This window comes from Sturnira hondurensis, unplaced genomic scaffold (genome assembly GCF_014824575.4).
Source record: "Sturnira hondurensis isolate 20B ecotype Veracruz unplaced genomic scaffold, ASM1482457v3 Scaffold0014384, whole genome shotgun sequence".
Taxonomy (NCBI): domain Eukaryota; kingdom Metazoa; phylum Chordata; class Mammalia; order Chiroptera; family Phyllostomidae; genus Sturnira; species Sturnira hondurensis.
This window is the reverse complement of record NW_028087015.1, coordinates 27666778-27810956: the sequence shown is the minus strand read 5'-3', so window position 1 is coordinate 27810956 and position 144179 is coordinate 27666778. Positions and strand designations below refer to the sequence as shown.

The 144179-nt window shown below is 39.9% G+C and overlaps 2 protein-coding genes, 2 long non-coding RNA genes and 2 pseudogenes across 4 annotated transcripts in view; 1 reads left to right on the top strand and 5 right to left on the bottom strand.

Moving 5' to 3' along the window:
- Window positions 1-42412, bottom strand: part of TBK1 (TANK binding kinase 1) — a 55048-nt gene extending 12636 nt beyond the window's left edge. The window contains exons 1-13 of the mRNA XM_037063072.1: window positions 42322-42412; window positions 39642-39760; window positions 35458-35598; window positions 31565-31694; window positions 27655-27836; window positions 22983-23143; window positions 17615-17725; window positions 13715-13894; window positions 11197-11393; window positions 9818-9876; window positions 9336-9427; window positions 4741-4842; window positions 3900-3978 (exon numbers count right to left, since the gene is read on the bottom strand). Of these exons, the coding sequence (XP_036918967.1) occupies window positions 3900-3978; window positions 4741-4842; window positions 9336-9427; window positions 9818-9876; window positions 11197-11393; window positions 13715-13894; window positions 17615-17725; window positions 22983-23143; window positions 27655-27836; window positions 31565-31694; window positions 35458-35598; window positions 39642-39728 (1521 nt within the window). The 5' untranslated portion in view covers window positions 39729-39760; window positions 42322-42412. The remainder of the gene's footprint in view (window positions 1-3899; window positions 3979-4740; window positions 4843-9335; window positions 9428-9817; window positions 9877-11196; window positions 11394-13714; window positions 13895-17614; window positions 17726-22982; window positions 23144-27654; window positions 27837-31564; window positions 31695-35457; window positions 35599-39641; window positions 39761-42321) is intronic.
- On the bottom strand, window positions 19059-19398 carry LOC118998724 (uncharacterized). Its single transcript, XR_005068933.1, has 2 exons — window positions 19239-19398; window positions 19059-19204 (listed from the first exon to the last, which is right to left on the bottom strand). It is a non-coding gene; the product is annotated as an uncharacterized LOC118998724 (long non-coding RNA).
- A 2789-nt stretch (window positions 42413-45201) lies between the features above and the next one.
- Window positions 45202-87404, bottom strand: XPOT (exportin for tRNA). Its single transcript, XM_037063071.1, has 25 exons — window positions 87009-87404; window positions 83546-83679; window positions 79887-79969; window positions 75371-75427; window positions 74354-74423; window positions 71178-71396; window positions 70157-70341; window positions 69897-70065; window positions 68432-68668; window positions 67053-67091; window positions 66857-66919; window positions 65325-65449; window positions 64802-64946; window positions 64503-64622; window positions 64046-64140; window positions 62097-62166; window positions 60297-60535; window positions 58789-59074; window positions 57435-57624; window positions 56541-56657; window positions 55993-56108; window positions 53553-53600; window positions 50836-50907; window positions 48241-48297; window positions 45202-45822 (listed from the first exon to the last, which is right to left on the bottom strand). The coding sequence occupies exons 2-25, from the start codon at window positions 83603-83605 to the stop codon at window positions 45796-45798; spliced, it is 2889 nt and encodes a 962-aa protein (XP_036918966.1). The 5' UTR covers window positions 83606-83679; window positions 87009-87404; the 3' UTR covers window positions 45202-45795.
- A 12572-nt stretch (window positions 87405-99976) lies between these two features.
- Window positions 99977-113099, bottom strand: LOC118998721 (uncharacterized). Its single transcript, XR_005068932.1, has 3 exons — window positions 113001-113099; window positions 100408-101949; window positions 99977-100192 (listed from the first exon to the last, which is right to left on the bottom strand). It is a non-coding gene; the product is annotated as an uncharacterized LOC118998721 (long non-coding RNA).
- Window positions 113100-118615: 5516 nt separating this feature from the next.
- Window positions 118616-122189, top strand: LOC118998860 (prefoldin subunit 5-like; annotated as a pseudogene).
- Window positions 122190-131440: 9251 nt separating this feature from the next.
- On the bottom strand, window positions 131441-143766 carry LOC118998859 (RNA-binding protein FUS-like; annotated as a pseudogene).
- Between the last annotated feature and the right edge of the window lie 413 nt (window positions 143767-144179).

The window sequence follows — 144179 nt, the reverse complement described above, 5'->3', positions numbered from 1 at the left end:
AGCCAGACTGGTAAGAGGGGTGGACACAGTGGCTGGCAGAGCGGGGTTGCACAGGAAAACTCAGCCAGACCAACCCAGGTGTGGGGTTGTGACAGGCAGACCCAGTGAGGGCACAAGGCGGCTGGCTGACCACGGTCACACATTCACACGCAGATAAACCAGGTGAAGGAGGAGGCATAGGTGGAAACATTGTGCCTCCTCACACAACCAAGTTTAAAGACAACAAAGTTTTAGTAACAAAAATGCAACCAAAACACAGAAAACTGAACTATATCGAAGTCCAACAACAATGAACCATTCAGCCAGACTGGTAAGAGGGGTGGACACAGTGGCTGGCAGAGCGGGGTTGCACAGGAAAACTCAGCCAGACCAACCCAGGCGTGCAGGCGGTGGCTGGCAGATCCCAGGCGTGGGGTTGTGACAGGCAGACCCAGTGAGGGCACAAGGCGGCTGGCTGACCACGGTCACACATTCACACGCAGATAAACCAGGTGAAGGAGCGAGCAGTGACATAGAGTGAGCAGTGAGAAGGACCGCGCAGGCCCCAGTGGCAAGAAGCAGCAGAGGGGACCACCACTGCCCCTTTGACCCCGCCCTCACATACAACATCACCACCCAGCAACTGAGTTACCCTGCCCTGGTGAACACCTAGGGCTCTGCCCCTCATATGTAACAGGCATGAACAGACCAAAACATTATGGCTCAAGAAGAACTCAAAGCCCCAGAGCCAATAACTCTAAGTGAAAAAGAAATAGCCAACCTATCAGATGCACAGTTCAAAACACTGGTGATCAGGATGCTCACAGAACTGGCTGATTTTAGTAACAAATTAGGGGAACAAATGAAGGCTAAACTAAGTGAAATGAAGGGAAATGCACAGGGAACCAATAGTGATGGAAAGGAAATTGGGACTCAAAGCAAGGGATTGGACCAGAAGGAAGAAAAAAAAAACAACCAAATAGAAAAGAATGAAGAAACAAGAATTCAGAAAAATGAGGAGAGGTTTAGAAACTTCCAGGATATCTTTAAACATTCCAACATCCGAATTATAGGGTTATCAGAAGGGGAAGAGGAAGAGCCACGGGTGGAAAACTTATTTGAACAAATAATAAAGGAGAACTCCCCCAATCTGGCAAAGGAAATAGACTTCCAGGAAGTCCAGGAAGCTCAGAGAGTCCCAAAGAAGTTGGACTCAAGAAGGAACATACCAAGGCACATCATAATTACATTAGCCAAGACTAAAATGAAGGAGAGAATCCTAGAAGCAGCAAGAGATAAGGGGACAGTCACCTACAAAGGAGTTCCCATCAGACTGTCAGCTGATTTCTCAAAAGAGACCTTACAGGCAAGAAGGGGCTGGAAAGAAGTATTCCAAGTCATGAAATCCAAAGACCTACAGCCAAGATTGCTTTATCCAGCAAAGCTTTCATTTAGAATGGAAGGACAGATAAAGTGCTTCTCAGATAAGGTCAAGTTCAAGGAGTTCATCATCACCAAGCCCTTATTATATGAAATGCTAAAGGGACTTATATAAGAAAAAGAAGATGAAAAATATGAACAGTGAAAGGACAGCAAACACACAGTTATTAACAACCACACCTAAAACAAAAGCAAACTAAGAGGACAGCTAGATCAGGAATGGAACCATAGAAATGGAGATCACATGGAGGGTTAGCAACAGGGGAGTGGGAAGAGGAGAAGGGGGAGGAGGTACAGAGAATAAGTAGCATAGACAGTAGGTAGAATATAGATAGGGGGAGGGCAAGAATAGTATGGGAAATATAGAATCTAAAGAACTTGTGACACATGGACATAAACTAAAGGGGGAGAAATGGGAGGGAGGAATGGGGGGAAGGGGTGTGCAGGGTGGAGGGGAATGAAGGGGGGGAAGGGACAACTGTAATGGCATAATCAATAAAATATATTAAAAAGAAATAAAATACAAACCAATATTGGACAAGACTATTTGTTTCTCTTTTATTTACTTTATTCTATATTAACATTTTGTAAATTTTTAAATCATGACATCTAGTAACAAATTCATTTCACTTTAATCCAGTATCATTGAAATGTATATATATATATATATATATATAACTGAATGGAAAATTTAATGGAACAGCAATTTCCTTATTTTATGTGACCCGCTCTGACATTTTGTATTCCATTTCATCTAAAAACATTGCTGAGTGCAGTGCACTAAACTTTACAACCTACTAGTTGTTCATGACTCATATTTTGAAAACCACTGTTCTAGATCTAAAACTGAAGGAGAAAAACATCTATGAATCAGCCTAAACCCGGGCAGTTGTGGCTCAATGGACTGAGTGCCAGCCTGCGAACCAAAGGATGGCCGGTTCGATTCCTTTGCCAGTCAGGACACATGCCTAGGTTGCAGGTCAGGTCCCCAGTAAGGGGTAAGCAGAAGGCAACCATACATTGATGTTTCTCTCTGTTCCCCTCTGTCTAAATATAAATAAAATAAGTCTTTTAAGAGAGAATACTTCAAAAATGCTAAGAGCTTGCCAGAGTGAGATAAGCAGGGTAAGAAACTACTCATTTTATTATTATTATTTATTTTTTAAAATATTATTTATTTATTTATCTTTAGAGGGGAAGGGAAGGAGAGAAGGAGAGAAATATCAATGAACAGTTGACTCTTGTGAGTCCCCTGCTGGGAACTGGCCTGAAACCCAGGCACGTGCAACTGGGAATCGAACTGCGATCATGTGGTTCCCAGGCCCGCGTATTATTATTATTTTTTAAAGATTTTATTTATTTATTTATCTTTAGAGGGGAAGGAGAGGGAGAGAAACATCAATGTATGGTTGCCTTTCGTGAGTCCCCTGCTGGGAGTTGGCTTGCAGGGAACCAGCCTGCAACCCAGGCATGTGCCCTGACTGGGAATCGAACCACGATTCTCTGGTTCACAGGCCCGCGCTCAATCCACTGAGCTACACCAGCCAGGAAAAGAAACTACTCATTTTAAAGAAAAAGAAAACAAGGATACAAAGAATTAAAGGCATTGCTTAAGGCAATAGGCAGGAATAGCTAGGTAAATAGGGGCAGACCTGGGCTTAGTAATCACCACTCACAACACATAATTTCCTGCTCTTTTACAATATTTTAACAGGAGATCCAGAAACTACTTGAAATGCTACTGTAAGTTTCATTTATTTTTTTACTTTTTTTAAAAAAATGAACCTTGTTATCTTTAGTCCATGTTCTTTTTTTTTTTTAAAGATTTTATTTATTTGTCTTTAGAGGGGAAGGGAAGGAGAGAAGGAGAGAAATGTCAATGTATGGTTGCCTCTCATGCATTCCCTGCTGGGAACTGGCCTGCAACCCAGGCATGTGCCCTGACTGGGAATTGAACTGCGATTGTGTGGTTCGCAGGCCCGTGCTCAAATCCACTGAGCTATGCCAGCCAGGGCTTGAAATGCTACTGTAAGTTTTAGTAGAGACTTTTGTCCCAAGTTCTTTTTTTCAGTTATAGAATGATTCACTGCCCTGACAAACACATATCTTCCTTTCCTTACCTTTTATTTTAGAAAAGATCTGTTTTTTTGCCTAATCTGCATCTAATTCTAAGTTTAAGCACAGGGTGGAGGGGAACTTGCTTCACTTGCCATAGCGTCAGTAAGAGCATTGTGGATTTTAAAGAGACACAGGGAGAAAGGGAGAGAGAAATGGGCTTAAAATAAAGCAAAACAGGCATTTGGAAACAATAAAGAACTGCACGGCAGTAAGAGTATTTAAATATTGTAAATAGTTCCTAAAAACAGGAAAAGGTTCCTTTTTCTTTGGAGATCTTTAGGTACATCATCTCTTTAGGAAAGTTTAGATCTAATCTTGACAGCAAGGAAAGAGATTATGAGCCTAATTTTATAAACACTTACTCTCAACAATTTGGTGTGTATGTCTGAAATTTCATCTACCTCTGCTGCTTCTAGGTTGATTTTCATCAACTTTTCATATCTGCATGAAAAACAAGTATAGAAAAAATGAGTATAAAGAATACATAGATTTAAAAAGATTTTTCATAAACTATATTTGAATTTTTATTATCATAATTATTTAAGAATAAATACTAAATGCAAAGTCTACAAAAAAAGAGATTTCAAGAAAACTTGATAGCCTAGTAAAGATGGAATTTTATATACTTATATTAGCAGGTTAGGAGATAAAATATAAAAGACAACTTAATTTCAAATAGTCTTTTATGCCAGAGTAATAGTCAAAATGCCAGAATTCAGAATTAACAGTGGTCAATAATAAATTCTGACTTTATTTATTTTTCCTATGCAGAAGTAGTACAGTCTAGAAAGAGGCAGTTTAAAATATTCAGTTTCAGAAGATATTCATAAGGATAAGCATTTAATAATAAGCAAAGTAAACTTGAAGTAATCCCAAAATTCTACAAATAGTACCAAAATACAGTTCTAGAATACTTCTTTGACTTCCTTTGTTGATTACAGGTTTTTTATTTTCCTGTTCAGACTTTCTGCTTTGCAAGGTAAAAAAGTAAGATGTTTCTATCTCAGATTACCTTCTCCTTTGCAAAGGAAAATGATGGCTATTTTTTGGCCTTTGTGAAGAGGTAACTTAAACTAAGGTTGTGTCTTACTACAAGCACTTGCATAGCATGCTATGTTTGTCAAGGATAACTAAACAAATGAACAAAAATGTAATGATATTTAACATTTTAAAAATTACTGGTTAAAGAAGGAATCTACTCACGCTTTCATAGTTTTTTCAATGCTTCTGAGGCAGAAATCCAATGTGTTCACAACTTCTGTCTTTTTGTGAACAGTTTGCTTATAATCATCTTTAACTAATTCTCTAAAAAAAAACAGTTATATTCTCATTAGTTTATTTAAGGAATTATTTGTTTTCTCTTGTCTACCACTAATCACACTATTGTCTTACTGTTCAAATTTCTTTCTTTCTTTCTTATTTGTTTGTTTGTTTATTTATTTATTTGTTTGTTTGTTTATTTATTTATTTATAGAGGAGGGAAGGGTGGGGAGAAAGAAAGGGAGAGAAACATCAATGTGTGGTGGCCTCTCGTATACCCCCAAATGGGTACCTGGCCCACAACCTGGGCATATGACCCAACTGGGATTTGAACCTGTGACCCTTTGGCTTGCAGGTCAGCACTCAATCCACTGAGCCATAACAGCCAGGGTCTATTGTTCAACTTTTTTTAACAGTCCTGATATATTATGAGAGCCAATTTACTTCGTATTAATAAAAGTATCTCTGTGAACCTCACACCTATCTAGGGCATAAACCATTACTATATATTAGGTTAATCATTAAGAAATCTGAAGCATTAATAGTGTATTTTTAAAAAGTTGATGTATATTTACACAAATAAGCTGAATAGATTTACATTTTCTGCTGTCAGAATTTTTGCTACTCATAGCAGACTTCTGTCTGATTTTTACTCTAAATCAATATGATCCCTGAAGAAGCAGGATGACATTACAAATAATATAATTGAAGGGCTTTTGGTTTACATTAAAAAAAAAAACCAAACTAAGACCTGATGCTTATTTTTGCTAAGAACGATATTTACATTTTTAACGGCTGTAAAAACAAAACGATGAGTTCTGGCCAAGATGGAGGTGTAGGCATGCTTGGCCTCCTCACACAACCAAAAGAAGGAAACAATCAATTTAAAAACAAAAAGTAACCAACACTGCCAGGAAATCGAACTGTATGGAAGTCTGACAACCAAGCAGTTAAAGAAGAAACATTCATCCAGACTGGTGCACTGAGACAAAGAAATGTGGACAAAATGAAAGAATAGATCAAAACTTCAGAAACAGAACTAGGCAGCAAGGAGATAGGCAACCTATCAGATGCAGAGTTCATAACACTATCATCAGGATGCTCACAGAAATGATTGGGTACAGCCACAGAGTAATGGAAGCAGTGAAGGCTACGCAAAGTGAAATAAAGAAAAACATACAGAGGACCAACAGTGAAGGAAAAAACCCCGAGATAAACCAATGATTTGGAACAGAAGGAAGAAATAAACATTCAACCAGAAAAGAATGAAGAAACAAGAATTCAGGGGGGTGGGCTGGGATGGGGGTAAAAGGCAGAAAACTACTTGAACAATAATTAAACAAATAAATAAAAGAAAAAAAAGAAACAAGAATTCAAAAAAATGAAGAGAGGCTTAGGAAACTCTGGGACAACTTTAAATGTTCCAACATATGAATCATAAAAGTGTCAGAAGGAGAAGAGGAAGAAAAGCAAGAAATTGAAAACTTATTTGAACAAATAATGAAGGAAAACTCCCCCAGTCTAGCAAAGGAAACAGACATAAGTCCAGGAAGCTTAGAGCATCCCAAACAAATTGGGCCCAAGGAGGAACACACCAAGACACATCATAATTAAATCACCCAAGATTAAAGAGGAGAGAATCTTAAAAGCAGCAAGAGAAAAAGAGTTACCTACAAAGGAGTTCCCATAAGACTATTAGCTGATTTCTCAAAAAAAAAACCTTGCAGGCTAGAAGGGGCTGGAAAGAAGTATTCAAAGTCATGAAAAGCAAGGACCTACATCCGAGATTATTCTATCCAGCAAAGCTATCATTTAGAACGAAAGGGCAGAGAAAGTGCTTCCCAGATAAGGTCAAGTTAAAGGAGTTCATTATCACCAAGCCATCATTATATGAAATGTTAAAGGGACTTATTGAAGAAATAGAAGAACAAAACTATGAATAGTGAAATGAAAAAAACTCAGAACTATCAACAACTGAACCTAAAAAAAACAAAGAAACAAAAACTAAATACACAATTAGAATGAGAACAGAATCACAGAAATGGAGATCAAATGGGGGATTATCAGTGGGGAGGGTTATCAGGGGAGAATGGGGGGGAAGATACAGAGAATGAGAAGCATAATTGGTAGGCACAAAATAAACAGGGGGAGGTTAAGAATAGTGTAAGAAATGGAGAAGCCAAAGAACCTCTATGTATGACCCATGGACATGAACTAAGCAGGAGGAACGCTGGAGGGAATGGGGGTACCGGGTGGAGGGTGATAAAGGGGCAAAAAAGAATAGAACACCTGGCCCTGGCTGGCATAGCTCAGTGGATTGAGCACGGGCCTGCGAACCTGAGGATCACGGTTTGATTCCCAGTCAGGGCACATGCCTGGGTTGCAGGCCAGTTCCCTGCAGGCCAACTCCCAGCAGGGGATGCACGAGAGGCAACCATACATTGATGTTTCTCTCCCTCTCTCCTTCCCCTCTAAAGAAATCTTTAAAAAAAAAAAAAAAAGAATAGAACACCTGTAATACCATAATCAATAAAACATACTTACAAAACAAACAAACAAAAAAACCCAAAGAGAGACCTTATGTGGCCCGCAAAGTCTAAAATATTTACTAATTGGAAAAAAGACATTTACCAGCAGTAGTCTACATTAAAAACTGTTTTCTGTGACTTAGGGAGCCAAAAGTTAGTAAGAAAAAGGGATAAAAGCTTCATGGAGTAGCAACTGGGGCAGATAACAAAAGCAAGTGAAAATAAATGGAGTCAACATTTAGATTTCTCCAGAAGCTATTTAATAAAAACAAAGAGGCTTCTTAATGGAAAGAGAAAAGCAGAGGCTTACAAACTAGATATGTGAACACACACAAAAATATTACAAGCATATATTTATGAGTTTATGGTGAGAAGGGGGGAAAAAGCCATTCCTTTTTCTCCTTAGAGGCAGCAGCAGAGCAAAAATAATGACATGCATCCCTGGCCTGGTAGCTCAGGTGGTTAAAATGTCGTCCTGATAGGCCAAGGTTGAGGGTTCAATAGCCCATCAGGACACATACAAGAATCAACCAAGGAATACATTTAAATGAAACGACAAATTAGTATTTCTCTCTCTCTAAATCAATTACAAAATAATGACATGCTTTATATATGTTTTTGCAAGAAGGGAAGGACAGACTCAAGGAGGGTACACAGAAACTGTCACAAGCATTAAAACCGAGCAGCACTGCGAGTCCAGAGACCATGTGGCCGGTACTCTGGATCTGTAAAATTCAAAAGCTTCAAATGACATTGTACAGAACTTAGAGGCATGATTCTTAAATGAGACCATTTACTCTCCCTTTCTGTAGATGGAAGGATGGTATCTACAAATCACGAAAGGTTAAATAAAGGGCAAATCTTATTCATTTTCAAAACATTTCCTAGGGCCACTTTCAGGAAGAACATATTGAACCACATGATCAATATTCTAACCTAGAGTAACTATATTAAGTGACTTAGTTTAAAAAATTAGCTTTTAAATTGCTTGTCAAGGTCAGTGTGTACTCATTCTGTATGCTTCCATTTACATGAAATCTCTAGACTAGGCAACTCTATAGCAACAGAAAATATATTACTGGTTGCCTAGGAATAGGATGCTAGAGCAAAATGTGGAATGACTGCTAATGGACGCAGGCTTTCTTTTCGGGGTGATAAAAATATTCTAAAATTAGTGGTGATGACTGCACAACTCTGTGAATTGAACTAAAAGTCAATGAATTACACATTTTTTAAATGGCTGAATTTTATAGTAGGTGAATATCTCAATGCTCTTTTAAATTTTCTTTTATTGTTCATGCTATTAGTTGCCCTTGCTTTTTTTTTTTTTTTAAGATTTTATTTATGTACTTTTAGAAGGGAAGGGAAGGGAAGGGAAGGAGAGAGGGATAGAAATATCAATGTATGGTTGCCTCTCGTTCGTCCCCTGCTGGAAACTGGCCTGCAACCCAGGCATGTGCCCTGACTGGGAATTGAACCTCAGTTGTTTGGTTCACAGGCCCGCGCTCAATCCACTGAGCTACACCAGCCAGGGCTGTCCTTGCTTTTTCTCCCTTTGTCTACCTTCACCCAACCCCACCAATGTTTAAAAAAAAAAAAAAAAGCTGAGTGTGTATTTCATTTGGGGAAAAAGGTGAGAAATGGAGGAAGATTCTAAGAATGCAAACCCTAGATAGAAGTACAGGCTGTACTGGATTACAACGACAAAGTCTTCCAAGATAGTGAAATGAGAACCAGGGTAAGGTCCTTGGAAAAGGAATTCATTTGCCATCACAATGCGCAGTGTAGTGTAAGTTTTAAAATTCAGATATTATTATCCTGTCTCACAAGGTTATTGTAGGAATCAAATGAAAAACATAGCTGCTGTACGTTTTATAAACTAAATGTGAAACAAAATATTATCATAAAAATCAGGCACCTGACCCTACCTAGTCTGAAGAGATAATGGGGTGGTTAAAGTTATTTAGTGAGATCTATGTGAAGATCAATTTTCAAATTTCTATTACTTACATCAGCCATCGCATCCCCTTTCGCATTAATTCCTGATAAAGCAGCAAGGAACTGGCAATTCGACAGGCATAACACACAACTCCTGTTATTGCCTGATAAAGAAATGTAAAATGTCATTTGGTGCTAACTATGGTACAGGTTAAGGAAAACATTTACACAAAACATTTTAACCTTACATATTTTTATAGCACAACTACCGATTTCTAAAAGCTGAGGACAGATATAACTGCAATAAACATTTCATCCCTAACATGGTAATGTTAAACACGTATTGCCTCCATACAGAAAGTTTTATGAATTCAAAAGAGGATATAAAGTCAGAAAGAAAGAACACACAATATTTTGCAATGAATAATGGCTTACGTGAATAATTTCCTACATCACACAGGCATATATAAAGACACAACACATTTCATTGCTTCCACTATTGACAGGATAACTTTAATTCAGATGTTTACACAGTAATTTAATGAAACACTAACCTTAGCCATGCTAGCATCTCCGTCTAAATCATAACGTGGCTGTACTTTCGGGAGGGAAACTGAAACATGAAATAAAATAATCAAAATCAGAAATAAAGCATTTTGAATAAACTATTATATTCTTTAGGGTGTCTAACTTTTTGGCATCTCTCAGACACAGTGGAAGAATAAGAGTTGTCTTGGGCCACACATTAAATACATTGTGACAAATAATCATTAAAAAAATCTCATAATGTTTTTTAAGTAAATTTACAAAAACATTCATAGCCAGCTGGACACCCCTGCACCTCTACCTTCAATATTAACCTTTAAATGAAATCTAAATTAAATATTAGTGGCAAAACTCTGTAATATTCTTTTCCTGGTTAAAAATAAAAAACCACCTGAGTCCTGACTGGTGTGGCTTGGTGGGTTGGGTGTTGTCCCACAAACCAAAAGGGCTGCCAGTTCGATTCCCTGTCAGGGCACATTCCTGAGTTGTGGGCCAGGTCCCTGGCTGGGGGGTATGCGAGAGGCAACTGATCTATGTTTCTCTTCCTCTCTTTCTTCCCCCCTCCCCCCCCAAAAAAAATAAATAAATAAAATCTTTAAAAATCACTTGAAACAGTAACACTCATTTTCATTTTTTCTCCAATATATTTTAACATAACCAGCTCAATGCTTCTATTTAAATTAAAATTAAATAAAAAAATCCAAAGAGAAATTTAAAAATCTAGGTAGAGAGGTTTTATTTAAAAAAAAAAACAAACACCAGGTTTTATTTATTCATTTTTGGAGGGGGGAGGGAGGAAGAAAGAGAGGGAGAGAAACACCCAATGTGTGAGAGAAATATCAATTGGTTGCCTCTTGCATGTCCCCAACTGGGGAGCTGGCCCAACACCCAAGCACGAGCCCTGACTGGAATCAAACCGGTGACCTTTTGGTTTGCAGGTTGGCACTCAATCCACTGAACCACACCAGCCAGGGCAGGTTCCCCCCCTCCCCTCCCAATAGAATTAATAAGTTAAAAGACTCCAAAATGCAGCTCTAATTTTTCTTAGACCCCAAAGCCTTGCAAAGTGTCCTATTCACACTGGGCACAATAAATATTTGCTGACATGTATGATACAAAAGGTTATTTAGGATGTAAAATACTAAAAGCAGACAGCTACAGTGAAACATACATGACGAAATATTTTACTTCATGAAGCAAAATATTTAATGCCAAAATATTTTGCCTACAAAGCCTTTAAATTTTATTATTTTTGTTCAAATAATTAACAAAACTTTAATGTTTACAAAGGGTCCACATTAATGTCATCCTCAATCAACTTTATGAAGGTGACAATTTTACAGGGTTTTTTTTAATGGTAGTAAGAACAAGGAAAATCCCAACTTACTTTTTTCATATATCAATCCTATGGTACTCAGAGGTTCCCGGCTTACTACAAAGATAGGGTTTTCCTCAGTAGTTTTAGGGAAATGCTGTGCTAGTCTCCCAGGTTCTAGAACTAAGCGTCGTCCTTCATATATAAGTTCTTGATTTGAAGAAGTAATTTTGGTTTGTTTATACACCAATTCATGAAATACAGTAGCACTGTGTGAGGAAAATCCAAAAAGACAACATAATTGGGATAAAGAGAGAGGTGAAATCTTTTTCTTTTTAATGACTGGGTACAACACCCATTTCTAAGTGGTACTTCAGATCACAACCAGTCCACAGAAACGCTGCTTTGTTCATGGGCCTACCACAGTCTATTAAACTAAAAATGCCATACAAACGGTCTCCACAGCAATCAATTCTACACTATTTCTGCCTGCATACCTATACTGGATGTATGCAATACACAGGGTTCTTAACATTCAACATCGGAAAGCCAACCGAGCAGAGAGCTTAAAAGCACTGACTCTGAAAGCAGGCTGAGTTCAAATTCCAGTTCCTCCATTTATCTGCTGCATTACCTCAGGTTAGTTAACTCCTCTGCACCAAGTTTCCTCAGGTGTGAAAGTGGAATAGTAAGGACCCCCCTTACAGATCTGCTGTGAGGACTAAATGACTTAAATATAAGGAACTGAGAATAGTACTCACAGCCCAAGTGTATAATGTTTGTTAAATAAAATAATATAACCAGGTATTCTCAAAAGGATGTTGTGGGGGTAAAGGTAGCCTCTCCCTAAACAGAGCCATGAAGTAAAAGAAGTGTTTCAGCAGCAATGTTGTGACCTCTGTCTTCCACAAGCCTCTGCTAAGATCTGGACCTTGGTTGATCTTTTTATGTTCAAATAGACTTTTAAGGACTCATGGACGTGGGCAACAGTGTGCTGATTGCTGGGGGCAGGGGGTGTAAGGGGATTAAATGGTAATGGAAAAATTACAATAAATTGCCCTGGCTGGTGTAGCTCAGTGGATTGAGCACGGGCCTGCGAACCAGACGATCGCGGTTCGATTCCCAGTCAGGGCACATGCCTGGGTTGCAGTCCAGTTCCCGGCAGGGGCCAGTTCCCAGCAGGGGATGCACAAGAAGCAACCATACATTGATGTTTCTCTTCCTCTCTCTTTCCCTTCCCCTCTAAAGATAAATAAATAAAATATTTAAAAAAAAAAGTATGGAAAACCCGAAAAAAAAAAGAAAAATTACAATAAAGACTAAATAAAAAAATGAAATAGTGGCCAATGCATAACTATAATACATATTTATTTGGGGTATTAAGTACCAAAATAAAGATGAATATTTTATTTTAATCTAATCTTGTATTAATATTTATATTTATTACATTATATTTAATGCTTATATTAGGCATAGGTGTCATATATTAATATCTAAAACACTTTATCTAATTAATGTGATTCCTTAATGAATTACCAGTAAAAGTCTCTTGAGTGTTGTAAGGCATCAAAACTGTTATTTGAGCCCTGGCTGGTGTAGCTCAGCGGACTGAGCACAGGCTGAGAACCCAAGGTCGCTTGGTCAGGTCCCCAGTGGGGGGTGTGTGAGAGGCAAGTGCACACTGTAGTTTCTTTCTCTTTCTCCTTCCCTTCCCCTCTCTCTAAAAATAAATAAATAAAATCTTAAAAAGAAAAGAAAACAAAACCTCCCAAACTGTTATTTGAATCCTGTCCCCAAAACGAAACCAAACAAAAACCTAATGCATATAGATAGAATGGTTGTAATGTTTTTTTCCTGCATTTTAAAAAACATTTTGTTTTGAGATCACTGATAATTTATATTCAGTTGTAAGAAATAATACAGAGAGATGCTATATACCATTCACCCAGTTTTCCCCAATGGTAACATTTTGCATAAATGTAATACAATATTATAACCAGTATGTTGACACTGTCGATACTGGCCCACCTAATCTAGTCAGATTACCTAGTGCTACATGTTAAGTGTGTGTGCACTTACTTATGCGCAGTTTTATCACATGGGTAGATTTTTTATGACACGGATTACGTACTTTCGTTTCAGTAAAGCAAATGATTATTTTTCTAGAACCTAATAAGGGTTTTATGCCACACATGCAAACAATAACTATACTAATTATATTTAAGGCTTATGCTTTAATATTTTTATGATAGGACAGTACTCTTAATAAAATGGCCCATTTATTAGTAGATGTTATTTATGGTTATGGGATTATGTAATTTGACAGAAGTCATAAAAACAAAAATCTTGTAAAATTTGCAGTTTAAGACTAAGCTAATTTACCCATAAATTTTGGAAAATTAGAAAATTAATCCTTTTATTCCAAAGAGAAGTAAAAGGAATTTACTAAGCACACAAATATTATTTTCTAAGTGGGAGTGGGTGCCTCTGGTGAAGCTGAGGTATCTTTTCTATTTCCTCTCACAATTTATGAAGACAATTAGTACAAACAATATTACCACATAGTAAGAAAATATAAAGAGGTACTTACGTATTATAGCTATGAATATAAATCTTATGAGCTGTCATTTGTTGTAGCGAAAAAACATGAATTATCATTCGGTGAAGTATATCACTAGTTTCTGCAAAAAACTGGTCAAAACCCCAACACTTTTCCTGATCTGCCTCAAGGATGTTTGCAAGAACAGGGGTAAGCAGAACTTGAAGACCCCTAAAATGATATTACAAAGAGTTGAAGAGTGAATGTGCTATGTTTATCCAGGTACAGAATCACAATATTAACAAATGAAAGTTCGGAATTATTATTATTAGATTGTATCAAAGTTTTAAAAAATCTGCCAACCTTTCAGAAAGCCAGGTAACCTTAGTTTAATATTACTTGCCAATAAATCAGGAATTATAGTATTTTTATGTTAACTTCTCTTTTACTGGTTATTTTCTTTGATTCTCTCATTCCCAAATTTCCTCAATTTTCCAAACACATTCTAACATCATATATGCAAAATCATGCAGGTGAAGTCAATTGATTTGAACCAGGTGGTCATAAGGACAACAGTTTAATTTCAGGATCTTTAATGTCCTTTTAATATGGCATTGCAATATATAATTTTTATGTTGAATTTATATGCATTTTATAGTACTTCTGTGAACAAAAAGGGGCTATGCAATAAACTTGACAAGTTCAGGGGTGCCATATGGCAGGCCTAACAGGCTTAGTGACCAAAAGGTCTGATCACATCCTAATTAGGCAAGTCATACGGGGTAGTCACATCCCAGGCCCATGGCTTCCTTTACCTTCCAAAGTCAACCTTTACCTTAAATGAGTTCTGTCCATTGTTCTTACATATCTAGGATAATATACCTTTGAAATGTCAGATTAATTTTCTTTTCCTACCCCTTAAAGGCACTACCATGAGTACCAAACCACCAAAGACCCCCCCCATCGTTATCTTGTTCCCTGCATACACCGCAACATGCTGTATGTGTTATTAACTATCCTGTACCCACCAATGTAAAGGAAATGTGTGTTCCTCCATTTCGTCTTTTAGCCAGTGCTAGATACTTCCCTGCTAAGTTTTCTTCCTCTTCCTTAATCTACCACTAATGGATTTCATGCATCTCCCTTAGGTCTTCTCCTTTGATTCAAATGTATAAAACAAGCTGGAAGGCCGTCACTCTCTGGAGCATTTGAGGTCCTGCCCCTCAGCATATGTCATCAGTTCGGCTCAAATAAGTTTCTTACAGTGACACGTATTTAGGAAGTAAAAGTACTATAACGATCTAGCAATCAATTAGTGCCAATTCAACTAGGAATAATTTTTTACTAATAACCTTAAATATTTTTTTAAATGAGGAGAATTTATTCTTGTTCATGTTTTTACAGAATTATAAAATTTGCTCAAGCAGATTCTCAATCATGGAATTTCAAATAGTCTTAAAAATATACTCTTAACTATGTGACAGGCAATGAAATAATTCCTTGCCTGTGAATAGTTTTCAAAATTTGTAGTGGACATTTAAAATTTTTGCCAACAGGAATCTCTTCTCCCTCCTTTTGTTAATAGAATCTATGTCTCTCCACTCTCTAACTTTACTCCCTATGCGCAGACAGGCATAAGAGCCAGGTTTGGTGATGATTAGTCGGAGGTGGTCAGGTTGAAGCATGTAAGTTAATTAAATGAAAATTAACCCAGAAATCTTTGCTAAAACTACAAGGAAGAAGTCTTTTTCCCCCTGGTGAGTTTTCAAAGCTGTAAGAATGTTAATCTGGCTGTGTCAGCAGCCTTTCCTGTGGCTGCCAGGAAAGAGTCCTACTGAGAGGAGAGAGGAAGCAGAGAAAAGCAGATCTGAATGATTTGAAGAGACCAAGTCTTGACACAGCCCGAGTCCAAGGATTTTCAGCTGGGCTTTAAGTCACATATATATGTGAACTTTTAATTACAAAATAAATCTATTTTTTTTTGCACTTAAACCAATTGAGTTAGGTCTTCCTCACTTGCTATCAAGTCTTGACTAATACTTGTAAGAAAAAGGATGGTTATCTTTTCTACAGTTGTTACATTTTTCATAGTTGTTTTCATTGCTAATTAGTAGTACTTTATGCCCTTACTAAAAGAAAAAACAAAAAGGCCCTGGCTGGTGTAGCTCAGTGGATTGAGCGCGGGCCTGCGAACCAGACGATCTCGGTTCGATTCCCAGTCAGGGCACATGCTTGGGTTGCAGGCCAGTTTCCGGCAGGGGTCAGTTCCCTGCAGGGGATGCACCAGAAGCAACCATACATTGATGTTTCCTTCCTCTCTCCTTCCCTTCCCCTCTAAAGATAAATAAATAAAATATTTAAAAAAATTAAAAAAAAAAATAAAAGAAAAAACAAAAATGCTTTCTGGTACCTAAGCAATTTTCATCAAAGAATGTATAACTTGGTGTTGTGCTAAAGACTGATTAGACAGATAAGGCCTGTTACCCTCCTGGAATACGAAATCTGCAGTTCAGACTGTCAAACTATTGATTCTGCGCTATAGCAATATAATTATTACACAGGAAGTATTCATTTCCAGACGTCTTTAAATTTTATGTTTTGCCTGAGATTCTCAAAATGAGTATTTTCTAAATCAAAATTTAACACAAATCGTTATTATAGTATTAAATTTCTGTTCTCCAAGAAATTTCTTGTGGTAATCTAGATACATGACACAATTTTATTTTGGAAACTTTTAAGAAAAACACTAAAATAAAACTGTCAAAACAGTGGTTTTCGAAAATGATTTGAGCAGTGAAACTCTTGGTTTAAGTGAGTTTTCATTGAAATCAATACATAAAACGATAGGTAACATTTTATTAGCTTGTAATATATTTACTTACACGTAAGTCAGACAAAAAGCACCTGCAGCCCTGACCAGGCAGCTCAGTTGGTAACAACGTCATCCCAATACGCCAAGGTAGTTGGTTCAATCTCTGGTCAGGGCACATACTCATAACCTATATGTATGTGTTCACTTGTGGATTATACAATTATCAGTCAAGAAAAAGTTAATTCATTAATCACAAATTCTACATACTGATGAGTGTCTTGGATTTATTTCTAGATTAAAATATAATTTACTCTTTTAATTTCTTTTCCCTTAAGTCTTTTGTTGTGATAACAGGATTCATATCTGAGACTATAACTTTTTTAGAATTCTGGCTGCTAAATTAAGTAAGACCTTTATGAACATTTGACATACTGGAAGAAGTAGGAGAAAGCTGTCATTTCTCACCTTTTGAGTAATATGAATACTTTTTTAAGAGTGAAGGTATAGCCCTGGCTGGTGTGGCTCAGTGGATTGAGTGTGGGCTGCAAACCAAAGGGTCACTGGTTCCATTCCCAGTCAGAGCACATGCCTGGGTTGTGGGCCAGGACCCCGGTAGGGGCCACATGAGAGGCAACCACAGATTTATATTTCTCTCCCTCTCTATTTCCTTCCCTTCCCCTCCCTCTAAAAATTATATAAATAAAATCTTAAAAAACATATTTTAAAAAAGAATGAAGGTATATTAAATTTCTTGAGGGCTTCTTTTTTAGAACTCTAGTTACTCCTACCTATATCCCACTATTTGTCATCTGTCAATAGGGAAGTCAGAAAAAAGATATCAAGTTCCTAAGCTGGATCCCCACACTGGACAGAATTCCAAGCCCAACAGTTAGCAATCTCAAAAATGTACACCCTATATCGTCACAGAGATCTGGCAAAATTATTTACATATTATATTTATATATATATTTTACATATTATATTTATAGTAGACTTTTTCATCACCACAAAGACAAAAATCATAAATTAAAGCATTGTTCTAAAATGACAATAAATTACGCTCAAGTATTCATGATTTTAGTCAATTAAGAGTCCAAACATCAATTGCAAAAAAGGAGAACTGGGTACACTCTACTTACCTAGAAAGACTACAAGAAACGGGCATTTCTGCACTCCAATCGATTGGTCCATTTTCTGCCTTCTGTACTCCAGATATTGCACCAGAAGGCTTTCCAGTAATTATTTTATACCTTGGGAGGAATAAAGGCAGAATAAAATAAACGGTTAATTACTGTATAGCCTATCAATGGGCTTTGCAAAAGTATTTCCTCAGGTGCACCTACAATTATCTACTAGATGAAACTTTGTGACTGATGTTCACAGGATCCATAAAACAACCAAAATACTTTGAATCTGACTGACTGAAGTAGGATAGTGGTTGTACGATTACTTTATGTATGCCATAATTAATTTTCATTTGGGATCTCAGAGTGCCATACAACACCATCTTGATGTTCACAACAAAAATATTAATTTTTCCATCTGAAAAAATCGAGCAAACACAAAAAAGTTATGTTACAGAATGTCTCTAGACCATTAAAAAAGCATCTAAACTCCATTTACCCATATTATCCAAAGGCACAGTCAAGTGGACAATGGCATTCTTAAAAAAAAAAACCCCACTATAGATAGCACAGTATCTGAAAGGTTCTTTGCATGTTGAAACATATATATACAAATTGAAATATGTGTTTACCAATATTAAGTCAAATTTAATTTCTTTTTTAAAAAAATATTTTATTTATCTTTAGAGAGGAAAGGAAGGAGAGGAGAGAAATATCAATGTATGGTTGCCTCCCATGAGTCCCCTGCTGGGAACTGGCCTGCAACCCAGGCATGTGCCCTGACTGGGAATTGAACCACGATTGTGTGGTTCACAGGCCTGTGCCCAATCCACTGAGCTACGCCAGCCAGGGCTAATTTGATTCTTGATGGAGGTGATAAAAATAAAGATGAACTGATGAAAGAGCTGATGGGGAAGTAAAAGAATACTATAATGATATATAGCACATTGGTGAAAGCAACCTTTTAGGTTTCAACTTTTATAAACAAAACATGAAAGTAGGAGAGAAATACGAGCCTCATGCCTTCAAGAATACTTTATCCATGCCCTGGCTGGTGTGGCTCAGTGGATTGAGCACTGGCCTATGAACCAATGGGTTGTGGGTCTGATTCCCAGTCAGGGCATATGTGTGGGTTGCAGGCTGGATCCCCAGTTGAGGGTGCGTGAGAGGCAACCACACATTGATGTTTTTCTTCCTCTCTTTCTCCCTCCCTTCCTCTCCCTCTAGAAATAAATTAAAAAAGAAAAAGAATACTTTATCCAAATGAAAATGAAAACATAATATAGCAGGATCTTGTATAATAGATTATTTCTGACATAATTTTTTATTTAATGTCTACATAAATGTGCTCTGAGCAAATCAATGTATTTTTCCCCCTCAAATCAATACATGGCTTTTACTGCATCTTTAAAATATCACAGTTAAGCTGGAGGAATCATTTGGCATCTTGCTGTTTCTATATAGCTTGACTACTGAGATCTCATTCATCAGCCTGCTGAACTGTTCCTTTTTCAGAAACATAAATACCATCCCCAAATTTTCTGTTATCTTTGTTTTAAACTGTGTGGCTTGCTGAGTCAAAGCAGCTGAATTTGGTACAAGTTCCTTCAAGAACTTGTTGGAAGGAACTTGTTGGAACATGTTGTTTCCTTCAAGAATCAAGTTGTCTTTCAGGGCTTGAGATACTGAACAAGCAACACCTGACCTCATCCAAACCCTGCAGATGTATTTTTTGTCTAAGAAATTTTTATTCTAAAAAAATTGTTTTTAGATTTACTTTTTGAGAGAAGGGAAGGGAGTGAGAAGGGAAGGGAGAGAGAAAGAGAGAGAATCATCAGTGTGTGGTTGCCTCTCTCATGCCCCTGACCAGGGACTTGGCCCAAAACCCAGCCATGTGCCCTGACTGGGAATCGAACTGGTGGCCCTCTGGTTCACAGGATGGTTGCTCAATCTACTGGGCCATACCAGTCAGGGTGCATGCAAAGAATTTTTTATTTCAACAAGAGAACCACTCTCCTGAATAACGACACTGATGGGGAAAGTGAGCTACACAGGCCTCCTCATGTAACAGTAGCCCAGTCTAACACCCTGTTCATGCTCTGTACGTGACTGAAGATACTGCAAACAGAAGCCAGTTCCTTTCTATTTCCCCACAATTTGTTAACCCAGATGATCTTCTCTTTCTTTCCATGAGGACTGAAGACCTTCCCCGGGGTGTTTCTGGGGCTCCTTGCACTAACTGTGGACATTTTCTGGGATGTCGGCAGTCTGACAGCTGAGAATGGTCTTTATCCTCACAGTAGATTAGATAAGGCAAAAAGAGTAAGTCAATATATTCTTGAAAAAAGTAGAACTAGTAAAACTGAAATGGACTGCTTACTCTTTCCTCAGCAGATGCAGTCGGGATTTCTGCCTTAAGAGATTTTTTCAGGAAAGAAAAATTAATGTGAAAAATAAGTTGCATTCACATGAGAAGGATCTGATTGTGGAGGAATAAGCAGAAATATGTGAGATTAGTGCCAGAAAAAACAAATAAATAGAAAGAATGACAGAATTCCAAAAGGGAATGCAGAGAAATTCTTGAAAAGCTTAACTAATTTTGGTAAGATGCATATGTAAACACATTTATAACCAGTAAACGAGATGTAAAGGGATTGATACTGCTATAAGGTGAGATAAATGCATAAGTCATTGGTAATTATTATTACTTCCGTAACTCTGAACTTTTATTAGCATCAGTAGTGTTCATAAAAGTTGAGTTACTGTGAAAAATAAAGAAATTCTCCTGTTTATTTTGCCCACACAGACAAATCATCAGGAATTCCTAGCTGCTTATGAGTTATATGCTTCCTTTATAGGGATTATCATACTTTCATTTAATCCATTTTTAGAAGAGCAATAAATGCTGACATTTCTTTTAAAGGTATCAGTAACAATAAAAGCATGGTTAACTGTTAGGCACAATTTATGTTTAAAGATGAAACACAAACTGACTCTCATTAACAAAGAGAGATGTATATAAAGGGCACTGCTGTAATGCAGACTCAAGATGATGCTACACCAAGTCAGTAATACAGTAATGGGTATCTTTTTCAATTATGAGAGGGGACCCCAAAACACAGAATTTACTTATAAAAATTGTGTATTTATTCTTACATGTTTAAACTTCATGTCACCTTCAAAGTACTCTCCATTTGATGCAATACACCTAATTAAGACAGTTTTTCCACTGCTCAAAACAATTTCTGAACTCATTGATTTTGATGCCTTTTAGTGCCTCTGCATTGTGATGTTTTACCTCTTCCACATGGGCAAACTATTTCCTTTAGAGGGCTTTTTTCATCCAGGGGAACAAAAAAAGTCATTAGGGGCATGATTGAGTGTGTAGGGAGGATGGCATGGGGATCATGCTATTTTTGATTAAAAACTTCTGAACACTCATTGTGGTACCTGCAGGTATGCTTGTAAATCACCCATCATGAAGTGGGCAAACACGCTCAAAGAGTTTTCAAAAACAAACTCAATGGAGCTAGAACACAGCCTCTCATAACAGTGCCAGCTAGTACACTGCTATGGATGGGCTCCTAGAATACTCACCTGGTGGGGGAAGCCTGTACTACAAGGGGGCTGTCCTCCAGAAGATAGGAGGTCTGCCCGGAAAAAAGGCAGCCATTGTTAATATAACAAGGATGGTTTGTGCAACATCGATATAACCTGGCAGCCCAGGAGAGAGGGTTGGAACACAAACACATGAACAATGATGACTTCCCTGTAGGGAAGTGGGGGCAGTAGACATTGTTGAGCAAGCATGTGTACTGTGTGGCCGTCACATTCAAAATGACTAAGTGAGTAGGGTAATGAATCTGTATTTAATTTTGTGTTAAGCTTGAACATTCCTCCATGAAAACTATTCCAGTGATTCAGAAGACTGCAGCTATGGGCAACTGGTGATTGGCAGCTTCATCATAACAACGCACAAGCTCAGCATCGCATCTTGTGCAGAGCTTTTTGGTGAAACATCAAATCACCCAGGTTACTCAGCTACCTTACAGCCCAGATTTGGTGCCCTGCAACCTCTGGCTGTTCCCAAAACTTAAATCAGCTTAGAAGGGGAAGTCTCATTTCAGACTGTGGATGAGAATCAGGAGAATATGACAGGGCAGCCAACAGCAATTTGGAGAACTGTGTGAGGTCCCAAGGTGCCTACTTTGAAGGGGACTGAGGCATCGTTGTCCTACGTGCACTGTTTCTTGTACCTTGTATACTTGGTAAGTATACAGTTCAATAAATGTCTCTATTTTTCATAGTACATGGCTGCATACCTTCTGGACAGACCTCACACTTCTGGTTTTTTTAGATTGCCCCTCATATGTTGTCTTTGCTGGAAAATATTCAGCTACCCAGGTTTTAGCAAAAGTCATTGTATCAGCGGACTTGGTTTTTCTTCCTCAAATCAACAAAAAGAAAAAAATGCTTTTCCCTAATTTTTTTCAGATAAGACTAAATAAAATATTATATTTTTACAGTTGTGATTATGAAGTCATGTTTGCTTGTAAAAGCATCAAATATATAATGGTTGGAGACAATGTTAAGACCTAAAGAATGGTTCGACACATTAGGCTGTCAGTGAGTTACTGTCCCAAAGCATTCACTAACTAAACAGCATCCATTTACTCAGTTGTATGTGTGCATGGTTTGGCTGTTTCTCACGAATCCAGTTCATTTACTAATTTCTTTTAAAACAAAAAGGTGTGTAGCCAATGTATGAATGAATTTCATAATGGACTTTACAGCTAGAAATCTCTCTTTCCTCCATTACTTGGTTTACAACAGTGATTTTATACAGTAATTATTTCCTAATAATTATGGCATTATATAAACATGTATTAGTAAAATGTATTCAGTCTTTGGACTGAAACTGCAACACTAGAAAAAAATTTAATGTTGCATTATATTTCTGAAATGGTAAAAGGTGTCAGATCAATTCAGGGTAGGAACTCTATTTCTTTTAGATCTGGTAATGATTCAATTATTCCACATACTACTATTTTCTCTTCAGTTATATAAAAGAATAATCCAATAAGTATACAAAGACTAATAAATAAACAATGTGCTGAAATAAAATCCAGAAAGCAGTATATTTTTAATGATGGACCAAAGACTAGACATCATTTATATTTTGTATATAAGATATTTAAACACATTATGAAAAGCTATACCTATACATTTTTATAAGGCTGTGTTCTTATTTAAAACCAAATAGCTTAAAATATGGAAATGATAGCTTAATCAATTTTCATTAGGGTATACTTCTAACATTTGATGGCACAAGATAGATACATTTAAAAAATCATTTCTAATTTTAGATGGGCAAATCACTTACATCACTTCCTTATTCCTGCGAGGCCCTTCGAATGGTCTAAATGGCAGCGATCCAGTGGCTGCATGGTAAAAAGTTACCCCAATGCTCCAAAGATCAACTGTTGCTCCGTATTTCTTCTGATGATCTTTTCTGAGCACTGCTCTCTCATACATATCAGGATGCTTAAAAAAAAAAGAAAAAAAAAGAAAACTACTATCTTGTGTTCTATGGTAATACATTATGCAAAATAGATATTCAATAATGCCTAGCAAATCTACAATATTTTGCTAATAACTTATGATTTCCAATCTGAAAGCATTATTTCACATCTTCCTTTCCTCACACTTCCAACACTACCTCATTTGATGCTCAATTTTGATGACTTCACTCTATACTTCAGTGAGGAAATGGAAGCAGTCTGAGGATCAATTCTCCCTTATACCTTTTTACCATATACCAACACACACGAATCCATGTCCATGCTCCAGTTACAACGGAACTCCTCTTAGAATAGCTATTCCACCTGTATCGTGAAGCCCATTTCCACCTATATTGTCTCACCAATTCTTCTATTATACCTTTTATTTTATACATCAATTTCCCTCTCTATTGGATCATTCCTTTCAGCTTATATAAATGCTTTAATTACCTCCCTAAAAAACCTTGTATTTATCCCACAATTCCTTCTAGCTTATCACCCAATTCCCTGCTTCCCATTAAATCAAAACCTCTCAAAATAGCCGTCCACACTTATAACGGTCTTATTTCCTCATCTTCCATTCAGGCCTACAACATTAAATATTATCTGTTCTTTTAACTCCCAAAATTATCTCTGCCCTGAGCTCCGGATTCACGTATCTCACTGTTGCCTTGAATATCTAAAAGGTTCCTCAAGCCTAACATCCAAAACAGATTCTTGGTCTTCCCCTCAAATCTGTTTCCTTCTAAGCTTTATCCTCTAAGTAAACAGTACCACCATCTACCAGTTGCTCACACCCCAAACCTATCAGACAGCCTTGATTCCATTCCTTCATCCTTCTCATGCAATCCATCAGAGTAATCCATCCAGTCATATGGGCTGAGATGATAATTAAATTTTCTAGAATTAATTCAGAGAACTGGCCTGACGGGGTTCACCTGGGAATCTAGTGACCCAGAGAAGTAGTTGGTCTGATGTTAAACACATGCTCTTCAGCACAGAAGGCACCGTATTAAACTGTGGAGAACAAATGCATCTTAGAGGACATGCTTAGGGAGTTTACAGATCTAGACTGAGATTCTGATGGACTTTTAGCTCTGCAAAGAACCACCAGGGATCACGCATGCTTAGCCTCCTGCCATTTGCCTCTGTGGAAGTTATGCACTGGGCCTGAAGATTCTTGGGAGGTAAAGCTACAAGAGTGTACTCTGGACCAAAGTAATCACTCAACAATCACAAACCAAAACAAGCCTTATGACTTTGTGATATTTTGCTATATTCCAAGGGACTGGGAACCAATGCAGGCGACATTGCTGGAAGGGTACTTCTAAAAGATGATAACAGGCTATGAATCTGACTCCTAAAGGGTCACTATCCCTGGATTTTTTTGGACTCTTGGGAAATATTTTAATGAGAAATCAAAAGAGGTGGTAAACATGAAGAGTCTGAAGTGAATGTCCAAACATATGCCTAACAACAAGATATGTGGGGTCAGAGTGGTTTTACTGGTTCTGTGGTATAACACATACAGTAACTACTGCCCAGAGAAGTGCTAGCTTGACCCTTGACCTAGCAGCTGGTACCTAGTGTATAAATGATGCTGTGAATAGGCCAAGAGAACCTGGATATGCCTGACATCTTCTGGAACATAAGGCTGCCAATCTAGGAAAAGGAGATACAGGGATTCTAGGAAACAAAAATTGGGGGGTACCTCCTCAAAAGGTGCAACAAACTGGTATAGTTGGAAGGCATTCCCTAGGGAGTGAGTGACGGTAACTTGAGATACATCCTGGTCTGACATGTGTGCCCACTGGCTCTCTCATGAATGTGCTACTGGGCATGGGCCTCTGTATCTAGAATAGGAGTGTGAAAAAAAAGGCTACATCGAAGTTCCCAGATTATAGAATTAAGATACCCATCACATTAAAAATGGTGGAAGAAAAACTGTTGGGTGTTTTCTTTGGGTGTATATACAAAGAGATGATTTAACCTCTGGCCTGGGAATTGCAAAAGGAGAGAAGTTTTCATTTAAATATGTAAGTATTTCTAAATTATTGAGCCTCAGGCTACTATTTATGTCATTTTATAGCTTCTGGTACATGGTATGAGAAAACAAGCCTGTGCATAATCTGAAATAGGCAAAAAATTAGAGTAAAATTTCAGCCTAGAATACAGTATGGATTCAGACTTCATATAGTTAATGTTTTGTTCTTTCCATTTTAAGTCTGTTAGAAGCAAAAGTTAAACTGTGGTCCTCGGAGAATACATGAAAAGTTAATACTTGGTAATGGGAAATCAGCCTCAAGAAAGCTGGTAGAGGGCCGCTGTTTGTTCTGGTCTTTACAGTAACTGGGAAGGGCTACAGTTACTTAGTGAGCAGACACCAGAGACTCCTTTCTGTTCCTCAAACATCCAGCGTCATACTCGTTTNTTCAGACTTCATATAGTTAATGTTTTGTTCTTTCCATTTTAAGTCTGTTAGAAGCAAAAGTTAAACTGTGGTCCTCGGAGAATACATGAAAAGTTAATACTTGGTAATGGGAAATCAGCCTCAAGAAAGCTGGTAGAGGGCCGCTGTTTGTTCTGGTCTTTACAGTAACTGGGAAGGGCTACAGTTACTTAGTGAGCAGACACCAGAGACGAAAAACATCCTGCCCAATATGGGACAATTCTGAAAAACAGGCTTCTCACATCCTGCATGACTTTTGAATATCCTGCCAGACACCTGTGCAGATGAGAAGTCTGTTCATAATGATCTAAATCCACTTTACACATCATATAGTACTTTGTGGCTGCAAGAACATAGCTATGAGCAAATCTACTTGATTAAGTTAAAAACCACAAAGAATTATTCACTTTTTAAAATCATGTCAGTGACACGACGACCATTTGTGATGTGTGACTAACACAACATGCAAGTCATCACTACACTGCACTGGCAATGGTGGTATATATAGGTGCCAGCTTTTGATAATTTGTTTGGCACTGAAGTGGTTCCTGAACTACCATATAATACCTATGCTTTTATTATAAATATTTTCCTTTATATTAAGATATTATGCTATTCTTTTAGTTAGGTATGCAGGTTGACTATATCATCTAAGAACTGCATAGAAGGAACATTGCAAAACTCAGGGTTGACCGCACAGGGCTGAAACTACTACTGGCCTGCATGATCTAGCTGGCTTCTGCTTACTTCTCCAATTCCAACTCCTACCACCTGCCCCTTCACTCACTAAGTTCCAGCCAGACTGCTATCCTTTCTGTTCCTCAAACATCCAGCGTCATACTTGTTTCAAAGCCTTTGCAGTTGCTGTTCCCTCTGCTTATAACACTCTTCTCCCAAATCTCTGGCTTGCTTCTTTTTATCATTTAGGTGTCACTTGATTTAGGATTGAAGAGGCTCTCCTTACCAGAGAGCCTCTTAGGGCATTCTAAATACCAGACTTAGAATGCTCTGAATAAAAGCTATAGGGTTGGCTAGACTTTTATTCCTATAATAAAATCACAACAGCAGAATCTAAATGGAAAGTCTCAGAATCTAAGCCTTTTAAGACAAAATTCAGAGCCATGAATGATTAGTGGTAACTACAATACATATTATAAAATTCCTGATGTGTTAAGTACACTTTAAGAATATTTTCTTAAAAAACACAAACGTTTTCTTTTCTTTTTTAAAAAGATTTTACTCATTTTTAGAGAGCAAGAGGGGGGAGAGAAAGAGAGGGAGAGAAGCACTGATGTGACCGAGAAACAACCATTAGTTGCCTTTGGCGTGTGCCTAGTCTGGGGACCAAACCCACATCCTGGGCATGTGCCCTGACTGGGCTTCAACAGTGACCATCTGCTTCATGTGACAACACCCAACCAAGCCTCACTGGTCAGGGCAAGAGTATTTTCTTAAGTGTTCAAATGTTACCTCTGCACAAACCCACTTATATAAACCATTTCAACCACAGAGCTTTTCTGGCTTTCCAAAAGAATTTCATGTTAGATCTTTTCAAAGGCATTTCATTTTTCATGTGTGTTTCTAAAAATGGCCCTGTCTTTCAATAACTAGTGTTCCTGAATAGAATCTTCTGTTTCAGAATTCTAATGAATTTTGTTCCACAGGGAATACGAGTATAACAAGCTTATAATATATTAGCTATTCTGATCTAAAAAAGGGAGCCTTAACCACCTAGATGCTTCTAGAATGAACAGGTTTTTTTGTTTTGTTTTGTTTTTTTACTATAGATCCACAGCATTAGTAACATTAAAGAATTTAGGAGTGTTATAAAACCTATAAAAATTTTTAACCAGCAAAATGGCAAACCCCTTAGAAACAAATGTCTATTAATAATTCCCTCATTACACCCCATATTCATTAGAATAGAAAATTTAATCTTTGTCATAAAAATTACCTAAAATTTATGGTTAACTGGATGACCAATTACCCATATTTACAATATATCCAGCTTCTTTGGGTAACATTATTAGTTATGTATGACTTACCAAATATTCTTCTGTGCCATATAAAGAAACGAACTGCTCATCATCTTCTAATTCTCTAGCTGCACCGAAATCTGTGAGTTTGTACACAGACTGTCCGTCTTCCCCTATGACACGCATGATATTTCCTGGCTTGATATCACGGTGCACTATGCCATTCTCTCGGAGATGATTCATTCCACCCACTTCAACAATAAATATAAAACAAAGAAAATAATAATGTAGGTGTCTATCTGTGTATGTCAAATTCACTGATGTAATTCATTCGTATTCACCCAATATAAGTTTTTTCATAAGTTAGCCCCAAGTCACTTAAATCAAAGAACAGATGCTACATTTTATATTTCATGTTTGAGCCATAAAAAGCTTTAGAATAATAAGGATCAATATGATTTATGGAAGAGTGCAATCTCCCTTAAGTACTACCAGGAAAACGGTAAAAAAACAGCCTTAAGCATATGAATTCCTAAATTACTGCTGGTTACATACATGTAGGCAATATGCCTAAATTTATGAATAAAGATTCCCTGCACAGCAAAAGAAACCATCGACAAAACAAAAAGGCAACCGGAATGGGAGAAAATATTTGCAAACAATACCCCCAATGAGGGGCTGTTATCCAAAATATATAAAGAACTCATAAAACTCAACAACCAAAAAGCAATCACAATCTGACTGAAAAATGGACAGAGGACCTGAACAAACACTACTCTCAAGAAGGCACACAAATGGCCAATAGATCTGTGAAAAGATGCTTAACTTCACTAGCTATAAGGGAATTGCAAATCAAAACCACAATGAGATGCCACCTCACACCTGCTAGAATGGCTATTATAAGCAAGACAAGAAATGATAAGTATTGGAAAGGATGTGGAGAAAAGGGAACCTTCACACGCTGCTTGTAGGAATGTAAATTAGTACAGCCACTATGGAAAACAGTATAAAGGTTCCTCAAAAAATTAAGAATAGAGATACCTTATGACCCAGCAATCCCTTTTCTGGGTATGTACCCCCAAAATTTGAAAACACTTATTCATAAAGCTTTATGTACCCCTATGTTCATTCCAGCCTTATTCTCTATAATTAAGACATAGAAACAACCCATGTCCTTTGACAGATGATGCAATAAAGAAGCAGTGATACATATGAGGTCTGTCTGGAAGGTATCCAGCCACATAATATGAAAAATAGAGACACTGAAGAAGACACAAGATACAAGAAACATTGTACATAGGACAATGACACTGAAGTCCTCCTCAAAGTAGGCACTTTGGGACCTCATACATTTCTCCCAGTCACCATCAGCTGTCCTGTAGTAGTACTCTTCTGATCTCATCCACAGTCTGAAATCGCTTCCCCTTCCCAGGTGATTTTAGTTTTGGGAAAAGCCAGAAGTTGCAGGCCACCAAATCTGGGCTGTAGTTGAGTCACCTGGGTGATTTGATGTTTCACCAAAAAGCTCTGCACGAGATCCGATGCTGAGCTGGTGCATTGTTGTGATGAAGCTGTCAGTCAGCAAGCTGCCTATAGCGCAGCCTTCTGAATCATTGGAAGAGTGTCCATGGAGGAATGTTCAAGCTTAACACAAAATCTGATGCAGATTCATTGCCCTACTCACTCAGTCATTTTGACTGTTATGGCCACATAGTACACATGCTTGTTCAACAGCTTCTACTACCCCCACTGACCAGTACAGTGAAGTTGTCATTCACATGTGTGCATTCCAGTCCACTCTCCTTGGCTGCCAGGTTACATCAATGTCATACAAACAGTTTTTGTTTTATTAACAATGGTTGGACTTTTTCTGGACAGACCTCATATAAACATTGGAATGTTACTCAGACATAAAAAAATGATGAAATACTGCCATTTGTTACAACATGGATGGATCTTGAGAGTATCATGTTAAGTGAAATAAGATGAAAAAGGATGAGAGCCATAAGATTTCATTCATAGATGGGATATGAAACAAAAATTAATGTACAAACTTATAAACACAGAAAACAGAAGGGTGGGTACCAAAGGGGAAGGGAGGTAAAGAAAGGATGCAGAGGGTAAAGAGGGTCAAATATATGGGGACAGAAGGAGACTAGACTGGGTGGTAAGCACACCAGCAATACATAGATGATGGCCTCCAGAACTGTACAGCTGAAACCTATTTAATGTTATTAACGAGTTATCCCACTAAATTAAATAAAAACAAGAGAATGGAGATTCCTAAGAATGATATTGATCTTTCATTAGTTTCACATTTCTGTACTTTGGGGAAAAAATCCCACAGAAAGTAAACTGGACTCACTACTGGAGTAGTAAGTAGTAAACTGGAAATAGTAAAAAGGCAATAGAGGCACAGAGTATCACACTTGAACCCGTAAAAATACATTTCTCATATGCTTTTCTGAAAAAGTCATTTTCCTTTTTTTTTTTAAGGGTAAAGGTGGCTACACTGCTGAAATTAAGCTGTTCTGGCTGACAAGTGTCTCTGAGTGATAGTTCAAAATATTTGACAGTTGGTAGATGAACATCCAAATACAACGTTATGTAAATAAGTATCCAGCAGTATCTACATTCAATTATGAAAACTCAGGGCTACCAGTGCACTTAGGAATGCATCAATGATCTATAACTCCTATTTGATTAAACAGGCTGTAACATATTAATTCTTTCTCATTTTATCCTCACCTAAATGGTCTCCACACTGCTTTTCAGTGTCAAGTTAAAGAGTTCCTACTAACCTTACACCTTCTTTATTGCTGGGCTTTTCTCATTGCTCAAATATTGACTCATTTCTTTCCAAAAAAGCTATTATTCCTTTTGACTGCCATATTTTTATTTTTAAAAAAAATAATAGCTTTATTGAGATAAAATTCACACATCATAAAATCCATCCTTTTATGGATAAATAATAATTCAATGTTTTTTAAATACAGTCACAGTCACAGTGCACAACCATCACCACTACTTCTACATTTTCATTATGCCAAAAAGAGAACCCAAAACCATTAGAAGTCACTGCTCAACTTTGCCCTGCCTTCAAACCCCTGGCAACCACTAATGCTTTCTGTCTCTATGGATTTGCCTGTTCGGACATTCCACATAAACAAAATCACATAAATATTGTGGCCTACTGTGTCTGGCTTCTTTCACTTGGCATAATTTTTCAAGGTGCATCATATTACAGCATGTATCTCTATTGCATTTCCTTTTAGGAACAAATACTCCATTGAATGGATATACCACCTTTTGTTTATCTAGTCATCACTTGGTAGACACTTGGGCTGTTTCCATTTTTTTACTATTATGAAAGCTGGTATACAAGTTTTTGTGTAGATGTATTTTTAATCCTTTTAGGTAAATACCTAGCAATGGAATTGTTAAGTCACACGGTAATTCTATGTTCAGCCTTTCCAGGAACTGCTGGACAGTTCCATTTTACAATCCTACAAGCAGGATTTCTCAATTTCTCAATGTCCTCACCAGCACTTGTTTTATGTTGTTTTTCCAGTTTTAGCCATCTTAGTGGTTTTGAAATATCTCTTTGTTGTTTTGATTTTCATTTCCGTAATGACTAATGATCTTCAGCATATTTTTGTGTGCTTATCTGCCTTTTGTATATCACCTTTAGAAAAATGTCTATCAAATCTTTGGCCCATTTTTAAATTTGATGATTTGACTTTCTATTGGTGAGCTGTCAGGATAAAAACTCCTTATCAGATATATAATTTGCAAATATTTTCTCTTGACACTCTAGTTTATCTATTTTTTCCTTTTTATACTGTGCTTTTGGTGTTGTGTCTACACAGGGCATAAAGGTCTTCAATTCTGAATGCAAAAAAAACTATTTTTAAAAATTCTTAGGTCATTAAATTATATAAACAAATATACATAAAATCATATAAATTAATAAACATACCCACATCTCGCAACACAATTAAAAATTCAGACTCTGGTAGTCCGTAGGCATTAGAGGGCTCTTCTAAAACAGTGTATAAGCTCCCGCATGGGCAAAATTCCATAATAAGTACTTTATGTCTCGTTGTTGTCTGGAAAAAATAAATCACTGATTGGGATTCAACATAAAAAGTAAATTATTATATGACAATGCTCAATCTGGTTTCATTTAAATGTGGAATCTGCAATAATGATGAAAGCACTTTGAACTGCTTTACCTGGGATTTATTAAATATTTGTTGACTGTACACATAAATCTAATCACAGTGAAAGCTGGCTATCTGAATTATTAGCTCTTCTAAGAAATCTCTTAAAGCACTTGAAGTTTTTCTCATGAAGAATGCTTTTACCTCAAGGATTGAAGTTCCAGACCTAAAAACAAACAGCTGGCAGGATTACCAAGTGGCTCCTCTTGGAGGAAGTTTAGTCTGTTTATTAGCATCTGAGCTGCTGGCTTGTTTTAAACCTTGATTTCATTTTTAAAAAAGATTTTATATATTCATGTTTTTAGACAGAAGGGAAGGGAGGGAGAAGAGAGAGAGAGAAAAACCAATGTGTGGTTGCCTCCTGTGTGCCCCCTACTGGGGACCTGGCCAGAAAACCAGCCATGTGCCCGACTGGGAATTGAACCAGTGACACTTTGGTTTGCAGGCCAGTGCTCAATCCACTGAGCCACACCACCCATGGCTGAACTTTGATTTTAACATACCATGAACTGTATGGTACACCAATTTTAACAACAGCTTTAGAGGGAAAAAATTTTTACCCAATTACATATACACATTGATTATAAGATACATATCATTTCAGAAACTTGAAAATGTAAAAATGAGTCTTAAAATTCAGTATTCATTCTTCAATTTTTAATCATTTCTTCTTTTATAAATTTTTCCTAGATATCTCCAAAACACTTCCATAAAATATTTTTAATTTCTCTAGTACTAAATAGTTATGAGACATAGTTTTATTTATTCATGATAAAATAATTTTACTTTTCAATTACAGTTGACATACAATACTTAGTTTAGCTGTACAACTCAGTGATTAGACTTTTATATAACTTATGAAGTGAAAACCCTGATAAATCTAGTACCCATCTAACATAATACATAGTTACTACAATATTACTGACCATATTCCCTATGCTGTACTATATATCCCCATGACTATCCTGTAACTAACTGTACTTCTTAATCCCTTCATGTTTTTTAGCCATTTCCCCAACTGTCCTCTCAGCTGTCAAATGTCAAAATGTTCTCTATATCAAGAGAAAAATAATTTTAAAAGAAAAAAACCTTGTTTTTAAATAATGAATACATGCTAATTGTTGACAATCTGGGACATATCTATAATTCTAGCACCCAGAATCATTATATTAACATTTTGTGCATTTTTTCAGTCTTTTATCTATGTAATCACATTATAGATGCCTAACACTATTTCTGTATCATACTGTATATACCAAGATCATACTCCCCTACCCAGGTGGCTCAGGTGGTTGGAGCATTGTCCTGTACACCAGAAGGTTATGGGTTCGATCCCCAGTTGGGGTCTGTATGGGAGGCAACCAATTGATGTTTCTGTCACATTGATGTTTCTCTCTCTCTGCCCCCTCCCTAAAATCAAGAAACATAGCCCTAGGTGTTGATTTTTCAAAAACTTTTTTTAAAAAAAGACTTTATTTGTTTTTAGAGAGGGGGGAAAGGAGGGAGAAAGAGAGAAAGAGAAACATCATTGTGTGGTTGCCTCTCACATGGCCCCCACTGGGGACCTGGCCTGTAACCCAGGCATGTGCCCTGACTGGGAATCAAACTAGCAACCCTTTGGTTCACAGTCTGTGCTCAATCCACTGAGCTACACAAGCCAGGCCTAGGTGAGCATTTAAAAAATAAAAAAAATATCATACTGTATATGTATTTTAGTTCTGATTTTCTAACATAACTATACATAAGCATGTTCCCAGGTGATTAAAATCCTAGTAAATATCTTTTTCTTCATTACTTCTTAACTAAAGTGTAGTAAATAATTAATTGTACCTGGAAGAGGTCTGGTCTTTGCCCCTGGCTCTTCACTTGGCCTCTGGAATCTCCTGTCTACTACAAGTTGTCTTTGTCTGGACCTGGGGGCATATGACGGCCTAACAACACGATTTATGGTGGGGTTTTAGATCATGCATATCCATCCCAACTTCCCGAGGAAATGGAGAATAAAGGTACTGGCCTGGACCTCGGGGGAGGGCTGGAGAGAAAAGCTCATCCATGCAGGCAGAATGTGACTGAGCCCCAGTAAAAATTCTGGATATAAAGGTTAAGGTGAGCTTCCAAAGTTGGCAATATTCTGTGCACACTGTTAATTCCAGGCGCTAATGTGTTTCTGAGGACAAGGAAGATTCATGTTTGAAGCCCTCCTATATACCACCCTATGGGTGGGTCTCTTTGGTTAGTTCTAATTTGTATTCTTTTGCTACATAAAACTTTAAGTACAGTGCTTTCCTGAGTTCTTTAAGTCATTCAACAGCAACAAATGATCAAATCTGAGGATAGCCATGGGAAGCCCCAAATTTGTAGCCAGCTGGTCTGAGGTAAAGGTAGTTCTGGGGACTCCGGATCTTGCAGCTCATGTCTGAATGAGCACAGTCGTGTGGGCACTGTTCTCACTGACCGTAATTTACCAAACTCCTTTCAACTGGTGTCATAAGTCTTGGACAGACTTGGTAGTCTGAGGCATATGTTCTTAACCTTGAGTGTAGCTAACTCTGGAGAACTATCCATCACACATACTAACCTATTTAATCATTTTTTTAAGATTTTATTTATCTTTAGAGGGGAAAGGAAGGAGAGAAGTTGAGAAATATCAATGTATGGTTGCTTCTCGTGAGTCCCCTGCTGGGAACTGGCCTGCAACCCAGGCATGTACCCTGACTGGGAATCGAACCACGATCGCCTGGTTCGCAGGCCCGTGCTCAATCCACTGAGCTACACCAGCCAGGGCCCTATTTAATCATTTAAAAAATTATAAACAGGCCAGCAATGAAAATCTTTGTGCATAAAACTGTAATTTATATTTCTAATTACTTTAAAAAAGTAATCACTAAAAATAAAATGACTATTTTAAGGAGTATAAATTGCTGAATTGTCTTTCAAAAGGTGTGATTTTATTGATTACCTACATGTCTAAAGAGATTATTAAAAGATTTCTATTTCCATTAATTATCTTAATAGTATCCTGTCTTCCCTGTTTCCCCCTAAAATCAATTCTACCTTTTACAGATGCACTTCACACATTAGTCCTTGGATTCCTAAGATTTTATTCTTTTACAAAGCCACCTTTCTACTGTCTTTCTTTTCTCCTTGCTCCTTTAAGAATTATGTCAACTTAATTTTCTTTTCTTTCTTTTTTTGTTAATACTGGCAACCATATTCTATACTCTTTATACTACATTTTTGGATTCCATGATAATTTATTCCCAATGTTACAGCGATTCAACAATCTTTGAATCTAGAATATTTAATTGTATGAGCTCTGATTTTCACCATTAAAAAAACCCAAGTATAGCCCTGGCTGGTGTAGCTCAGTGGATTGAGCATGGGCCTGTGAAGCAAAGGATCTTTGGTTCGATTCCCAGTCAGGGCACATTCCTGGGTTGCAGGCCAGGTCCCCAGTGGGGGGCACATGGGAGGCAACCACACATTGATGTTTCTCTCCCACTCTTTCTCTTTCCCTTCCCGTCTCTGTAAAAATAAATACATAAAAAATATTTTTTAAAAAACAAGTATATAAATCATTGCTAGAGTATTTCTCCTAAATTATAAGAACTACAATGCACACGACAAGATTAACTAAAACTTTACTTACCTCCTCTTCAATAGCAAATAATTTGACAATATTTTTGTGATTGAGTTTTTTTAACACTTCAAATTCTCTCATTTGAACATCTACTGGACGAAGGAAGCTTATGTTATTAAATACTTTGATAGCAAATAAGTCACCAGTTTTCTAAAAAAAAAAAGAGAGAGAGAGAAACGTTTATTTATTTGTAATTCTATAAAGATGGCAAAAACGTACCATTATAACTAGCTATAGAAGACCCAGAGGCACAGAAACATGAAACAGACTGACAGCTGTAAGAGGGGCGGGGGGCGGGGGGTGGGGACTGGATGAAAGAAGAGGAAGGGATTAGCCAAAGAACATACATGAATGACTCTTGAACACAGACAATGGTGTAGGGACTGCCTTGAGGAGGGGTATTAGGTGGAGGGGCGGCAAAGGGAAAAAAATCGGGACAACTGTAATAGCATAAGCAACAGCAACAATACAACTAACTACAGCAAACCTGAATATTTTTAAGGATAGGTAATTTACACTAGGGCTCCTGATGTTTTTAAAAGCTGAAATAAATCAATCAGCTGTTCAATATTTCTTTCAAATTGTATGCTCTGGAATGTAGGAAAGACTATTTTCTTCTATATTAAAGCTTCCATTATGATATATGTGGCAAAGATAGGCTTTTACGTGTCAAAAAATAAGAGCTCTAATAATACCAAATGTGAAAGTATACTTTAGATAAGAAACAGAAAGTGGAACTTTCTTTACTTTACTTTAAGGCTTTACTTTAAGGCCTTTACTTTAAGGCTTTCTTCCAGATGCTCCCATCTCCTTCCACTCATTCTAATCTGCAGGCCTCTCCTTGGTGGTCAGTCCACACTCTTTAATATTACTTTCCCCATAATTGAAGGCTGAACCTCCCTGGAGCAAGTGGAAAGATCATCTCCCCTTTGACTTCGGGGTTCAAGCACCTGCTGCCTAAAGGTACTTCACTGCTGTCTCTGTCGTGCCCTCTGGGCTCCTCCTGCTTCGAAGCTCTCTCTGCAGCTTTCTACACCCATTCCTCACTTGCAGCCACCACCCCTGCCCCTCGACTCAGAACCTCACGGCTTTTCTCTTAGAGCTGTTGAACTCCTTCACAGTCTTACTCCTCAAGATCACTTTTTAGAGACCACCAAAAAGGGATGTGATGTTCTGTGATGTGATGACACCTCCTGCTTTCCCTCCTCCCACCAAATACATGTAAGTATATTTTTCCCAAGGGGAGGGACTCACATGAATAAGTATAAAGGGCACATGGACAATAAGGTGGGGGGCGGAAATGGGAGGGAGGTGGGGAGCACTGAGGGGGGGCAGGGCAGGGAATATAAAACAGAAAACTGTACTTGAATAAGAATTAAATTTTTTAAAAAGTATATTTTTCCCAAAGGAAAAAGGGCCACTGATCATTTTCAGGCAACACGAAAGCTGAACAACTGAAATACATGTAGGTCAGTCCAACTGTTTTTCTATTTGTTCAGCCAGGGTAAGCATATCACCAAAACTACACTATCCAGCGAAGCAGTGATTTTCAACCTTTTTCATCTCACTGGACAAAAAAACTAATTGCTAAAATTCTGCAGCACACCAAAAACATATCTTTTGCTGATCTGACAAAAAGTAGGTATAATTTTGATTCATTCACACTGGATGGCTATCATGGTGGCTGTTGTCATTTTTATTTGACAGTCTAACGGAGGAGAGGTCAGTGTCCCTGACTAAATAGTCAGCTATTGTGTGTTTTAAAAATTCTTGCAGCACACTGGTCCAAAACCGCAGCAACAGAGAGATCTTTCTTGAGAACGCTTCTCTCAAATTTAGTCTAGATTAGGTGAGTCCTAACAGAGGCCTGAGCAGGGAAAATAATACAATGTTGCAATGTGCCCATTATGATGAAGGCCAGTATTTTCTAAATTTTTGTAGTCTACATTAGACCTGTTAGATTACTGGAATATGTGTGAGAATAAACAATTTCCCCTTTATTCAACTGCATACATCATTCACTCTTCTTAAGTCAAAACATATGTGAATGTTTACATATCTACATGTACACATTAAGTTCTCATTTAATATCATCAGTGGTTCTATAACTTTAAGTGAAACAATGTATAATCAAATCAATTTTACCACAGGCCAATTATTATAAACAGTTAAGTAAATTCCTGTAGCATCTCATCAGCAATGAAATGAGGTGACCTTGAACTAAAACTACATTATTTGAGAACTTGCTGTATACACGTGTGCAGATCAACACATCCTTCCTGTAACTCTCTTCCCTTTAACTTAGCCATGGCTATCACACACACATATACCCATCCATATACATTAGTGGCTAAAGGCAACCTGATGAAAAAGAGAAAGATTAAGAAGGTAATATAGCTTGAATAATAAATAGTAAATTCAGGGACCTAATCCTTCTAAGCAATAACATGAAAGAGTTTAGCTACAATAATATGGTTAAAATCCTTAAAAATTATTAAGGGCGGGCAGAATTTTGGGGGGATAGTCCTAAATCCTTGAAATTGATGTAGATGAAAACAAAGATGGTTTCTTAAAACACATCCCTGGGAAGATTATTAGGGACTGAACACTAAACTGGCTCTTAGCAATCTTTTAAACCAATTCTTATGTCTCTCAAATCCTTATTTTAAGCTTTCAAACTATATCGGACAAAGTACATGTTTGTTTCCTTTGAAGAACTTTAGGTTGTCTTAGGTTAGTCTAAGCTGTCCTCATTCATTCATTCACTCATTCATTCAGCATTTACAGACTGCATACTGTAAGTGTAGGCACGTACACGAAGGACACCGAGTATCTAATCTAAGAAAGAAAGGAAAGAGGACTGGAATATAAAAATTTTTTTCTAATGCCAAGAAGTCTCTATCACTTGATCAGTTTCCCATTTATGTCCCTTCCAATGCCACCGTGCTACTAATCCCAGAATTCTTTGTGGGCAGGAAACGCACATTATTTGTATTTATAGTCACTAGGTCCACCACAGTGTCTGACATATCAAGCGATTATTAAAGTTGGTTAAGTTAATGTGGCTCAAAGGCAGACAGCCAAGTGTGTCCTCAATCCCAAATCCCATGTTGCCACTCATTTTCTCTTTTACAAAAATAATTCCTAGAGCGGAAATACCTACAATTGGTTACAAAGGATTTCATCAAGGAACCTGAGACCACAATGAACTTGACTGAGAACCCGGAACCTGTGGAAGAGTCTGGAATCAGAGGGAAAAAAGCTAAGTGTCCCTATGCCACTTCTGATTCATTCTCCATGAGCCATAAGGGCTGTTTTTAGTCACATTCTCTCCCCAGGAGAGGAAACAGCTCCTCTCACAGTCACTGACAGAACTGACTGATCATCTCACAGCTATAGGAAGACAGGAGGAAACTCCTCCTTACTAAAATGTTTAAAGCTCCTGTTCCTAAAAATAAGAATTTAGGAGGCTCTAAACAGCATTTACTCAAAACAAATTCATAGTGGTGAAAAAATAATTGATGATTATTTGTACTATGAAAGGATTTTAAACTCCCATTATTCTTCTAGCTTCTTTCTCAGAATAGAAACTTTCATGATCTTTAATTTTATTCTCGAATATAGAATCTGACACAAAGTTTTTTTTGGTTCTAGAAGTGCCTCTGGGATTAGCCCTTTTATTTGATTCTCACTTCCACTAACAACTTCTAATTATTTTATCATATAAAGAAAGATAGAGCCTTTTAAACCTGGGCTCCTTGTTGATAATCTCATTTTACTATAATCTGTCTTGTTGTTTTACTGGAAGCACGAACGAAGCCTTAGTACAGAATATCAGAATGTGCATGGGTTCCCCTCCAAACTAAAGATCTGCCTCCCCTGAATATCCCCACTCCATGCACTTCTGTTAGCGAGATCACTCACAACCAACCGCAGGAGGGCTAGGTCGGGGTAAGACTCAAAAGGCACAACACATCTTCCCTAGCCCCCTTTTCAACCAAACTTCCGTTCTTCTCTGTCACCACTGAGTAGATAGCACTGCCTCTGACATAAGCTATTCCTTTAAAAGACCACAAAAACAGATATTCTTTAGAGAGTATATAAAAACCAAAAAGTCTCAGTTTATTGCAAGTGTACTTCCCAGAAGAGTACATATAAAATGATTAAGAGCCTTCAGTTTTCTCTGTACCAACCTTGTGTCTTCCACGGAAGACATTTGCAGTAGCTCCTTGGCCTAAAATATCAGATAAAAGCCACAGATGATTAGAAGTGCTCTGCATCTCGGCTTGGTCAGGTGATCCTCTTTGTTATACTGAGAGAAAGAAAACATGCATGTTTGTTTTAAGGGACTAATACACTTTAGAAACCAGTGTTAACTACTTTTAGTCTCAACTAAGATCATCCATTTTTTTAATACTTAAATTGAGATATATGAAAAGTCCAAAGTAAAAAAATCTAAGTTTCCAGCTATATCAAATGCTGTGTGGACTCTGAATAACATTAAGCAAAGACACCTTATATATTCAATTTAATTTACTTATCAGAAGGCTGAAAAAAAATCTATTTCCCTCCTAATTTTATCTTTGTCAATGAGAGTGATACTGGCCACCTCTTCAAATATTTTGAAAAATTAATCAAAGATGAGTTATGTTTAAAGTGTTTCAGAATACCGTAACAACATAGACTATAACAGAATATAGTAAAAATTACTTTGTTTCCTTCAAGGGCAGGGCAATGCTAATGAAAACAACCCCCAATGCCACTGTGTAACACTTCCCGTAAAACTTAAAATTTCATCTACACAGAGCCTGGCAGTCACAACGGAAAGGTGCAAAATTACTATTTCTGAAAGGTTACTAATGCTTCTGAAATTAATTTAAGGATAGTTTCTCCAATCTCCAATTATATAAACATGCCAAATGTATATTACTAAGTCTTAAAAATAAGCAAGGGGAAGCTACGCATGCATTGGGGCAGGAAGTGTATGGAAAATCTCTGTTCCTTCTGCTGTTTTGCTGAGAATTTAAAGTTGCTCCAAAAAGTGAAGTCTTTTTTTTTTTTAAAGCATCACCCCATTTGATACTGCCCTATAATACTGAAAAGCTATATAATATTAAACATATTTGAACTCTATGTTGGGATGAAAATGAGATATGCTAAACAGCATAAATACTAGTCTCATCAACCTTCAACCTGCTGTAGTGTCAGATCAAAACAGAGCTTAATATTCCTCTGTAGTAAGTTAGAACGAGTAGGTTGTCAGTGACAAATTAATGACCAGCAATATTCCAAGCAGAATCGGGAATGTAAAGAATGGCCAGGGATCTAAATTTCAGCAATATTTGATACACTAAGATATATTTACGTAACTTTACCAGACATCTAATTCAGATAACAGAATTCATACAGCAATAAAAATAAGATTTTCTTTTCACAAATAAGAAATACACATTTGTCAGCTAGTGAGGTAATAAACTTCTCAGTTATTTTTCAGTAGTGAAAAACCTTCCCTACTTAACTTTGTTATCTGAGATGACTGTAAGTGGCAAATAGTATGATAGATACTCATAGCATCATAGGTACCTATTTGTACCTAGTGAGTAATACAAAACACATTTATCAGCTAAGATATCTGCACTCTGTACGCAGGTATAAACTTACAGTTTTAAAATAATCTGGGGAAATGTCTTTTGAAACTATCTTCCAAAACCCCCCAACAACAGCATGCTAAAACGTGACTCAGCACATGTGCACGGTGCTTGCTATGTAGGTCTTCCCAAATTCCAACACACTAGAGGCAGGCACTCAGCACATATGTTATGCTGCCCCTGCCAAGTCTACTTCCTTATACTATCCAAAACGAAACTTACCATTTGTTCATAAATGAATAGGCAGATAGAAAAAGTTTCCGGATTTCCAAACGACTACTGTGAATCACTTGTTAAAGAGGTGTTCTTGAGTAAAAAAGGCCAGTCTTTGGTTATGCGTTTCCCAATTACTGGGTAGAACTTGGTTTGGGGCCATTTACTGAAAACACCTGGGAAGCGGATTGGAAAACAAACCTACAGGCCATTTCCCCACAGGAAACGCTTTGGGAACTTGTATGATCCATTACATGTGCGTTTATTACAAACGTCTTCAGCTTCTAGCTTCCCGTGAGCCAACCCCCTCTGGTTATTATCACTAAAACCTTAATGAAACGTTTTTAATCTGGAAAAAATCAAATCTGCTTAAAAACTGCGATCTTGCCCTGGCCGGGAACTTAGTTGGTTAAGAGCATCCTCCCCATAGCCAAGGTTGTGATCCCGGTCAGAACATACACAAGAAGCAATCAACAGATACATAAATAATTGGAACAATGAATCTATGTTTCTCTTTCTCTCCACCTCTCTAAAATCGATAAATAAGAATAAGTAAGTAAATAATGTCGATTCGGTCAGCGCTCGGAAATTGGGGGTACAAACTGGACAATCTAACTGCCAAGAGAGGGGCCCAGCGTTTCCTGGGCGGCCAGGGCTCAGACTCGGTCACCAACACATTCTTCTTCGTGTCCAGCGTCGCTAGACCCGGGAGGGCCTGGCCAGAGGGCCGGGAGTCCAGATGGAAGGGACGGAGCCCGCGCGACCACCCTACCCGGCTTCGGACGTCCCAGACACCGGAAGGGCCGGGTGTCTGCCAAGCCAGGGTACGGGGAGGGCTCGGCCTGGAGTCTCGAGGGGCTCCAGGGGTCGCTCGACCCGCCCCGCCCCCGCTCTGACTCAGCATGCCAGTTTCCCACAGAGGGGGGGGACACTCCGCGCGGGCCCGTGCGGGGTCGGCTGCTCCGGCCCTACGCGATGTCCAACCTTCCAGCCGCATCCGCCCCCTACTCACCGCCCAGGGTAGCCACCGCACCGCCGCCAGCCGGCTCCCGCGGCCTCGTTGAGCCTCTGGGCACTTCCGGCTTCGCGAACGCTATCCGGGAGCCACGTGACCGACGGCTGTCGCACGTGGGTGCGCGTGCGCACGCTCGAGGGCCCGGCCCCCGCCCCTGCCGCTGCCCACGAAGTTCCAGCGGCGGTGAGCTGGCCAGTGCTTTGTAGCGAGTAGCGGGGGAGGTGGGGCTGTTGGGAGTCAGACTTGGTCTACATTCTCTCTGCTAGACCCCGTTGCCCTCCTTATTCTGAGGGTGAACCCTGCGCAATGAGCACAAAGGTTCAGATACTCGCAACTGCAAGTCCTGCCCAGTCCCGGAGAGCCGAAGTGTGGAGTGTGGCGATAGTGGGGAAGACAAAACGGAACTCGTTTTAACAGTCAAATCACCGGCGTGCCAAGTGCTGGACACGTGGGGACTGACACTGGGGAATGTCATAGGCTGAAGGGGCAGATTTGTGTTTTGGAGCCCACGGTGGCTGCAGTGGAGCTATATTATCACTTATGAATATTAACACATGGAAGTCTTAACAAATTAGCTCACCAATTCCCTCTTTCGGATTCCCTCAAGCGGTATTTTGGAAAATGACAGTATTGGAGACATTAAGGATTCAAATCAGGTCCAGTACTATTCGTGCTGTCAGGATCTCAGGCAGCTGGCCATCTAGGCCGATTCTAGGCTGATGCCTTTTGCGAACTGGTAGCAAGGCAGCCGTCTCAATAGGAGGCCATAGACTACCGCTGATCTAGAGCCTCCCAGATGAGAACTTCAGCAACGGGCAAAGCAATGGGAAACCTCAGCGGAGTGGTTAAGAGCAGACAGAGGCTTTTGAATGGAACTGACCCGGTGTTGCTGTTCTAACTCTAGCTGCACTGCCAAATACTGAACTTTAAACATGTTTTTCTGTCGTTTTGTCGTTTACTTAAGTCTGTTGTATGCACAATGGCGTTAACAAAAGCCCACTGTAATGCAGTTACAAAGGAAAGTTACTTTATTAGACTTTTAAACAATGTTTAAGTGATGGGATCATTCTAACAACAAACAAATCTATTCACTACTTACAATTCCAGCCAGTTTTCCCACGTCTAACTCTAAGGTCCTGTCTCAAAGTTCCTTAAAACTGTAAAGTCCACAGCTCAAAGCTTATGAGAAGTGATTAGCTGAGCCCAAGGCATTTATTTACGTATTTCCCAGGTCATTGATGCACATTGAAATACCAGCGTCTTATTGAAGGTAAGCCACTTAAGAACCAATCTGAGTTAGCATTTACTTTAAGATTTAAATAACCTGTTAGGCACAACACTAAGCCAGTCATAAAACCCTGGTGGTTACAGTCAAGTCACACATCCCTAAGGTTTTTTTGCCTCGATGTTATCTCACCTGTTAATAGTTGAGATTCACCCTTGTGACAATTATTTGGGTGCTTGCTTCTGCAACTAAGTACAATACAAATAAGATAATTCATGATGGAAGTTTCCTGATTGCTATAGTACTCCATAAATGCTCTGGGCAACTTCAGGGAATGAAGATAATTATACGTGATCACGAAGTTATCATGATCATGAAGTTTAATTTCTACTACACCCTCAATGTCCATGTCTTGATTTCTCTGTGCTCTATTCAACACATGTGAATCTTCTGAAGGGCTTTAAAGAGCCGGGGGGAGTGGGAAGGAGCAGGTGTCTACATATGTGCAATTAACAACACAGTAACCATAGCTAATACCAGGCCTTCATGCGTAGGTGCGATGGTAAGCTCTTTTCATGTTTAACTTCTTAAACTCTTAGTTATGAGGTAGCTACTATTATTTCTTGTATTTTGTGATGGGGAAACTGGAGGGAGAAGTGAATTTACTAAAGGTTCCAAAACCAGTTACTGGCGGAACTGTTATTCGAACCTCCTTAATCAAGATCCCGAGCCCGTGCTCTTCCCCACTCTGCTGTGCTACCCATGAGTAGACTTTGGACAATTAGTACTGCAATAGTGTAATTATCTCCCCCACAGTACACGGGAACTTATCAACAAAACCATCAGCTTTCACTCATCTATTTTTAAAAACATCATTATTGAAGTTTTACATTCCACTGATCTAGTTTTACAATTAACTGTCAACTTAGTTTTAGTACTTTTATTCTATGATGTAAGGGAAATGTTTAAAGTCTCTTCTTGAATTAACCCCAGAAGATTTATGTTCACAATTATTTTTAAAAAATATTTATTTTTAGAGAGAGGAGGGAGAAAGAAGGATATGTACACAATTTAGAATACAATTTTAGGAAGTTTATACACCCCTGAAGTCTGTCCATGAAACCCCCTAGGAGCCATATTGGCCAAAGGTTAAAAAAAATACTACCCAACCCTTCCCTACAAGCTTACTTGGACTTTTAGAATTTAAACTATAGTAATTGTGTTACTCAGTGTTGTCCTTCTTAAATTTCCAATACTACTATTGATACTATTGTTTCTCCTCTTGCTTTCTTACAGTCATGAATAAAAACGGGAGAAGACAGGGAAAGGTTTTCTAGTAACTAAATGGTCAGCGCCTACTTATAAATACCATAAACACATAGGTATACTGTGCCCTAAGTAGATCCAATAACAGAGGTAGAACATAACTGGATTTTTAGTTCTATCAACAAATTCACACAGGCTTTTTCTAGGCCATTTTTTAAAAGATTCTATTTGATAGAATTAAGTTGCACATAACCTTTTAGGAGCATAATACAATTAAATAAATCATCTGTAAGCTTATATGTGCAATCCTTTAAATGGGAAATCAGGGAGCGGTAAGACAAAAAACTATGGCTAAAGTATGTATAATAATTCCAAAAAAGACTTGGTAAATTCACTATGTAAAATTTATTTTTTTTATAAAAAAAATGTATAACACTGGGACCTACTCTTAAATCAGTTAATTTATGAAACCATTCTCTTCTGTAGAATACATATTGGCATCGAAACATTTTAAAGAAATGTAATGGCTATCTACAAAAAAGTAGTTTTGATCTTTGTAGTTCCCCCGTAGTTTGAGTCTACACACATAAAAGAAAAATTAAATTCCCAAACATTTTATATTCATTCAGCAATTTTAAAAAAGTACTCTGTTTTCCTGCTGTGGTATTTAAGAGGACTTAAAGTTTCAAATAAAGATAAAAAGGTACTCGGATGACTCTGCTGAATCGTTTAACGGCATTTTTACACAGAACAATTTGAACTGGCATGCAAGCCACTTCTCATTGCCACGTATGTTCTTTAGGGAAAATTACACACATTTTACAGAAAAATCCCAATACATACACATATTGCAATGAGCTCAAAGCCAAGTTAAAAAGAGCAGTGTGAATGGCACACAAAACCTGCTTCTTTATAAATTATTAACTGGAATTTCTGATCATAAATCCTGATTATGAAGTAGGCACAGGGAGATCCAGTTCCTAGGGCTTCGCTCTCTGGAAGAACATCTGCAAATAAAGCATTAGCACAGTTAGAACTGAGGTCTGAGGCACCACCTTCCACATGAAGAATGGCTCTACGTTACTGAGTGCCAGTTACTCTTCTGTAAAACGCAGTAGGTACTTAAAACATCTCACGTCATAAATCCACACATTAATACAAGTTAAGAGCTTTCCCTTTTGGACAGTTTGATAAAGTTTAGAGATGACATATGTTGACAACACTCAGCTGAGAAACTGGTGAAAATATGGAACTGCTGCCAACGCTGTGAGGTCCAAGTGGCCAGAGGAAAACACACTCCTGACACGTGTTGCTGATTGGCACATACCGTCTAAGTTAATGCTGAAAGATTAAATTCTGAGGAACACACAAGTCAAAGCTACAGACAGCAGTTGTTATCTCTTAAGGGAATTTACTGTTTGATTATAAAAAAATACTTTCAGCATTTGAGACTATGAACAAGTAGGCAAGAGGCTGCGCTAGGCACTGGCCCAGTATTACACAGTCCAGTCCACAGGCACACCTTAAGAGGGCACTAGAAAGAGTAAACTGTAGGCAGTAGTAAGCTCATTAAGGGTCAGAACTGTATTGATCATTGTATCCTCAGCACTAACAGATCAGACATTCATTTAACAACATACAGTCTACTGACTACTCGGAGAGAAAAGAATGGTCACTATGCGAGCAAAAGAAAGCCTTATAAGGAGGTCATGCTTCGGGTAAGCCTAGAAGAATGGGTACACTTCATGAAGAAGTAGGGGTACTAATAAGGCACAATTTCTGAAGAATAGCAAGAATGGTAAAAGACCATTCCTGTGAGAGAAATCCAGAGATCAGAGTATAGAAAGAGAAAATTCCTGAATGCCAAACTAAAAAACAGGAACTTGTTTTTAGTCAACAACAGGCTTATGAAAATTACGAGGGAGGGGAATGGATTTCAGCGGACTGTTCAATGTTTTCATATAGACCTGACTGGCTAGAACAAGAGCAGTTATAGGATAACAAGCGTACACTAGAGACAGAAAGGAAGGGACAGCAAGTGGTTGAGGAGGAAGAATCAGCAAGATCTGAGGATCAATCAGGTACGAAGAGAACAGGCATCAAAGAAGGAACTTCATTTCTTCCAATTATCACTGACTTTATGCTATCATCACAGAGACACTGGACTTTGGAGAAAGTTGTTTGGATAAATTTATGTTTGTGGAGTATAAGCCTGCTACGGTTTATACAGATCTGCTGTTGCAGATAACCTCTTATAGAGAGTTACAACTTTTTGAGTCCTTCAGTGAGTCTAATCAATCAGGTATTTAATAGGTTACCATCACAGACACTTTGCCTTTATGGGGAAATGGGAGTGGGAGAGTTTGGGATGTTAGTTACATAAACAGTAACTCTCAACATTCTTCGTTCAAAGTCTCTTTCTTGTCACTTGAGGCCGACAAACTACCACTATTGGGGGAAAAACCGACAAGGGAAGAGATCAGAACCCAAGTGAAAGGACAGCATACTTGTCTACTCAGCGAAGCCCCTTGAGTTGTAAATTCTACTGAGTGCCTTGGGCAAAAGAACTGGGCAGCTGTTTATTAAGTTACCTGCTACCAAGACATTTAGCACAGTGCTTTCTCCTTAGATTTGTTGAATGAAGGTAATAAATACAAATAAAGAACGGTTCCTCACCCTGTCACACTGTAATCTTATTTCCCGTCCACAAGCTCCTTGTGGGCAGGGAAAGTCACTCATTTTGGCATTTGCAGCAGGTGGCATGGTACCTGTCACACAGAAAGTAATCACAGAGCACCGAATGGCTGACTCCTTAGGCAAAAGCAAGATAGTGCTGTCTCAAAAATTTTATTATTAATATGATACTAAATAAACATTTGGTACTTCCTCAAATTTGGAGGGCTTTAAAAAATTCGGTGCTTATACAAATGTATAAAGAGTCTTGCTGGCCAAATATGAAAACTCTGCTTTTTGTCTGTTTCACAATTCAAAGTTTCAAGATAGGATACAACCAAGTACCTCATATTTCTGTTTCTGTATTTTTAGCTCCTTCCTTTCAACCCAATATGGGCAACTGTGTTCTTAAGCATTACTTGTTCTCCCAGTGCTCTAGTTCCGATTTCATTAAGTCATGAAACTGTAAAAGAGAGCTCCATTTTCACACCAAATGCTCAGGCACACACACATTCAGTGTTTTTAACTGTCTATGATCACTCACTTGAAAGGGGTTTCACAGGAAGACTCTGAAGTATAACATCTGTAACTACAGATTCTTAGAAGCAGGTTTGAGAGCAGAGAGATCCCAGAGTAAGTAACAGTTGGTCAAACTACAGCATGACACGGTATCCTATGATATCCACTTTCTCTCTCGGCTCTGAAACATTATCTAGTTATATGAAGATAGGTTAAGTTTTCCAAATACCTACCTTTAAGTAGTTTTTAAAAACTTTAGCATCAGGCTGCTGAAGCGCTTGACAAAACTCCTGGGGGGCCAGAAGGAAAGATGAAAATGAATCTTTTCTATTAAATTCATAATTCAAATGCACAGCGCTGTTTTAAAATTGTGATAAAAAAAGCCCTGGCTGGTGTGGCTCAATGGATTGAGCACTTGGCCTGCAAACCAAAGGGTCGCCGGTTCAATTCCCAGTCAGGGCACATGCCTGGGTTGCAGGCCAGGTCCCCAGTGGGGGCCACGTGAGAGGCAGCCACACATGGATGTTTCTCTCCCTTCCCCTCTCTCTGAAAAGAAACAAATAAATAAAATCTTAAAAAATAAAAAAATTGTGATAAAAACGTAAAATCGACCACCTTAACCACTCTTATGTGCATAGGACCGCAGCATTAACTATATGCACACTGCTGTGCAACCCAACCAGCGCCTAGCTCTTGCGCATCTTGCACAACTGAAACCACGCCCACTGAACAATTCCCCTTTCCCTCTCCCCAAACCCCAGCCTCCGGCCACCACTATTCTACTTTGTTTTTAAGAGTATGATTACTTTAGATAGTTCATATAAGTGGAATTTTGTAGTTATTTGTCTTTTTGTGACTTGCTCATTTCATTTAGCAGAATGATCTCAAGGTTCATTCAAATTGTAGTGTATGACAGGATTCCACTTTTTAAAAGCTGAATAATATCCCATTGTGTGTATGTATCACATTCTATCACCTACTCATCTGTCAATGGACATTTGCATTTCTTCGAATCTATAGTATTCATAATTTGTCAAAATTAACCTGAATAACTCCTCACTAAAAAAGCATAGTATTCTCAAATCGAATACTTGTCAGACAGGCCGCTTTCCCTTTGAGAACAGGGCTCTCCTTGACAAGGCTGTTCACGCCTAAGCAAGAAAAACTCCCTTACTATGGCTGTTCTCACATAGCAGGGGACTGAGCAAAGACAGACCGAATGGAAAAGAGTCTCTCCAAAAGAAACCTGCAAAACACACTGTCAGGAGGCACCCGAAAACGGGACAACCAGCGTGCCTCATTCTTCATAATCAAATGATTAAATAGAAATATAATTTTGCTTCATTTAGCAATCTGGGAAATAGCTATTCAGAATCAGATGACATTTCTATTTTGATGTACATTAAGATCACATGAGTAATCAGTAATTTATTGTTTGCATATAAAATATTAGCTTATAACTGAGAAAATTCATTAATATCTCTCAAATTAAAGATGATGTGTCATGAGAGCATAAATTCACTAAAAATGGGTTTTATGCTTACTCACATTTATATACGAGCTAGCTGACTTTTCATTCAATCTTTCAATGCCTCTTATAAAAGAGCAGTATATCAATTCCCAGTCAGGGCACATGCCTGGGTTGCAGACCAGTTCCCAGCAGGGGACTCATGAGAGGCAACCATACATTGATATTTCTCTCCCTCTCTCCTTCCCTTCCTCGCTAAAGATAAAGAATAAAATCTTTAAAAAAAGGGCAGTATAAATCACCCTCTTATACAACAGCATTGTAAATCACTGTTGATAGGAAACAATTCTTAGAATCTACACAATAGAGTCTAACTCTAGTTTTTATTTTTTAAAGATTTTATTTATTTATTTTTAGAAAGAACGGAAGGGAGGAAGAGAGAAGAGAAACATCAATCCATTGCCTTTCATATTTGCCCCAACTGGGGACCAAACCCACAACCCAGGCATGGGCCCTGCCCAGGAACTGAACCAGCTATCTGTTGCTTTGCAGGACTTTGCCCAGCCAGTTCAGCCACACGGGTCAGGGCTCCAACTCTAGTTTTAATCAGAACTTTGATAACACATTAGATCTATGTGTTTGTTATAGGACAAGAAGTCTGGGTAAATGTATGCCAAGAAAATAACTAAATGTCATTTAAAAAGCCTAATAGTGCAAAAGTGATACAGTTTTCCAGCCTCTTACCTCAAAATACAGTTTGACTTACAAATTAAGCATTGATAAGCTTGGCATGTATAAAATGAATGACTTGGCACAAAACCTCAGGAGAGATTTGTGTGCCCTGGTCCCCCCTTTGGCAGTCTGGGGTTGCCCACTGAACCCATTTCAGAATGTTTTAACACATGAGATTACAAAGGAAATAATGAATTATGGTCATCAAAAATATTCTGACATGTGGTAGATAGAGTATGATTTACAGACCCTGGTAACAAGGTCTAGTGGCATATCTTAAGTCATAATTTCAAAATATTGAGTGTAAGCAATATTTTGAGATCTTTGGAACTAGTGTGATACAAAAATATTTGTTTTCTATTGGTGACAAAGTCACAGCAATGTGAACACTACTATGATACTACACAATGACAAAAAATTGAATTTCTGTTCAAGGTTAGTGAAAATAAAAATGCAACTTTTCCCACTCATTTTCACAGACCCTCTGAAGTTCAGGCACTTGCTATCCTATACACAGTGAAGGACCAAGTTGAATACAGTGTGGCACTCTTGAATGGTAATATAGATTGCACTACAGTCATATTTCTTTAATTAACTTAAGAGGAAAATCTGCTAGGATAGCTCTTACCTGAATTATCTCTGGAGCTACCTGCAAGGAAGGCAGGTATTCTTGTTGAAGATACTGAACACATTCTGGGCCCTGAAAAATGAAAAAATGATTAAATCACCTGGCTGGTGTAGCTCAGTGGATTGAGCATGGGCCTGTGAACCAGAGGACCAAGGTTCGATTCCCAGTCAGGGCACATGCCTGGGTTGCAGGCCAGTTCCCAGCAGGGGACGCATGAGAGGCAACCATACATTGATGTTTCTTTCCCTCTCTCCTTCCCTTCCCCTCTAAAGATAAATAAATAAAATCTTAAAAAAAGGAAAAGACGATTAAATCAGATTATTCCTTGATATTAATACATCTTCAAAAGAAACTGGAACAATATAAGTATACTTTAAATACAATAAGGTGTTGTGATTAGGACAACTCTGAAACCAGTTCCTTTGTTCTGAAGCCTGGCTCTGGCAGATTTCTGGTAACTTGAGCAAGTTACTTAACTTCTTTGAGCCTCAGTTTCTCCATCTAACAAATGGAGTTATTGTGCGGATTGGGTGAGTTGAGAATGTAAAGCTTTAACATTTGCTACATGTTAACATTCCTTATTGTGTTGGGTCGTCCTAAAGATTAAACCAATGCTCTATATGCAGGAGGTCACAATGCAAGAGACTTCCATGCACTGGAGGGCTAGACAGAGAGGTGCTCCTGTCCCCTCCACCAACACTCTCTACTCCCTTGGGCAATGCCCCCACCAGTGTTCATGTCCATGGGTCACGTGCACAAGTTCTTCGGCTACTCAGAAATGAAGTAAAGCCCTGGCTAATGTGGCTCAGTGGACTGAGTGCTGGCCTGTGAACCAAAGGGTTGCTGGTTTGATTCCCAGTTAGGGTATATGCTGGGTTATGGGCCCAGTCCTCAGTGGGGGGTGTGTGAGAGGCAGCCACACATTGATATTTCTCTGCCACTCTCCTTCCCTTTCCCTCTGTCTGAAAATAAAATAAAACAAATGAAGAAAAATGTAAAAAGAATGAAGTATACTTGTTTTAACATTTTTCAATTGGGAAAAGTAAACTTGTACCTCAGGAGGAAATCAAGTGAATAAATGAAAAAAAAAAAGAATAAAGCACACATTTTCAAATACAATATTCTATTTGATCAATTCTCCGTATCTAAATGAGAGCTTGTAAGGACAAGAGAAATACTTCTGTACTGTAAATAGCACTCTTACTTTTTGGGGGTCACTCCCCATGCTCCTGGACTCTCCTGCACCTAATAATGTCCACCTGTCTGCTCCTCGTGACTCTTCCCTTTGCTTTCATACCTTTGGTTCTACTTCGTTTCCCCCTGGTTCTTGCTTTAGCCAATGTTCTCTCTGTCCTGCTCTTACAAAGCCTCGCTTCACCTGACCAACTACATCCTTGGGACTCCCAAATCAGTACTCAGTCCTCACTGGCTCAGGCCCATATTACAATCTGTTCTCTGATGATTTCTTCCCATCCAGCTATTACAATCTGTTCTCTGATGATTTCTTCCCACCCAGCTATCCCCAATTATAACCCCACTGCTTAGCGACTTCCCAACGGTTCACACAGAGCACACCTAATCCCATTTCAGTTTTTAGCTACTGCTTCCACCTCCACACTTTAGTTAAACATGTTAATGCTATTTTCTACCGAATCCACCGTGCAATGTCTCAACTTTGCCAGGATGCCAGCTCCTCTTTCTAGATTAATAACTCTATATTTAAGGTCTATCAAAAAAAAAAAGAAATGTCTTCTTTCTAATGGCTTTCTTAGATTGTTCTCATAGGCAAAACTGTTCCTTTATCTTTAGCCCCAAAATACTTCATTTAATACAGGTCTATTAACATATTTCTATGAAAGCACTTACTTAATCCAGCCCATTAAGCTATTTATTTATGCATGATCTCCCCTGCTTCTAAATACGCTCCACAAATAATGGGGAACTTTTAACTCATCTTTATACAGCTCCTTTGTTGCCCCCACAGTCCTAATGTGCATAACCCTTAACCTATGACACAGCAGGCATAGAGAAAATGCTACTGAGCTGAAAACCCTTCAAATCCCTATCAGAATCAAAAAATCAAGTTTGAATGAGGAATGAGCTCAATGGAGACTGATGAGAGAGCTCATGCTTTTTTAGGGGAGAGGGGGCTGCCACTCATCAGCAGATTGCAGCTATGGGGGGTCTGCTATGCTGACATCCTGGCTTTGAGAGAAGGTGGAGACTGGAATTTGTTTTAAAAAAAAGGAATTGAGTTTTAAACATTGGCAATCACTCAACTTATTGAAAAATGCCATATAGGACAAACAGCACACCACTAAATTCAGCCTGGAATCACTTATGATTTACACAATGGATTAGACTGACAAGAAAAAACAGGACATTCTCAAGTAGTAAAGTGCTCTAGCCGTTCGCAATACGAAGAAGCTGGAGAAATCTTCCTGTGAGGAGCCTACTAGACTGTGAAATCTGGAATTTGATATTCTGTTTTAGATTCTTCACATTCTCTGTCAAATGAAAACATAACTTTTTACCCTTCTTGTTGCCTATAACATGAAGGACAATAATGGATACTGTACTCCCTCAAACCCCAAACAGGCAGGACTGAAGTTAATTACCTTTTATAAGAGAGACAGCTTTCAAAAGTAAGTCAAACGCAAGACCATAGCAGATACGCATGTGAGATGGGAACAGGCGGGCAGGGAGTCCCGGCTTACCTGTTTGAGATGAATTGTTTTCAGCGTCACTGCACACTCAGACAAAGCCTGTGTGAAGCAAGTTTAAGAATTTTAATATAGTGAGTTCTTGGCTACTGATCCAACTTCTCTTTATTTCCCTGACCACTAGCTCATCACCCTTCAAAGGGCGGAGGGAGGAAGGGTAGAAGAAGGAAAGGATGACTAAGTAGGCTGCGGAGAAAATGTAGAAACACAGAAATGCTGTCTTGATGTAGTGAATTAGTTATGAAGTCTAGCTTTTACTTGGTTGTGAGGAAGTGAGTAAAAGGCAATTGCTTGATATTAAACATTCTGAAGATCAGATATGGGGAAACCATCACACAGGGAAGAGAAAGTTATTCTTAATAGTTAGAAAAAACTGTTAAGCATAAGTTTTAAAGTAGTAGGAAACTAATAAACTTTCAAGAATATTAGTATTGTGTATGCTTTCATGGCCATAGAAAAAGTTGGTTGTTAAAATTGTAGGACTGGATTTTTATTATTTTTTAAAATATATTTTATTGATTATGCTATTATAGTTGTCCCATTTCCCCCCCTTTATTCCCCTCTGCCGTGTATACACCCTCCCACCTGCATTCCTCCTCTTTAGTTCATGTCCATGGATAGTACACATAAGTTCTTCGGCTTCTACATTTCCCATACTATTCTTAACCTCCTGCTGTCTATTTCCTACCTACCATTTATGCTACTTATTCTCTGTACCTTTTCCCCTCACCCTCCCATTTCCACTCTGATAACCCTCCATGTGATCTCTATTTCTGTGATTCTGTTCATCTTCTAGTTGTTTGGTTTGTTTTTGTTTTTAGATTACGTTGTTAATAGCCGTGAGTTTGTTGTCAAATATGAACAGTAGTTCATATTTTCTATCTTCTTTCTCTTAGGTAAGTCCCTTTAACATTTCAGATAATAACGGCTGGGTGATGATGAACTCTTTTACCTTGACCTGGCTGGGAAGCAATTTATCTGCCCTTCCATTCTAAATGAAAGCTTTGCTGGATAGAGCAATCTTGGATGTAGGTCATGGCCTTTCATGACCTGGGATACTTCTTTCCAGCCCCTTCTTGCCTGTAAGGTCTCTTTTGAGAAATCAGCTGACAATCTGATGAGAACCCCTTTGTAGGTGACTGTCATCTTATCTCTTGCTGCTTCTAGAATTCTCTCCTTCATTTTAATCTTGGCTAATGTAATTATGATGTGCCTTGGTGTGTTCCTCCTTGGGTCCACCTTCTTTGGGACTCTCAGAGCTTCCTGGAAGTCTATTTCCTTTGCCAGATTGGGGCAGTTGTCCTTTATTATTTGCTCAAATAAGTTTTTAATTTCTTGCTGTTGTCCTTTTGGCACCCCTATAATTCGGATATTGGAATTATTTCAGGCTGTCTCAGAGATTCATAAGTCTCTCTTCATTTTTTTGAATTTTTGTTTCTTCATTCTGTTCTGGTTGGATGTTTATTTCTTCCTTCTGCTCCAAACTGTTGATCTGAGTCCTGGTTTCCTTCCCATCACTGTTGGTTCCCTGCAGACTTTTCTTTATATCACATAATGGACCTTCATTGCTGCCTGGATCTTTTTCATGCTGTTCAAGTACCCAGTGAGTTCCTGGAGAACCCTGATAACCAGTGTTTTAAACTGTGCATCTGATAGGTTGGTCGTCTCTTCATCACTTAGTTGTATTTTTTTCTGGAGCTTTGATCTGTTCTTTCATTTGGGCCATTTCTTTATTTTCTCAGCACCCCTGTTACATATAAGGGGCGGAGCCTTAGGTGTTTGCCAGGGCAGGGCAACCCACATGACCGCGTTGTGCCGCTGTATGTGGGGAAGGGGTCTAAGAGGGAACAGTGCCACTTGCTCAGCTCTCAGCTGCCTTTCAGTCACTTCCCCTACTACCCACAAGCAAATTGGACTCTTCTGGTGCTGATTCCCAGGTAGGTGGGTTTGTGTACATTCTAGGACCCTGTTGGTCTAATGAACTCTCCTGTGAGGCTGGGAGTTTCTGAAACTGGAGTTTATACAGTCAACTTTAATAGTGTGATTTAGTAAAAATCCACATAAGGTTTGTACAGTATCATTAACCTTTTAAAAATGAATCCTAGCCCTGGCTGGTGTGGCTCAGTGGATTGATCACGGGCCTGTGAACCAAAGGGTCTCTGGTTCAACCCCCAGTCAAAGCACATGCCTGGGTTGCAGGCCAGGTCCCCAATAGGGGGCACACAAGAGGCAATCACACATTGCTATTTCTCTCCTTCTCTTTCTCCTTCCATTGCCCTCTGTCTAAAAATAAATACATAAAATCTAACCAAAAAAGAAAAAGAGAAAAAAAAAGAATCCTAATTTAACATAACCAACCTGGCATTGCAGAAGAGACTGAGAGTTAGAATGCATCACATCCACACAAGGTAAACAAAGATTCCTAGGTGCTTACCAATACAGTTTGTGCGTCTGCCAGGTCAAAGGTCTGTTTTAAAGGTGCTAGGAAACACGCAGGGACAATGTGCTTATAAACAAAATCAGCAAATCCCACTGGTCCATCTTTACCGCCTGTCAAGAGAAGTCAAATTTTCATCTTATATAAAAAGAAAGTGAATTTATCACTCAGAACAATTAACTTCCAGCTCCCATCTATTGTTAGGACAAGAGCTCCATTTTTGTCTCTAAGAGTCTTAGGAAGAAGCAGGCTGGGGAATGAAGTTAAAAAAAATCATCTGCATTGATGGTGTGCCTTAGTGGATTGGGGACCACTCAATCAGAAATGTAATACTCAAAGCTGTTTTTATTTATTTTTCTAAAAGTAAACCAAAGGGTCACCAGTTTGATTCTCAGTCAGGGCATCTGCCTGCGTTGTGGGTCAGGTCCCCAGGACGGGGAGTGTGAGGGGCAACCACACATTGATGGTTTTCTTCCTCTTTTCCTCCCTTCATTCCGCTCTCTCTGGAACTGAATAAATAAAATCTTAAAAAGAAATCACCTTACCCCAGAGTTCTACCAACTTGGAGAGGATGATAAAACATGTTTTCTGTGCAATTGGATCTGGATATTCAACTGCTCCTTGAATCACAGTAACTAGAACTTGTTCTACATTCTCTGCACCTGAGAAGAAAAAACCTCGAGTTTAATTGCTAAACGAACTAGAAAGGCAACCTGAAGCTCTCAGTCCCTATATAGTAACAAGATAAAAGCATTTACAGAGTTGATAAAATTCCCCCCGTTTTTATTAACTGTGCTCCTTAAGTATAAAATATTGAAAAATCACTATTCCCTTGTTATCCTACCCTCTGGTATTTCCTATTTTGCCAAATTCTCTATATTCCAATTGATTTTTAATTTCAAAAAAAAAAAAGGCAAATTGACCAATAAAACCCAATGGTCAGATTCATTTTGGCAATTGCCACCACGCTGTTTATACTGAGGGACCAATTACAGAATACTGCCTTAAGAAACAGGGAACTGCCCTGGCTGGTGTAGCTCAGTGGATTGAGCACAGGCCTGCGAACCAGAGGATTGCAGTTCCATTCCCAGTCAGGGCACATGCCTGGGTTGCAGGCCGGTTCCCTGCAGGCCAACTCCCAGCAGGGGACGCACAAAAGGCAACCATACATTGATGTTTCTCTCCCTCTCCCCTTCCCCTCTAAAGGTAAGTAAATAAAATCTTAAAAAAAAAAAAAGAAACAGGGAACTAAATACCAATTAACTATACAGTCTCTACTGGAAAGTAATTCTCTCCTTGAAATAATGAGCTGTTATCTTAGGGGCCAACACACATCACTCCCAAAGTTTAGTGTTTACATCAACTAGCTCTTGCTCACATAGAAACAGAACTGTGACAAGGACTTCAGCAGACAATTTAGGCATCACGCGCACCCCCACCTTGATTTGCTATGACTTCGCTCATTCCACTGCCTGTGACTGTTTGCAGGAAAGCAAAGTAACTCCTCCGCAACATCTGCTTCTCTAAAGCAGCGGACTGGTCATTTTCCTCTGCTGGTCGGAGCAACACTTCGAAAATTGCATGAAGCAGAGGCATGAACATTTGTTGTAAAAATGGAGATACCTGTATCTGAATATAAATATTGTTATTTCAGAAATGAGTAAAAAATTATTATGAAGGTTAGTAAAAATCATGACATACTTGAAAGTTTCTGAGATGAGTAAATCTTTAAAGTTCTCATCACAAAAAAATTCTGTAACAATGTCTAGTGACAGCTGTTAACGAGCCTTATTGTGGTGACCATTTTGCAATGTATACCAATAATTCACCATGTTGTATACCTAAAACTAGTATGTTATACGTCAATTATACTTCAATTTAAAAAATGAATATTGATAAATATAACTTAGAGAAAACCATGTATTAAAACGTTTCTTCAGTTTCTATTCAGAATAGATATTTACATCAGTTAGCAAATAACAAGGTTAAAACAAAATCTACATGGCATATGCATTATTAAAATCATCAAAATCATTAAATTCAACCCATTTCCTACAGTTCAAGATCCAGGTTAAGGTAACAGGGAGTTGGGAATACTTCACAATCAAATAATGACATGGAATATTTTCAATTTAAATTTCAAGAAATGAATTCTATTGCTAAATTATAAGTGCATTTGTATGATTGGGCTCTCAAGGTTTATATGCCAGTGGGTAATTCTTAACTTCTCTATGTTTGTTTCTCATTTATAAACTGCAACACCTATCTCCTAGGGTTGTTATAAGGACTGAATGAATATACAAGCAAATACTTAGAACGTATTTTAAACACAGGTACTGTATGTTAGCCATTCTTAATAGACAGCTTATATAACACTTAAATCTCCTTAAACATAAAACTAGCTTTAGTACTGAATTACTTTTAAACTCCTGTGTGGGCACCCAAATTACAATGCTTTTTACATTGTAAATAGCATTACAATGCTATTTACCTCTTTAGAAATGTAATACTCAAAGCTGTTTTTATTTACTTTTCTAAAACAATAGACTAACAGTTTTCTTCGGCTGCACAAAGCAGATAACGTCTGTTTTTATTAAAACATCTATTAAGCACGTCCACTGTGTCAGGGAGTGTGCCAGACACTGGGGATGACAAAAATACATTATCCATGCATTCAAGTAACTCATATTCACAAAAATAAACTAAGGGGCAAATGCCAAAATATAACTAAAGATCAATACACCTAATCTCACAGGAGACCTAAGTCAGGAGGTGCTCTGAAGTTTGCGGTACCTTAAATTTGGCTGTAATCTGGTTGATAAGAGGAATGAACTCCTGAAGGTCTTTTGCTTCACAGTCTTTGAGCATGTGCTCTGAGGCAGATGGGATGAACGGAAGAACTTCTTCCTCTAGGCAAATTATCATGCGGTGGAGGAAAGTGCGGACGCCACTCCTGAGAACATCCTTTTGTAAAGGACAACTGAGGGCTGGCAAGAATGTCTGCAAACAGTCCAGATAAACTTCGGAACAGCCACACTGTTTCACAGTCTGCTTGTTGCTGAAAGCTTTGCTGGTTCGACTACATAAGCAAAATCAGGAAACTATTTTTAACTTTATTTTTTTAAAGTTTTATAAAGTAATAAAAAACAAAGTACAACAAATTCCAAAATTGGTAAAGACAATTCTTTATTTTCCACATCATCTTTAGTTTAATACAGTTATTTGCGAACTGTGGCTTCCAGTGACTATTCCAGAAAGGGCTCAAATTGAAGTAAATGAATGAGATGTAGTCAGAGCTGTAGTAAATGAATAGATGTAGATGTAGACAATCTCTCTAATCTGAATCCACCTAAAAGTTTTACTAAAATCCTACTGATAAAGTAAGCAGGAAAAAAGGAAAAATATCCACACACTATGACGACGTTGTCCTACTAGACAATCTGCAAACTACCTATTTAAATTTAGAAAAGAGTCTTTGGAATCACATTATTTATACAACTGATAATTAGCTTTTGCACTGAACTATTCCGTGGAGCAATTTCTCTCCATAGCTTCTAACTAGCAATCACTACAATTTTCATGCTGTTGTTGTTTGTTAGTAAAAAGCACTGGTGGAAAGAAAGAAACAGCAGCTTGGATGGTCTTCAGAACACAACGCCACGGTTAAAAAGCCCCAGGACTTTCTTTTTAAGGTACCAAGGCTAAACCAAGATNTACTAGACAATCTGCAAACTACCTATTTAAATTTAGAAAAGAGTCTTTGGAATCACATTATTTATACAACTGATAATTAGCTTTTGCACTGAACTATTCTGTGGAGCAATTTCTCTCCATAGCTTCTAACTAGCAATCACTACAATTTTCATGCTGTTGTTGTTTGTTAGTAAAAAGCACTGGTGGAAAGAAACAGCAGCTTGGATGGTCTTCAGAACACAATGCCACGGTTAAAAAGCCCCAGGACTTTCTTTTTAAGGTACCAAGGCTAAACCAAGATGTCCCATTATGGCCTCGGTATACAAACACTTTAGCTAATCTCCTTAAATACACAATCAATTTATACCAGAGACGTCCAAGTTGAGGACTCAGTTGTCAAGGCAGAAATTCAGAATGTTAATGATCTATTCACTTCCTCAGCTAAATTTTGTAATTCACTACATTTAGGAAAGAAAGGTTTAGACAATTCTCTAGACAATCCAGTTTGGGAAACATGGATATATGCCCAACTCTAAAAGACCCAGTCAAGCAAATGGTTCTGTTTGTGTAGACACACTCACTTTGTAATTTTAGTGACGATCACTCACCTGGCAAATCCAACAGCATGGTTGAGACAGTCTGCCAGAGATGCCTGCCTTTCTTCGTCTTGTGCCAACATCAATTTTTCTAACAGAATTTTAAACTTTTCCATTAGGGGAGTCAACAGATTCCTCATTAAGGCTTGCTTCCGTTCCGCTGGGTAGTCACTATTAACAATCAGCACTCCGGCTGTCTCATAAATAAACAGTTGATCATCGCTGCTCAACAAAGACTGGTAACCATTCTCCTAAAATGAGATTTAGGCTCACTGAAATTCTTCCTTGTTCGGATCCTCTTACAAAGTAAGTGCAAAAGCGAGGCGATAACATCTATCACATCAACTCATTATAAAAATGTAGACTGAGTACTTGTAAAAAACACATTTTCTCCCAGGATCATGTAACAGAAAGAAAACTGAACCAGAGCTCATGGCTCTAACTCCACCCTTGTTAAGACTTTGCAAATGGTCATAATGATCAGTTATGATCACTTGTTTCTCAATCAGCCTTTTCACTTGTTTTCTCTTGTAAAACCTTTTTTTTGTAAGATTGTTAGGAGACTAAAGATGAGGTATACCAAGGTACTTTGAATGCTAGTACAAAGGCCACACAAGTTAGTATTTCAAAGAGTTGAATAACAACAAAAGCCATACAATAAATACATACGCACATACACAACAGTTGCTACTTTAAAATGTTTGAACTTGTGACTGCACATAAAAAGCCAGACCTCATTCAGGGAGAAGCAAACATCCCACTACTGGTCAGTTTTCATTAATGAGCTTTGTTGTTTTTTACATTTACGTAGTTAGGTAGGCCAAGAGGATTGTGGGGAAATATCACACGCCCCTCTAGGTCAAACACTCAAGCTCCCTATTAATACAGAAAACCTAGTCTTAGATAAATCATGTCATGGTTTTATTATTAAAAAACTCATCTCTTAAAAAAAAAAAGAAGTGTCCTGATTTAGAAGTACTTAGTCATTAAGTACTGTTAGGACTAATCACTGCAACAGGAATTGAGAACACAAAAGTAGCTACATAAATACAAGGTACTCAAAAAATAGGTCACTGTGAACTGCCAAGGAAAACTAGAATTAATTAGGTGAAGTACTTTAATATATCAGCTTTTATAGTATGTAGGCAAAGATAATTTGACCATATAATTTGCTAGTAACATTTCATGCAGTGAAATTACATAACCTGTGTACCCTAAATACTGATACTTAAACTTAAAAAGAACAAAAGTATTAATTTTTGTTCAATATTTTTAAGTGGGAGCCTAAGTAATTTTAATCAAAATAAAAAATTGAGTCAATGTAAATGTTTTGTTTTACACAAGAACATGTTATCAGTCAAGATATGCCTACAAAGTACCTCAAGGTAAATCTTTCTATTGAAATGGAGACCAAAATATTCAGAAAAATAAGCATTAAAATTTTTTAATCTCAAGCCTGGGAAGTTAAATACAGAAACGCTTCAGTCTAATAGTAGCAGTCACCGAGAACGGCTAATATGATCACAGTACTAATTTGGAAATTGAATTTTCCCTTCTCCATAAAACACTTCACCAAAACTGAACAGTACAGAGGGAGCAAACCATACCTCACATTGCTAAATCTATCACTCAGCCCTTGAGTCCGTTCTATTCCTATATTTTATTTACTATATCTCTACAGTTTTGGTAAATGAAACTAACCCTTGCACACATCATCCACATTTGAAAAAAAGGATGTCCACAAAAGCATTAAAGGGATACGTGGTCTCAAAATTTGGGGAAAATCTGTAACTTGGAAGAATAGATACTTACAGGTGGAGAAAGCTCTAATAAATCTTGTATTCTATTCAGAATATCCTCGATGAAAGGATTCATTTGTTTACTGAGTAAAGGCAAAAAGGAAAATCACAGTAAGATAAATAACAGTACTGGAAAAGTTGCTAAAAATACCAAATCCCCCTTTAAGGCAGAACTAAAGAAGTTCAGTTCTAAGTCAGTCACATGTGACTTAAGTGCCCATCAGTAGATAAGGGGATAAAAGAACTACGGTGCATTTACACAATGGAATACTGTGCAGCAGGAAAAAAAAAAAGGAGCGCCTGCCTTTTGCAACAGTGTGGACGGAACTGGAGACTATTACATTAAGTGAAATAAGTCAGTCAGTTGAAGACAAATATATAATCTCACTTATAAGAGGAAACTAACGAACAAAATAAACTAATGAGCAAAGTAGAACGAGAGGCATGGAATCACGGAATAATAGACTGCCAGCTGCCGGGGGGGGGGCGGGGGGGGGGGAGGGGAGGTGCGCACTGACAGAAAGGAGGTGAAGGGATTAGTCAAAGAACACACACGAAGCGCCCATGGACAGGTACTGACCACAGAAGTAGGGGGCAGACTGGGTAGAGAGGGGCAACAGGGGAAAAACAGGACAACTATAAAAGCATAAACAATAAAACATCAAAAAAAGAGATTAACTACATGATCTTTTAATAGTTACCCGAATCTGATCCTTTCCACCCCAGTTCAGTGAATTTGGTGAAACATTTTTGTTTATCATTATAGTCTTTTTTAAAAAAATATTTTATTTATTTATTTTTAGAGAGGAGAAGGGAAGGAGAAAGAGTGAGAGAGAAACATCAATGTGTATTTGCCTCTGACGTGTCCCCCGCTGGGGACCTGGCCCACAACCCAGGCATGTGCCCTGACTGGAAATGGAATGGGCAACCCCTTGCTTCATAAGCCTGGGCTCAATCCACTGAGCTACACCAGCCAGAGCTCATTACAGTCTTTTGAAGTTCAATGTTTTTATTTAAAGTGAATTGTTTTTGAGAGTTTAAATTTTAGTTGATATCCAAATATTTAAATTTTAAGAATTTAAATTTAAGAGTTTGATATTTAGATCAGATGGCAGGGTACCTGCATTGGCAAAGGATGTATTTAACAAAAGACTTCCTCATTCCCGCCCCCCCCAACCCCGCCAGTCGTTTCTTAAAATTTTTTCTTCATTATTTATATGGAAGTGGAAGCTGAATTCAAGTCAATCATTAACAGACCTGGATTCATGTATATTTAGCTGAAATAACAGCTGTGGAAAATCCTCCCCCACCTTATTTTTCACAAAAATTTATTCAATTTCCTAATTAGCTTTGTAATAGCTTTCGATTTTCTGATCCTATTTTTCCCTTTTGATAAATGTCAAATAGAATTTGTTTTATTTTAGAACCATAACATCTTAAAATAACATGCACGTAACAAGTCATTATATCTTAATAATGGTTCATTTTTACACTACTTAAATTTCTAAAGCAATAATAAACTGCTATAATAATATAATTTAAAAAGGACTAGCAACAATATTTTTAAATTACTACCTTATAAGTCTAAGAAACAGTAGTTTTCATACTAAAAACTGTAAAGAATACAAAACAGATTAGTAAAAAATGTACTTCCAAGGAATATATTCTTTAGAATTTCAAATAAGTCATATACTGATCCACAGCAATAAAATTGTTAGTTAAATAATTATATTATGTTATTAGCGATTAGTTATATAAAGTTATGCAATCAAATTGCTTTTTAATCAACAAAGTAAATGAATGGCAAGTCCTAACACGATACGAAACAGGAATACTTAAAAAAATGCCATAGAACAGAAAAAAAAACGAGTCTACCACAGGCTCTTAGAGAATAATTTACAGGTCATATTTAATAATCCTAAATGTAAGACTAAAACATAGTAGCAGAGATTGTGTACTTACTTGAGAGACTTGACAAATCTCGAGAACAGGTAGGCGGTTCTGCTCCGCACCTTTGCGCTGGAATGCCGCAGACCTCGATGGTCTAAGAAAGCCATCTGAGGAAAGAGACAGTTTTACTGTGTCTGCTCGTACTGAAGACTTTTGCTGCTGCTGGTGTGATACATTTTTACTCACATCACATTTTACTTCTTAGCTTCTAGAAGGCAGGAACCAGATGTGTGTGTATATGTGTGTATACCTACACAGCACACAAATAGGCCCTAAGACTTGTTTTAAGTGACTGATTAGTCAGAAATTTGAAAAGAAACAGAGGGGGGTTAGTTTCAGTGTGTTCAAGAGCTTTTGAGAACCGCTGGCTCTAAAAAATGTTATAAAAGATAGAAAACCAGAATACTACCTGCTCATTAGCTGAAACACATGGAAAATTACAAGAATTGAGAGTAAAATGTATACTTACCAGTACGCATGGAATGTGCTGAGGTTCAACTGTGAAAAACTTTTCATATCTAACAACAGTTTCGAAGAACTCCAATGTCACAGATGTATGCTGGTAGGAACTAACTCCTGATGTTACCAACTGGAGCAAGAGAAAATTAAGAAATCCATCCTTATTTGCTGTAATACCAAATTAAGTATTCAGTATTCAGTATCAAATGCTCCAGTATTCATAGATACTAAGTTCTAACAAGAACCTCCCATTAGCTTATGGTCAGAACAGAAAATTATATTCAAATAAATTGTTTCCAGTATACTTACAGTTCGCATCATATCCTGCAAAGCACTCGCTTTTGAAACATCACCTGAGAAGTGAGCACCATGAGACACTGGAAGAGCTTCTGCCAACATATACAGCAGTCTTATTGCTACTTCAACTTCCATGAACCGAGTAGTCTGCCAGTTCCTGCCAAGGTATAATATGTCACTGAGACGTGAACATACACTTTCTATACAACTAGTGACGCACAGAATCAAAAGAAACCCCAACAAAAGCCTCTTTAATTATTGAGAAGTCATAACAATTATTAATTTTTTGTCAGGCAATATAATTTATATCACAAAACTAGAAATAACTGATGCTATTCATTTTATTGTTTATACTCCAAAAAGCAGTATTTTTCCTCAAGGATCAAGAAAATCAGGGTGGTAAGTGCATTATTTCAGAGCTACACACAGGATCTTAGTAAGTCAACAGATCAATAAAGCACGTGAATCACTTACTAGGGGATCATCAGGGAGAAAAGGAAAGGGATGACCTGTTAAAAAAACGTAACAAACTTACTGCAGTGTAGAACTAAAAACTCTGCGAACAGAAGCCAGCAACAACTCTGGTGAAACTTGAGCAAGCCTGTCCAGCAGTAACTTCAGTTGCTTCCTGTATTCTACAAACATGGCTTCATCTTCACCCTATACGGTATTTTAAAATTCTCATTTTAAAAATTAAAACCTTAAAACCCACGTAAATGGTGAGTTGACAGTTTTCTGCATTTACGAATTTAATACTTCCATTTTCCCTCAATATTCATTTACATAGGAAACTGTACCAGGCTTATTTTTTAAAAAATATATTCCTTATTTATTTATTTATCTTTAGAGGGGAAGAGAAGGAGAGAAGGAGAGAAATATCAATGTATGGTTGTCTCTTGTGAGTCCCCTCCTGGGAACTGGCCTGCAACCCAGGCATGTGCCCTGACTGGGAATTGAACCGTGATCCCCTGGTTCTCAGGCCCGAGCTCAATCCACTGAGCTATACCAGCCAGGGCTGTACCAGGCTTATTAATAGCCTTTCCCCTCCTGTTCACAAATAAGTATCTTTGAACATAGGCCTAAACCCTGAAGGCCCAGAACCTGAAACAGTATGGGAAGGAGGTCTAAGGATAAGAGTCTAGAGTCAGAATTTGTTCATGTTGGGTCTTGTGAGAACTTCGGCACTGTTTACATTCCTTGTATCTCTCTGTCCACTATAAAAACTTTAGTAATACTGTATGACTGAAGCTATTACATGTTACGAGCCTGGCACTTTGTAAGTGCATAGCGTGTTGTTTACCATCACGACTATCCTCTTACAGTTTAAGGTTTTTGAGGCCCCAGGTAAGGAATAGGACACGAGCTAAACAGTAGATGCCACGACTGAGTTACTAGAAAGCACCTGATGGCCTTTGTGTTTCATAGGAAGCTGATTCTCTGGCAACCCTGGACAAGACTTCTAACAGAACAAGCCCAGGAAGCCAAATACTTCATTTCCAGTCTGCTGTACACACCTACGATCTGAGGTCCACTGACTGGGCCTCACCTTACCACTCTTGTCAAATACAAAGTAAGGCAAGATCACCAAAAATACTGTCAATATTTTATCAAGTTCAGTGCTACAAAATATTTTTAAAGAGATTATTTTTAAAAGGTACCAAATACCAAATATGAAGAATTAGGAGGCTTCCATTAATTTTACCTAAAGTTGGTGAATGTAAATCACATTAATTTTTAAAATATTTGTTTTAAAAGACTTTAAAATAATCAAAACTTGAAATATTAATTTGCTATAAGTCAACAATAAAACTGATTTCTCTTCAATGTAAAATTCTTTAAACATTTTTTTTTTGGTTTTAAATTTATTTAATTTTAGACAGGGGGAGGGAGGAAGAGAGGGAGAGAAACATCTATGTGTGGTTGCCTCTCACGTACTCCCTACTGGGGACCTGGCCCACAACTGAGGCATGTGCCCTGACTGGGAATCGAACCATTGACACTTTGGTTTGCAGACCAGCACTCAATCCACTGAGTCACACTGGCCAGGGCTCAATGCAAAATTCTTACCTCATTTTCAAAGTTATATTCTTCGTCATAAGTCAATTTTTTCATAACAGCCAACATGATTGCCTATAATTAAGAATAAAATACCTTTTGTCAGTCTTCTTTCCTTTCAAAAATTTGAAATTAAGCTATTATTTTGAGGCAGACTATAGATAGATACTATTACCAGTTTTAAAAGAATCAAAAAGTCGTCAATTACCTCTATATTAGCTTTCTGCTGATCTGAGAGCACTGTAAGCTGTTAAAAAGTAAGCGATAATTTATTAGGTTTCCTAAAGTTATACTTGCTTATCTGAATATTTTTCTAATTGAGTAACATCTTTAAACACATGCATACAACTTTTCCGGAGGGTAGTTTGGCAGCTCCTTTCTATACGAGGTGGGGCACAAGTAGGTTCACAGTTGTTCATATGCAAAATAATACAGTAATTAATAAATAACAACACAAGAATAAACTCTTTCACATACTCATGATTATGAACCTACTTTTGCCCCACCTTGTATTTTTAAAAATGTACCTAGGATTTAGCAATGCCACACTTAATAAATAATTTGACACAGGCCAAGACATGTATATGAACTTGATTTTTAAAGACACTTACAGCATTCAGCAAAGAAGGTTATAGGACAGTAAAGTCTCATCTCACCTTGTTTTTAAACAAGGCAGGAACACATAAGAATCCACGATAAGAAACACAGTGGGATTCCCAATAGTGGTAAGAACTTTCTTCACCCTATTCGACACTGCCGAAAAACTCTTAAAGTACGTATGCAGACATATGTTATATGTTTAACAAATAGAAGCTAAACTCAGTTTGGAAGAAAATTATTTTAAGCTTTACTTGATTTAACTAATTCAATATAAATAAAAATGGTTTTCTCATCTAAGTTACTCATTCGTAAAAAGACTACATGCTATAATATAGAGACATATACCTTGCCATTTTAAGTTCTTTTTTTAAGAAGGATTTTATTTATTTACTTAGAAAGAGAGAAAGGAAAGGAAAAAGAGAGGGAGAGAAACATCAACGTGTGGGTGCCTCCTGCATGCCCCCTACTGGGGACCTGGCCTGCAACCCAGGCATGTGCTCTGACTGGGAATGGAACCAGCGACCCTTTGGTTTGCAGGCTGGCGCTCAATCCTGCAGGCTCGATCCTGTGAGCCACACCAGCCATTTTTATGGTGCCTTTTTATGTTCTTATTCAAAGTGATTCTCTGGGGGAAATTTTTACTGTAAAAATTATTTATAAAATATGATGTATTTTTATTAAAACAATAAACTATATTTAACAAAATTTCTACTGTATTTAGAAAGAAACACAATTTAAAAATGAAAAAATAACCTAAACCTATAATTAATTCTGAAGCTTGTTGTTAGTCTCAATAATTTTTGAACCTAGCAATTTGTTTTCTGGCTAAAAAGTCTGAAAAAGAAAAGAAAAAGGAAATACATTAATATTTAATAATAAATGTCACTAGGTAGTAGAATTATGGCTATTTTCATTTTTCCTATTACTTTCCAATTCTTTATGATTTCTAAATTATCCACTGAACAAAAAGTTAGAATAAGGACTTACTTGTTTCAAAATATGAAGGTAATCATAACAAAATCCAATGATGTTAGAGGATATATCATCATCCTCGTGGATTAGTAGCTGCAACATCAGTGCCACCTTTGTTTCAATAGCTTGTAGTGCCTCTTGCGCATTCTTGATATCCCCACTCTTAATTAACTTAGTCCAGCTAACTATCAGTGACTGTCCCATTCCATTTACCAATTTAGAAAATCTGGCGAGGAAGTCGACATCTTCTTCCTAAAAGGAATTAAACAGTCCTCAGTTTAAACCACCCATGCGAAACAGGAGGGAAAACCCAAAATTTATGAATCAAGTGTCAATTACAGGATTCAATTTTAAACATCAGACATTTGACAATTCTACCGTTTCAACTGGGAAATTTTTAGAATTTGAATTCTTCCACCACAATTACACACTAGCACTCTTCAAAGCAACCGTTTTCAATTTCTATAGTCCTGCAGACATTGCTGACTTCTAAAAACACAGATGGGATGTGTGGTTTTTGGAACCTTCTCTCCAAACTACTGAACCTAGTAAATACGCTCTAACATTGGTGCCGTCACACTGCAGTACGTGCAACAATTTATAACAGTGCTTCCTGGTACTGGCGAATCCCAGCCTCCACCAGGCTGCGCAGACCCTGCAATCAGTTACCTGCCTGGGGTGATAGCAGCGTTGGAGCCAAAACGCAAACTTGGCTTGTCACTGATTATCCTTATGATGTTATCCTACAGAAACAGATTTTCACCTTCACCGTTTTATGTCTTTTACCAGAGACTAAAGAAGATGATTATTAGTGAAGTAAGAAAGTGACACTATTCGTCTGTCAACAAAGAACGCACTGGAGCCCTGCTGCTGACCTATTGGCAACATGAACACTTCTTAGGGATTCTTTATCACTGTCACAGGTACAAGTAAAATAACAACCTTCAAACCATGTATCTAAATTACTAATTTACCACACACAGAGTTGTTGGGATTAAATTCTAATAGCTCAAATGAATAATGATTCAAAGCCATTAGGATTTAACCCCAACAACTCTATGTGTGGTAAATTAGTAATTTAGATACATGGTTTAAAGGTTGTTATTTTACTTGTACCTTGTATGATGAAAATATAACATTTATAAGTATACTTCTGGTGAAAATGCACTGTCAGGTAAATAGCACAGTCCCTTGGTACTTCAAGTACGGTTTGTGGGCTAGCAGTATCTGCTGCACCCGGGACTCTGTTAGAAATGGGCACCTGAAAGCACCATCCCAGATTTTCCATTTAAGAACTGATATAATCCACTGCCTAAAATGAACACCACAGTAACATTATGGCTTTCAGGATATGGTGTTTCATTATTATAATCTCAAGAAGAGTTTCCAACATTAAAAGAAAAAAGAAAACATATTCAAATTACTACCTATACTGGTTTGTTCTAACAATTGTTAGAATTTTATACATAAGTTTACTGACCTGGTCAATGATGAAAAACCCAGCAGAATGTAATACTCGACACAAAGATTCTACTAGTTTCATTTTATCAACAGGATCCATTCCTTTATTTACAATTTCAAATAAACAGTCACATGCTTCTTCCCGTAGAACTTCTATTGACATATGACCTAGCAGCATATTTATAAACCTGGCAATGTATTAAAATCGTTATAATGTTTTCAAACTCATGAGTTTCATATACTGTATTTAGCAGGTTTATATTTTAAAAATATGCTTACCTATCATTGGCTATAAGGGATAAGTCTATCCAAGACACATAAGCCCCCACGACTTCAAGGCACTGACACGTCACTTCTGAATTAGTATACTGATAATTTTGTAAAATTTGGTACCATGATTCCACCAAGTTTGGAATGCACTGTTCCCTCATGGTATCTTTTATTAGAGTGTTTCTGCGAGCCTCCTAAAAACAAAACAAAACACAACACTTCACATGCAATCAAAGCAGACCACCTTACAAAATGACGTCTCACACCATAGTAACTGCACACAGTCAATCACATCATCACTGAACTTCCAGACTTGTCAACCCATTTCCTACTTATCAGCTCCAAAACCATATCTGATGTATCTATTTCCTCTTCTTGTTCTTTTCCTCAAGCCAGACTTAATCTTTTATCAAACACAAACTGTAAATATGTATTACTTAAAAATCTGAGGCATGTGGTAAGTTATTGCTCAATATAATACAAACAGGATTAAAAAGAATGGCAATAACTCCAACGCATGATGATAATCTTTATAAATGTTAGATGCACAGTGAACTCAAAATTATTACACACACTTGAATTAAGCTATTTCTATTGTGTTCTTTAAGAATAAGGAGGAGGTTGTGTCAGGTAATGAAACAGAAAGACTGAGGTAAGAGCTCCGTGACTGAGAATCCAGGAGAACCCAGCACTGGTTCATAAGCAACGCTTCTTCCTCAATGACTATATAGCAGTGAGCACAGATCACATTTTTCTACAAATTCATGGGAGAAAATAAATTTGTTTTTCACCGAAGAAAGTGCTCACCTAGTTAAAAAAAATCTAAAGAAATACTCTAATTTCAACCTACACTTGGGGGGAAAATCCAAAGCTTAAGTTCCTTCGTAAAACAAAATTCAAAATGTTGAGTCAATCTGTAATTATTCTTAAGAATGTATGTCTCAAAAATAAGATTCACGCTCCTTTTATGTGCCCATTATCTCCTATAAAATTTACATTAAAAACTAGACACTGACGAGGGACTACTTACCTCTGATGTGTGTACCACATCACGATCCACCAACTCTGAATCAATAGCCATGAGGATTCGGAGGTACAGATCTACACCCCTTGGGTTTAGGTCCACTACTGAGAGAATGTCAAAAAAAAACTTGGGCCATTTAGTGAGATACTCTGTAACAAAAAGCAAGGCGAAGACTTGGGCTGCTTTATTTCTTATAAAGGTCTTCTCTGGCTGGGGACTCAGCATCTGACAATCAGAGAAACAGTCCAAGAAATTAAATGTAAATTGAAAAGATTCAAACACATTGTTGTCTTATTTAACATCAACAGGCAAAACACATCACACTTCAACATGGTCTAGATTACCTGTGCAAAAAATACGCTTGAAATTTTCCAAAGTGATCAGGCAACCGTGCAGATGGGGAACAATTAACTGAACAAAGGAGATTATTACTACTTCACATTCTCAAACATTCAGAGGAAAGTGTCATATGCAAGTTTTACTGATTCCTATAATTTTTCTAAGAAAAAGTTCAATTGTTTTGCGCCTAGCTACTTGTTCTTCATAGAAAAAGAAAGATTCTAACTATACAACTGCTTTATATGTCATTAAGATAGCTAAAATTAACAAAAGAGATCATATTGTGATAAAGAACTCTGCCCCTTTGGAAAGGGGTCTTTGTGACGAGTCTATTCAGGAGGGCTCACCTTTATTTTTTAAATTCATCATTAAAAATTTTTTTCCACTACAGTTGACATTCCATTTTATTTTATATTAATTTCAGGTGTGCAGCATAATGATCAGACATTTCTATAATTTACAAAGTGATCCCCCCTTGTAAGTCCAGTACCCACCTGGCACTACAGGTGGTTATTACAATGGCACTGACTATATTCCCTACAGGGCTGTACTTTTGCATCCATGTAGGAAGGGACTCACCTTTAAGAGTGAACAGAAAGTTGCTTTTGTCAAGCATTGAAACAAATTACATTTTAAGGCCAACATTTCCACAATGTGTCATGGAAAGCAAAATAGATTCAGTTACTGATACAATTTAAAATTACTGCTAAGTTGGACTCCCGGCTAAGATGGAGGCGCCTTGCACAACCAAAATAAGGAAAACAATTTAGAAACAAAATAACAACCAGAACTGACAGAAAATTGAACTGTATGGAAGGTGGACAGCCAAGGAGTTAAAACAGACACATTCATCCAGACTGGTTGGCAGGGCAGAGTCAGGCAGCCAAGTGGAGAGGGGTCGTGGCACAAAAAGTGGTGGCACTGGGCCCACAATATGGCAACAGGCGGACCCTGGGCGTGCAGGTGGCAGCTGGCACACCCAGCGAGACAGTGACTGTGAAGCCAGGCATTGTGTGCAAGGCGGCTGGTGGGCCGGGCGGTCCCACATTTGCGCGCAGATAAACCTGGTGAAACTGGGGAGAGAGACAGACCACCCAAACCAAGGTCCCAGCACCTGGAAATTAAGTGTCAAAACACTGACTGAAAACACCTGTGGGGGTTGAGGTGCCCGCAGAGACTCCCAGCCTCACAGAAGAGCTAGTTGGAGGGACCCACAGGGTCCTAGAATGTGCACAAGCCCATCCACACGAGAATCAGCACCAGGAGGGCCCAGTTTGCTTGGGGGAAATGTGGAAGGAACTGACAGAGAGTGGAGCAGCCACCATTGTTCCCTCTTGGACCCCGCCCCCACATACAGCATCACAACTCAGTGATCGGGTTGCCTGGCCCTGGTAACACTTAAGGTTCTGTCCCTCATACGTAACAGGTGTAACAAGACAAAAAAAAAAAAAAGCCCAAATAGAAGAGCGGATCAAAGCCCCAGAGCCAACATTTTTAAGTGACCAATAGATAGCCAACCTATCAGATGCACAGTTCAATACTGGTGATCAGGATGCTCACAGAACTGGATGAATTTGGTTGCAAATTAGATGAAAACATAAAGGCTACCCTAAGTGAAATGAAGGAAAACGTACAAGGAACCAATAATGATGGAAAGAAAACTGGGACTCAAATCAAGGGAGCGGACCTGAAAGAAGGAAAGAAGAAACAACAAAACAGAAAAGAATGAAGAAACAAGAACTCAAAAAAATGAGGAGAGGCTTAGGAACCTCCAGGACATCTTTAAACATTCCAACATCCAAATTATAGTGGTACCAGAAAGGGAAGATGAAGAGCCACAAGTGGAAAACTTATTTGAACAAATAATAAAGGAAAACTTCCCCAGTCTGGCAAAGGAAATAGACTTCCAGGAAATCCAGGAAGCTCAGAGAGTCCCAAAGAAGTTGGACCCAAAGAGGAACACACCAAGACACACCATAATTACATTAGCCAAGATTAAAATGAAGGAGAGAATCCTAGAAGCAGCAAGAGATAAGGGGACAGTCAACTACAAAGGAGTTCCCATCAGACTGTCAGCTGATTTCTCAAAAGTAACCTTGCTAGCAAGAAGGGGCTGGAAGTCATGAAATGCAAGGACCTACATCCAGGATTGCTCTATCCAGCAAAGCTATCCTTTAGAATGGAAGGGCAAACAAAGTGCTTCTCAGATAAGGTCAAGTTGAAGGAATTCATCATCATCAAGCCCTTGTTTTATGAAATGTTAAAGGGACTTATCTAAGAAAAAGAAGATAAAAAATATGAGCAGTGAAAGGACAGCAAACTCACAATTACTAACAACCACACCTAAAACAAAAGCAAACTAAGCAAACAACTAGAACAGGAACAGAACCACAGAAATGGAGATCACATGGAGGGTTAGCAACAGGGGAGTGGGAGGAGGAGAAGTGGGGAGAAGGAACAGGGAATAAGTAGCGTAGACGGTAGGTAGAAAATAGGGGGAGGGCAATAATAGTATGGGAAATGTAAAAGCTAAAGAACTTATGACACATGGACATGAACTAGAAGGGGGAATGTGGGCGGAAGAGGGTGTGTAGGGTGGAGGGGAATGAAAGGGGGGAATGGGAGAACTGTAATAGCACAATCAATAAAATATATTAAAAAATAAAAGTACTGCTAAGTTTTCATCAACCTATGATCTTTAAAACAAGCACTTTCTAAAAAGGCTATAGGATCAAATGGAGGATAAATGACCAACATTTTTGAGGGAAAGTTGCAAATTCTTGCAAAAATAAAAAATTTAAATACCTAGTAATTTGAGGTACTGAATGAAATTACAGTTTTACCTGAGCCTGAAGCCAAGATATGAGCGTCTCCCTAATTAGTTGTTGCTGAACAGTAGTTAGTTCTGAGTATCTGTTCAAAAGAGAATAATAATAAAGGCTATATCTGATATTTGCAGCTTTAAAAATAAATGCCTTACTGTAATCGAAAAGGAAAACTTGTATAACATACAATGATCTAAAATTCCCCGAAATAAATGGAGACTGCTCCTCTGTCACCACTGCTTTAGGGAAAAGACAGACGTGGGGGTGGCAGACGGGGCACCAATCCTGGTATCACTGGCAGTTTGACCTGTGCTCCAGTTCACGTTGTGCATGGGGCAGCTACACATTTCCGGAATGGAAGTATGTCCACCTTATGAGTCCTGTGGATTACAGAACAAATCCACGGACTAAGGGTCCTCTGAGCAGGGATTTGCTGCTCTCACTGAACTAAGGCGGGGCTCTGAGCACAAGTGCTCCTGCCGTCACTCAGCCCCGAAGGGGAGCAGCCATGTGGAAGGACAGGCTGGGTGTTGCTAGAGCTTCTGGTAGTTTCAGAGAAGCCGGAAATCTATTTTTTCGTCCCTGTTGAGATGGCTGAATTTTTATATGTAACCAACAAATTCAATATTTTTAAAACTTTTGGGACAAATAGAGCCCTGGCTGGTGTAGCTCAGTGGATTGAGTGCGGGCCTGCGAACCACATGATCATGGTTTGATTCCCAGTCAGGGCACATGCCTGGGTTGCAGGCCAGTTCCCAGCAGGGGACATACGAGAGGCAACCATACATTGATATTTCTCTCCCTCTCTCCTCTTCCCCTCTAAAGATAAACAAATAAAATCTTAAAAGAAAAACCCAAAACACCCAAAACCTTTTGGGACAAATAAAAATACAGCTATAAACTGGATGTGACATAGTGTTAATTTACAACCTGTATCTACAGAGGGAAAAGGTTTCTCTAAAGAGGGAAAAGCTAATTTACAAAAAAAGGCCTCTGCCCACAATCTCAGAATCCAACAGTGAGAAAATGACTTACTTATATTTAACTTGATGCTCTAATACTTGAAAGCAGAAAAACTTTATGTGATCATCACTGAAAAAGAAAAAAAAATTAGACAAACAGAATATAAATTGGGAAAAAAGACAAAATATCAATAAACAACACAGTTAAAGTTTCTCAGATTAGACCTTTGGCACGCATTCTACTTATTGACCTTATTTATTACATTTATATCTACTTGTTTAAGAAGGTAAGATAATTTTGAACACTATACAATATTCAATATCCCTACTAAATCTAGCAAGCAGAACAACCAAACTAATTGAAAATCACCTTAAGTACAGTGCTTTGCACACAGAAGCCATACCCCCTAAATTCCAGGTGTTAGGTTTCCTGGAAAACTCCTAAACCCCAGGTGTTAAAATGACTGCCAGAGGCTACATTAAATCAGAGCTGGCCACCACGGTCACACTTAAAATTCAACCTAGACAGTTCTATCGCAGCCGCATCCAAAACAAGCGGAGTCACCTGGACTGGCAGTCTAGCCTCACAACTCATACAGAAAACCAAGCTACAGATATATTGCCCTTAAAAAGGGGGAGCAAAAATCAGTATCCACCAATTATCAACTATCAATGGTCTCTTAAGGGGTGAGCCAGAGTTGCAGTGAGCCAGCTAAAAACTCTGACAAAGTCCCTTTAGTGAGTAACAATCTATTCTTTCAAGATAATTGGTTTGAGCCAGGCTTAGTCATGCAACAAATTTTTCATATAAGAAAGCTAACTGGTTAACACAAGACTGCAGATGTTATCCTCATTTAGAAAATATGAATTAACCAAACAAAATATTTTCACCCGTAAGATGAAACTTAATCTCTTAAAAGTTGTTAAGTTAGGCTTTTTGATATTTTATACACACACATACACACACACACGCACATTTTATTGATTATGCAATTACAGTTGTCCCAATTGTCTCCCCTTGCCTTCCTCCACCTGGTACCCCTCAATAAATATATTTTATTGATTTTGCTATTACAGTTGTCCCAGTTTTTCCCCCTTTGCCCCCCTCCGCCAAGTACTATTCCCTCCAGCAATTCCCTCCAACCTTAGTTCATATCCATGGGTCATGCGCTGGTTCTTTGGTCCATTTCCTATACTGTTCTTTTTTCCCCCCTTATACTGTTCTTAACATACCCATGTATTTCATAACTAACAATTTGTACTTCTTAATCCCTACACCTTTTCCCCCATTCACTCTCTTCCCCATCCCAGCTGATGACCCTCCAAATGATCTCCATATCTATGATTCTGTTTGTTTCTGCTTGTTTAGTTTTTTAGATCCAATTATTGATAGTTGTGACTTCACTGCCATTTTCATGTTCATAGTTTTGATCTTCTTTTTCTTAATTAAGTCCCTTTAACATTTCACACAATAACAGCTTGGTAATGATAAACTCCTTTAGCTTTACCTTGTCTAGGAAACACTTTATCTGCCCTTCCATTCTAAATGATAGCTTTGCTGGATAGAGTAATCTAGGTTGAAGGTCCCTGCTTTTCATCACTTTGAACACTTCTTGCCAGTCCCTTCTAGCCTGCAAAGTTTCTTTTGAGAAATCAGCTGAGAGTCTTATGGTAACTCCTTTGAGGTAACTCTCTGCTTTTTTCTTGCTGCTTGCATGATTCTCTCTTTATTTTTAATCTTTGGCATTCTAATTATGATGTGTCTGGGTGTTGTCATCTTTGTGTCCAACTTCTTTGGGACTCTCTGTGCCTCCTGGACTTCCTGGAAGTCTATTTCCTTCACCAGATTAGGGAACTTCTTCATTATGTTTTCAATTTCTTGCTTTTCCTCTTCTCCTTCTGGCACCCTTATGATTTAAATGCTGGAACATTTGAAGTTGTTGGAGAGGCTGCTTATACTAGCCTTGTTGTTTTGGATTCTTTTTTCTTCTTGCTGGTCTGATTCAATGGTTTTTTTCCCCCTCATGTTCCAAATCATTGATTTGATTCTCAGCTTCATCCACTCCACTCTTGGTTCCCTGTAAATTTTTCTTTATTTTACTAGGTGTAACCTTCACTTTTGCCTGAGTCTTTTTTATGGTGTTGAAGTACTCAATGAGTTCTCTGAGCATCCTAATAACCAATGTTTTGAACGCTGCATGTAATAGATTACTTATCTCCATTTTGTTTAGTTCTCTTCCTGGAGTTGTGTTCTGTTTTTTCATTTAGACTATGTTTCTTTGTCTCATTTTGGCAGCCTCCCTGTGTTTGTTTCTATGTATTTGGTCGAGCTGCTCTGACTCCCTGTCTTAGTAGTGTGGCCTATTGTAGAAAAGTGCATCAGTAAATTGGATGGGGTAGAACCTTAGGTAATCCCCATGGCAGGGCAACCCCTGTGCACCAGGTTGCTGGAGTCTCCCATATTGCACCCCTACTCTGTGGCTTGGTGTGGCGGGGCTCAGAAAGGGGACAATGCTGCTGCTTGGCCTTGGAGTTTTGCTTGGGAGGAAGCTGTCTGGTGACACTTGCCCTGAGCCAGACATTTCAATTTCTCCCTGTATACCACTGGGAGTTTCTCCCTTCCAGCTACTGCATTGAGAATGAAGCCCAAGGGGAGCGAGTCTACGTAAGTCTTAAGTCTTGCAGGAGCTTTAAGAGGAGACTCCTGAGAATCCCAGTTTCTTCCACTGCCCCAATCCCCACTGGTTTTTACAGCCAGAATTTATGGGGACTTATCTTCCTGGCCCTGGAACCCTGGGCTGGGCGGCCTGGTGTGGTATCGGCATCCCTCGCCCCCAAGGTATCCCTCTTGATTTTTATTCACTCTACATGGGTGAGGGAGCAGCCCATTCTGCATCTCCAACCCTACCTATCTGGATGAATGGGACTGCTTTAATTTCTTGGCTGTTGGACTTCCATACAACGTAATTTTCTGACAATTCTGGATGTTAGTTGTTTTGTAGTCTAGTTGTAATTTTTGCTGTGGTTGTGCAAGAAGGTGAGCTGTGTTTACCTATGCCTCCATTGTGACTGGAAGTCTGATCTTGATTAAAGGTAGGTTTTAGCATCTCTTTTAAGACCTTAGGGCTTTTATCCTTATCATGGATGGTACTGAAGCCTTAATTTGTTTATCAAGACTTCTATTTCCTACTTAAAAAATAAATTGTCCCGGCCTGACATCTCAGTTGGTTCTAGAGTCACCCTAATACACCAAGGTTGCGGGTTTGATCCCCCTTCAGGGAATACACACAAAAATCAACCAGAGAGTGGATAAGTAAGTAGAAACAAATCAATGCTTTGCTCTCCCTCCCTCTTTTCCCCCTCTCTCTCTAAAATCAACAAATAAAAATTAAAAAAGCCCTGGCTCGTATAGCTCAGTGGATTGAGTGCGGGCCTGGAAGCCAAAGAATCGAGGTTCGATTCCCAGTCAGGGCACATGCCTGGGTTGCAGGCCAGTTCCCAGCAGGGGACGACGCATTAGAGGCAACCACACACTGATATTTCTCTCCCTCTCTCCTTCCCTTCCCCTCCAAAGATAAATAAATAAAATGTTTTAAAAATTATTTAAAAAATTAAAAACCCACAACTATATGAAGACTTTACCTAACGGCTAGTCCTTATTTACTCTAAAACTTACAGATGTTTTCAAAATCAACCTTTTCCCTAAAATGGAGCACTTCGTTTTGGCCGTAAAAATGTAGCAACTGATACTCACGGCACACTGAGAACTCCACTAGGAGCCATCACTAACCACCAGGAACTTCTCCCAGAAGCAAGGTGTTTGGCCTGTAGCCAGTCAGTTGTGTTCCCCTATGTTACAACTATGCTAGTTGCATCTCTTTAGTAATTAAATTAGTTAATTAATTATTATATAAACTAATGACATGACTATGATGAGAGTTCTTATTCTTGTAAAAATTAAGTTGAATGCTTTAGAAAGACTTCCCTGGAACTCACATTGCAGGGGTGAAATCCTTGCACGTGTGTGATGTGGGCTAGATAAGAACCCCAAGACTTGGAGAGGTGGGGCAAACACCTGAACAGTTTAGGAAGCCACATTCACTGTTCCTCAATCCGCTACAGAGACCCAAAGTGGGAACTGCAGAGGACGGATTACGGGGTCTGATCAACGTAAGAATGATGAAGCATGTACACAAGACCTTGGTCCAGCATCAAGACTGGCAACTGAATGCACATATACTTTAAATTAAAATAGAATTTACGATTGCCTCCTTTAGCAACTGTTTAGAAAACCAGCTATCGTTCACATCTTAAGAAAATAAGGAGTTTTTACTCTACTGTATTCCAGCTGGGATCTATGGTCAGGTACATGGCACAAGGCAAAGGACAGTTGCACTAGAAGATCAATCTTAGAAGGGCAAAATCATGAGTTTACTATTTTAAAAAATTTCTATCCTGAGTGGTTTCCCAAAACACAAATCACAAAATGTTTACATGGAAATATTCTCCAAATACAGGTACATCTAACAGTCCCACGAAGTTCACAGAAATTTAAATTCTGAGAGCCACATAAATTTTGTTTTCATTACCTGTATGTCCTCTGAGCTAGAGCTTCTGCACACACCTGCCAGGCATCTGGGGAGATCTTTAACTGCTCGAAATAGGCCAGGGCCTGTAAGATTGCAAATCAAATATGCATTTGGATTGTCAACTCAATGCCCTGTCAACAGCAAACAAATATTCTGTGAGTCACGAACCTGTAACAAATCAGTGAATCTAAAGAAAAATAGCTAAAACATTGAATTTGGGCTTTTGAATATGTGCCACTTAGTGATCACTCTAGAAAATAGGTTAAATAAAAGACAAATCCAACAGTTAGAGACTCAAACCTGTTTCCCTACAGCCAAGGAGGCAACACAAAAATGGCCACCAGACCTAACTGGATTATTAGGTGGCTTGACAAAGAAAACATCCAAGTGCTTGTCGAAAGCAATTTAAAATGCTATATAAAGGGTATTTTTCCTACCTAATAGCAAATAGGCTATTAAAGAGGTGACCATAAAAGACAAAGCATACTCCGTATGCCATTTGGTCTACAATTAAACAGAGGAGACTGTTTCAATTCAACTGTATTATGTAAATTCCCTAAAATGTGAGATTAAAATCAGAGTAAAACTGCGTGATATGAATGTGAGAAAGTACTCAGATAACTGCCAAGGTCAAAGCTTTAGGCCATGTGTTTCTCACACCTCCATTCCTGACTTCAGGGCTCGCTCTAAGAACATGTGTGCTCTCTACGAGAGTGCTGGGAAAACGAGGAGTGACTTCTGTGACCCTTCCATTTGCATGTCAAGAATGGCGTCAATGGCAGATGCAGGTTTTACATATGACAATGGACAAATAGTAATCTCAACAACTTGTGAAAAGAACCATAAACATAAACAGCCAAAAATTTACATATAATCCAGAAATACCGTTAGATTATTTTAAAAGCAATAACATACTGATACAAACCCTGACACCAAGTAGAAGGAATATTAAGCATTAGTGGAACCTAAGCCCTGGCTGGTGTAGCTCAGTGGATTGAGCACGGGCCTGCGAACCAAAAGATCATGGTTCAATTCCCTGTCAGGGCACATGCCTGGGCTGCAGGCCAGTCCCCAGCAGGGGATAGAAGCAACCATACATTGATATTTCTCTCCTTCCCTTCCCTTCTAAAGATAAATAAAATAAAATAATAAAATAAAATAAAATGCATTAGTGGAACCTAATTTTGATTAGTCAATATACTAATTTATTTTTGTTAATTGAATATATTGGGGTGACGTTAGTCAATAAAATATCAATTTCAAGTGTGCAATTCTATAATATATCATCTCGATTAGTCAATATTTTTAAAAATGTGGTTTGTGTCCCACTGGTGATAAAATCAATTTTATCAGTCTGGAGTAACAATTAAAAAAATAAAACAAGAGAAAATAGCAGAGTGCACTGTACTTAGCAAGAATAACTATTATTTTGTGGAACTTGCTTTAGTTATGAATTTGTGTATGTATTTACATACACTTATGCATATTACATATATACTGGGTCAAGATGTGCAATTATTTTTTCCTTTGGATTAGAGGTTAAAAAAAAAGCAAACCCCCCACTTTTTTATGTGCTAGTTTCCTGTATTATGTAATTGTATGAATGAAAGAATGGATTTTCTTTGTGCTCTCAGTGGCTGCTGCCACTGGCAGAGAACCAAGACAAATGAAGGTGTGGAAATAGAGATCCCCAAATACTATGTGAAGTGTAAATAATAATTATCTTCAGAAAATAAAAATAAAGCAAGACTAGCAGCTGTAAAATATAGTTCAGTTGTTATGTAACAATATTTCACAAAACCTAGGGTTTCCTTCAGGACTACCTCAAGGGCCAGGGCAGGTGAAAAATTGGAAGTTAATCATGTATGTTGCATTATTGCCTAATATTTCACTTACTCAAAAAGGGGGGATGGGGAATTCAGCTGCTAGCATTGCCACTAACATACCATTTTCTTTAAATAATAGCAAGTTTTAAGCCAAAGACAGATATTCTATTCACAAGAAAAACTTATTCACTAGCTAGAAAGTTTGCAGTGTTTAACTAGATTTTGTACTCTAAAAAATTTTTTTCCCTGGCAATGATGAACAAATCAAATCTTTCATTACACTGTTCTGTGACCTCACACCTTCTTTTTAATGGTCTACTGTCTTTAAGTGGCAACGGAGTCAGTTCACCTACTTTTACTGCCCTTGTAGGAAACAGAACTATGTGGGTGGGCAGTTGTTCCTCTCACCACCAAGCTGAAGTAAATTCCCACTACCAAATGCCAACATCAGGACCATCAGAACTCACTGTCCCTTAAGATTCCTCCTTCTTCATCCTAATTGTCACTTAGGCTGGCTTAATGAGGTATCAGATCAAGCCTGGACCACATATGCCTATGACTTATAGAACCCATTTTTATTGATGAAAAGCTAACTTCTGCATTAAAAACACTAACAATTTATTGGTTTTACTTTTCTGATAAGAAAATCATGGTACATTAAAAAAAATCTGGCAGATGGTAAATTAAAAAAACAACTTCCCAAAAGGAACATCAAAAAACAACAGAGGCTAGTAACGGAATACCACAAGGCTTTTAGTTATCATAACCACACAATACCAAGCCAGGATAAAGGTAAAGGTCTGGGATATTGAACTGTGTGGCTAAGGGTTTAAAGGGGTTAGGTTAAACTTCTATGAAAGGGAGTATTTGTCTATGCACAGAAGACTTCGACTTTTAATGTCTTTTGATGTCCTAACCAGCTGGACAGAAACACTGCAATTAGCTAGATATTTAATTCTCACTTACTATTATTTCCCTTTATCTGTAGGGCTGGTTGCTTATTTAACAGCAGAGGCATGTACATGGTACTACATTAAAAAATACCTGGAATTTTTTTACTATTAAAAAAATTTTCTTTTTAAAGCACAACAAAAAATGCTGTAGTATTTAGAGAAACTGCTAACTTCATTTAGCTCATTTATAAAATATATCCTTTGCTATGAGAAGTAAAAAGAAGAAAATGCCTCTCCTTCCACTCATCCTATACTTCAAACTGCCCACATGTCTTTAAATATTTAATCATAGGCTTGCTTTTTAGATTCCTCTTTTATCATCCAGCTACAGTCATAATTACAGGTGTAGACTACATTATGTTTAATTGTTTACCTTTACCCAAATATCCCAGCACTTCATATTGGATTCCATGGGATCACTTTAAGTAACCAAAGACACAGCATATCGTAACTGCTTACTTACGTGCCGGCCTGGACTAAACAACAAGGATGCTAACCATCAGTGATGTGGAGGTTAAGTAACTTGTGTACCCTAAGCCATGCGATGAGAAAATAACACAAGCATGTCTGCTACTACGGAAAGCCCATTCAACAGTCCTTTGCATTACAGCTTTTAAATAATTACCAATAATGACTGATGTGACACAAAGACCTACCTTGGGTCACATCAGATTTTAATACTTTTACTGAGTCAGCTAAACAGAAAATAAATCACGACCCTCACTGTTTCTGTATTCAGAATATATTCATATACCTCAAATTTGATTACCTCTATCTATTTCCACCCAAATTAAACCTTTATCACATGTACTTTGTATTCAAGTGCTCTAATCCAAATCTGTGGTAACATGCTTTAAAAAATTAAGCCGACTTAACTTACCCTTTGTCTGAAGTCTGAATCAGCATTTGGATTTAGTCCTAAAAGAGCCTGTTCATCCATCCCTGCTGCTATACCTGGAGTTTTCTGATTCCAACAGACGTGCCCTCGGATCCCACAGAAGAATCCACAAACATCTGGACACACAAAAAAGTGGAAAGGAAACAATACTTGATCAACAAAATAGATACTTATCCAGAATACCATAAGAAGTGGATAACAGTATGGAAAGAGGTTTAAGTATTAAAAAAAACTTATTTTGAGCCCTGCCCAGTGTGGCTCAGTTGGTTTGGTGTCATCATGCAAAGCAAAAGGTTGTGGGTTCAATCCCAGTCAGGGCGCATGCCTAGGTTGTGGGTTCAGTCAGGCCAGGGTGCATACTGACAGGAAATGATTGATGTTTCTCTCCCTCTCTTTCTCTCTCCCTACCCTTCTAAGAGCAAAAAATAAAAAACCCCAAAACTTCTTTTGAAACTATCCAAATTACAACTAAAGGAGCCTAAAGTCTCAAGAATGAGCCTGTTAAATACTTCACAAATGTGTAGTTTGTAAAATCTAAAGTATGCCATTAAGGTTCTCACATTTTATTTTTCAAGACCATCAAAAGTATAGAAAGTAATTTTCTACTTTACACAGAAGCATCTAATTTATGCAATGTTATTATGTACTATCTCCAGTATATACTTAAAAATGAAACTGTGCAACTATATTTAAAAAATGACAAATCCAGATTTTATTATGCTAATTACAGTTGTCTACTTCCATACATCAATACCACAAACTTCAAAAAAATTAGAATGCCTGGCTGAGTAGTGACCTCAGAGTTCAATACCCTTCATGGAGCGTCTACAAGCACTTCAAGAGAAGTCAAATGAAAAGAGGAAGGAAGAGGAGAGTGAAAAAACAGGTTCATTTAGCTTTTGAACAATGGGCTAGCTTTTTCACAGATCGCTGTTCTTGCTAGCCAACTCTAGAAATGTATTTGAAAAAGTGTTTTTTAATAATAGCTATAAAAATTGACAAACAACTCAATACTATTCTTATTTTAGAATATTTTTAGATTCTCTGGAAAGTAAGGCACTTTTTCACAATACAGTGTCTTAACATTCTCAAATAAGAATGATAAACCCCAAAGACAACCTGGTTTTTGATGGTATGCGTATTTATTTGAGGAAGCAAGGAACAAACTCTAAATGTGAAAATCACAAGCATTCTCTCAAGGCCTAAGAGATAGGAAGACCAGGCCTTATTACTCCCATTTCAAAGGCTGTGGGGCCTCAATTTTTGTTGTTGTTGTTGTTTGGCTTAATTATCATAACAGAAGAAAAGATCAGAGCCTAAAGAGGCCAAGAGCCTATGGGGTGGGCAATGGGGGCACAGCCATTTAAATTGGTGAGGCTAGGAGAGGACCCCCTCCTACAATGCACTATTTTATCTTCTCCTGAGCATGCCCCAATCAAATGATAAATCAGGATAGATGCTAAGTGCCTTGAAGAAAGCAGACTACAGAAAGGCAGTGTACCTCCCCACTACCCTCAGGATTAAACTCCACTTGTGAAAGACTCACCAATCCGCACCCCCACCCAAGACCAGTGGTATTCTGCCTTTCACTTTAGCATACACAGCTCTTGACTTGTTACTTTGTTAACCCGTGCCTGTCCTTCAGAATTCAGCTTAGAGGTCACCTCTTTCAAGGTTTCTTTGACCCCTATTGTCTCACTCTGCCAAATTGGATTAGATGCTCCTCCTAAATGTTGATAGTCGCTGCCTGCTTACTAGTTTTCTCTCAAGAACCTTAAAGGCCAAGAACTGTCTTGAATACTTATGGCTGTGTCCGTAGAATACAATATTTGGAAAAACCTGGATTTGTACTCCGATCTTGTCATTTTCAAGCTGGGGCCATGTGAACAGCTGCAAAACTTGAAAGAGCACCCTTTCTACAAAACAGGAAAAGGTGCATCTGCCTCATAAAGTCGTAAAGACTTCAATGAGGTAAGAAATGGAAAGCATGTCTAGCACATAGTGACTCCTCAATAGGTTTTTTTTACATTTCAGAACTAGGCATGTGGAGGATGGGGACTACTTGGAGCATTTTAGATTTATCATACCATAGGAGTACCCTGGCATTTTAAACAGATGGCAAAACACAAAGGCATACCCATTCCACCCCCACTCCCAGCCAAAAATGACAAGAAAATTTCCCTGAAAAATGCACGCACAGTTATCAAAGACAAATTTGAGCTTCTGAAAATCCCAGCTTGAGAAGTCCTATTAAAGATTCCTTGAATTGGACATGGGTTTAGAGAAAACTCCTCAAGCTTGGTCAAGTCCCTTTGATTTTACCAAGGGAGCAGTAAGTGGTCCAAACATAAAACATGGCAAAAAAACCCCCAAACAAACCAAAAAACCAACTACCTAAGGAAATACAAACTTGTTACAGTTGTCAGTACAGAAATAATCCTTCAGAGATGGCACCTGGATAATAATCAATATGCAATGGAACATGGGAAATTATCTACTGTGTGCAAACACCTTAAAAGCTACAGCCTGTGTGAAAATGTGACAATTTTCCCCGTAAAAGGCTGCGTGTGAACACAAGTTCTAACAAGGCAGACTTGCAGGCTTAAACATTTGTTACAATGCGATAAACACCTCAGTTACGCATCTAGCAAATGTTATGGAGAAACACGAGCAACATAGTTAAAATACTAAGCCCTAACTTTTCCTGGATAGCCATTATATCAAGAATCAGCATGGAAAAATTCCTCCACGCTTACTGAAAACTATTCAAAGTCCAACACTGAACCTTTCCAGTTTTGACACCACGCTGACAAGTCGCTTTAATAAAACGTAATTTCCTCCAGTAAAAACTAATTAGCACTTTGAAAAAGTACTCCTTTTTCTTCTGGTTACAGAAAGCATCACTCCTGCAGAATTGTGAGTAAGGGTCGAAAAGAGATGGCGTGTCCCTGCTGGCAAATTACTATACAGAAATAACACTTTTTTTTTGTCCTGTTTGCGGGGGGGTGGGGAGGGGGGCGATCAAGTTTAAGTCCTTTGCAGGTGAGACATGCTGTAACTATTACAAACGGGTTTGATTATGTTTATTAAATTATGGTCCACTACTGATGCTGACCCTCTTCGGCTGCCCTTGTCCTCTTCTTTCCACCGGATCCTCCCCTAAAGGAAGCCTCGTGGCAATGGGGGTGATGAAACACCCGGCAACGGGCGGCCACGCACTCCGGACACGCTCGGCGGCGGCTACAAGTAGTACGCACCCCCACCCAGCCTGCCCAGCCTCTGGGCGCACCGCCAGGGAGGGGCCCCGCTCGCACCCCTCCCCAGCATGGGGGCCCCCTGGGCCAGTCCTTCCAGTCAACTTCCACACAGCCTTGCTCGGATCGAGCCGGCTCCCAGTCCATCCTCCCCAGGTCCCAGTCCCTCCGCCTTCGAGCCCCCCAATCACCTTCCCTATCACTCCATCCTGTCTCCCCGCCTGTACTCCCGAAGACCGATCAGCAAAACGGAGCGGTGCCGCACGCAGAGACCGGGGAGAACGGCTCCTGTCCTCGTCGCTGTCGTTCTCCGCCACGGCCGCAGGGCTAACGCCGGAGACCGAGCTGGTCGGGGCCAAGCGCCTCCCGCCGCTCAGCGTCCCCTGGCGCCTTCTCTTGCGTGGCACCGGGCCGGCAAGCTAGCAAAAGCAGGCGGGTGGAGTCGGCGCCCCAGGAAGGGAAAGCGTGCGAAGGCCCAGCTAACGCAGCCGCCGCTGAGTCAGCGCGAAGCGCGTTCCCCGCGTCGGTGCCGCGCGGGCCAGGGCCAGCAGCCTCAAGGAGGACGGACCGCAGCCCGCGGGCCGGGACGAGGGGCGAGAGACTACAAGTCCCAGCATGCACCGTGAAGGCGGTGCTTCCGGGCAATGGAGCGCAAACGCGTCCCGGGAGCTGGCCGGGAGGCGTGGTCGCCAGGGCCTGTGGTGCATGCCGGGATGGGGCGTCCAGCCTGAATCCCTCCCGGGTCCTGATTCCGGTTCTGCAGCAGTTAAAAGCACTGTCGAGATCGTCAAGCGCGTTCTGCAAAACCGGGATCGTCGGGATAGTTGGTAGATCAGACTACGGCGATTCTGTTGACGTGGTTTAAACCACGTGTGAGTCAGCTGTTTAATAGCTCTTCTATCGTCCCACATGTTACTCCCATGAGCGATGAAAATTTTAAATTTCACTCTAAACGTAATATTTGTCATTCATGAAAAAGAGCGCATACGTGGGAAGTCCTACTTGTAGGTTCCTTCTATGGTAGTTACTTATTTTTGTACCGATTTATTAATTTATTAATAATGCATCGAGGCAATACAGGCTTAGGTTGCATATGTTTGAATTCCACCTCCCTGTTCACTAGTTGACCTCAGTTTCAGGTGTGTTACATAATCTGTGCTTCAGTTTATTCATCTGTAAAGTGAGGATGATTCAAGTACTGACTGACCTAAATGGCTTGTGAGGATTGAGTTAATAGAGGTGTTTGGCACACAATAAGTGTTTGGTATTTAGGTTTCTCTATTCATATTCAATACGTGTTGAATACAGACTAGGTGATCTGTATTCACTGGGACTACAGTAAAGAACAAAACTTGGAAAGGGGGAATGGGGAGAGACATAGAATAAAATTAACGTAACAGCCCTGGCGGGTGTGGCTCCGTTGGAGCGTGGTCCCCCATACTGTAGGGTCGCGGGTTTCATTCCAGGTCAGGGCACAGACCTAGGTTCCTTCCCTAGTCAGGGTGCGTGCGTGGGAGAGTAACAATTTAACAAGTTACATTTTAGTAACTCGTGATGTGCAAGACACTACATGAGGCATTTCATATAGAAAGTATCTTGAATCGCTTTTGCATCAGTTTGTAATTTACTTGCTCAGAATGTCAGGGTAGGACTGCTGTCTCTATTTCAGTGTATGCCCAGAGAGTAGGTCACAACTCAGTAAGTGAATTCTCCTGTGGGTTCTTACATTAGCCGTGTAGAGATCAAGTATGGACTATGGAAGCTCAATACTGATCTGGGTCCGAGTACTTCCAAAGTCTTTAATTTGGTCGATATATTGTACTCCCTCATCTTAAAGAACATCAAAATACAGTATATTGTATTGTTGCTGTCTTTACCCTTTACTTTTATAAATTCATTTTGTGGGTACTTCATATGTTAAATATTATATGATGCTTATTTACAATTTAACATCTATAGCTTATCTGCAGTTTCTCTAGCAACATTGACCCTTTATGGTAGTTCAAATACTTAGGATTCTAAAAATGTCTTTCAATTTCATAAATTCACATTACTACAAAACAAATAAGGAAGCACTTGAAATCCAACTGAAGAGGAGCTGAAAGTTATACTAAACTTGACCATCCCATATTCTGGCTACCCTGTGCATGATGAGCAAGTTTCTAATCTCAGACTAATATAAAGTGCCAGGTATTAAAATGTTGACAAGTAACTTATATATGCTTACACATGGCAATATTTTTGTGTATTAATTCTAAACATTTTTGAGCATTTATTGTGCACTGGAAGCAGTTCTAAGTGTTCAGGCATTAATCCTCACAACTCAGTGAGGTAGATTATATAATTATCTCAATTTATGGATGAGGAAACTGAAGTGCATAAAAGTCAGGTAGCAGAGCTGGAATTTGATAAAGACTAACTGCAACTTTAAGCACACATAAGCAGTTGGAAGGGTCTCTGAGAGGAGTTAGGGCTTCTGAAAGTTCTCACACTTTATGTCAAACTCATTTTCACCAGGGACCACGTGAGCTTTACGGTTGCCTTCTAAGGGCTGAATATAAATTCAACTCCTTAACAGTTAAGGAGTAGTTACATTCATACAGTCCTAAAATTATTTCGGACCTTTGAAAGCAATCGCAAGGCTGATGTGGCCCCGCGGTGAAAATGAGTTTGACATCTCTGCTCTATGTGATCACGAGAACCCTACCAGAAAAACTCTGTAATAAAGTTCTATGGTTGTAACTTCCCCTTCCTTTTTCTTCCTTTCTTTCTATAAATACCCTCCGTCATGGCACACAGGTCAGAGTATGCGCTTGGTTTACCATGTCTACATGCACTGGATTGTGATACTTTTTTGGTGACAAAACAACTAGTCAATATTATTTTTCAGTTGACAGATTCAAACCCATAGTCTGACTTTAGAGTCTGTGCTCCTAATCTCTGTCTCTCATACAAAGGTCCATTAAGGATGATGACGTGATAGAACTATAGTGCTAAGTCAGTTCGTCCTATAAATATGCATATGCTGAGTCTCCTTTTCTTAAAACAGTGAAACTTGGTTCTTGTCCCATGTCTTCCCTTTCTTTTAGTTGCCAGAGTACTTGAAATTATTATGAAAGATAACATTAATATATTTCATTATAATTTACAATATGCCTTCCAATATCATTTCTAATTTGTTCCTCTTAACCTTATAGGGATGGAGCAGATATCATCATCATTTTTTTTTAATTTACAGATAAGGAAATCAAGGTGGATTTTAAGTAACTTATCTTGAGTTACATAGCTAGTAAATGGTGGGCCAGAACCCTAGACTCTTTTTTTTTTTTTAAATCAAAGGTGACTGTGCCTTGTCAAAGTCCAGGGAAAATTCTCTGAGTGGTTTTTATTTTTATTTATTTTTATTTTTTATTTTTTAATATATATATTTTTTAATTTAAAGATTTTATTTATTTATTTATCTTTAGAGGGGAAGGAGAGAGGGAGAGAAACATCAATGTATGGTTGCCTTTCGTGCATCCCCTGCTGGGAACTGGCCTGCAGGGAACCGGCCTGCAACCCAGACATGTGCCCTGACTGGGAATCGAACCGCGATCCTCTGGTTTGCAGGCCTGTGCTCAATCCACTGAGCTACACCAGCCAGGGCTATTTTTATTTTTTAATATGTTTCATTGATTATGCCATAACAGTTGTCCTATTCCCCCCCCTTCATTCCTCTCCACCCTGCACACCCCTCCCCACCATCCCCACTTTAGTTCATGTCCATGTGTTACAAGTTCTTTAGCTTCTACATTTCCCATACTATTCTCTTCCTCCCCCCTGTCTATTTTCTACCTACCGTCTATGCTACTTACTCTCTGTACCTTTTCCCCCCTCTCTCTTCCCACTCCCCTGTTGCTAACCCTCCATGTGATCTCCATTTCTATGGTTCTGCTCCTGATCTAGCTGTCTGCTTAGTCTGCTTTTGTTTTAGCTGTGGTTGTTAATAACTGAGTTTTCTGTCCTTTCACTGTTCATATTTTTCATCTTCTTTTTCTTAGATAAGTCCCTTTAACATTTCATATAATAAGGGCTTGGTGATGATGGACTTCTTGAACTTGATCTTATCTGAGAAGCACTTTATCTGTCCTTCCATTCTAAATGAAAGCTTTGCTGGATAAAGCAATCTTGGCTGTAGGTCTTTGGATTTCAGGACTTGGAATACTTCTTTCCAGCCCCTTCTTGCCTGTCAGGTCTCTTTAGAGAAATCAGCTGACAGTCTGTCTGATGGCAACTCCTTTGTAGGTGACTGTCCCCTTATCCCTTGCTGCTTCTAGGATTCTCTCCTTCATTTTAATTTTGGCCAATGTAATTATGATGTGCCTTGGTGTGTTCCTTCTTGGGTCTAACTTCTTTGGGACTCTCTGAGCTTCCTGGACTTTCTGGAAGTCTATTTCCTTTGCCAGACTGGGGAAGTTCTCCTTTATTATTTGTTCAAATAACTTTTCTATGTGTTGTTCTTCCTCTTCCCCTTCTGGTACCCCTATAGTTTGGATTTTGGAACGTTTAAAGATGTTCTAGAGGTTCCTAAGCCTCTCCTCATTTTTTTGAATTCTTGTTTCTTCATTGTTTTCTGTTTTGGTCATTTTTTTCTTCCTTCTGGTCCACTCAATTGATTTTAGTCCCAGTTTTCTTCCCATCACTATTGGTTCCCTGTGCATTTTGCTTCATTTCACTTAGTGTAACCTTCATTTTTTTCATCTAATTTGTGACTAAAATCAACCAGTTCTGTGAGCATTCTGATCACCAGTGCTTGGAACTGTGCATCTGATAGGTTGGCTATCTCTTGGTCACTTAGAAGTATTGACTCTGGGGCTTTGAGCTGTTCTTCTTCTTGAGCCATATTTTGGTCTGTTTTCACTTGTTACGTATGAGGTGCGGAGCCTTAGGTGTTCACCAGGGTGGGGCAACCCAGGTCGCTGGTTTGTGACGCTATATGTAGGGGTGGGGTCAGAGAAGGGCAATGGCATTTTTTTCCTGCTCTTGGATTTTGGTCCCCTCTGCTGCTTCCCACAAGCAAATTGGGCCCTCCTGGTGCTAGTTCCCAGATGTGTGGGCTTGTGCACCCTCCAGGACCCTGTGGGTCTCTCCCACAAACTCTCTGTGAGCCTGGGAGCCTCTCCCAGCACCTCGACCCCTGAAAGTTTTTCCAATTGGTGCTTTTAGGCTTTATTTCCCGACAATAGAGCCCTGGGTTGCGTGGCCTATCTCACCGCTTGTTCCTTTGCCTGGTTTGTCTGCATGCAAATGTGTGACTGTAGTCAGCCAGCCGCCTTGAGCCCTCACTGGGTCCACCCATTGCCACCCCACACCTGGGATCTGCCAACCACTGCCTGTGCACCTGGGTTGGTCCGGCTGTTTTTTCCTGTGTGAACCCTCTCTGCCAGCCACTGACTGTACCCATCTTACCAGTCTGGCTGAATGGTTCGTTGTTGTCAGACTTCCGTACAGTTTAATTTTCTCTCTGTTTTGGTTGCACTCTGGTTTTTAAATATTTGTTGATGATAAACTTAGTTGTGCAAGGAGGTACATACAGTGTTTCCACATATGCCTCCATCTTGGCCAGAAGTCCCAGAATCCTAGACTCTTAATTCTAGATGTAAACCAAAATTAATTTTAGACTGTAATAAAGAATAAAAAGTGTTTATTTGAGCAAAAGGAACTGCAGCCCTGGAGACACAGGTTCAAGGAGTAACTGTGCTGCTGAGACAAAGGGGAGGCTGCCTTTAATAGAGGAAGCTCTCATTCAGGATCCATTCTGGTTCCTGTATTATGTAAATGAGGTACCCAAATTGGTACACTTCTGATTGGTCCAAATTGCACAGTCCTCATTGGTCAGCAATGTTTCCTGCTTGGTTGTTATAGAGCAATCTGATTGAGGGGGCAGGTCTTAGTCCATTGGTTGAAAGACAAAGTGAGAAACTCCCTCATAACTGATGATTCAATCTATGTAAATGAGCAGGAAGCCTGGAGTTCAAACTGACACTCTTCCCAGAATACAGAGTATGTGAGAACCCCTGTCAGCATAAAGCCACTAAGCTTTTTTCATTTCTAAAATTTGGGCCCTCAGTTGACCACGGGGAATACATCTCAGCAGATAATTCCTTCTCAGGGGTCACATCTGTTTTGTAGCCACTCAAGGCTGGGCAGATTTACGTGGGATTTGGGCAGATGATAAAATTTACAGAGCCATCCAAATACTTGACATGCCTTTATTCTGGGGTGGGGTGATCCATCTGTGCTACAAGCCACAAGTCACACCAAGGAAGTCCCAACTCACTTATATACTAAATGCATACAAAGGTGCCAACAACTGACCTAATTATAGAACAAAGCTTAATTCTACCCATGCAGGCCCTCACTCAAGGCCACATTGTTGCAGAACAGGTCCGGGGCAGGGTGTACAATATACTATTACCAAAAGAACCCCCCCTTTTCTCCGGAGGTCCCCCCACTAGGTTCACTATGCCTGCCGGCAGAGGAAAGATGTCTCTCAATGCCAGAGACTTATGAAAAGGAAATATTTATTTAAAAGTAATACAGACTAAAGTAGTGACCCAATGGCTTCATTAAAATATTAAAGTCTTTTAGGATACCCACAGATGCAGAGTCCTTCCTTCTCCCTCTGCCCTAGTCTGGGGTACTGTATCTCAGGAAAAGAAGTAGAAGTCCATGATTCTGGCTCCCAGCACCATCCGCTGTGTTACCGCCAGGATCTCCAGTTAATCCAAAGCCACATGGCACCTTCTCATGGCCCACCAGCAAGAGTCCTTTCATCCCTCTTCTTCCAGGCAAAGTCTCTCCTGCTTCCTAAGCCACATGGCAAAAGGGAGCACCCCAAAGCCATGTGGCCCTCACTCTTGCCAAAGCCGCGTGGTTCTCCCTCAAATGGCTGACGCGCCTGGGTTTAAATCCCCGCACCAATCTTCCTCTGCACCCCAATTTCTGACTCCTCCTACAATCTGTTACACCTGCCAGCATTCCCATATCCTTCCAGCTTTACTGGGCTGCCATAGTGAGTCTGGGCAGGTATGGCGCCATGGCATGGAGCCAATCATCTCCAAGCTCTCACACAGGCTCTGTAACCAGGGGGAGTTGCCTCCCAGTTACATCTTGGGTGAAAGTCACTTCCATCCCGCTGACTCAAAGTGTGGCCACAGCTATTTTAACATACCATAAAACCAGTTACAGGTTATAGATATGTTAAATGGCCATGCCAGAGGCTAGCTGCAAAACTGTTGCTATGCAAAACAGCTCTCAGTGGCCCTGCTCCATGTGTCCCATCCCCTAGCTCAGATTGGTGGGGGTGGGGGCATCATATATATATTTTCTCTAATATTTCCTGAACACCCTGAGTTCTGGACCCTATTATAGATCCCTATTTGGGGGGAGCCCTTTGTCTGCAACCTCTGACAACATGAAGAGTCATCTGTACATCTGGGTGAGGGAGCCTCACTGACTTCATTTTCCCTACAACATCGAATGAATATTCTCAGGGTCCACATTCCTTCTTAAAATTCTCTCCTCTCTTGACTTCTGATCCTATGTTGTCCCCAAGCTCCTTTGGTTCTGACTGCACCTGTTTATTTTCTTCACTGCACTCCTACTTTTGCTCTTTTTAAAAAAGATTTTATTTATTTGTTTTTAGACAGAGGGGGAGGGAGGGAGAAAGAGAGGGAGAGAAACATCAATGTGCGGTTGCCTCTCATGTGTCGCCTACTGGGAACATGGCCTGCAACCCAGTCCTGTGGCCGGATTGGGAATCCAACCGGTGACCCTTTGCTTCACAGGCCGGCACTCAATCCACTGAGCCACACCAGCTGGGGCTCATGTCAGTGTAATTCTTAGACCACCTAGAAAAACAGTGAGGGAAGGGGAAATTTTTCTCTTCTGCTACAGCTGCCTTCTGGTTTTCTACCCTTACTTAGTAATTATCTACTTTTATTGCTTCAACACTCTATTCTACGAAGATGACCCCCCATTTTCTACCACTGGTAGTAATTCTGTACTCCCAACTTATATGACCAGACTATCGTTACCACCATTAGGGTTCTTAGGTTTCCCAAGATAAAAATCAAGAGTAGCCGGGACTGGGAAGCTCAGTTGGTTAGAGTGTTGTTCTGATACACCAAGGTTGTGGGTTTGATCCTCTGTCAGGGCAGGTGCAAGAATCAGGCAGTGTATGTATAAATAAGTGGAATAACAAATAGATGTTTTTCTCTTTCTCAAATCAATCGATAAAATAAAAAAAATTTAGAGGAAACTCCGGAGGAATTTCCTGGCAGATTTTATTAAGCATATGCTCAAGCACAAGGGAGGTAGCACAGAGGAAGAGAAGGTCCTTTGACCCGGCCCAGGGGTTGGCTGTGCATGGCTGCTTTTATAAGCTGGTGCAAAGCAGGCTTGCTCAAAAATGCGGGCTTTTTGAAAAGGTGAGCTTGTGAAAGGTTCTGGGGAATGGGATTTTCCGTGTCAGGGTGAGGTTTTCTGCCTCCTTTTGTCTGGTCGTTTGGTGACTATTGTGCACCTTCCCTGTGGAGAAAAGATGGTGGTGTTGCTCATTACTGCTACCCCAGGAAGGTCGTGTAGTGGCCGCATCTCGGTGAACTGTGCAAGTGGGTGAGTAGTTTAAATAGGCAGTATAAACAGACATAAGATCAGCTGCCTCTGCCTTTTTGAATAGGGAGTGGTGACATTTTTGCAGTCAGTTCATCATGAATTCCTTCTGACTAACTGGTGTTAGCTTGGCTTCCTAGCCATCGTCACTGGGCCTAAGTCCCTAAACTGTCTCTCTGCTGTTCATCTGTTCTTTCTGTTACTGTTCTTACTTCCTCTACCTTAGATCAGACATTCATAGCTTCTCTCCTGGACTTTAGAAAACACTGAAAGAAAATTACTCATTAGTCCATATAGTACTTTCATAATCAGAAAAAACTTTAAAAGACTACACAACCTACTTAATGGGAGAAGATATTCACAAATGATACATCCAATAAGGGGTTAATATCCAAAATATGTGAGGAACTCATATAACTTAATATCAAAAAAGAATCCAATTAAAAATGGACAGTGAAATCAACATTTCACTAAAGAGGATACACAAGTGGCTCTGGCTGGTGTGGCTCAGTTGGGTGGAGCATCATCGGGCAAACCTAAAGGTTGAAAGTTCATCCTGGTCAGGGCACACACATAGGTGGAAGGTCCAGTTGAAGCATGTTCAGGAGGCAACCAATCAATGCTTCTCTCTCCCTCTCTCCCTTCCTCTCTCTGTAAAAAGCAATGACAAAATGTCCTTGGGTGTGGACAAAGATAAATAATTTTTAAAGGGCATACAAATGGTCAGCAGATCTATGAAATGATGCTCAACAAATTAAAACCACAATGAGATCTCACCTCACACCGGTTAGCATGGCTATCATTAAAAAAATCAACAAGTGCTGGTGAAGATACAGTGAAAAGGAAACCCTCAAGCACTGTTGGTGGGATTGTGAATAAGTATAGCCACTGTGGGAAGCAGGTTCGAGATTCCTCAATTGCCACATGACCCAGCAATTCGACTTCTGGGTATTTATCTGAAAAAAAAAAAACCCAAAACATGAATTCAAAAGATACAGGTACCCCTACGTTCATTGTCGCATTATTTGTTAACAGCCAGGACATGGAAGTAGCCCAGGTGTCCATCAACAAGTGAATGGATAAACATGTGGTACACACACATAATGAAATCTTATTCAGCAATAAAAACATAATAAAATCTTGACATTTGTGACAACATAGATGCATCTAGAGAGAGCATTATGCTAAGTGAAATAAGTCAGATAGATATACTTTTTTCCTTTTCTTAAGATTTTATTTATTTTGAGGACTTCCGCCAAGATGGAGGCATAGGTGGAAACACTGTGCCTTCTCCCACAGCCAAGTTTGAATACAACAAAGGTTTGGAGAAACAAAGACACAGCCAAAGACCAGAAAATTGAATTATACGGAAGTCCGACAACTACTAACCATTCAACCAGGGCGGTAAGAGGGGCAGAGCCAGCAGCGGAGCAGGGTCGGGCAGGACAGATCCCCCAACCTAGACGCGCAGGCAGCCCGGAACCATTTGGGGTGCGGGGCAGACTGACCGAGGTCGCACATTCGCGCACAGTGAGACGGACCACGCAGGCCCCAGGGGGTGAACCCAGTGGTGGAGGGCTGACGGTGGTGGCACACTCACGTGCAGTGGGACAAAATGTGAGGGCCCAGTGACGGTGGCAGCTGCTGCGCCGGTGGGGGCCGTGGCGGCGGGCGGCAGACGGGACACCATTTTTCCTCTTTGACCCCGCCCCCACGTACAACGTCACAACCCAGCGACTGAGTTGCCCTGCTCTGGTGAACACCTAGGGCTCCGATCCTGCTACGGAACAGGCACGAACAGCCCGAAAGATGGCGCAAGAAGAACTCAAAGTCCCAGAGCCGATAACTCTAAGCGACCGACAAATTGCCAGCCTCTCAGAAGCACAATTCAAGACACTGTTTATAAGGATGCTCACAGAACTGGTTGATTATAGTCGCAAATTAGAGGAACATATGAAGGCTAAACTAATTGAAATGAAGGGAGGTGTCCAGGAAACCAATAGTGATGGAAAGGAAACTGGGACTCAAATCAATGGAAAGGACCAGAAGGAAGAACAAAATATCCGACCAGAAAGGAATGAAGAAATGAGAATTCAAAAAAAATGAGGAGAGGCTTAGGAACCTCCAGGACATCTTGAAACATTCCAACATCCGGATTATAGGGGTATCAAAAGGGGGAAAGAAACAGCCACAAGTGGAACACTTATTTGAACAAATAATAAAGGCGAACTTCCCCAGTCTGGCAAAGGAAATAGACTTCCAGGAAATCCAGGAAGCTCAGAGAGTCCCAAAGAAGTTAGACCCAAGAAGGAACACACCAAGGCACATCATAATTACATTGGCCAAAATTCAAATGAAGGAGAGAATCCTAGAAGCAGCAAGAGATAAGGGGACAGTCACCTACAAAGGAGTACCCATCAGACTGTCAGCTGATTTCTCAAAAGAGACCTTCCAGGCAAGAAGGGGCTGGAAAGAAGTATTCCAAGTCATGAAATCCAAAGACCTACAGCCAAGATTGCTTTATCCAGCAAAGCTTTCATTTAGAATGGAAGGACAGATAAAGTGCTTCTCAGATAAGGTCAAGTTCAAGGAGTTCATCATCACCAAGCCCTTATATGAAATGCTAAAGGGACTTATATAAGAAAAAGAAGATGAAAAATATGAACAGTGAAAGGACAGCAAACTCACAGTTATTAACAACCACACCTAAAACAAAAGCAAACCAAGAGGACAGCTAGACCAGGAGTGGAACCACAGAAATGAAGAACACATGGAGGGTTAGCAACAGGGGGGTGGGAGGAGGAGAAGGGGGGAGAAGGTACAGAAAATAGCATAGACAGTAGGTAGAAAATAGATAGGGGGGGAGAGTGAGAATAGTGGGGGAAATATAGAATCTAAAGAACTTGAGACATGTGGTTATAAACTAAGGGGGGGGGAATGGTGAGGAAGGGAGTGTGCGGGTGGAGAGGAATGAAGGGGGGGAATAGAACAACTGTAATGGTATAATCAATAAAATATATTAAAAATAAAAATATATAAAAATATAAAAAAGATTTTATTTATTTTGAGAGAGTGGGGAAGGGAGGGAGAAAGAGAGGCAGAGAACCTTGGGCCTGTCCAGTAACCCAGGCACGTGCCCTGACCTGGAATGAACTGGTAACCTTTCAGTTCGCAGGCGGGTGTTCAGTCCACTGAACCACACCAGCCAGGGCCAAACAGCATATGATTTCACTTATATGTGGAATCTAAAAAACTGAAACAAATGAATAAACAGAAGGAAAACAGACCCATACATATAGGACAATGGTGGTTGCCAGCAGGGACAGGACCAAGGAGTGGGTACATTTAAAAGTTAATTAATTTTTAAAAACTGACTATAATAAAAGGAAAAAAGAAATAATTTCATTCACCCTTTGAGTATTTGTTGAATGCTACCTCCCTCATAAAGTATTTCCAGATTTCCTAAACCAGGCTTTTTTTTATTATTTCTTTGATGTTGATTTTTTTTGATGTTGATTTTTTTAACCACTCTTATGTCATTAATATATTTTACTATGTTCTTCTTTTGTATTAAATTCATGTGGTTATCTTACTCACCTATTAGTCAATCCTTGAAGACTCAAAATGTGTTATCCTGATTCTGTTTATGGGTAATAACTTCTGGGTAAATATTTGTGAATTGTATTACATTGAACCAAAAATAATATAATTTTTAGCTGATAACTTCGGAGTCCTGTGTCAAATTCTCTTCTCATGCTTCATTTCAAAGCTTGTCAAACCTAGTGCCGTTGTCACTAAAAGCTCACCCATGATGGGTTTCTTGGCAGAAAGAAGTTGAAAAATAGGCTGGATAAACTGTTTTTATTGGTTCTAGTCCATTCACTGGGTTCTCTTAGAGAAAGTGGGTGTGGAACAGGAAGCCTGGGGCAGAACAGAACATTACAGCATTATTTAATAAAAGAAACAACTTTTTAAAAATCTTAAAATTTTTTTATTATAAAGTGATACATACATTTTATTAAAAGTTTAATATTCCATAAACATTTAATGCTGAATGTGAAAAGTCCTTCACAACCCCACGCCCCCCAAGAAACAGCTTTTCTCAATCCAAAGCACCTGCATGGTCCCTTTACCTTCATTACAATGCCAACTGATTGCTAACTGTAGATATCCAAACGGTCAGTATACAAATAACAAGTAGAAACACCAAGAGATTCCTCAATCAGACACTACAAACATTCAGGTTCTATGTACCTACTACAGATTTCATTCTAAGATATCTACAGATATCTTTCTAAGCACACCAACTTTAGTTGCAAGTTGAGAGGGGTCCATTGAATTTGGATCCATTTGGGGTCCATAGATCCATGGAAAAGTAATTCTAGTTTGAAATCTTGACAGAGTTCTTATGATCTATGACCCACTCATCACTTCTCTACCAAAAATGCAACTAAAAACAAGTAAAATTTTTTTTCTTTTTTTCTTTTAACAAGTAAAAATTTTTGTTTGTATGTGTGTGCATGTAGATTAGACTTTCATCCTGTACCTTAATTTAAAGTTTAAAAAGTTAGGGTTGTGTGCAACAAAGAAGAATTTGGTATTGCTTTCTATTTGGGAAACCAAATGACTATATATGTATCAGGAAATCACATACTTGTTCAATTTATTTTCAGGACACTTATATAGTGTTTATACCCAGGTACACTCAGTACTCAAGTAACTTTTAAAAAAAAATTAAAAAATTTATTTATATTTAGAGGGGAAGGGAAGGAGAGAGGGAGAGAAATATCAATGTATTGGTTGCCTACCATGTGTCCCTTGCTGGGAACTGGCCTGCAACCCAGGCATGTGCCCCGACTGGGAATCAAACCCCAATCATCTGGTTCACAGGCCTGTGCTCAATCCACTGAACTACACCATCCAGGGCTCAAGTACCTTTTAAAAGTACTTTAGAAACATTGTTAATTCTCATAATAACCCTATGGAGTTGGTACTTTTACTTAATTTTATAGATGGGGATACTAGACACTGAAAGATTAAAGTAATTTGTGGCCTTCTCAGAGTGCCACAAAGTTTAAAGTCTAACTCAGGTTAGACTTTAGCCACCAATGCCTATGTTAATTCCCTTCATGTGCTTCATCTTAACCTTTGTTAAACCCATTGCCCTTGTCACCAGAAGCTCACTTTTAATGGGCTTCTAGGCAGATAGCTCAGGTACACTGTCTTTTCTGCAATGTCCAGACGTTCTGTTTCTTTTAGTCCTGGGTATGAAGCCTGAGAGGCACCCATCAGCAGCCTGGGGGGAGGCCTTTTCCTGTACTTGGGCCTCGAGTTCCACCTCTGATATAGCCATTTCCCGGTCAGCAGCTCTTGTGAGATGTGGCTATTTGGCAAAGGTGAAGTGTCTTTGCCTTCTGTTGGTTTGAGGCAACAAACTCTGTCTAGAGTGGTTTATACAGGGAATAGTCTTTATTTTAGAGGAAATAGCCATGGCGGTTGAGTTCCCTTTTCATCCAGTTATGAAGTTCTGAGAAGTCAGATGTATGATCAGATTCTAAGAAAACTTTAAATGCTAGGTCATTTAAGATTTTTATCAGCAGATGGCACTGCTCTCTTTCCTCAACAAATACAGTCTCTCCAAGAAAACACTCGCTGTTTCTTTGTTGCTATTGAGTTCCTTAGGCTTGTTTAGCCAGATATGTTTTTTCTGAGTTCCCTTTTGTAGCGATTTAGTCTACAGTATCTGTGTATGCGGTTTAATTTATTTATACCCTCTCTCCACAAAGGATTTGAAATTGCTTACAACATACAGTATATGAGGAAAAGGAGAATAGAACTTGCAATAAAGACTATATAATTTGATTCTGGGTTGTGGATAGCTGGAGGAAAAAATACACACCCATATACCCAACTCCCCTGCAAATAAATGCCATGTGAGACCTGTGGTGAGTGCTCTTGTGCCTTGTTTACTTCTAAAAAAATCTCCAGGGCGTACAGCAGGTCAAGTGCTCAATATGAATGAGTGAATGAATGGGTGCATTAATGAGTTGCGAGCAGGATTCCCCCTGACAATCTCAAGCGGGCCACTTGATCCGAACTGGGCTCAGGTCACGCTGGAAAATGTCCTTGGCAGGACCGTCACGGGGTGCAGCCTGAAGGAGATACAATCTGGCACAGCCATGGCTTGTCCCAGTTTTTAGTGTGCTGCTACTGTGTCCCCTTTGCTCCAGGAATAGACTTACCTTATAAAGCAGCGACAGGTTGGAAGCAGTCTCTCTTCTCCAGTGACTGCTTTTCCTCCCTTGGCTCTGTTTATCCGAGCTGCTGCTCTCCGGGTGGGATCTTTTTTCCACCGGGGACAGGCGTCCAGCCTTGTTTATTTCTCCCTTGTCTGAGTGTCTGTGTTCCCCGGGGAGAGGTCTGCCAGACTCTTAATGGGGCTGTTTTGCCAGAGCAGCAGAGCTTATGTGGAATAGTCTGTAAGAAGAGAATGACATTAATGAAAAAAATTTATTTTTCTCCACTTCATATATCTCTGGGGGATAATATCTTAGGGCAAGCTTATTTTTTTTAAAGTAATATGTGGAAAGTCAAACTGCCTTTTCCCCTACTGTCACTGTTTCTATTATCTTGAACTAAAATAAACAAAATATTGTATTTCCTTTACCCAAAGTTTTAAAAAAAAAACATGAAATGCTCAGCTTTTTCTTGTGTCTGGCAAACATTTGTTGTTTTGGCAGAAAGTAATGACGCTAGGATTTGGTTACTCTGCCCAAAGAGAGATGGTCTGCGCCCGCGGCCGTGGTGCGTCTCTCTTTCTGAGCGGCTGGGATCTGAGAAGTGCGGCGGAGCTCCACGGGTGCTCCTGAGCCAAGAATCCCACAGAAAAGCTTGCCAATCAGTTTGGTAATACTTCACGCACAAAATTTGCCTTTCAGGCATATAGATGATTATGTAATGTCCATAAAGGCGCTACCCAAATCTAAGATTTCAGCAGTGTTGGTAGAGTTTAACTTTGGGTGAAGTTGTGGCAGGCAGATTCATGACCCCAAAATGGTAGCCCTGGCACCTGCGTATATGATGCGTTACACAGGGGAACCAAAGCTGCAGGTGGAGTTAAGGTTGTTTGCTAATTAACGAACTTTAAAATAGGGAGATTATTTTGGATTCTGTGGGTGGGCCCAGAATTTTAGAGCCTGGCCTGTTTGCTTGCAGTGTTCATGTCCTCCTCCTTGTTCAAGGGTGATCTGATCATCGGATTTACAGTCCTTTTTCTCCTCTTGTTCCTCCTCCTCCTTTAAAAATATGTCATAAACATTCTTAGCTCAGAATGGTCGCAGGCTTGCTGAAGAGACCTGGAGTCTCTGTAGTTTGCCAAATGATCCCGGCTTTTCCCACTCTCATAATCAGGTCCTACATGTTTCTAGGCTAAACCCAAAGTCATTCTTTCTTTCTTCAAATCGCTTTTCCTTGACTGAGCCCATAATGGCAGGTTTTGGGGTCCGTTTTGTTTATTTCTGTAGCTCTGGTTCCTAGAACACTGCCTGGTGCAGTAAGACACTCAATAAATATTTGTTAAATATTCAACATAGTCTGTTTCCCATCTCTTTTCTTTCTGAATTTATTATCTGCAGTATACACTTGGGCATTTTACACTACGTTTTTATTCAGCCTTTGCTTGCCCCCTGTACAGACTGGGTCAAGTTTATTAACTTTTACTCTGTGACCCATGTCCTCATCTGTAAAATGGAGGTAACAGTGCCTTACTCAGAGAGGGCTGGAAGGAGTAAATTAACAGCTGTAACACTTAAAACAATGGTTGGCACATGATAAGAGCTAATTAATAATCTTTATTCATATATATGAAGTCAGTTAAGGCTCCCCATGGATCTGTGCGTTCAACATTTTTATCCCCTTTCCAAGGTAGGACACTTAGCTTTAGGAAATTTAGGACATTTGGAAAGAAAATGATGTTTTGAGCATTTATTATATATTAGGTGTCTTAAAATACATTATCTCATTTATTCTTCTTGAAAATCTGCCCAGTAGGTTTGACAAATTTATTGTATTCAGAAACAGAATTCCTGATCTTTACCCCCAACGTGTTCATCCCTTAGCTTCCCTGTTTTAGGAGATAATATCTCCCATCATCCTTAATTCCACCCTCTCTCCCACATCCAACATATCAGAACATCCTCTTTTTAAAAATGTATTGAGGTAACATTGGCTAGTAACGTTACATAAATTTCAGGTGCATGTTATAACTCGATATCTATATACTCTACTGCACGCTCACAACCTGAAGTCTGGTTTCCTTCTGTTACCGTGCATTTGACTCCCTTTACCCAACTTACTCTCCTCCCACCCCCACCCCTTCCTGCTGGTAACCACCATTCTGTTGTCCATATGTGACTTTGCTTTTGTTTGTTTTGTTACCTCATTTGTTACTTTTTTGTTTTTTATTCCACATGGGAGTGAAATCATTTGGTTTTTGTCCTTTCCAACACTGCATTTAGCACAATACCCTCAAGATCCATTCATGTTGTTGCAAATGGCAATATTTCATCTTGTTGTGGCTGAGTAGTAGTCCATTGTACATACACCACATTTTCTTTATCCATGCACCCACTGGTGGACACTTAGGTTGTTTCCTTGTCCTGGCTGTGGTAAATGATGCTGTAGTGAACATGGGGGCACATACATCTTTACAAACCAGTGTTTCCATATTTTGGGGGTAAATATCCAGAAGAGAAGTTGCTGGATCTCATGGTAGTTCTACTCTTACTTTTTAAAGAAACTTTCATACTAGGGTATCCTCTTGTCTTGTGTAAAGGAGGAAAAAGGATTCCTCAACCCTTTTTGGGTCCTCGGCTGGGTCTCTAAACTGACAAAGACAGATTAATAGGAGAATAACATACAAATTTATATAATATACACTTTACATGACATAGAAGCCTTTATAAGGAAACAAAGACCCAAAGGAACAGTTACACTGAAGCATTTTTATACTGGGTTTGATGAAGAATGAAGAGTCATGGAAAAGTGTGAGGACAAAAAGGGGGATGAGCCAAGGTCACTGACCTGGGGAAGCTTAGCCGGCCTCTGGCGTGGGTTCCTCGAGGCACGCCTGTGTCACAGACCGGATGTCTCTTTCCCTGGGCAGAGGGACGGCACTTCCCCCATGCTTGGGGGAAGGTCAGAGAAACTTTCTGCACCTGCCTTTTTCTCAGATTCTTTCATCTTAAAATATTCTGTATGCCAACGTGCCTTATTTTGGGGTCGCGTGTCCTGAACCCTGTCACTTGTCTTCCAAAATATATCCAACTATGACCTTTGTTATTATGCCTTTTCCTGGTGCCAGCTGTCCAACCCCTTGTGTAGACTATTGAAATTGCCCCCAAGTTGATTCCTCTCCAAATAGCAGCTGGGATGATCTTTTTATACACAAATTATGAATTAAATTATGTCACTCTGCTGTTTCAAAGCCTCCATGAACTTGCAAACTCGTTGCCTACAAGATCCTCCGTGATGTGACCCCTGCATCTGGGCGTGACCTGCTACCGCCCTTCTATAAGCTCTCCGTGCTCTCCTTCCACGCGCTGGTGCCTTTGCACTTGCCATCCCACCTGGAACACTCGTCCCAGATCCTCCGAGGGTTGATTTCTTCTCGTCAGCTGTGTCTCCAAGTTCAGCATCACCTCCACAGGGATGCTGTCCATGGACACCCCATCTGAAGTAGCATTCCTCCATCACGCTTATTGTATCTTTTTGTCTCAACACACTGATCAGTTATCAGCATTATAAGATTAACCATTGTAATGATGTATCATTGCCAGGAGCGAGAGCAGGACCTTGATTGTCTTGTTCATTCCCGTGTCATCAGGCACTATTTTCTGACACATAGTATATAGATGGCCAATAATCATTTAATTGGAAGAATTAATAAATGAATGAATGGATGCTCGGGTCCATCACACAGGTTACCTCTTAGAAAGGGAGATCTTATTTCATTACCCCCAGTTGTTGAGGGACTCCAGAGACAGCCCATCACACTGGCCAGTCACACACCCAGTTAGTGGCAGAGTTGGAATAAAGTCTCACTGGTCTCCTGATGTTCAGGTTCAGATCTGTAATGCTTCTCCTTGTGTTTGTGTGATGGGATCCCTGTGCTGTTTATCCATGATATGCATTTTGAGAGGTAATAAGAGTTATGTAAAATGAGACCATGTTATGGATGCTTCTTCTTTCGCTTTCTTTCTCTAGTTGGACTCATTTGCAACATTTCAAAGCTCTCACCGTAGGAGGCAGTGATAAGCTCTTATCCGTCATTTGGCTTTTTAATAGTTTGTTTGCATAGAATAGTTTGGATATTGTATTCAAGTCTTGAGACACCCCATGAGGGCAGGCATTCGGTTGGTTTGATCCACCTTTATATTCCCCGGTGCCTGGAACAGCCCCAGACTCTCAGTGCTTTCACATCACCGAGACTGTCTTACTCCAGCTACTCGTCTGCCATGGACTAGCCAGGGATGGTGTGTATCCATCGTAGCCACGAGATAGGTAATATTTACTCACATATTTTAGTATCAGAGGCTGTAACTCAGTACATGCTTGCTTAATCACCACGGCAGGGGAAATTAACTCAGCAAATTATCTACTGGGTTTTAAGCTTCAACCCACAGGGAACACATGTCACGTCTCATGTTTCATTAGCCAGAGTCAGGCACATGCCTAACTTACAAGGGGGCATTCTGGGTGCATGCCAGAATTCATGTCTGGACGACAGAATAGGAATATTTGTGAACAGCTTTACTGTCTACTTCAAATTCCTGACATTCTATCGAGTACTCACTCCAAGCCACCCAGCTGCTATTCTCAGTGCTTAATCTGGACATTCTTTATCCTTATAATAACCCCAGATGACACTATTAGCTGTTTACAGACAAGGAACCTAAGGCACAGAGAATTTAAGCAGTTTGCCCAAGGTCATTAAAAAACGGCAGAGTCGGAATCTGAGCCCAAGTCGTCTGGCTCCAGAGTCAGTGCTCCTAACCTCCAGGCTACCACTGCCTCGGCGCATGGTTCCCATTGACTGAGTATTCAGAAGACTCTGAGGCCTCCGAAAACAGAAACTCCATCTTGTGTTTTTTATGTTTCAGCTTTGCACTCTGCAGTAGGAACTGAAAAGTAACTATGATGAATTGAACTGAATACATTAGAACCTAGATAACCCACTGCTGAAAGCTAGGGCTCTTTTATCCTCTGACAGTAAAGCTGATAAGGGAAATCTGAATCAAAACTCTGAAACCAAGACTCAAGCGTAAGGTAAAGATGCAGTTAACAAAATATTGGGAGAAAAGAAATAAGGGGTATCCCCTTGCCTTTTGAGAGTAGTATTTTAGTATAAGTAAAAGTAAGTCAGTTCCAGTTGACAATATAAATATGGATAAAAATGATAAACATATGGATGATAACATATTACTCTTAGAGGTTTAGTCAAAGAAGTTAAGGACATTTTCAGATAAAGCCTTAGTCATCTGAGGCAATTACAAAAAGAGCATTCTTCTCGCTCCCAAAATGCGCCGGACTGAGCGCACCATGGGGCTGGCTCAGTACTGCGTCACTGAGGGTCTTAACTGTCAAAGGTCATTACTTACAACAGATATCTTTTGGGTACACACCACGTTTCAGCCTTGTGCCAAACACTCTAAATGGATTATCTCATTTAATCTTATTAATTCTATAGGGAAGGTGATATTATCTTTTTTTATGGATGAAGGATTGCCACAGAGAAAGGATGAATACTCGATCAAGGTCCCGTATTCAGAAAATGCCTGAGCCGGAATGTAGACTTAGGCATTTTTTTACCTCGGAGCCAGCGTTCCAAGCCTACTACGCACATAGGAACAACTGGCTTCCTGCAGATTTGGGGCAATTCTTTCAAAGTTTTTAGGCTTCGCAACAGGGATGCCATAGTTACCTCAACATGCAGATAGCATGGCTCCTGCACATTGGCTGTCAGGAGTGGGGTGAAGTGATAAATGCCTTCCTCATTCTCAAACAGCACATCTCTGTATTCAATGTTATTGTCCTTCAAAACTGAGTCTGGTGTCATTGCTATTGCTGATGAGGTTCAAGGACGGGTTTGGCCGAAAATACCCCGGTGGGAGCAGCATCCTTTTCACAGCGCCAAGCCTTGAAAGCTTTCTTCCTGTTAGTTTTTCTTGGCCCTGAGGCAATGAAGTTTCAAGCCTAACACTGAACCAGTCTAAGGAGTCTCCAATATCATGAGACAGAGCCCAATTCTCCGAAGTGCTAATTCCTTTTGGAATGTGTGGGTGGGCCATTCATGAGGGCTATATTAATAGATTACAAAAATAGCTCATCTACTCAGACTTCCGTAGGGACTGGCATGCTCAAGGAGACAATAATGGAAAAAAAACCCACCTGGTTGAGACTGCAATGAGTTTGTTAATTACGACAGTGGAAGGATTTGCAAAATGCTAAATGTAAAAATAGCTTTTATTTTGGTTGAAACATATGTACAGCGTGACACAGGTAATTGCTAATGTGATTTAATCAGAGGGAAAGTCACTCAAGATATACCTCCTTATATTCATGGGCCGCTTCATCAGTTGACCCAAACCTTCGGGTGTGCCATTGGTCCTTGTTCAGATTCTCTCTGGCATACTCTTGGAAAGGGTAATTCATCAAGTTGCAATTTGAGTGAATTAATTTATTACTTGCTTTTCTCTCTTTGTTGGAGACTGTTAGAATTAGAGCTTGATTTGCAGAGAAAGTTCGGGCTTGAAAAGACCATGGAAGTAGAAAAATACAACACAATTTAGCTCTTTTGGGGCCTTACTTCCACTATCTCCAAACTTTACCCCAAGTACATGAGGTGTGCATTCAGTTCTTCTCTCTTCATTTTTCCCCTGGTTCATGTTTTTTTTTTTTCCTCTCTTCTATACTGGGCAATTCTATCGAACAGATGTTAGATTTTATATGGAGCATTCTACCAGTGTTTTGATTTACCAGGTACTATAAATATATAAATGAATAAAAAAATGGTAACTGCTTTTAAGTACCTCATAATTTAGAGGGGAAGGCAAGCAAATAAAAAAGAAGAAAAATATTTAAAACTGATAAGCAGATAAGTATAATGAAATGTGAAAACAGATATAATAAACAGGATATGATGGAAACCAGAAGAACTAATATATTCTGTTAGGGGAAATGAATGAGAAAAGGTTCACCAAGGAAGTAATTTTTGATCTTGGCCTTGAAGGAGAAAGAATAGGTTCTAGACAGAAAAAGGAGCAAGTGGACTCCAAAAGGAGGGAGTAGCATGTGCTCGACTAACTTTCTACAAGATGTCTAAGCCCACATGAGTGGGACCAAGTAGAGCCCTGTGTGAGTGGAGGCCACATAGCTCCTTCCGTCTTTAGCTATCTTTCACAATTTGTTCAAAGTAGGATCCTATCTGGACTCACACATGGCATTTGATTGTCATCCCTCTCTTTTGTTAACTTTTTTAATGGACAAATTTCAAGCATAACAAATTAGAACAACAAGTACAATGAATTGCCTAACGCCCATCACCACTTTTGGTAATTATAAGCATCTAGCTGATCATGTTTTACCTATGTTCCACCTAAGTTTCCCCTGAAAGATCATTTTAAAGCAATTCTCGTATTCCCATGAAGAGGATGTTGTTATGCTTTATGTTGTCCCAAAGGTTTCTTAAGCTCTTCTCATTTTAAAAAAATTCCTTTTTCTTTTTTCTGCTGTGCTTGGATGTTTTTTTCTACCTTGTCTTCCTAGTCACTGATTCAATCCTCTGCTTCATCTAACCTACTGTTTATTCCTTCCAGTGTATTATTTATCTCAGATATTGCATTCTTTATTTCTGACTGGTCCTTTTTTATGGTTTCTGTGTCTTTTCCCATGCTGTTGAGTATCCTCATAATCATTACTCAAAACACCATATCTGGCAAATGGCTTGCCTCCATTTATTTTAGTTCTTCTAATGGGGAATTCTTTAATTTGGGGCCTGTTTCTTTGTCTTCCCATTTTGGCTGCTTCTATGTATTAGGTAGATCTGCAAAGACTGTGGTGCCGACCTAGGCCATATGCTGCCTGTGACTGCACCTGGGCAACCTGTTTGGAGCTATCAGTGGTCCACAACTTGTGGCTCCTTCTGCTGGTCTGGGTGTGTGCAGAAAGAACCACACTGCACACCAACACTGGCTTTAATAGGCACTGGGACAGGGGGAGGGTCATCTAGAATCTCAGGGCTTCCGGACATCCACCTTTGCTGTTAGGCTGAATCAGTAATTTAGCTGCTAGCTGTACTCAGAAGCCTGGTTTAAGCTCTACAAGGTGGGGCAAGAGTGACTCCTGCAGGTGGAACTCTTGCTTCTCCCCACCCGCCTCCCCTGTCCTGGATGATCCCACTTGGAGGGGAGGGCTCTGCCTGAGAAAGATGGCTTCTGCAGGATGGGGAATGACTCAGGACAGGGATCCCGGCAGCTGTTTCTTCGGTTCTCTCCCCAGAGTCACCAACCCCAGACTCTCCTCAAGCATCTCTAGTCCACTCTGCCCTTTCTCTGCTGGAGCCCAGGGTAAATGGCTGCAAATGAAATTTTGTGCATTGGCCCTTTAAGAGACTCTCTGTGTCTCTAGATGTCTCTCTGTGGTGGACAGAAAAAAATGTCTTTTTATGTTGGTTGTGTTTGCATTAGGATCCAGATGATGTCCACATATTGGTTTGTCTCTTAAATCCCTTTTAATCAATAAAAAATCTTTCTTCCTTTTCACTTTTTTCTGTATCTTATTTGCTGGAGGAGTCATGACACTTGGCCTGGAGAATTTCCCACATTCTGGACCCACCCAATTGTGACTCTGGAATCCTTTAACATGTTCCTTTATCCCCTATCTTTCCTGTAAACTGGGATGGTAATATGCGGTTAGTTGGCACGAATACTTACAGTTGATGCTGTGTACTTCCTATTACATCCCATCAGTAGTCATGTACCATCCTGTGCCTCTTTATTTGTTTTGGTCAGGCAGGCCTGTGGGTTGTTGTAGGTCTTAGATCCTTTTAAAAAATTTTTTTGGGAGAGAGATGGGTGGGCATGGGCAGGGGGGTCATAGAGAGGGGGAGAGAGAGAAAGAAAGAAAGAGAGAGAGAGAAACATTGGTTTGTTGTTCCATTTATGTATACATTCATTGGCTGATGCTTGTGTGCACCCTGACTGGGGGTCAAACCCACAACCTTGGCATTTTGGGATGACACTCTAACCAACTGAGCTGCCTAGCCAGGGCTCTCAGATCCCTTTTTAAACCAAAAATATCACCCCTCCCTCCCGCCCTCTTTTTATATGGTTTGAGATGGCCCAATTTTTTGGTAAACTTTCTTCTGGATTTTCTCATTGTTTCTTCCTGCTGCTATTTTACTTGAGGATGCATTAAAAAATTAAAGTATAATTAACATGCAACATCATATTAGTTTCAGGTGTATGACATAACGATTAAATATTTGTGTACATTGTGAAACGATCATCTCAGTAAGTCTAGTTATCTATTCCCATACAAAGTTACAAATTTTTTTGTGTTCAGAATTTTTAAGATTTGTTTCCTTAGCAACTTTCAGATTTGCAATATATTGTTATTGATTAGAGTCACTGTGCTGTACGTTACATTCTCATGACTGACGGACTTTGTATCTGGAAGTTGAGCATACACATTTTAATCAGATGTTATCATAACCAAGCCTTCCCTTGTTTGGTATCACTTCTTAAAAGAGAAACTGCTAGCTTTGTAAATTAAACAAACAAACAATCCAACTTCCCACTGAATATGTCTAGGCCATGTGGTAAATGAAGGGATCAGAGCGATTCGAATAATAATCTCTCTCTCTTTACTTTCTAAACAGGAAACAACTGACATCATGAAAGTCAGGTTTCCTCGTGCCCTCATCAATACTTTAGAATTTTCTTGAACAAGGCAGGTAATTGCATCAGTAAATGCTTGTGCTGAGGTTTGTTACAACTCTCAATCCCCAGTACCTTTTAATCTTCTTAAAAACATGTTTCTGGATTTGGTTTGTAAGCATTTTGTGGAGGAATTTTACATCTGTATTCACAAGAGATATTGGTCTGTAGTTTTATTTTTTGTGGTGTCTTTGTCTGTTTTTTTGTATCAGGATAATATGGGAAGTATTTTCTCCTTCTCTACTTTCTGAAAGAGTTTTGAAGGATTTGTGTTAATTCTTTAAATATTACATAAATTCAACAGTGAAGCTATACCTGTGGTGTGTATGTAGTTCTATGCCTTTCTTTGTGGGAAGTTCTTTTGATTACCAATTCAGTCTTTTAGAGTTCTTTTCATTCATATATATATATATATATATATATATATATATATATAATCCTCAATCTAGGACATTTTCTTTTTTTTAAAGATCTTATTTATTTATTTTTAGAGAGAGAGGGAGGAAAGGAGAAAGAGCAGGAGAGAAACATGTGAGAGATCTATCAGTTACCTCTTACTCGCCCCCCCCCCCCAACTGCTGTGGACCTGCGCCAAACCCAGGCATGTGCCCTGACCGTGAATCCAACCTATAACCTTCCAGTTCGCAGGCCAGTGCTCAATCCACTAAATCACACCAGCCAGGGCTGGGACTTTTTTTAAAAATTGCTTTTAGAGAGAGAAGAAGGGAGAGGTAGAGAAACATCAACATGAGAGAGAAATAGCAATTGGCTGCCTTCTTGTACATGCCCCAACTCAAACCCACAACCCAGGTATGTGCCCTGATCAGAAATTGAACCTGTGATATTTTCTGTCAATGGGACAATGCTCCAACCAACTGAGCCACACCTGCCAGGGCTTCATATTGTTGTTATAAATCTCTTTATATCTTCAATTTATTTCTCTTGAGTTAGTTTTGGTAATTTAGGTCTTTTTAGGAGTATGTCCATTTTACCTAGGCAGTCTAATGTGTTGACAATCAACTGTTCATAGTATTCCCTTGATCTCTTTTATTTCTGTAAGGTTGGTAGTAATGTCTCCTCTTTCAATCCTAATTTTTGTAATTTGAGTCTTGGAGTCTCCTTTTTTGTTGTCAGTCTTGTTAAAGGATTATCAATTATGCTGATCATCTCAAAGAACAAACTTGGTTCTGTTGATTTTCTTTATTGTTTTTCTGTTCACCATTTTATTAATTTCTGCTCTACTCTTTATGTGGGAGCAATGAAGCTCCAACTATTATTATTGAGTTTATTTCTACCTTCAATTCTTGCATTTTTGCAATCCGCATTTTTGGATTCTGTTCTCACGTACATATGTGTTTATAATTGTTATGACTTCTTGATGGGTTGACCCTTTATCATTATCACACAAAATACAATTTATATATTAGGTGCCTATTGACACAAATCTATAATTATTGCTTTACGTAGTTGTTTTTTAAATTACATGAAAAGAGTTACAAGCAAAAAATACATCTAACTGTCTTTTATTTTTACCTGCAGTTACATTACCAGCGCTCCTATTTCTTCATGTGGATGCAGATCACTAGTGCCCTTTCACTGCAGCCTGAAGAGCTCCATTTCGTACTTCTTGCAGATTCTTTGGGATATAGATAGTGAATTATAAGGAATGTCCTCAACAAAATGCACAGGTAAGTTACATATTTACATAAACATACTGTCTTCCCCCAAATCAGGACTCTGCAGATGCTCTTTGGAAAAAGAAAAAAGCCCATCTGGTTCTTCCTAATCAAGTAAACACATTTCCTGAAATACAGTCATAAGCAGAGTTAAGTTTCAATATCTGAAAATTATAATGTTGCTTTGTAATTATTATATGTTTGTATATACACATGTATACATTTATTTCAAACTGAAAGAGATTATAACCAGTTCATTGCACCTGTTAGGAAACCACAGCCAAAAGAAGTTACATAATGTGACTGAGGTTACACTGCTAGCTAACATGGAGGCCAGCATAGAAACCAGATTTTCTGACTGCTGGTTCATAGTGTTTCCCCAGCATTCCACATTTCTGTCAAGACACTGACTGTGATGCCCGGGTTTGGTCACAGTGTACTTCATGATTAGGGCACAAATCACGAGTTGGTCTGTAAGAATGGAACTGGAATAACTGACCCAGGCTGATTAGGTTTCGGTCTGCCTGAGGGCTCTCTGCTAGGATGTGTAAGTGCCTTGCAAGTCAGGAACCTGACTTTCATATGATTTTAATCCTGATTTTTGCACATTAATTTGAGGTAATTTTTTAGGCTTTTTTAGTCTGAGGTTCTCTTTTATGTTACTGAACAATCCCTTTTTGATGTCAATCAAGCCTTTGATAGACACTGTAGGTAGGCAAGTCATGAGCATGCATAAGGAATGAGAGCCACCCGGGCAAAATGGGTCAGTTCAGTAATTAGGAAATTTGGAGTGGGCCTGCGAACCAGACGATCGAGGTTCGATTCCCAGTCAGGGCACATGCCTGGGTTGCAGGCCAGGTCCCAGCAGGGGATGCACGAGAAGCAACCATACATTGATGTTCCTCTTCCTCTCTCCTTCCCTTCCCCTCTAAAGATAAATAAATAAATATTTAAAAAAGAAAGAAAATTTGGAATTTTTGAGGGTTGTGTGATATTTCTTATCTACTAGTCATGTTTGTAGAGTCCTTCTCCTTAAACATTGTCTCATAGTGAAGATACAAAAGTCCATCTCATCATAACATTTTTCTATCTTGTGTTTTTAGTCCCACGGCATGTTAGTTTTATGGTATATGTGTGTTTTCTACCTCGCGTGTCATAAATTAAGAGCAAAGGCTTCATCTTGAATCTCTGGTCTGCCACCTACCAGTGTTACCAGATGAGTGACACTGAGCAGGTCTGCAGAGGGCCAGTGTAGTGTGTGGGTTCTTGACTTCGTGCAGGAGGAATTCCCAGCATGAGTCCAGGTGGCTATCAGAGTACATTTATTAGCGCTGGGACAGTAAAACAAGAGAGGGCTTACCAGAGAAGAAGCAACAGGATGGCCTAGGCTGGGCTGCCTTAGCTCCTTGGGAGGTCAGAGAAAAGGGGGCCTTGGAAACTGATTCAGGGGATTACCTGGGACAAACTGCCCACTTCCAGCAGTGGTGTCCAACCTTCTGGCGTCTCCGGGCCACACTGGAAGAAGAATTGTCTTGGGCCACACGTTAAATACACAAACACTAGTGAAGATTGATGAGCAAAAAAGATGTTTTGAGTAAATTTACGATTTTGTGTGGGACCACATTCACAGCCATCCTGGGCCACATGCAGCCTGCGGGCCACAGGTTGGACACCCTGCTGGAGTTTAGGAGGCAAGTGCCTGGGCAGAAAGAACTGGGGGAAGAGGAGGGGAAAGGGGATAGCTCCACTGCGGTGTGCGTGTGCTGGCTCCTTTGTCTTGAGGCTGTTCTCTCTCCTTGCAGGCATGAACCTTAGGGGACCTCTCAGGGGAGGGTTTCAGCAGAATATTCACCAGTTCTCCAGGTGCCCTTTTGAGGGTCGCGGTCTCCTCTGATTGGTCAGTGGCAGGGCAGGGGAGTTGGTTCTGGTTTTGCTGCTTCTCTGGGCCTGAAGCTGAAATACAACTGAGGCCTAGATGTTATCTCTAGGGGTCATGAATCTTTTTTTCTGGCTGTAAGTTGCTCTGCCACTGTGTCCAGCTGTGTGTCTCAGTTTCTCTATTCAACTTGCCAAGAAGTTTTCCTAGTTCCTTATTATCCTGTCTCACTAGCAGTGGAACCCTGGGCAGGCCACTTAACCCTCTGAGTTTTAGGTTCCTTGAAAAGTGGGAGTAGTTCTGACATACGGGGTTGTTTGAAGACTCTGTAAGATAATTCCTAGAAAGCACTTAAAAGAACATGTAATCAGTGCTCGATAAGTGTTGGCTTTTATCATATTCTGTGTGACAGTATTTGAACATTTAATTTCTTCTTCTTTCCCATATTCACACTGGAGTCTCTACAAGGATCAGAATCCTTATGAGTCCTTTGAAAAGGAAGGATGGGCAGGTGGGCTGCCCTCTCTGACTTATAGTCTGGGAAAGTGCGAGGCTGTGCAGTGCCCACCAGAGGCAGGACCAGTTATCTGAGCAGCTGGTGGCCTTATGCCTGTGTATGGTTGTCCAGCTGTGTAGGACGACCCCCAGACTGCCTTCGTGCTTGATGGGTCACTAGAAGGATGTACAGGTGTCAGAAACAGTTTGTGACAGTGGGAGACTACAGATCAAATTCAGTAAAGGGGACTACGCACAGGATGAAATCCAGGAGGAACCAGGTATCCAGGTGTCCTCTCCCAGTGGAGAAGCATGGATGTGCTTAATTTTCCCAGCAAAGTGTTACATGTGCAAAGTGTTACCAACGAGAGAAGCTCACCTGAACTTAGTGTCCAGAGTTTTTATTGGGGGTCAGTCATGTTGGTGTGTAGGACCTACATGCACGACCTCAGGGACTCAGACTCCAGTCCCCTTCCCTGTCTCTACTCTCACCCCCTGAAAAACAGGTGTTTACCACACATTACACTATCAGACAAATTTATCTGACCAAACTGGTAGAGCATGGCCCCAGGCGTCAGGCATATGACAACACTTTTATCAGACAGAACCCGAGGCTCAGAGGTTATCTCCCAGGATCAGGCCAAGGGCCAGTCTAAAGATAGGCCTTTCTCTGGAATCCAGGTCTGAGCAATCCCAACCGGTGGGATTAACCCTTTCTTGCACACCTACGTAGCCATTTAACTTCACAGATTGAGAAAGGTGTACCTGGCAAGTGAGCCAGCATAGTTTCTTTTTTCCCCCTCCATACAGATAACATGGTTCTTAAGATTTTTCCCAATGCCCAAATTTGACTGGGAGAATAGTAGCTGGTGCAAACCAATTTAGCTCCAAACAAACAGTTACGGGATTATTTAGTACACACCGTTCTCAGAAGCAAAGAAAGTCAGGTCAAATATTAGAAAGTGTTATAACTTAGAGTTTTTATAATATTGACTGGGAGGGAGAACCTAGGAGGTCATTTGCAAATAATTCCAAGTTCCCCAGCCCTAGTATGTAATGACAGAAAAAGTTACCATTTGTTTTATTGTTTAAAAGGTTTTATTTACTTGCTTTTTTTTAGAGAGAGGAGTAGGGAGGGAGAGAGAGAGGGAGAGGAACGTCAATGTGTGAGAGATACATGATTGCCTCTAGCATACCCACAACTGGGGACCTGGCCTGCAACCCAGGCAGGTGCCCTGACTGGGAATCGAACTTGCGACCTTCCAGTTTGCTCAATCCACTGAGCCACACCAGCCAGGGCTAAAGCTATCATTTATATTATTGGGGCAGTACAAGTCCTGGGTCAATAATGATTTCATACAATTATATTTTTAAAAGGTGATTTATCAAAGGTACAAATAGTGTGATGTAATTGTATTATGAGTTTTTAACGTCAGCAAGTCATAGGAAAACCTCTGTCATGTATCCTGATTTGGAGTTACAAAGTTGTTTTCATATAGATATTCTTAGTTATCATTACCTATGCTAGAAGTTGTCTGGGTACAAATGGTTTTTTCCCCTTTGATAAATAATCCTAAAAACACAAATTCAATGCTATATGAAGCAATGCATAATCCTAATTTGTTTCTAACCCTAATAAGCTAAGAATTCATTTACAAAATCAAATTAAAATCACAATATTTAAAGTTTAAGACATAAAGTTAGAAAATCATAAACAAATTAGTTCTATGGGACGATTATAATATAATCTATCTATTTACTTATCTGCCTACCTACCTACCTATCTGTGCTTTGTGCTAAAATGGAAACTTGGCTCTTGAATTTCTTAAAGGTGCCTCTGATGTAAATGCAATTTTTTTCCAGCGAACACCTTGGCTAAAATACATTCTTAGCAGGAGACTGAGTTCAGCTATGTCCCTTTATAGAGCTTTATTTTCTTCCTCAGGCACTGACAGCATATTCCTTGGACTAAGTGACCTGGCCCTGTTCACTGATGACAACTGGAGCTTTCTAGTCAGAAAACTCTTTACTCCAGGGATGTGCAAATTAGCCTTGCTTAGCTCTTAGGTGGTCCTCTCATGCCTCACAAATATGCTGTGGTGTGGTTTTTACAAAAGGATTTTGACTGACTGAGAGAGAGAAATCACCTTCCTTACTTTAACTCTTCACCCTTTTAATTCGAGCCCACATTGAATGAAATGTTTTCAGTTTTGTTCTGTCTACTTTGGTTACTCTGCAGCCGTAGGCTTTGCACCTGAGGTTGTGACTGTTGGATGAACCAACAGGAGAGATGGGGGCAGTGAAAAGTGATGGGTCGTGGATCATTTTGGCACTACCACTATTCATAGTTACTCTGTTACCCATCATGACCCCCCACCTCCATGTGACAGTCCCAGTGTCATCATTTACCACCTCCCTTACCGGGATGAAGGCCTCATAGAGCGCATACAAACAAATGCCTTTTTAAAAGTTAGGTTGCTGTAACAGTCTTCACATTAGGTATTGTCCGTAATGCCCTCCCCACCCCGCCTCTCTGTTTAATTCTTTCATGATAAATTTTCAGAGAAGAATGTGCACATCTTTGTTTATGACTCTGAGATTCCAGGACTGTCAAAGGAGATACTCTTTAAAAAATTAGCCACACAACTGTCTTTATCATAGTATACAGATGATTCTTAGAATTAAAATAAATAAAAATAAAAATTATATACTTATAATCTGTTACAAACAAGACAGCAAGCCCCAAATGAAGTCACCTAAGCTCCACATTGCTTAACTGAGATTTAAGGACGATTCCAGCTTTCTCAGAAATGGGACCCTAAGCCAGTCAGTCAGGAATTGCCTTGGTACCGGTCCAAAGTCCATGTGCCTGATGCCTGAAAAGGCCAAAACTCAAAACATCAGAGTTGGGGAAAGGAAAGGTCTACTGGTTGAGAAGGTGCCAGCTGGAAGATGGGAGCTTTGGTGGGGTCTCAAATCCATTTCACCAGAGTCCAGGCTTCCTTTATGTCAAAGCAAGGGGCAATGGGCGGGGGGGTGTTTGTAAAACTCAAGCTGAAGCAGAATTCCTCTAATGATTGGAAGCTGTTAGCCTGAAGGCCATGGGACCAGAGCAGTCTGAACAAGATGGAGTCAGACAGAGAGCCAGCATGGGACTCTGCAACCACCCGGTAAGCACTTGGCTGCCTGATAGACCCTGGCTGTCCCTTACGGGAAAGCAGCCTTGCAATAACCGATCTATTTCTTCTTTGGCTACTATAACATCCTTGTCCCCACCCTGTAAAAGGCTTTCATTTTGCAGAGCTCCGTAGTGCTCCTTTCTGTCTGCTAGATTGGATGCTGCTTGATTCAAATCAATATTTGCTCAGATAAACTCACGCTTTTTAATACGCCCCAGTTTGTCTCTCAAGTCTCACCATCCAAAGCGAACCACAGTTAACCACAGTTAACACAAGAAAATTTGGTGTACAGCACTCCAAACTGTGCTCTGTGCTTTGACACAGATGGAGTCACAGCACACGCACTGTTTTATAATCTCTTTCTTTTACATTTTGATTGTCTTTTTTCCATTGCCATAGCCTCTTTATATGCCCTTCCCTCCGCGTGCACCACACCGTTGTCCATGTCTCCACGAGTCCTTTTACTTTTTTGCTTGATCCCTCTGTGCCCTAAACTCCCCACCCCCCGTAGCTGTCTTCCTGCTCCCCATCTATGAGTCTGTCTGTATTTTCCTTGTTAGTTCAGTTTGCTCATTGGTTTCCACATATGAGTGAAATCATCTGGTATTTGTGTTTTCTCTGACTGGCTTATTCCACTTAGCATAATGTTCTTATTTTTGCTTTACAGCATAACACGGGCATTTCCATACCAATGAATACAGATAGAAATTTACATGACTGCTTTGTATGAATGCCATTGTAGTGTATTTCAGAAAGGTATTCTGTCTTGAATGACAAAACTAACCAAATTTAATGATTGCAGCAGCTAAAAAGAAGTCTGGCTCTACTTTCTTCCAAATAATGGCATTCGCATAATTTGACTGAAAGTCTGACATAATTAATCCAGATGCTTGATTACTGTTTGGATTCAACTTGTTTTCATAAGAAAGACTTCTGTCTCTCCCCAACAGAATCCCACCTCTGACTACTAGTAGATCTGTGTTCTCAAACCGCTTCTGTAAAATCGGCTTTAGACAGACTGTCTTGCCTTCTAATTCTAGTTCCACCACTTACTAGTTTTGTGAAGTTAACTCTCCGAACTTCAGTTTCCTCATTGTAAAATGGGGTTAGTAATAACCACCTCATAGACTTGTTGTTTTATTATATGTGATGGTATGTACTATGTTTTATAAATTGTAAGTATTATTCAAATTATTGTAAATACTTTTTCCTCCCCCCAAAACTCCTAATAAAAATTTTGACTCAGAAATATTTACTATTTATTTGCATTCAGTCTTTACTTAAAGCATATTTTTCACTAAATCAATACTAAATAGACTTGGAATCACAGCCAGTGAGACTAAACTTTTTTTTTCTTTGAAGACTTTATCTATTTATATTCTTTGGAGAGAGGGGAAGAGAGGAAGAAAGAGAGACAGAAACATTGATGTGAGAGAGAAACATCGATTGGTTGCCTCCCATACAGGGATCGAACTGCAACCTAGGTGTGTGCCCTGACCCACAGTCAAACCCACAGCTTTTTGGTGCCCAAGATGACACTCCAACCAACTCAGCCAGGTGAGAAGGGATATATTTGAAAAATTTTAGAGGGGAAGGGAAGGAAACATCAGTCAGTTGTCCCTCACTTGCTCTCAACTGGGGACCTGGTCCACAACCCAGGGATATGCCCTGACGGGGAATCAAACTGGTGACCTTTGATTCACAGGCTGGCACTCAATCCTCAGCACTCAAGCCACTGAGCCACACCGGCCAGGGCAAGGAGAGGGATATATTTTAACAAACAAAACCTGTTACTATTTATTTAGCAATTTTATAGTGTAGATAGTATCTTGGGTTCTGTTGCTGAGCACATTTTTAGTAAGGACTAAAACAAATAGAGGAGAAAATAGGAAACCTGCAAGAAGAAGAGGGAAAGTTACCAGGAAAAATAAAATGAAGGAATGCAGTTTAAACTTGACCTAAGCTTTGGGGAATTTCTTACCCCACAAAACATAAGCAGCTTGTATTTGTCTTCAGTCAACTCAATTTTTTTTTTCAGATTGATGGTTACCCAGAATTTTTGAGTCCACAAGACAGAGAAACCAACTAACACATTTGTATAGTCTATTCACCTCTTTTGAAAAAGAGTGTGAAAAATCAAAAGTTGTCAGGAAATTTTTGTCACCATTTCATCACACCAATGCTAACAACAAAAAAGGTATGTAATATACTTCTTAAAGTAATACAAGAAAAGGTACTTTTCTTTATGAGACAAAAAAGATAATGTACTTTTTTCCCTCCCCAGATCTGCTGAAGTATGATTAACAAATAAAAATTGCATATATTTAAGGTATACAGTGTGCTGTTTTAATATATATATATGTTGTGAAATGGTTACCACAACCAGGGTTATTAAGACTCCCATCATCTCACATAGTTGTGTGTGTGGTGAGAACACGTGAGACCTACTTTCTTTGCAAATTTCAGGTGTATGGTGTAATGTATGATCATTCACTGCAGTTACCATGCCAGGCATTTTGATTTCTAAGGTTTAATTATCTTATAACTGCAAGTTTGTTCCCTTTGACCGACATCTACCATTTTTCCACCCCTCTAAGCCCCTAGTAACTGTCATTCTACTCTGTTACTATAAATTTGCCTTTTTAAAGATTCCACATAGGTGAGATTATGCAGTATTTGTCTTTCTGTGCTTGGCTTATTTCACTTAACATAATATCTTTCAGGCTCATCCACGTTGTGTCAAATGGCAGGATTCCTTCTTTTTTAAGGCTGAACAATATTGCACTTTATGTGTGTACCTTTTTTTTTATCCATTCATCTGTTGCTGGACACTTAGGCTGTTCCCATGTCTTGGCTACTGTAAATAATGCCACTATGAATACGGGAGTGCAGATATCTCTTCGAGTGATTTTAGGGTCCTCCCTCCCAGCACGGCACAGTCAGCCAACATCCCTGCACTGATTCTCCTGCAGCTGGAAATGCTCAGGAACCAGCTGGATCAGGAAGTGGAGTTCTTCTTTGCATCCACTGCCCAGCTCATGGGGGTACAAACCAAGTATGTGGAAGCCAAGGACTGTCTAAACACGCCGAATAAGAGCAACAATGGGAAAGAATTACTCGTCCCACCGATGAGTTCTGTGTATGTCCCCGGGAAGCTACAAGATGTGGAACACATGCTCATCGATGTGGGAACTGGCTATTATGGAGAGAAGGCAGCTGAGGATGCCAAGGACTTCTTCAAAAGGAAAACGGACTTCCTCACAAAGCCAATGGAGAAAATCCAGCTGGCCCTGCAGGAGAAGCGCTGTGAAACAGACTGTCATGGAGATGGTGAGCCAGAAGATTCAGCACCTCACAGCCCTGGGGCAACTTGGGCTGCCAAGACCTAAGACCTTGTTTCAGAAATCTGGCAGAGGGGCCCTATCTTGGGGGCCTGGGGCTTTGTGGCGGAGGAGATTAGGGTTTTGTGTGTAATGCTGATAAATGTTCCAGGTGGGGGGAAAAGAAGAGTGCTTTTATTTCCTTTGCATATATACCCAGATGTGGGATTGCCGAATTATATGGTAGTTTTATTTGAATTTTTTGAGGGGCCTACACACTGGTTTCCAGAATGGCTGTACTTTCCCACCACCAGGCACATCCTTGCCAACATTTATTTCTTGACTTTATCATAACACGAAGTCATCCTAACAGATGTGATGCTTCACTGTGGTTTTGATCCGCAACTCCCTGATGACTAGAGACACCGAGAAGATCATGGTCTTTACATTGAGGATGAGTCGACCAATCCATTATCAGCAGCATGGTGCCAGGGCACAGTTTGCCATGAATCAGATATGTACAAAGGGAGGGAAGAAAGAAAAGGATGGAAAGAAATGAGGGAGGGAGGGAAGAATAGGGAAGAGAAGAAGAAAGAAAAAGAGAGAAAGATGAGTGTTCACTAAATACTGGTTTTTAAAAAATGAATTAGAATTTGGATTCCATTTAGTCGGTTCTTGTTTGATTTTAACAATCTTATTAACACCACAGACGTTAATAAAAAAACCTAGTGAGGAAGGGCAGGGGTGACCAAAAAGACTGTGCCCCTGGCTCGGGGAGAACTCCCGGCAGCCTTCCCTGTGGACCTTCTCACCAGCAAGGGAAGCCACGAGGTCCTGCCCTGATAATTGTGGTTATTAACAGTGTTCACTCAAAGGTATTTGTTGGGAATCTGTTTGTGCAAGAATGATGATACACACCTACATAAAAAGAATTTTAAAAATCACCTCCAGATTTTGTGTTTAGGGAGCTCCACAATGGATACAGGTGATTTTCTTGCTGTACTTAAGGGGCTAGAAATTCGATAGCTGGATGGGGAGGGTGAGGAGTCAGGGCTCTCGCCGCTCACCTGGCTCAGCCAGAGCTGCGCTGCTCTTGTTTCATATTTGGGGCTTGGCCTAAATGTTTCTAGTGAATTCGTTTTTAAAGCAAAGATGAATGGATTTAAAAAAAAGTGTGCAGTTCAACATTATACTGTTTCCTTTCATGGTCTTCTTTCACATACATGTATATGAAAGATACATGTACATAAAGGAACCCTTTAGGGCATGGATCCCCATATTTAGTAGTTGGTAAAAAGCAGAGAAAAGAGCGTGGACTTTGGACTGAGCTAAGTCCGGATGTGAAACCCTGCTCTCACCTTTCCTGGCTGTGTGACCCTCTGCAAGTCACTTAACCTTTGTGAGCCTCAGTTTTCTGATGTCTGCGATTATCTTCACAGGCTTGGTGTATTCCAGGACGCAAGGCAGGCAGGGCTGGGCACTCCGTAGGAAAGCAGTGAGATCTCAGCTGCAGTGCAGAGGAGAAGGGAAGAAGGAGGTCCAAGGTGGCTATGGCATAGAGGCCCTTCCGTTTCGGGCATCTACCCAGTGTGGCCAGACCACCGCGCTGAGCCCATTTCCTCCTCTCTAGACTCCACTCCAAGGCAGACTCACAGCCTCTTCAGTACTGAACAGGTACAAAGTGCGAGAGAATTGTGCAATGTCTGTATACTCACAGACGAGCACTTTTCCACACTGACCATCCCTGGCATGGCAAATGTTTGCTGTTTGTAGAAGTTGTTCGAATGAGTTGACTTATTAAATCCCTGGGTGCTCCCCAGGTCTCTTGTCACACTAATTAGGATATCTAACTGGTGTTGGTTGTCTTAAGTGCATATTTATCCTTGTCCACAAGCGTAATTATTTTTGGCCTTTTTCCCCTCCCAACATGTATAAGACAGAAACACATTAAAGAAGCCAATCACAGGAAGAAATTTTATGAAATTTGATATTCCTAGGAATTTTGCAAATTGTGTTAAAAGCAGTGAAGTTTTTCAAAAAACTTGTTGGGTGTTCATGGACATGGCTATTCATAGAATCACGCCTCTCCCCACCTGGTTTCTACTTTCATCTCCAAAGGCACTGTCTGGCCCTCTTACACAAGGACTTTTGAAAACACAAAACTGCCACTGTCACCAGGAGTCACACACAGCACATGTAAGAGGATAAAGCACACGCCCCCTCTCCAACATGCCAACAGTGACATGCTCGAGGTGCTTCCTGTTCTCCTCCAGGTCGCCTGCTCCCTGGGTTAGGGACTGCTGTATACAGATGACCCCTGTGGCTCACTGGACATTCTGTAATAGGCGGTCCTGGAGCAAGACATAGGCCGAAACCTGTGTGACCAACCACTTGACCAAGGCAGTCATTACCTAGGTCTTTAATGTGAATGACGGTGACATCATGCCTGGAGTGGCAGCATGAATCAACACTGGAGCATTCAAATACTGATAACTGTTAGTCCTGACTCTGGCAAAGGTGCTTATGCTCCAAATAACTGGATCATCTTAACAAAGGAAGCTCAAAATCACAAATAATTTATCATAAAAATTCTTAGTTTCATTATCCTTTTACCAGGATTCCTAATTAGGCCCAAATCTTCTGGAGAAAAAGAGGCTTTTCTCTGCAGCATGCTCATGTGCTTGTATGGGACACAGTTGACACTTTGAATTGCGCTTTTCAGGTTTAGATGAAAGAGGGTGATTATTAAATTCTAAATGAATGGTGCTAATGGGAGCAGAGGGACAGTGGTGAATGGTATGAGTAGCTAAAACTCCAGAATGAATTGGGAGTTCGTTAATGAATTATTAACCCCTTACTTTCAGGCACATTCTAGAACAGCACTATCCAATAGGACTTTCTGCAGTGATGAAGTTGTTCTATACATATCTAGTCAAATTATGTTTAATATACAGGGGCAATCAGTTACCTCTGGCCATTGAACACGAGATGTGCCTAGTGTTACTAACTGAATTTTAATTTAATTAAATTTAAATTTAAATAGCCACAGGTGGCTAGTGACTACCAAATGGATCACTGGAGCTCTAGAATCAGAAAGAAGACCTTCAAGGATTTAGTGGCACATTTGGAAAAATTGCCAGAAAGTGAAATAGACTAATCCAGAATGCAAACTAATAATTTAATGAAATGTGAACGGAACCACAGTTTGTGTGTGTGTATGACTTTTATTTGAAACCTAAAACATAGACATTCTCTAAAACCACTGAGGTGGGGGTGGAACTAAAAGAACAAGGCACTGATATGTGGCTCAGCCGTAGTGGACAATTTCTACTTAAGCTTGGCACTCTTCCCCAGGGAGACAGGATTTGAAAAATATCATCAAACCTCCCGCAGCTAAGAAAGCAGGCGCATTCTCTCTGTAGTGTCACTTCCGAGAGTGTTTCTCAGCGGACCAGCACTACTGAACACGCCATCAGATGCACATTGTGCTACGTGGCTGAAGGACTCCATGTGTCAGGTGCTGAAAAAGAGTGTAAACTGCCATGTGCACACTAGACAATGCACCGGCAGACACTTCTTCTGTCCGCTTTCTCTGCTCAGGCTCCCTTGTCACTGCTGCCACACACCTGCCAGCTTCTGGGTGTTGGCGCCCAGGAGACCAGACATTCCACTCACTGCAGAAACAGACCTCGAGTCATACTTCATTTCTCGGTGGAGCGCACAGATGAACCTAACGTTCTCCACACCATTGTTACAAATAAAAATTTAAAGCTATTTATTATAAAGAGAGGCAGGGACACTGACACTGCAGTTGTTTTGTCCCAAACTTTTAATGATCTCGCAAAAAAAGAGCAAGTGCAAGTTGGGTATTGAACGTGGATGAGATTAAGTTTGAGACAACTTAAACCTAGGTACGGCTTGTTGCTCAGGTAACACTGCTTCCACATGGAGAAGCCTGTGATCTCTCCCTCCTTTCCAGTAAACTGTCATCAGCAATGTGCTCTATGTTGCTAGTCCTCCTCTAAGCAGCTTGTTCCCTGGATGAGGTATTGCTGTACGCACAAGACACCTGGGGTTCACGTCCCAGAAATTCTGTAATAAGTGGTCTTGAAGCAAGAGATAGGCTGGAACCTGTTTGACCTCTGGGCCACATGTGCTATGTTCTACTTAATTCCAGCAGTAATCTAAAGCATAAAGTCTATCACATTTAGTACCTGTATTTGTGAAATGCCTACTATTAGAAGTGTCTTTGATGACTGGGGTCTTAAACACTATGCATCAGTAAAGGTTCTTAGCTTGCAAGTAGGAAAAAAACCCCAGCGAAACTGATTCTGCCTATCTTAGTGCCAAAGGGAATTCATTGGAAGGATTTTGAAATGTCTTAGTGAATCAAAGGGGAACAGAAGAGCCAGATAGGAGGATATCAGAAATCAGGGGCCTGTTCCAGGGCCTGTAGGGGACCTTCCAGGGTCCTACCAGCTTCAAAGACCCCTAGCTCTGCCTCTCAGGTCCACATGTCATGAGCCTAGGGTGAGACATTGATTGGACCAATTTGGGTCAGCAGCACCCGTAGATTATTCATCTATGACTAGGGCAGGTGCGGGGATGGAGCCAGGTTTTGTGGGGACTAGAACTCATTGAATGCACAGAGCCCTCTTTAAGAAAGAGTTAAAACACCGCACACATGACTGCAGCACTCCGAAGAAACCTGGGCTGCGGGCTGCAGAAATCACAAATATCGAGTGCCTGTGGTTACTCCCCAAGAGGGGAAGTGAAACCAAAGGAAAACTGAAGTGGGAAGAGGCTGTGGTCTTAAATGACTGTGATTGAAATGTCTTTCCTTTGCACATTTTATAAGAACATTTGACCATGTAAACAAATGGTTAGGGCCTCTCCTAAGACTTTGGAGGGAACTCATACAAGTGAGGGGCGCTGAAACTTAATCACCATTAGTTTCATGGAAGGAGCAGTCTCTTTTTTTAAAAGATGGGGGCACCTGTGGTAACTGTAGGAAGAGACAGTTCCTGCAAAAAGGAAGGTGCTGGGAAGACAAAATGAGAGGTGACCACCACATCTTGGTCCCTGCAGCAGTCACCCGCAGTTGCGGCTTCCTGAAGAACACTTTTGTACAGCACCAGACCTTCTGCCTCATACCCCCAGGTGCTGTTCAATTCTGATGCGCTGCACCAGACTTCAGGGGGGCTACCCTGACCTCTTAGGCCCAGACCAGAGCAAGCCTTCGTGGCCTGCACCCTCCCTCTTTCCACAGGTGCCATCCCATCTGGCATCGCCTGTGGTCCTCTGGTGTGAGAAGGTTCTTTCTCCTAAGCACAGAGGTGCCTTGAGCTTCTCTCAGACCCACAGGAGTCAGAGACGAGAGTTAGGCAGAGCAGTTCAAAAGGGGGTGGGTCGAACTCAGTGAAAGTACACAAGATTTTGCATTAGATACTTAGTAGGTACTATTACTAGATTGCTTACTACATACTTATTAGAGACTATTATTTATCCTTGCAAATAAACAAAATGCTCACATAATGAGAAGAACTGACACTCTTTTCCTCTTTTCTTTTTTACATGTATTTTATTGATTATGCCATTACAGTTGTCCTATTCCCCCTTCATTCCCCTCCACCTTGCATACCCCCATCATTCCCCCCTTTAGTTTATGTCCACGTGTCTCAAGTTCTTTAGATTCTGTATTTCCCATACTATTCTTGCCCTCCCCCCTATCTATTTTCTACCTACCATCTATGCTACTTATTCTCTGTACCTTCTCCCCCTCCCAGGCAAGAAGGGGCTGGAAAGAAGTATTCCAAGTCATGAAATCCAAAGACCTACATCCAAGATTGCTCTATCCAGCAAAGCTTTCATTTAGAATGGAAGGGCAGATAAAGTGCTTCTCAGATAAGGTCAAGTTCAAGGAGTTCATCATCACCAAGCCCTTACTATATGAAATGTTAAAGGGACTTAGCTAAGAAAAAGAAGATGATCAAAACTATGGAATGTAAAATGACAACAAACTCACAACTATCAATGACTGAACCTAAAAAAATAAAAATAAAACAAACAAATAAAACAGGAACAGAATCACAGAAATAGGGACCTCATGGAGGGTTATTAGTGGGGAGAATGGGGGAAAAGGTACAGGGAATAAGAAGCATAAATAGTAGGTACAAAATAGATGGGGGAAAGTTAAAATAGTATAGAAAATGGAGAAGCCAAAGAACTTATATGTATGACTCAGGGACATGAACTAAGGGGGGGAGAATGTTGGTGGGAGGGGTGGTGCAGGCAGAGGGGAATAAAGGGGAGAAAAAATGGGACAAACTGTAATAGCATAATCAATAAAATATACTTAAAAATTAAAAGAAATTATTAGCCCTGGCTGGCGTAGCTCAGTGGATTGAGCAGAGGCCTGTGAACCAGAGGATCACGGTTCAATTCCCAGTCAGGGCACATGCCTGGGTTGCAGGCTAATTCCCTGCAGGCCAACTCCCAGCAGGGGATGCGCGAAAGGCAACCGTACATTGATGTTTCTCTCCCTCTCTCCTCCCCCTCTAAAGATAAATAAATAAAATCTTAAAAAAAAAAAGAAATTATTGAGCTCTGGTTCTGTGTGATGAATACAAAGATAAGTAAAGCATAGTTCCTATCTTTGAGAAGCTGATCCTTACCAGGATACATGATGTTTGCATAAATAAAGATAATAGAAAGTATACATGTTGCATGTCACGAATGAGTTTGGGTAATTTTCAAAGAGATTTAAAGAGGGGAAGGTTCATATTCCATTCTGGGGAGAAGTCAAGATGCCAGATGACAGCTGGTGAAGAATATAGCAAATGGAGGGGGAGAGAATAGTAGGAGCTAAGAATGAGGCAGAAAAAACATAGACTATTTATTAGGAAAGGTCAGCAGTCTAGTGTGATTTAAAAATACAACATCATAACTTGATATAAAGTTAGAGAGTAAAATTGGGCCCACATCTTGGAGGGTCTTAAAAATCCAGGTGAAGATTTTACATGTCACTTCATAAGTTATTAGAAAAACTATCAGAAGTTTTGAGTGGGAGAATATGATAAAAATCACTATCACAGAGAATAATCTGACAGTTGTGCTTGAAATGGATGGAAGCAGGGAGAGATCAAAGATCGCTGGGAAGTAATGGGAATCAAATTGGGCTAGTGGTAGTAGAAATAAAGAAAAAGGGAATAGATGGGAGCGATACTTCAGAGGCAGAATCCACAAGACTGTCATTGATTAAACATGAGAGAGGAGGGGGAGACACCACTGTGGTTTCAAGCTCAGGTGACTCTGAGGTGACGCCTTTCAGAGAAACAAGGTGTCAGGAGGGATCAAGTCCGGGGCTGGTTTAGACAGGGTAAGTGCGAGGTCCTCATCTGGTGGCGTTCATCTGGCAGCTAAAATTTCAGTCTGTACAGTGGGAAAGAAGCCCACATATAAATTTAAAAAGGAGTTTCCTGAGCTTCATAACTCAAAGTATGATTGTATTACACACTTCAAGTATTGGACATTAGAAGGAGGAGGGGAGCATGCGATTGTGAGGGCTGTGAGGCAAGAGGTACACAGGCATGGGGAAATTAACCCCCCGGTGGTTGGGGCCTGGAAAGACAGGTCACGGCAGGAGGAAAGAGCCGAGTTAGGAAAACACTGCAAAGTGTTGTAAAGGAAAAGTGGACTCCAGTGGGGCGTTCTCACAGGCCTGTGGGGCACCACGCTGTGCAGGAACGTGGGCTTTGTCCACTGCACTTTCTCTCTCTCTCACCTTCTCTTGCTGTTTTATCAAGATGATCTACAAGGCCTCTTGTAAATCTAAATTTCATTATTATAATGTCCTTTCTCACCAAAAGTTATTTTTGGGTTTAGGAAGATTCTTTTTGCTCCTAGGAACGCACCATTCAGAGATGCTTTACAGAATTTTAACTTTACAAGCAGCTATTCTGGGTAAGAAAATTGGTGGAAGATGATTACAGTAAATAACTTTCTTAAACATTTTTAGAGTTTAAGGAGTTAGCTTTTAAAAATGGTCTCTGTGTTCCTGTCAGGGTTCTCAAGGCTTTGGAGGTTCGATTATATTTGAAGCCAAAACATCAGAAACACTTACTGGCTGAGACAGGCTTGACTGGTAAGTGTTCTGTTGTGCACTGTGAACCGGAGGTAGCCCAGAGTGCACACCAAGCCCCTGTGTGATGCAGGTACTGGGGCGGGGACCAACGGCCTGTATAACCGAATTCCTTCCACTAGGGTTTCTCAGTGGGGTGCTATTGGCATTCTGTGTGGGACCATTCCTTATTGTGTAGAACAGTCCCCCACACTTTGGCACTTGAAATTTCTGGCTCTTGTCTACTACTGGGCAGTAGTGGGCTCTTTTGTCCACTAAATGCCAGTAATGTTCCCCATTATTGCGGCAACCGAAACACAGCACCACACATTTCTAGCAAAACCACCCCTGCTGTTGCTAGCTGACAACGTACTTGTAAAGTTCAGTTGCATTTCCCCATTCTGTGCTCTTTCTCCCTTCTCTGTGCAATCCTCGCTAGCCTTCCCTGGTAGGCGTGCTTGCTCTCCCTGTAAAGTCCTGCTCTTGAGCTTTTATTGACACCACAGTGTGATAACTTAATAGCACAAATTTAAACTGGTCCCTCTTCCGTGGTATTTCCATTTTCACAGGCATCAAAGCCAGAAGTGCAAGGAAGGCTCTGTTAACAGAATTTTGTTTTAACAGCTTTTTTTTTTGAGGTATAATTTACACACAATAAACTGCACTATTTAAAGCACACAACTTGATACACTTTTTTTTCATATGTGTACACCAATGAAACCATCACCACAACCAACCTCTTACATCACCTCCTTCCTGCACCACAACCTGGAAGCTTTTTTAAGTCAGTAACCCAGGGCAACTGTTAGCTCTCACCTTTTCCCCCACCTCTCAGAGCTCAACTTTCTTAAGCTGTGTGATGTTCAGTGTCTTGAAAAAAGCTGTTTTTTTTCTTATATTTTCCTGGTTCTTGGTTGTTTCAGGTGGGAGGTATATCTAGTCTTTATTCATCTAAGGCTGAACTAGATGAAATCTAGTAGAATTTCAAGCTTATACCAGTATATATGGAAAAGGACTTGGACGGGTATCAGATCCTCGTTGGGACCAGTGATGGTTCCAGAATTTCCATAAAAGAGATTCCATAAAAGGCAGTAGCAAAAGGAGGGACCGGGGGGTTCCTCTATTTAGAATGCACGCTTATTCCAAATGCAACCCTGCTCATTCAGAGTGGCTTCCAGCTCTCTCTCCTTTGGGAGGCGCAAAGCACTATTATGTTATGTGGTGTGTGTGTGTAGAGTGTGTAATATATATTTCTATACATTTGTGCTGGCTTGCTCGGGTGCGGGTGGGTGGCTGTTACTGGAGGTCCTAGGGAGTGAGGGGCGCGAAAGCCCCCGCCCCTAGGCCTGCCTTTGGAAGCCTGCTGTTTCGGGCCAATTCAACTCTCCAACTCCAGCTCCAGACTACGATGACGAAGGTAACCCTGAAGCTCAGAAGGACTCCAGTGATCAGAGAGTCACGTAGGCCTACTCTGTTGCCTTTTAGAAAAAGATAAAACCACAGCACTTTTAGAAAACTTTCTTAGCCAAGTTAAGTACCCGAAACAAGGTTAGAGAGTCAGTTCAGTAGGAGAGCTCATTTCCCCAAGGGCTCCTGCTGTTTGAGGTTAGACTGGCTGTGGGGCTCGGACCTGTTTGAAGGAGCCAGAATCTGGGACACAGTTGCTGCTTCCTGTTGTATTATTACTGCTTTGAGATTAGTCTGTGCTCTTAACAACGTGCCGGCTGGCTATGTGAGGAGACAGCCCAAAACATCTGGAGTGTGGGAATAAAGCCAGCCTGGAATGATGGCAAAAATTCATGTTGTTTTCCAAGCCTGGCCTTGTATCACAAGGCTCGTGGAGCGTTCAGACTCCTGAGCTCTACCCTGGAGTGCTAACCCTAAGCTTTCGGATGGGACTCAGTAATCTGGTTTGGTAGCTCCCTAGGTGCTTCTGTTGGCGAGCTAGCAAGGTTTGGGAATTCCTGGGCTAGGCAGTCAGTCTACTCCTGGAGTACAGAGACTCCTGAGTTCTACACCCACAGCATATCTCTAATCCATCAACTTTTTTCTGTTCTCCCCTGTCAACATCCCAGCACAAGCCACTGTCATCTCTCACCCAGGCTAGCCACACTTCTAACTATCCTCCCCTCCTCCATTCTCCGTACCTGCTGTGAACTGAATGTTTGTGTCCCTCCCAGATTCATATGCTGAAATTCTCACCCACCAGAGTGATGGCATTAGGGGGTGGGGCTTTGGGGAGGTACTTTAATCAGGAGGGTGGGACCCTCACTGAATGGCATTAGTGCCTTATAAAAGAGGTTCCTGAGAGCTCACTCGCCCCTTCCATCATGTGAGGACACACTGAAAAGGCACTGACTATGAGCCAGGAAGGGGGTCCTCACCAGAAGGCAACCATAGCACCCTGATCTTGGACTTCCCGGCCTCTACAACTGTGAGCAATACATTTTCTATTGTTTATAAGCCACCTAGTCTGTACTCAGCATTTTGTTACAGCAGCTCTCACAGGCTAGCACAGTGTCTCTCTGCCCTCTCCTGAATCCATTATCCATTCTAAAGCCAAAGTGCTAAAAATCTTCCAAGGGTATCACACAGCACAGAAAATAAAACTTTTTCCCGGCCGAGACAACCCTTTACTTCCGTGTTGGCCTCGACAGCCCTGCCAGATGTGGCCTTTGCTCACCCCTCCAGTCACTTCGCCCCTTGCTCACCACACTGGCTAGAGCCCCTCAAGCTTTTCCCAGCTCAGGGCCTTCGCACTTCATTTCCTCTCTTAACATGGCTCGCTCTTTGTCATTCTTCAGGCTTTTGCTTTAGTGCCCACATTTCAGAGAGGTCTTGCCTGACCATCCAGTCTACAGCATGCCACTCTCCAACAGGTTTCTTTGGCACTTTCATGAACTATAATTACACGTTTATTGCTTATTGTCTGTCTGCCCACTAGGATGTAAGCTACACGAGGGCAGGGATTTTGGTATTCTTGCACACCGATATATTTCTCGTGCCTGCCTCAGTTCCTGGTACATGGCCAGAGCTTAATATTTGTTGAATGATTCACCGGGTTCTTTACAACCTAGCCTGACTTGCATTGTATAGTCTTTGGGGAGCACAATTTGATCTAAATCCATGCAATAACAGACCATGTTTTCATTGTTGCCAAGTGCTGCGAATTATTGGCTTCTGGAAGGAGGGATGTCTGTCTTGCCGTTACAGGCCACTAAGTAGAGTTCCCAGCATGGCCTCCGTAACTGGAAGCACTGAGGTTAGGGCGTTGCTGGTGATAGCCATCCACATGCTCTTGGACTCAGTACTCTTTATTGCATGCTTTGACTTAAAATACCATATAATTTGACATATAAATTTTCTAGAGAACTCTGATAGTCTCATTCTTTTCTTTCTACTTAGAAACATAAAAGAGATGGCTAATTGACTTTTACAGTAATTGTTTTAGGTTATTGTGGAAGAAGTTTTAGGTTAAAAAGGGAATTTTTGGGATTATTGGGGGCAACTCATGTAATTCAACAGATGTGTATACATGGGTGGGCAAAAGTAAGTTTACAGTTGTTCATATGGAAAAATATTTAACGTAAGAATAAATAATAATAGAAGAATAAACTCTCTGTTTTGCACACTTGCAACTGTAAACCTCCTTTTGCCCACTCCTGCAGATACAGACATAAATACAGACACAAATGTAGATGGGTCTCTCTGTCTGTTTATCTGATCTGTCATGTTCTCCTTGCTGGGCTCTGTGTTTGATTTTAGAGAGTTGATGGTGAGCAAAATCAGCAAGTTAGAAACTGCAGAACAGGAATGTGGGAGTGGTAAGAATGAAGCTGGGATTAGGCATAGCCTGAACTTTGTTTCCTCTGATGTCTGTGGACCAGCTTCATCTTCTCTACTGACTACAATGTGCTCCCTGGGACAGCAGGTGAAGTCGCCCACTGTCTTTAGTTCACTTTTTACAGTTCCCACCACCATGAAGGCTAACTCACACACTTTCTTGGACCAAATTGAAAAATCCTGGGGAAGTCTCTGATGCTCAGCTTGAATAAATGACTCACTGGTGAAAAATATCCACCATAGCCAAGAGGTTAGGGTCTTTAAAAACATGGCGGCCTTTGTATTCTTTATATGTGGGTGGGAGGACTAATTTCCAAAAAAAGGGGTGAACCTGGCTGGTATAGCTCAGTGGATTGAATGCAGGCCTGTGAACCAGAGGATCGCAGTTCGATTCCCAGTCAGAGCACATGCCTGGGTTGCAGGTCAGTTCCCGGCAGGGGACACATGAGAGGCAACCATACATTGATATTTCTCTCCCTCTCTCCTTCCCTTCTCCTCTAAAGATAAATAAATAAAATCTTTTAAAAAAAGGGGTGAGAAGGGAGCTAGGCCTACTACCCCACAGTCTTCTAGCACTGACATTTCCATAATTAAACATCTTAGCCAAAAATGTAACAAAAAGCATGCTAGGATAGAAAACACTAAATAAAGGACTAAAAAGTGTTATCTCGCATAGAACTTTGAAACAACTTGGAGGTATGAAGTTTTACGCCTAACTATGAAAAGCTGCAAGTCATAAAAAAGATGTAGTCATCTTGGAACATCAGAATTTTAATTATTTTTCAGGGTAATAGTAAACAGCCTTTTTCTACTAAAGGGATAGAAAACAGACTAGTGATCTCTGATAATGAGATTCTCTACAGGTTTCTCTACATTTAAGTGTAGCTCTTTACTAGCAGATATTCACATGCATTTTACAAGAGAAATCAGGTAAATATCTCACCAAAATGTTCTTCTAGTAAAAGTATATAGTGACCTACCTAAGAGTTCCCCAAAGCTGGGGGAAAAGAGATTGTGTATGGCTGGCAAGTGTAAAAAGGAATAGAGGAAGATCAAGGTAAACAGAATACTTTTATAGTGCTGGTGCAGAGTAAGACATATACATTTAACTGAACTTCATCTTGAGACAGAGAGGTCTGATCAGATCGCTGGGGAGAAGCAGGGAGGGGCTGAAGGAGGAGGCAGTGGCAAACAGTCTCGGATGGGATTGGCTGAGAAAACTGAATGCCCCCGGAGCACACAGAATCGTGGACAAGAAGATCGGAAGTAAGAGGAGGGCTCTGGGGCAGCTGGCTCAGGCTCTCTGGCTTTCTTCCTCGAGGATCCCTGGGTGACCATGCTGCAGGGGCCTGCGTTTCCCAATGGAAGGTATTTTGTAGGGGAAGGAACTGTGGGCACAGCCTAGGATTCGGCTGGCCTGGCAGAGGGTGCCAATTATTCTACTCTGCGTGTTCTAGAGGGGACCACCTCTGAGGCAGAAACCTGCCATTCTTCCAAAACTGTGGAGCTTTTGAATAAAGACTCCGTTCCCTTATCACCAAACCATGGCCTCTAGAATTTTGCCTAGAAGGTGGTGGTGGGTAGCGGGACCCCAATTGCTCAGTCCGGAACTGCTAGGCCCATACCCTCTAGGGTGGATTTCGGTCTGCTTCCATCTATCCACAGCCTCGACTGATAGATTTAGCTAATGAACATTTAAAAGCAGATTTTCTAATCACAGGGTATGGCACGTAGAGGAATGAGTTTCTAGAGAAACTCAACTGCTTAATGAGCAGAAGTAGAGCTGACCAGCTTGGCATCCTTATGCAATAAGAATGTATTACAATTAATTGTACATCATTAGCAAAACAGAAGGGAAAAAAAACAAACAAGAAGATGAGCTTTAGATTTTTTTCTAAGAAGAAGCATTTCTTGGTAGAAAGTAGAAAAGGGGAGTTGTGTTATTCCTCTCTGCGTAATAGATAAACATACAGGCTTTGTAGTCACATTGGCCGCCTTCGAATCCTGTCTCAGCCTTGGGCTATTTAATCTCCCCAGGCTTTCCTTCTCATGGGTCGGATGGGGTAGGAACAGTGCCTCTCCCACAGGGATGGTATGTAAGGGCTAAATAATGCAAGCGCTTAAATAAAGTGCTTCGCCTGTGTGTGGCACTCAGCGAGTCCTTACCAAGACGTAGCTCTTTTGCTACTGCTGGTTACCAGGAAGTCAGTCACTGAGCAATAATCTATTTGACATCCTCAGAATCCTTGCTCAATCCTTGGGACAGAATGACCTTCCTCTGTTCTAAACTTACTAATAACACTATCGTTCTTAAAAACTGTAAATATTGCGGTGCAATAACGTGGCATGAGGTACCATCTGTATTAGTTTTCTAAGAATTTCTTGCGCATTAGTTCCGTTGGAAGACCGAGCCCTGTGTTTATGCGACAGACATGAGTGTGAGTAACTGGAACCCAGAATGGTCAGACACTCAAGAAAAATGACTCCAGGCCTCCAACAACTGTTCGTAAGATAAGCTCGTCTTGGCAGTTCTCGAAATGGATTCTGGACACATTAAATAGATATATTTTCTTGCGTACAACTTGTTCATAGTTTGCCATTATTAGGAAAGTTTCATTATTGATTACACATTTATAAAAATACAAAAAATACTTATTGAGCATGGGGGGAGCGTTCATATTCACCCTTCTCCTCACTCCCTTCCACCCTTCTATTCCTCCCGTCCCCTTTCTTTCTTCCCTTTTCATTTCCCTGGGATAGGAGCAAAATTGCTCTGTACATTTTATATGCTAATCCACTTGTTGGTTTTAGATATTAAAAGAATCTCCTTCCACTCTGTTAGCTACCTATTACTTTTGTCTGTGTGGTGCCTCTTACCAAACAGATTTTTAATTTGGGGGTAATAAGATCAAGGTTTTGATTTTGGTCAAGATGGAGTGAGCACACTTTACCCCACCTCTCCCCCTGAAGGTAAAAATCCTGAATAGAATGCATATTACAGTTGATTGCCTAACTGAAAATATAAAAATGAAAAAAATCAACATTCTCCAGAGAATTTAAACAAGGCCTAGAGTCAACAACAGCTATAAATTTTCCTCTAAAATGTTTTAGCCAACTCACGTGTATTTCAGCATGTGTTGTCATTCAGTTCTGAGTATCTCTGAAAGGTTTTTATTATTTTCATTAGTCTGATTGTGATGTGGCTGGTATGGGATTCTTTGAGTTTCTCTTGTTTGGGATTCACTGAATTTCTAGAAAATGGAAGTTTATGTCTTTTTGCCAAATTTGGAGAGTTGTTAGCCATTATTTCTTAAAATATTTTTATGTACTACACTGTTTCTCCTCATTCTAGGACATTGAATACATGAATATTAGATGTTTTCATATTGTCACATAGTCTCCTGATAGTCTGTTCATTTTTTCTTCAGTTTTATTCTCTATGTTTTTCAGACTGCATAATTTCTATTCATCTGTCCTCAAATTCAGTGGTTCTTTTCCATTGTCATCTCCATTCTGCTTACTGAGACCATTTAGTGACTTGAAAAATTTTTGGTTATAGTAATGTATTTTTCCCTCCTAAAATCTCCATTCGGACCCTGTTTATATCTTCTGTTTCTCTGCTGAGACTTTCTATCTTTCTATTTGTTTCAAAGGGGTTCCCTCATATTTGTTCAAGCATGATGGTTACCTTAAGTCTTTGATAATCCCAGGTCTTTGTTACCTTAGTATTGGTATCTATTAATTGTCCTTTTTGTTTTTATCCTCACCGGAGGTGACTTTTTTCATTGCTCTTTTAGAGAAAGAGGAATGGAGAGAAAGAAACATTGATGTGAGAGAGAAGCATCCATTGGTTGCCTCCCATACATATCCAGACCCGAGATCACACACAGCTGGACCAGGGGCCGCTCAGGCTGGGACTGGGGACCAAACCTGCAGCCTAGGCACCTGCCCTGCCTGGGAATTGAACTTGCAGGCTTTCAGTTATGGGATGCTGCTCCAGCCAACTGAGCCCACCACCAGGGCTTTATTGTCTTTTTCTTCATAAGATACTGAGATTTTTCTGGCTCTTCAGATGTCAAGAAAGTTTAAAATGCACATGGGACATTTGAGTATTACTTTATGTGACTCTGTGTCACATGACCATGAAGAGTTTGGTACTGGTCTCTGTGAGCCCTTTGGTGATGCTTAGATATCTAAGAATTATTTTCTGACTTTGAATTCTCCCATAGAGAGTTACTTCTATGTTACCACTTCTGCTTAAGTAGTATCTTCATGGGGAATTTTTTCATTAGGAGAGCTCAAATTCTAGATCTTGAGATCTAGGTCATTATGACTTCTTACGAATCATTGTTCTCTATTCTGCTGTTTTCTTATATTTTAACATATTAATCTGATTATCTACTTCAACCTGATAGGTTTTTAGCTCTCCGTGAAACAAAATTCTCCATTTTCATATTTAGTGAACTTCTTTCTTATCCTTTTTAAGAATTTCTTAAATAATGCCTTTTTTCTAATTCATTTTTCTTGATGAGGCAATATGCTAGCATGTATATACTTCTCATTCTTAGCTGAACTTGTACCTGTTTTTTCTGAAACTGTTCAATTCTGCATTTTTGGGCTGTGACTCTTACCCTGATGTATATAGCCTCAAGGACTGTGTCTGTCTTTGATGCAGAGGAGAAAGGGAGAAAAATGGTGCATACTTTTGATTTTGGAGTTTTCTTTCCCATTTCTCTCATCTTTTTCTCCTTTGTGGCTTTTTCCCCCTCTAGAGATGCATAATCAGCTCATTAGAAAAACACTTCATGTTTAGCAACTCAGTTCTATAAATGTGAAGTTGGCACATGCAAATTCAAGGTTCTAGAATTCCTGCCTTGTTAAGAACTACTCTTTAATCAGACTGGTAATGGAGGGTACTATTGAATTTCAAATGAAGGGCACAGTTTGGTTTTAGGTCTTGGCTTGCTTAACTAGTGAGGCTATAAATGGCCATGGCGTTTTCTTTTATGCTACCACAAGGCAATTCTTTTTAGAAACTCTTTTAAAATCTCCAACACAATAGATTTTTCCCACAACTGAGTAAATAACAGTCCATTTAAGTGAGACTTTCTGTAACCACCTGAAATCATTTTGCTGATTTGTCATATGAAACATGCTGTGCCTACCATGAACATTGTAATGTTATTTTCATAATATTATCTCACATAATCTACACACTGGTTATTTAATTCTCTTCAATTTCCATGGAGAGATTTTAGAAAATATTATCTTCTACTTTCTAAGAAGGGGAAAAAGGGTCACTTTAAAGAGGATTGTAGTATGTGTCATCTGTTTCAGACTAGACGTATTCATTTAACTGAAAATCCTAGTGTAAACCTCTTATGTCCTTAGATACCTTTATAACACTGTTACATAATAGAATCCTATGAAGAAACAGGCTAATGTAAGATAACTATGGTTGCTAAAGGGGGGGAATTTGACCGGCCTGTGTGTGTGGGTGCACCTGTGCTCATGCACAATCAGTGGGTGGGGGAGCTGATGACTGGCACTCAGCGCAGTTCATAGCACTATACAGATAATGAGAGAATTTTACACCTGTTTAAAATTAATTTAGGAACTAATAAAAACTAAGTGGCTTTCCACTTTCCTGGCAGTTACAATCTTGTGAGAGAGGCAAAGATACTTTCATACAAAATGATAAACCAGCAATTTCAGGCAATATAGGGTAATAACAGCTGGCACTTACTGAGTGTTTCCAGCGTTACAGGCACATTGCATGTATATTTTCTCATTGAATTCTCACAGAAACTGTATGAGGTTGGTGCTGTTATTGTTTCTATTTTAAAATTAGGAAGTTGAGGTTTAGGTCTCCCAAAGTCACATAACCACTAAGTGGCACCGCTGGGTGTGGAATTTAGATCTAGTCGTGCCCTGCAACTTCTAGGCCTCTCCCACTGCTTCCTTGTGCTGCTGAGTAGAATCGGGTGGTGGTGAGCTGGAGAGAACAGGGATGGTGAAAGGTTGATGCCGAAAAAGTACTGAGGCTTTGGGGATGCTATTGGCAATATCGGAAGAGTATTAGCAACAGATGAATCAAAACACCATTAAGAAATCGCTTCGTATCGCCATATGAATTGTTTTCTCTTTATAGGCTCCATTGGAAATGCACAATGAAGGTAGTGAAATCAGGTTTCGGAACTAGAATGAAAAATCCTTTCAATGGGAATACTGGGCCTTGCGAAGGACGGGCACAATACTTTAGGTATAGAAAGTGTTTCTTTAAATGACTTTGCCTAGAATTTTATTTCTGAAAACAGAAAAGTATATTGCAGAATTGTGCCATAAATCCCCTAGGTCAGTGAGCACGCAAGTGAGATTAAATTACTCCCTTCTCTTAACAAGTTTCCCTTTTATGGGAAAACATTCACTTTCAGAGTCTTAAACTGCTCCAGTTGGGCCACTGGTTTCTCTGCATTCCTTCCTGTTACATCCTGAGTATCATGGTTAATGCTAATTTCTGCCCCACGGGAAGCACCAACGGAGCAGCACACTGTCCAGGGATCCAGCTCTCTGTCCCCCTTCAGGCCCGTCCGTTCCTGGCCAAAGTACCTTTCGACCCGTAGCCACCCCCTCCAGGAGGAGCTGTCCATCCACACCAGCCACGGGCAAGGCTGTCAGCGTGCCATCTTGCGCAACACAAAAGAACCCCAGGGACTTTCAGATCACAAAGACTTTCTAAGTGAAATCCCTTTCAAGTGCAATGGGAACGGAAGTGAGTTTTACTTAGGAAATTCCTCCCTGACGTCCCCTTTGCAAAGCAACCCAAACCTAGAGAAAAAAGAATCAGAACTTCATTTGTACATTATTTCCACACCGTCATCCATATTTCTGCACTTAAAAAGCTCATGGAACAATTATAGTAAGCTGTCCTTGTAAAGTTCACCTTGACTTGAGTATTGTTTTTTAGGGTAGCCTCCCCTGCTCTGTCTTCCCATTTTGGAAATTTAGCCTTGGAATTTAATAATACTGTGAAAGACAAAATGCCCTACACAATTAAGGAGGTGATTCTATTCAGTTACTGCAACAGGGAAGATGCTCATTGATGAGAAGTGTCTGCCCACAGAGAAGGAGACGGTCCTGGGTTTCACAGAGCAGGCAAACAAGGGAGTCACCAGTGAGTCCCAGGAGAGTCACCAGGAAGGAGACGGGTCTTCCCTTGGGGTATCTGTGAGCAGGGTGAGCTTGTGCAGTTAACTGGGGTGATTTCTCAACCATTTCTGCTTTCAGAGAGCACAGAGCTCAGATAAAGTTCAACGTTGTCAATACGGTTCCGTGTTTTTTAGCTGTGCTACTGAAAGTAGGTTGATGGGAGTCACTGCTACAGGATCAGATAATTGTACAGAAACCCCCTAGTCTATGTCCCTTTTAAATGAGGAAACTACAGCACAACTATTGTAAGTGACTTACTCAAGTTGAGGGGCATAGTCAGAACTCCCGTGTAGGAGTCTTGTTTATTCCAGCAGGCTCAGTTTCAAAATAAGTAATTTATTCAAAAGGTAATAGGATCCTTTTCAGTTATTTTTAGTGATACATAGTTTTTATTATCAATCTTTTAACATAAGAATGTTAAGAAATATCAAAGGCTGTTTTCACTCTGAAGAAGCTAGGAAGCAGGGTCTTTTTTATAAATGGCTAAAAATTGTGGAAGATTGTAAGACAATTCTATTTTTTTCTCACTGCGCAGTTGGAATGTTTAATGTTTAAATTAAATGTTAAATATTTAAAATTTCTCTCTAAAATTTTAAACAGCTTTCTCCAAATTAAGAGTGAATCACAGAACGCAAACCCTGTCTATTAAAAGAAGGCTTCACATGTCCTAACAGAAAAAACAAAACTTAATTGACTTTAAAAAATGTATCTAAATATTTCAAAATAACTGTTTGTACTTCCCTGAACTGTCTAACTCTAAGTTTTAAGCACAGCTTTTCAATTCTGCAGCAGAGGCGTGGTTGGGCAAGTGAGGAAGACCCCTCATAGTGCTGCTGATAATAAAAACTATAACAATAACTAACACATACTGTTATTATCCAGTAGGAAATGTCTGATGTGTTCTTTTTCTTTTGTTTTCTTTCTTTTCTTAACTAAAATGATGGTTTTTAATGGAAAACAGATATATGGTCACAATTACATAGTCCAGTGCAGAAAACCTATGTATGATCAGGAACTGAAAGGTCACAAAATAATGGGGGGCAACACTGGGTACAAAAGAAAAGCTGTTGTGGAACCTTAGGAGGCAGGCTAACATGGCCTCCCCCCCATTCCCATTTGTGGTCACCCATCTTGCCAGGCCCAAAGCCACCTCTGTCCTCGCCACCCCGGGCCCCTCAGAAACCCCCACGGTCCCTGCCTCAGCCTCAGTAGCTACCCCAACCATAGCCCCCTCTGCCACCATGATGATCATCGCCTTAGTTACCTGCACATTTGAGAGCCTCCCAGTGCCCTTCCTGGGCCATCTGGTTGAGGGGCCTTCCACTGGTTGCATTCATTCCTTCAAGGGAAGTTCATGTTCTCACATGCAGGATTAGGACACATCCAGTCCCCAGCTTGCTGCGGTCCCCCCCGACCACCACTTCCATTGGGGAGTCCTCCCTAGACGCCACCACCTCCACAGCCTCCATGGCCCATGGGCTCTCCTTGCCCTCAGCCTCCACGACCATTGCCACTGCCCGATTGGAATCTGCTCGCCAACTAGCAAATACGGCTTTGATAGGATTGCCAGATAATTCTTTATCATCAAACCAGTCAATAGCTGCGTTAGCAGAAGGTGAGTCGCCAAAGGATACCGCGGCCTCTCCCTTCAGCTTGCCTGTTTCCCTGTCTGTGTACAATGAATCTCGGGCTGTCCTATTTTCGTGTTTGTCTTAATGATACCAACCTGCTTGGTGCAACCAGCCACAGGCTCAATTGTAATGTTCTCGCCCAGGCCTTTCATGAAGATGATGTTGTTGGAATTATACTGTTCGCAGTCATGTCAGGATTCTTGCTCCCAAGGGCCACCAATTACATTGAAGCCACTACCATCCCTTCCACCCATGCCACCTCTGCCTCCACGGCCACCTCCACGATCTCTGGGTTCATAGCCACCACCACTGCGCGATTGTAATCACCATCATAGCCCTGGCCTCATCCCCCACGTTCCTGCTGGCCACCCCTGTAGCCACTGTCACTACCACCACTGGGTCGTGATTGCTGTAACCACCGCTACTGCTGCCACCACTCACTGGGGACTGATCTTGGCCACAGTAACCTCCACCGCCCCATCTGCCACCTCCACTGCTGCTGCTGTTCCTGCTCTGCTGTCCACAGCCCTGAGAAGGACTGCAGGAGCTTTGCCCCTGTCTGCAGCTATGCTGCTGTCCACCACAGCCAGGCGGCTGCACTGAGAACTGCTGCTGTATCTTCCTGAGGTGCTGCTAGGAGCGGGCTGCTGGCCACAGACAGCCAGGGTAGGACTGCTGCCCACAAGACGACTGAGAACTCGGGTCACCGCCACGGCCAGCGGTTGAGCTCTATCCTCCGGAGCGGACTGAGTGGCATAGCTGCTCGGGGTCTGTACATAAGAACCATTGTAGGTGCTCTGGCCACAGCCTGAGGTTCCCCCGACTGGCTGTAGCCACCATAACTCTGCTGTCCACAGGGCTGACTGCTCTGCTGGGTACAACGCTGCCCAGGTCGGGTGGGGTAGGCCCCTAGCTGTGGGTTGCTTGTTGGGTATAGTCATTTGAGGCCATGTTGGCACACACACCTGACGCTTTCCGTATAATAACTCATTTGATCTGCACAGCAACCCAGTGAGGTAAGACTGCTGTTCTCCTTTTATAGATAAGGACATTGAGGCACAGAGAAATTAAAGGTTTTATATGCAAGTGCACACAACCAGTCTAGAGCTGGGATTTGAACCCAGCCAGTCCGATTCTTTTTCTTCCTGTGATTACCAAAATAAATGTGGGTGGAGGTTTATTACTTGGTACTATAATATAATATTAAAAATAATGTTCTATCTTTGAAAGATGGAAAATGAGTAAGCAGATATTTCATATATAAGTGACGAGCTGGTTTAGCATTCATTTTTGTAAGAATAAAATATTAATTTAATATAAACATTTAAAAGTTCTAACTTTTTATGCCATTGTTGAATTTTTTC

Excerpts from the sequence above, each read along its gene's own strand:
- XPOT (XM_037063071.1), bottom strand. The coding sequence starts at position 83,605 with ATGGATGAACAGGCTCTTTTAGGACTAAATCCAAATGCTGATTCAGAC. Across the intron at positions 70,342-71,177 it reads ATGTGGTACACACATCAGAG|GAGGCTCGCAGAAACACTCT; the intron begins GTAAGTAGTCCC and ends TTTTGTTTTTAG. Across the intron at positions 64,623-64,801 it reads TGCAGGATATGATGCGAACT|TTGGTAACATCAGGAGTTAG; the intron begins GTAAGTATACTG and ends CTCTTGCTCCAG.